This window comes from Periplaneta americana, chromosome 8, assembly GCF_040183065.1.
Source record: "Periplaneta americana isolate PAMFEO1 chromosome 8, P.americana_PAMFEO1_priV1, whole genome shotgun sequence".
In the NCBI taxonomy this organism is placed as follows: Eukaryota; Metazoa; Arthropoda; class Insecta; order Blattodea; family Blattidae; genus Periplaneta; species Periplaneta americana.
Genome location: NC_091124.1, coordinates 136,485,276 through 136,629,454, shown reverse-complemented (window position 1 = coordinate 136,629,454; position 144,179 = coordinate 136,485,276). Strand labels below are relative to the sequence as shown.

General features: G+C 37.0%; 3 protein-coding genes and 1 long non-coding RNA gene across 12 annotated transcripts; 2 read left to right on the top strand and 2 right to left on the bottom strand.

The window, feature by feature from the left end:
- Positions 1-40,738: 40,738 nt before the first annotated feature.
- Positions 40,739-110,069, bottom strand: Vps20 (vacuolar protein sorting 20). 3 transcript variants are annotated; one of them, XR_011333585.1, is made up of 7 exons: positions 109,959-110,069; positions 109,505-109,614; positions 96,096-96,219; positions 67,801-67,917; positions 57,890-58,055; positions 50,397-50,525; positions 40,739-46,328 (listed from the first exon to the last, which is right to left on the bottom strand). XR_011333585.1 is itself a non-coding variant. In XM_069833700.1 (6 exons), exons 1-6 carry the CDS (start codon positions 109,862-109,864, stop codon positions 46,270-46,272), a joined length of 645 nt encoding a protein of 214 aa, XP_069689801.1. In that variant the 5' UTR covers positions 109,865-110,016; the 3' UTR covers positions 40,739-46,269. The 3 variants fall into 3 exon arrangements, 1 of the variants encoding a protein (XP_069689801.1); XR_011333584.1 differs by having other exon boundaries at positions 109,796-110,016; XM_069833700.1 differs by lacking the exon at positions 50,397-50,525 and having other exon boundaries at positions 109,796-110,016.
- An 88-nt stretch (positions 110,070-110,157) lies between these two features.
- Positions 110,158-142,750, top strand: PIG-X (Phosphatidylinositol glycan anchor biosynthesis class X). Of its 7 annotated transcripts, XM_069833696.1 has the most exons (4): positions 110,158-110,528; positions 122,114-122,252; positions 136,685-136,996; positions 141,729-142,750. In XM_069833696.1, the coding sequence occupies exons 1-4, from the start codon at positions 110,392-110,394 to the stop codon at positions 141,924-141,926; spliced, it is 786 nt and encodes a 261-aa protein (XP_069689797.1). In that variant the 5' UTR covers positions 110,158-110,391; the 3' UTR covers positions 141,927-142,750. The 7 variants fall into 7 exon arrangements, 3 of the variants coding, with proteins under 3 accessions (XP_069689797.1, XP_069689800.1, XP_069689798.1); XR_011333580.1 differs by lacking the exon at positions 122,114-122,252; XR_011333581.1 differs by lacking the exons at positions 110,158-110,528; positions 122,114-122,252 and adding an exon at positions 122,677-122,707.
- Positions 113,084-115,424, top strand: LOC138705084 (uncharacterized). The gene is made up of 2 exons (XR_011333586.1): positions 113,084-114,678; positions 114,953-115,424. It is a non-coding gene; the product is annotated as an uncharacterized lncRNA (long non-coding RNA).
- On the bottom strand, positions 114,688-116,345 carry LOC138705083 (uncharacterized). Its single transcript, XM_069833701.1, has 2 exons — positions 115,426-116,345; positions 114,688-115,129 (listed from the first exon to the last, which is right to left on the bottom strand). Exons 1-2 carry the CDS (start codon positions 115,556-115,558, stop codon positions 114,801-114,803), a joined length of 462 nt encoding a protein of 153 aa, XP_069689802.1. The 5' UTR covers positions 115,559-116,345; the 3' UTR covers positions 114,688-114,800.
- Positions 142,751-144,179: the final 1,429 nt, after the last annotated feature.

Genomic DNA, 144,179 nt, shown 5'->3' with positions numbered 1-144,179 from the left:
GTATTTTCCCAGACGATTTCCGTCCTGTGAGCCGAGCGTGTATTTTCTCAGAATATTACCGGCCAGTGAGCCGATCGTGTGTTTGGTCAGAAGACTGCCGGTCAGTGGCGTGTTTACTCACTTATATAGTCTACGGCCTGTGAGCCGATCGCGTGAGTATTAATAACATTTCCGGCACTTGTTCCGATCGTGTATATCTTATCATTCTCCGTTTTCCAGCCGACCGAAGTGATAAAGTATAGATTTCGCACTTTTTAGCTTCGTGATTAACTAAAAAAGTGACAGCAGCGATTTTAAACTGGCGTTAGACGAGACGCCGAAATCACACGGAAGACAACAGCCAGGATTCCGTCGCTTGGACTCAAGCAAGGGACGAGAGCCGAATAAATACACATAGTGGAACTTTACTCCTTGGTTTCTTTTCGTGAGAATGACGAACATCACATTATATCCTACGCCCACAAAACCACAAGGTCCCTGAGAAGAGATCTCCTCTACCGGGGGACAAGATCTTCCAGCATCCGTCCACCGACGTATGACTGAGCTAGTCGACTTCTCCTCTGCCGGCGACGCGACAGAGAGGAAGATAAACAACAACAACGCGTGCCACCAGGTAAAACCCGTCGCAAATTGTATGTAGGTATATGTAAATCATTAAATAGAGTTTGAACTTTTGCGCGTCCGTAGTATAGATGGTGGCCGTGAGGGGCGGTTCGCGCAACAATAGCAAAGATGGTCGATCACCTGTTTGTTCGCGAACGAACTGCACGCTATGAAGTGTGGAATTCCGCTATTTTCGTTCAGAGATGGTGCCATACAGAGAAGGGAAGGAATGCCACAATCCGTCCAGAGACAATAAAGAATTGGAAGCACGGATTCGGGGCATTATCACCAATGCCCCACGCAACTTTTTCCAGAAGACTGTGGATTCCATTACCGACCGCTTGAGGAAACTGGTGGAAGCCACAGGAGCCTACGTTTAATTTTGATGTATGCATACGTATTTCCATTTAACAAGGTACACATGAAATAAATTTCAATAATTTAGCTTTATAAATATAGAATTTATACACATTTTTCAATACCAAGTATACATGTACCACGTCCGTCTTCACTTGACACATCTGAATCATGATTTGTTGGTACTTGAAAGAAAATATAGACTTACAGGATGCCTGATAATGAAAACAGAGACAATCAGTCTGTATTTTGTTTAGTTCGGGTGTAGAGGTTTTGTTAGTAGTGTGAACTGTTCTGTGTGAAATGAAATGAAGAAGCAAAGGCGTAGTTGTAAAAACTTTCCGAACCAATGGCGTGAACAGAAGACCCACGAAGATGACTGTTATTTCTACTTAACCAATGTTACTGAATTTTCTTAAAAAAATAAGAGACTCATTCAGTTTCCTAATCTCCCATCAGCTATAAGATCAATACCTCATGGAGAAAATTTACCTGTTCCCATTCCACCTTCTACATGGCAAGAAGAATCGGAATCTGACATAGCGTCATCTGATTATGTGCAGCCCTCTATATCAAGGGATGACGTCTACATTCCAGGTGAAGAGAGAGAAGAAAATCCACATTTAAAACATAGGTGGAACTCAACGATCTGGTACGTGATTTGTACTTAACTAAACACCTAACTGAGCTTCTAGAATCTCGTCTTCAGGAATGGAAGGTGCTGGATAAATATACTAATGTTTCAGTATTTAGAAACATAAATAAGGATCTATTACAATTTTTCATAGTTACAGATTCTCTTTCAAAATTATAAGAATTATGGATACAGGATGTCTGTCAAAATTCACTTTCTGCATTCTCATTTAGATTTTTTCCTAAAAAATTGGGTGTAATGAGTGACGAACAAGGGGAACTCTTTCGCCAAGACGTTTTACAAATGGAACAGCGTTATAAAGGGAGATGGGATCCATCTACGATGAGTAATTACTGCTCGTTCATACAAAGAGAGAATACTAAAACAAACACAAAAAGTGTTTTACAGCGACGCCTCCATCCACTACGTAAATGTAAATAGCTATTTACATCATTATAACATGAAGGATACTTTATTTTTAATACTAACACCACTATAATAGTGAAAGACTTTGTTTATGCATTCTGCATTAGATATTAAAAATGTGGAACTGCTTAGTTAGTATCGAACTTTTCAGAAGTGTAATAAGGGTAATAACTGAAAATCTGAGGGTGCTGCTGAAAAATGGGTTCCATTTTTGGATTCAGCATGGCAAATATGTGGATAGTAACAATGTTTCATTTCGGCACAATTTTCAAAGTTAAAATTTGTAGACTAGCGATAATTATTATTATTATTATTATTATTATTATTATTATTATTATTACTATTATTATTATTGTTATAACCATCATCATCATCGGAATAGTAATATAATAATATTAATAATAATAATAATAATAATAATAATAATAATAATAATGATAATAATAATAATAATACCATCATTAAAGAAAAGAAATGATTTTCCTCATGAACTCATTGGTTTCCTTACAGTCAATTAGGCTATACGAGCATCTATATATTTTGTAAAATATTCCGTTGATACTCAAAGGGTGATTTACCAATAATAATAATTATTACAACTATAATTATAATTATAATAACGATTTAAATTAATTTCATAGAATATCTCACGATCTCAGGAATTATGTGCTAATAAATACACCACTAAAAACAAGCCAGGATCGCACATCATAACCAAATATTGAAATCAATACAATAGTTATTTATGATACAAGTTCGTAAAAGTTATCTTTTTGACACGAGTGTAACGTTTGTGAAACAAGGCGAAGCCGAATTTCACGAACACACGAGGGCCAAAAACATAACTTTACGAATGTGTATCATATATTGTTTTTTCTACGATAAAATTTTACATTACATAAATATTTCAAATTGAAGAGGTTATACAGTACAATCACGATTTCACGGCCGTCTAAACTCTGAAACATTAAGAAATAAGTAACCTGTTTTATCCATGATCACGAATCCATGGCCATCTAAACCGGCTATGTATGGCCCCTAATCAACGAAGCGGTTAGGATAAGTTGAATGCTTACTTACTTACTTACTTACTTACTTACTTACTTACTACTTACTTACTTACTGACTTTTAAGGAGCCCGGAGGTTCATTGCCGCCCTCACATAATCCCGTCATTGGTCCCTATCCTGAGCAAGATTAATCCAGTCTCTACCATCATATCCTACCTCCCTCAAATCCATTTTAATATTATCTTCCCATCTACGTCTCGGCCTCCCCAAAGGTCTTTTGCCCTCCGACCTCCCAACTAACACTCTATATGCATTTCTGGATTCGCCCATACGTGCTACATGCCCTGCCCATCTCAAACGTCTGGATTTTATGGTCCTAATTATGTCAGGTGAAGTATACAATGCATGCAGCTCTGTGTTGTGTAACTTTCTCAATTCTCCTGTAACTTCATCCCTCCTAGCTCCAAATATTTTCCTAAGAACCTCATTCTCAAAAACCCTTAATCTCTGTTCCTCTCTTAAAGTGAGAGTCCAAGTTTCACAACCATACAGAACAACCGGTAATATAACTGTTTTATAAATTGTAACTTTCGGATTTTTTGACAGAAGACTAGATGACAAAACCTTCTCAACCGAATAATAACACGCATTTCCCATATTTATTCTGCGTTTAATTTCCTCTCGAGTGTCATTTATGTTTGTTACTGTTGCTCCAAGATATTTGAATTTTTCCACCTCTTCGAAGGATAAATCTCCAATTTTTATAGTTCCATTTCGTACTATATTCTGGTCACGAGACATAATCATATACTTAGTCTTTTCGGGATTTACTTCCAACCCAATCGCTTTACTTGCTTCAACTAGAATTTCCGCGTTTCCCCTAATCGTTTGTAGATTTTCTCCTAACATATTCACGTCATCCGCATAGACAAGAAGCTGATGTAACCCGTTCAATTCCAAACCCTGCCTGTTATCCTGAACTTTCCTAATGGCATATTCTAGAGCGAAGTTAAAAAGTAAAGGTGATAGTGCATCTCCCTGCTTTAGCCCACAGTGAATTGGAAAAGCATCAGATAGAAACTGGCCTATACGGACTGTGCTGTAAGTTTCACTAAGACACATTTTAATTAATCGAACCAGTTTCTTGGGAATACCAAATTCAATAAAAATATTATATAAAACGTCTCTCTTAACCGAGTCATACGCCTTTTTGAAATCTATGAATAACTGATGTACTGTACCCTTATACTCCCATTTGTTCTCCAATATCTGTCGAATACAAAACATCTGATCAATAGTCGATCTATTACGCCTAAAACCACACTGATGATCCCCAATAATTTCTTCTACATATGGAGTTAATCTTCTCAAAAGGATATTCGACAAAATTTTATACGACGTCAACAAAAGTGATATTCCTCGAAAGTTACTACACTTAGTCTTGTCCCCCTTCTTAAAACTCCTTCCATTGTTCTGGTACAATTTCCTTTTCCCAAATAGCAAGTACAAGTTTATAAATTTCGCTAGATAATGCCCTTCCACCCTCTTGTATTAATTCTGCTGGAATTTGAACAATACCTGGAGACATGTACTTTTTCAGATTTTCTATCGCAATTTCGACTTCTGAAAGTGTGGGTTCCGGTATAAATGGCTCAGCAGTTTGTATTTGAATTTCGTCCCAGTCATTTCTATTTGGCCTATGTATATTTAGTAGTTGCCCAAAATAGTTTTTCCATCTGTTCAGGATTAAATGAGGGTCTGCAAGCAAGTCACCATTCTCATCCTTGATGACGTTTATCCTTGCCTGATATCCATTTTTAAATTCCTTTATACCCTTATATACATCTCGAATGATTTTATTCTTACTATTTGTTTTTATCTCATTCAGTTTTTCCTTCAGGTAATCTCTCTTGTTATTCCTAAGTGTACGAGTTGCTTCCCGTCTTTCATTGAAATAATTATCTCTATTCTACACGATTGGTTCCTGTAAGAATTTCAATTTTGCCTGTTTCCTTCTATCTACTACAATGGAACAATCTTCATCAAACCAGGGTTTCTTTTTCTTAGTTTCCTGATAACCTATGCTCTGCTCAGCTGCAATTTTTATATTATCTCGGATATTGTCCCACACGCTATTAACATCTAACTCTTCCTCAGCTTCGTTAGCAGTTGCTAAAGCAGCAAACCTATTTGAAATTTCAACCTGATAACGTTGCTCAATTTCCTCGTCCTTTAATTTCAGAATATTGAATTTATTAATATTAGCTTATTGCTCTACTCGCTTGGCTACTGATAGTCTTTCCCTTAATTCTCCATTACCAAATAATGGTCAGAATTACAGTCTGCCCCCCTGAAAGTTCGAATATCTACTACACTAGTGTGCCTTCTTTTATCTATCAAGATGTGATATATCTGTTTATGTGTTATTCCGCCTGGAGAATTCCACGTATATTTATGTATATCCGTATGGGGGAATGTTGTACTCTTGAAAATTAAATTTTTGATGTGGCAAAGTTGACTAACCTAACTCCATTGTCATTACTACTTACGTGTAGGCTCTCTTTTCCAATTTTTGGATTAAAAATATCCTCCCGTCCTACTTTAGCATTGAAATCCCCCAATACAACTTTCATGTGATATCTAGGTAACTGATCAAAAGTGTGTTCCAATTCCTCATAGAAGCTATCCTTTATATGGGCGTCTTTCTCTTCTGTAGGGAATGCTACTTATATTTTATTGCAATGGGTACTACAGATGTAACTTCAGAATAATATGAGCTAAAATATATATTATGTAAATGTTAAATTTGTTACTTATTTGTATTACGTGTAATATTTATGTCAAGAACTATAAAAGTAATGTATTAATTCTTTATTGAATGGAGTATGTACGTTGAATAGTATATTTTATTAAGCACTGCTAAAACGAATAGCAGTGAGTAAAATCCAACTTTACTCATCATCGTAAAAAATATTTCAATCACAAAAAACATTTATAAAATATTAGTCTACTTCTAAGGTAAAATTGTAAAGTAAAATGCATTATTTAGTTTGGGATTGTAGAGATATTACTCGCAAGAAAGTTACAGCATGTGGACTTCAGCAATTATATAACGAAGCTAAATAAATGTTTATAATAACAGGAATATTTTAAGCACTAAATAAACGCCAAAATAGTTTTAAATATAGTCACTTATGCTCATTTCGCTGAATAAATTCAACAAATAGGACTCTAAAATAGTTACTATCATATTCATGGGTCCTTGCCACTCCTGTAAGATAATAATAATAATACTAAAAATAATACAATAGGATTTTAAAATAAAATTAAAATATCTTAAGTTTAATGGTTTGACCCTTGCTAATAGATTCGAAGATAGTGACATGAAAATCGATAAACGCAGACGAAAAAAAGTGTCCCTGACCAGGACTGAACGTAAATTCAGAAGTCATTTGCTCCTTATGATAAAATTCAGCTCTGTTAACTGTCGCCATAAGAGGGCGTGGCAAATTCCAGGTGTCTTCACATACCGGTAATCATATCTGAGATTCAAAATTATTCACGTTACCAGATTTGATATATTCTTGGAGAATTAAATAGCCTAATTAATTCTATCTGTAGAAATTAGAAATGAGAAACTTCACAATTTTTTAATATTCATTGTAAATTTAAGTTCCGAAAATTCAAAAACGATTTTAATCAAAATTATCATTTATAATCTGGCGACCTTCCGGACCGTATTTCTCAGTTTGAGGAGAGTGCGAACAATCCCACGTGTGTTGTGTTACAGTTGTTACAATCATATTATCAAGATTGCAGCTGGTGTTAACACAATTACGTAGTGCAGCGCCATTCAGCACGTTATGCAACGATCATGATACTATTTTCCTCGAAAATTACAAGAATACATAGACATAATATGTTTTATAGCCGATTAAGACCTGCAGTTAACCGGAATCTGCAAATCACGACTTAGCTAATTAGTTTCAGTTTACGTCTTCTGACGTCATACTTATTCTCGCTGCAGGGTTCGGTTTTCTTAATAATTAAATTACCATGAATGAGTCGTCGTCTCGTACCATTAGCATTGGCTGAGGCGCAGTTTCAATACTGTTTGGAAGCCATGGTCCTGGGTTGAATTCCGCACTTATATGTACAGAGTGAAAGAAAAGTTTTCTAACCAAATTTGACGAACCATATTAAGAAAACCACATTGTTTTGCATATTATTGACTATTTAAGTTACATGTCCTATTCCGTTGCACCCTTACTTACTTACTTACTTACTCACTCAATACTTACTTACTTACTTACTTACTTACTTACTTACTTACTTACTTACTTACTTACTTACAAACAGGGGCATATTTTGCGGACTACCGGGGCTACAGGCGGTAGCCCAAGGAAATTACAAAAGAAAAAGTTTATAATATAACATAACGTAATAAATTTGTATCATTAGCTTTACCATTGTAATTAAAATTAAAGTAATTGTTAGATTTACATGCGCTCTCTGGTCTCGAAAAGAAACAAGTTGTCAAGGCGGCATCGCTGGAGAAACCGCTTGCTACGTGAGGTAGCCTGTGACCGTTCCGCTCACGCTGTCCTGTCGCACAACTGCCCGTCCCCCGCTCCTTTCTGTTTCCATCGTGCAGTGTAGGCTGGGTGAGTTGCCGCTCTCGTGATCGGTTTCTTCGCAGGCGCGAAGCAGCAATACGCTTAGTACTCTAGCAATTGAATGCGATTGTGTTCTTGCACTGCATTATTTTAAATCTGCGATTTGTTCGAGTGTCTAAGAGTTATATTAATGGTGAATTATTAAGTTTTTAATTTCCCAATTAAGTGATATTGTGAAAAATATGGCAGAACAAGTTTCTGGAGAGGTTTGTGTTGAAAATGACTGTGTAATAGAAGGGTTATTAAAAGTGCACTTTAACCGTCGTACATAACAACGAGAAAGTTGAAATTGTGAAAATGGAAAGACCAACTCCTGAGTTAAATTTGTCCATGGACGTAAAAGAAAAACAGCAAGAGTACACACGCCATTTCACTTCAACATCATATCATAAGTGGATTTGGTTGTGTGGTACTTCTGAACTGTCTAAACTATTTTGCTGGCCATGTTTGTTATTTAGCCGCGAAACTAATGTGTGATCAAAAGAGGGGTTTTCTAATATGAACTCCCTTCGAACGGCAGTCCTAAAACACGACAAATCCAAAGCTCATATTTGTAGTAGCATGAACTTTGCAAACTTTGGGAAGACAAGAATTGATTTACAGCTAGATAAGCAAAAGGCTCTACACATCAACCAACACAACGCTCTTGTGAAAAAAAAAATCGGGAGATTTTACTGCGTCTTATTAACGCAGTCTGCTTTCTAGGAAAACCAGAATTGGCTTTTCGGGGTCATAACGAGAGTGTGGAATCAGGCAATATAGGAAATTATATTGAATATTTAAGATCCTTAATTGAATTTGACCATTTACTGGCCAATCATCTTGAGAGTTCGACAGTATTTCGTGGTAATTCTCCCGCAATTCAGAATGACTTAATATTTGCTATATGTGGGGTTATGATAAAGAACATAAAACGTTTTGTGGCCATTGTTGTTGATGAAACAAGTTACTGCTCTAATCAGACTCAATTGCCAACTGTTTTAAGATACGTCGACAATACTGCCAATGTTCAAGAACGGTTTATAGGATTCACAAATGTCAGTTCGGACAAAACTGCTGCTACTTTGTTTCAGCATGTGGAAGGTGTTACAGCTGAATACAATGTCTGCAATAAGTTAATTGCACAGACATACGATGGTGCTTCAGTTATGGCGAGAAATATTAATGGCTTAAAAACAAAAGTTCAAGAAAAGTATCCTCAAGCACTATTTGTCCATTGTTACAGCCATGTTCTCAATTTAGTATTGCAACAAACTACTTCATCCATTCCAGAATGCAGCATTTTTTCAAAACACTGTCGGGTTTAGCTGTATTTTTCTCATCATCTCCTAAGAGATCAGAAAAATCAAGAAATTTAAGAACAAGAAACTCCCAAAAGTAGCACCAACTAGATTGAATTTTACATCTTGACTTGTAAATACAGTAAACGAATACAGAGAAAAACGGACTGCTTTCTTTAAAAATATCATTTTTTAATGACTCTGAAGAAAACTGGGATGATGCTGTAATTGTGCAGGCTCAAGGATATTTGAATTTTTTCGCACAGTTTCAGAATATATTTCTTCTTGAAGTCTATGCTAGAGTGTTCGCACATACGGATGTGCTCTACAACATTCTTCAGACAAAAAGTCAAGACATAGCATACTACATGCAAGAGGTATCAAAGTTAAAAAAATACTATATCCGAGTTCAGACGTAGTGGGTTTCCGTCCATATGGAGTAATATGGAAAATGAAAATTCTTCAGACAATACAATGGAACCACCATTAAAGCGAAGAAAAGGAGATGATGAATTGAATTACAGGCAGCTGTACTACAGCATACTAGATCGTATGCACATGGAAATTACTGACAGATTTTCTGATTATGGAAAGCTTCAGTCCACACATCTTCTAGATTATCAAAAATTTTCTGCTTATAGAGAAAACTTCCCGAATGAGGCACTACACAAATTATTTCAGTCCTATAACAGTCACTTTGATCAAGTACGTTTGAAAAATGAATTAAGTGTAATAAATTCAGCAGAAGTCTTTGATTTTTCGAACAAACCTATCCATGAAATATTATCTGCCATATATGAAAACCAGCTGAACCAAGTTATTCCTGAAGACCTTAAATTGGCAACATTAATTCTGACAATACCAGCTACGTCAGCATTGGTAGAAAGAACATTTTCTGCGTTGAAGAGAATAAAATCCTACTGTAGATCAACTCATACACAAGAACGTTTATCCGGCTTGGCACTAATATCCATTGAAAAGTCATTTCTACAGAAACTTTGCAAGTGGCCCAACTGTAATTTCAATGACGAAGTCATCAACGTATTTTCGTCCCAATCAAGACGTTTGAAATTCACATAAATATGTAAGGAATTTTATTATAGGGATTTTAAAATATATTTTGTGTAATAATAGGGTCAGTGGTAGCTCAAACCCTTTAACCAGTATACGCCACTGCTTACTTACTTACTTACTTACTTACAAATGGCTTTTAAGGAACTCGAAGGTTCATTGCCGCCCTCACATAAGCCCGCCATCGGTCCCTATCCTGTGCAAGACCAATCCAGTCTCTACCATCATATCCCATCTCCCTCAAATCTATTTTAATATTATCCTCCCATCTACGTCTCGGCCTCCCCAAAGGTTTTTCCCCTCCGACCTCCCAGCTAACACTCTATATGCATTTCTGGATTCGCCCATACGTGCTACATGCCCTGCCCATCTCAAACGTCTGGATTTAATGTTCCTAATTATGTCAGGTGAAGAATACAATGCGTAAAGTTCTGCGTTGTGTAACTGTCTCCATTCTCCTGTAACTTCATCCCTCTTAGCCCCAAATATTTTCCTAAGAACCTTATTCTCAAACACTCTTAATCTCTGTTCCTCTCTGAAAGTAAGAGTCCAAGTTTCACAACCATACAGAACAACCGGTAATATAACTGTTTTATAAATTCTAACTTTCAGATTTTTTGACAGAAGACTAGATGGCAGAACCTTCTCAACCGAATAATAACACGCATTTCCCATATTTATTCTGCGTTTAATTTCCTCCCGAGTGTCATTTATATTTGTTACTGTTGCTCCAAGATATTTGAATTTTTCCACATCTTCGAAGGATAAATCTCCAATTTTTATATTTCCATTTCGTACTATATTCTGGTCACGAGACATAATCATATACTTAGTCTTTTCGGGATTTACTTCCAAGCCTATCGCGTTACTTGCTTCAACTAGAATTTCCGTGTTTTCCCTAATTGTTTGTGGATTTTCTCCTAACATATTCACGTCATTCGCATAGACAAGAAGCTGATGTAACCCGTTCAATTCCAAACCCTCTGTGTTATCCTGAACTTTCCTAATGGCATATTCTAGAGCGAAGTTAAAAAATAAAGATGATAGTGCATCTCCCTGCTTTAGCCCGCAGTGAATTGGAAAATCATGAGATAGAAACTGGCCTATAACGGACTGTGCTGTAAGTTTCACTAAGACACATTTTAATTAATCGAACCAGTTTCTTGGGAATACCAAATTCAATAAGGATATTATATAAAACTTCTCTCTTAACCGAGTCATACGCCTTTTTGAAATCTATGAATAACTGATGTACTGTACCCTTATACTCCCATTTGTTCTCCAATATCTGTCGAGTACAAAAAATCTGATCAATAGTTGATCTATTACGCCGAAAACCACACTGATGATCCCCAATAATTTCATCTACGTACGAAGTTAATCTTCTCACAAGAATATTGGACAAAATTTTGTACGACGTCAACAAAAGTGATATTTCTCGAAAGTTACCACAGTCTTGTCCCCCTTCTTAAAAATGGGTACGATTATGGACTCCTTCCATTGTTGTGGTGATTCCAATAAAATATCCTGGTATTGTTTTTTTCTTTAAAACTTAAAATTAATTTTGGAATATTAATCGCAATACATAATTACGGAATTTAATATTCACATTAATATTAATATTAGTGAAGAAACTGGCAACAGAGCATACTAATCTCGCGAATTATCGTCTGACTATTATCAATTCCATTGACGCTAGGAACCTCATATTTGATACGGCATTGTTAAATAATGAATTTTAAAATGTTTGCAAGACAAGGTCATGCTGTATTACATTTCCGTTCATTTATTTTTTACCATAAAAAAGAATATCCAAGATATTGTAAACTGTTGGAAAGATCATATTTATGTGATTTTATTCGTATTTGCTTCGTTATACTTATAAATAAATGCATAAGGTCTCATTCTACTCTGTACGAAGCTCGCCGTGGTTCCAGGATAGAATATTTCCAATTAGTCACTTCTTCTTACGATGTGTCTAAAACTTATTATTATTATTGTTATCCAAATATTGAAACCCTATTTTACCTTTGGTATATTAGGGTTGTAGTTTGTTACATGTGAAATATATTATGTAGAGATAATACACAATTTTAAAGATGTGTCTAAAACTTAGCTTAAATAAATGAAATCCTAAGCTTCAGACACATCGTAAGAAGAAGTTAGTTAGTTAGTTAGTGGGGTTTAAAAAGGGCGCGTCAGCATCTATGGCTATTTGCGCCCTTATCTAAAATTCTTTACAGAACAGAGACTATACAATAATCAGAATGCTTAAAGAACTAAAAAACGTTGTCACGATTAAAACGAGGTATACAAATGCAGTTTCAACAGGGTGATGCATAAAACATTATAAAAATCTGACCTTAACTAGTATTTAAAAAGAGACAAAATAACAATACAAATGCTACCATAAATAAGTTATCTGGCGTATTTCTAAAATACTCGGATGTAAAATGTCCGAATGTCAAGTTTGTTAAAAAACTTATATACTAAATAACAAGTGTAACCTCCGGATGTAAAGGGTCCGGAGGATGATTAAAACGAGTCAGAAACTAAATTACCCTGTCAAGTCCAGTACTCGATAAAAATCTCAGGACTGCATTTGTACAATTAAAATCATTTCCAAGAGCGTCACGAAGAGTCGGCCGAATTCCATATTGCCGACGGACACGGTCATATTTTCTACAATGTAATAAAAAATGTTCCACCGTAAGTGGAACATGGCATAGATCACACTCCGGCTGAAGCTCGCCACGTAGCAGATGGCCATGTGTCAGATAACAGTGGCCAATCCTCAACTGGGTGAGTAAAACTTCTTCGTGCCGTGACGCTCTTGTGGACGAATCCCAAACTCGAACAGTATTCTTTATTCTTCGTAATTTGTTTTCCTCTTGTGCAGACCATTCTCCTTCCCATTGCCACCATATTCTACATTTCAAATAATTTTGTAAGTCTTGCCACCTCTCGCGCCAATATACCAGAGTGCCATTCGTGGCACCATCTTTGGCTGCAGCATCTGCGGCCTCATTCCCACGAATTCCGACATGGCCAGGAATCCACACTACTCCAATCTCGCAATCAGAGCTTAGGAGTGTGTGGAACAGCTGCTGAGTTCTTAACACAAGGGGATCCTCTGAATAGAGAGACTGCAAAGACTGAATGGCACTTAAAGAGTCGGAGCAGATTAGATATCTGCCCCGAGGTTCTCGAATTAAAAGCAATAAAACTCTGTAAAAAGCATATAATTCTGCAGTAAAAACACTGGTATATTCGCTCAGTTTATATTTAAATATCTGTCCATTTGCAACGAAGGAGCAACCAACACAATCATTTACTCGGGATCCGTCAGTATAAACTAAAGAATAATTTGGATATCGGGATAAAAGTTCACTAAAACGAAGTCTATAAACAAAAGCTGGTGTAAAATTCTTAAAACTTTGGCTCAGGCTTACATCAAACATGGGGCGTCGCATAATCCACGGTGGAGTGGTGGTGTATTCTAGTGTGCGAACGGATGGTAGATGGACGTCGAGTTCAGAGAGCAGTTCATGGAATCGCACACCTGCTGGACGAGGTCTCCGTGGATTTTCACTGTATCGGCCGTAAAGAGACGAATGATGGAAAGAGTCGAAAGAATTGTGCTCAGGCTGCGAGCGGAGTTTAACCGCATATGAGCACAACAGGACATTACGTCGCCGATACAGTGATGGTTCCCCCGCTTCACAATACAGGCTCGCTATCCGACTCGTTCGGAAGGCACCTGTAGCGAGTCGTATCCCATGATGATGGATAGTGTCTAAGAAACGTAGCTTAGATTTATTTGCTGAGCCATAGATAAAACAGCCATAATCCAGCTTTGAACGGATAAGAGCACGATATAGACGTAAAAGCACTATGCGGTCTGCACCCCAGCGAACCCCTGACAAAAGGCGTAAAATGTTTAAAGATTTTTCACAACGCCTTCTCAAATCACGGATATGCGCTTCCCACGTTAATTTATAATCAAAGATAAGGCCCAAAAACCTCGCAGTGTCTGTATATTGCAACTCCACTCCATTAAGACGCAGTTCAGGATGTGGATGGAGTCCACGTTCGTAAGAAGAAGTGACTATACCACTACTTGGGCATATTCTAGCCTGGACCTTGCACAATGGAACGCAACCTTTAAGAGGAGAATAGTTCTACTTTGTCAGCAATAAAATTTCACAGTGCGCCGTTAACGACAGTCACAATAATTTTGAAGTCAAATTTTCAACACTTAATCTTGGTGAGTAATATATACCAGTGGCGTATACTGGTTTAAGGGTCTGGGCTACCACTGACCCTATTATTACACAAAATATATTTTAAAATCCCTATAATAAAATTTCTTACCTATTTATATGTGAATTCCAGACGTCTTGATTCGGACGAAAATACTTTGATGACTTCGTCATTGAAATTACAGTTGGGCCGCTTGCGAAGTTTCTGTAGAAATTACTTTTCAATGGACATCAGTGCCAAGCCGGATAAACGTTCTTGTGTATGAGTTGATCTACAGTAGGATTTTATTCTCTTCAACGCAGAAAATGTTCTTTCTACCGTTGCTGACGTAGCTGGTATTGTCACAATTAATGTTGCCAATTTAAGGACTTCTGGATTAACTTGGTTCAGCTGGTTTTCATATATGGCAGATAATATTTCATGGATAGGTTTGTTCGAAAAATCAAAGACTTCTGCTGAATTTATTACACTTAATTCATTTTTCAAACGTACTTGATCAAAGTGACTGTTATAGGACTGAAATAATTTATTTAGTGCCTCATTCGGGAAGTTTTCTCTATAAGCAGAAAATTTTTGATAATCTAGAAGATGTGTGGACTGAAGCTTTCCATAATCAGAAAATCTGTCAGTAATTTCCATGTGCATACGATCTAGTATGCTGTAGTACAGCTGCCTGTAATTCAATTCATCATCTCCTTTTCTTCGCTTTAATGGTGGTTCCATTGTATTGTCTGAAGAATTTTCATTTTCCATATTACTCCATATGGACGGAAACCCACTACGTCTGAACTCGGATATAGTATTTTTTAACTTTGATACCTCTTGCAAGCAGTATGCTATGTCTAGACTTTTTGTCTGAAGAATATTGTAGAGCACATCTGTATGTGCGAACACTCTAGCATAGACTTCAAGAAGAAATATATTCTGAAACTGTGTGAAAAAATACAAATATCCTTGAGCCTGCACAATTATATCATCATCCCAGTTTTCTTCAGAGTCATTACAAATTATTTTTTCAAAGAAAGCAGTCAGTTGTTCTCTGTATTCCTTTACTGTATTTACAAGCCGAGATGTAAAATTCCATCTATTTGGTGCTATTTTTGGGAGTTTCTTTTTCATAAATTCCTTGAGTTTTTCTGATCTTTTAGGAGATAATGAGAAAAATGCAGCTAAACCCGACAGTGTTTTGAAAAAAATGCGGCATTCTGGAATGGATGAAGTAGTTTCTTGCAAAACCAAATTGAGAACATGGCTGTAACAATGGACAAATAGTGCTTGAGGATACTTTTCTTGAACTTTTGTTTTTAAGCCATTAATATTTCCCGCCATAACTGAAGCACCATCGTATGTCTGTGCAATTAACTTACTGCCGACATTGTATTCTGCTATAACACCTTCCACATGCTGAAACAAAGCAGCAGCAGTTTTTCCCGAACTGACATTTGTGAATCCTATAAACCGTTCTTGAACATTGGCAGTACTGTCGACGTATCTTAAAACAGTGAACAGTTGACTCTGATTAGAGCAGTCACTTGTTTCATCAACAACAATGGCCACAAAAGGTGCTTCTTCTATTTCAGATTTTATGTTCTTTATCATAACCCCACTTATAGCAAATATTCAGTCATTATGAATTGCGGCAGAAGTCCTACCGAATACTGTGGAACTCTCAAGATGATTGGCCAGTATATGGTCAAATTCACTTAAGGAATTTAAATATTCAATATAATTTCCTATATTCTCTGATTCCACACTCTCATTATGACCCCGAAAAGCCAATTCTGGTTTTCCTAGAAAGCAGACTGCGTTAATAAGACGCAGTAAAATCTCCCGATTTTTTTCACAAGAGCATTGTGTTGGTTGATGTGTAGAGCTTTTTGCTTATCTAGCTGTAAATCAATTCTTGTCTTCCCAAAGTTTGCAAAGTTCATGCTACTATAAATATGAGCTTTTGATTTGTCGTGTTTTAGGACTGCCGTTCGAAGGGAGTTCATGTTAGAAAACCCCTCTTTTGACCACACATTAGTTTCGCGGCTAAATAACAAACATGACCAGCAAAATAGTTTAGACAGTTTAGAAGTACCACACAACCAAATCCACTTACCATATGATGTTGAAGTGAAATGGCGTGTGTACTCACGCTGTTTTTCTTTTACGTCCATGGACAAATTTAACTCAGGAGTTGGTCTTTCCATTTTCACAATTTCAACTTTCTCGTTGTATGTACGACGGTTAAAAGGCACTTTTAATAAACCTTCTATTACACAGTCATTTTCAACACAAACCTCTCCAGAAACTTGTTCTGCCATATTTTTCACAATATCACTTAATTGGGAAATTAAAAACTTAATAATTCACAATTAATATAATTCTTAGACACTCGAACAAATCACAAATTTAAAATACTGCACTGCAAGAACACAATCACATGCATGAGCTAGCGTACTTAGCATATTGTTGCTTCGCGCCTGCGAAGAAACCGATCACGAGAGCGGCAACTCACCCAGCCTACACTGCACGATGGAAACAGAAAGGAGCGGGGGACGGGCAGTTGTGCGACAGGACAGCGTGAGCGGAACGGTCACAGGCTACCCCTCGTAGCAGCGGTTTCTCCAGTGATGCCGCCTTGACAACTTGTTTCTTTTCGAGAGCAGAGAGCGCATATAAATCTAACAATTACTTTAATTTTAATTACTGTGGTAAAACTAATACGGTAATACAAAATTATTACATTATGTTATATTATAAACTTTTTCTTTTGTAATTTCCTTGGGCTACCGCCGGTAGCCCCGGTAGTCCGCAAAATACGCCCCTGATATATACCGGCGTAACAGTGTTATAATATGAAATGAATCATACTGTAATTACTGTCCTTAGATTCCTAATTCAATTCTCTATAATAATAATCTCATGTAATTGAGACAGGACAATCAAAAACTTCCTTACTCCAATAAAATTTTACAGGAGAGAGAAAAAACTTATTATTTCTCTCACTAACTTTAAATATTAAACATTTATCTACTAATATTGTGTAAAATTACATTCTTTATCGATTAAATACTTCAAAACCTAAATTTTTGCATTATCTTACGCTACAATTTTAAATAAACACTGCTGGAGTTAGTGGTTTTCTGACTTCCACAGTGTATGAATTAAGTAAGAAAAATGAATAAATATGGGCCATGTGAAGAAAAAAGATAAGTATATCATAGTTCCATTATGAAACATTGCAATATACGAGAAAATGGAAGTTTATTATTAAGATTAACATTGTTACATTCTTTTTAATTTCAAATATATCAGACAGAAAATCACAAATTACCATAAAGCACATCAAAATACACAAATAAAACCACAAACAATATTAAAATGTTAACACAGTCTGATTCATATTACAGATTCTGTTTTTTTTTTTTTTTTTTTTTTCACTCCCTCTCATGTTCTTCCTGTGCATCTAGATTCTAGATTATTACTGTCCGCAAACAGAGTTTGGTAATTCATTCTACTTTCCTCAGAAATAAACTGCATTAAATTTTGCAAGTCCTTTTGCTTTCTTCTTTCAATGGCAATGCTGAATTGTACTTTAGTTGACTGGAGAATGTTGCATCTATTTTGTGTTTCTGGAAGTTAATCGACTCGATATTGTGCCTTTAATAGTTTTACTTATAACCCGTCTGACGAAACATTGCAGTTTTCAGGTGAGGGCGCTCGTGTGTCGTGAATGAGATCCGCTGAGTCTCGATGCGTGGCGAGTCAGCTGGAGAAATGTTGGTACAGTCTGATAATAAAAACATCAACAGCTGTTATGAACATAATCAAATACAATTACTAATACCATAATTGAATTTACTTTTTCTGCCATATGCACGGTATATACACGTACCTTATTCCAGAAGTAGCTGTATGCCCGAGGCAGAGGTCTCAATTTCATCTACACTATCAGTTGAACTGCCTTCGTCTGCTACATCTGTTCTGATACCTGGCCTATCATAATCCATCTCATCTTCATCACACTTTTCATCACTACTCACAATGCCTATGTTTATTACTATCCTTTCAACTTCCTCTTCCATTAACGCGTCACGACGCCAATATTCGTCCTCGATATGTTTAATAGGTTGGTAGCATTTTATTCAGTCTTCTTTGCTGATTTCGCTTATTGATTGTGCGGTCATTTGTTTGAAAACTGGCAGGGAAATGGAACCAACATTTTTAGATGCTATGTTTCGTTTAACCAAATTCCAAACAAGATTTTTTGGGTTTAGGTTGCAGTGGTAGGGTGGTAGTCGGAGTACAGTTAACCCATGTTCTTTTAAAATCCTGTCCACTGTGTATACAGCTTGCGGCTTATTTTGTCTAACTATTTCTATTAATTCTCGTTTGGTTAATTCTGAGTCTGCTGTTAGATTTTGATTTTTTAACCATGAAATTATGTCCGATTTTCTACAGGCCATTGTTGGTACTTTATTTTCTTGTACTGTGTGATATCTGACACAGCAATGCACTCAGATGGCAGATTTGGTATGAGACGCCGTTCATTTCATTATGATAATCTGCAGATTGAGATTTGGAGTCGTATATCAACTCGGCCCCTTTGATGAATCCCATTTCACCACCAGCGTGAACAACAATAGCCCTTTGCCCAACACTTTGGTTTACATGCACACCTTGCACTTCCTCATGCTGCCAACACTTTTTTTACAGTATAATGAGTACGGACCCATGTTTCATCTGTATAAACAATTGGCTTCTTTGCCCCCTTTTCGTTTTGTTTTAACTTTCTCAGGTATGCTGCACTACGTGCAACAATGTTCGACCGCTCCTTTAAAACATGTCGCATGTTTTTGCATTTCTTAAATTTGTATTCCATAGATTTCAGCAGCCTCCAAAATGTATCTTTTCCGCCATTAAACTGTATCTTTTCTTTAACAGCATTCAGAAGCTTGCGTAGGGTGGTAATTTCTTTTTTCTTCTCATAAAACTCCAAAAAATTTCTGCGGATGACACATTTTTCAAAATCATCAAGCACAATTTTCTTTCGATGTGGGCGGCTTTTACCAGGAGTTGAAAATTGTCCTACAATGCCCTTTGCTTCCTCATCTCCTTAGCTATAATATGTAATGTTCTTCCACTCTTCCCCACTGCCGTTGCTGTTCTTTTCACACCGTTCATTAATGGAATGATAAGACTTTCTTTTTCTCTTCTTTATAAAATTTTACCACATTGTATATCATCTTTCTGCTTTGCGAGTGTAAGACTTCGTGTGACGAGTGTCTCGGCGGTGTTTCCATTTGCTCTTGTGTCCACACCAAGCCCCTACAGTCTCGGCTGCGCGGAACGAGGAAACGGGGGCAAATTCGGCAAATTGAACGTTGCACTTGCCGCCATGATGTTCGAGAGCAGACGCATAATAACAGTACGTAAATCACACAATTTAACGCTGTGATGATCTAAAATTGACAGATTATGGCCATTTTCGACGTTTAACGTAAAATTAGGGCGAAATAAATATATTCAAAGTTTCATTGATATGCGTCAGAGCATTAAAGGAAAGAAAATACGTACGTAGCAATTGATAGAAAACATGCTCATACATCTATAAATAGGCCTACATAATACACATTATAGAATGTATAATTTTACGTTAATCAGCATATTGTTAGGTTTCAGAGAATCGAAAATTATATTAACATATATTACTCTTAGATCACAGGACATAAATATATGCATCTTGATTACACAAGTTCTTATTATAATCAAATTCTTAAGTGAAATAAATATGTGATAATCAGTATATATCTGTTGTTAAGTTTTATGTATTCATTTCCTTACATCTGAAACAGAGCATGTTCTCCAACAAGATCAAACCCACGGCTGGCTAATTTATTAGTCTAATTAGGCCTATACATATTGATCATGAACCCTGAATCATAAGTTCACAAAGTAGGCTTAGCTATTATAGCCATTCATTTATTTATTTATAGATTTTGAATCGATGTTTATTATCTTGCAGATAAATTAATTTACATAATAAAAACAAAAAGTTATCTTTCCACTAATGTGTTTAACATCTGATGTGTAAGTCTAAATAATTCACTCAGTGGGATTTCTCTACAGTCTGATATACTTTTACTAACAATTAAGTATTCTTTATTGTCGTAAACTACTGATTGATTTTTTATGATACTGATAGTGTAAAAACAGAGATAGGGGAGAGTCGGGTAGTATCGGACATCGGGTAGTATCGGACAGTGCATTTCTTTCATCTACCACCATATGGTAGTACCTAAATTACATGGTTACATTTCTCTATGCAACATCACAGAAACGTAACCATGTCAATCAGGTACTATCATCGTGTGGTAGATGAAAGAAACTTACTGTCCGTGTCCGATATTACCCGATGCCCGATACTACCTGACTCTCCCCTAATATATCGTTCCTTTTGCAAATGACTTGGAAAATTAAACAGGGATGGTACAGCATCGTCTTTCAAAATTCTATTGCCATTACTTTTCCAAAAATCTTCCCTGTCCTCATATCAAATAGTGTTAATGCTACCGATGACTGGTAGAGTACATGCTGAATCAATTTCACATATCGATACAGATGATAAGACCACTCATCTTCTTACTACCACTAATTGTTTGCCGTAAATAATTGTGAGAGACAATAGTAGCTTGGACTATTTTACCGGAAAGCTCAACATGGCATTCCAATAGATCAGATCAGTGCAGGTTTTTTCCATACAATCGTACTCTTGCTCCTAACGAAGCGAGAGCATTGAAGGTCAGCTGCGCAATGAACAGATTGGATGCAGCAATAGTGGCATATAGGCTGCCACTGCGGTAATCAGACACATTGAGAACTGTCATATGAAAACATTCTATTCTCGAACATTAATAATGTATTATTTTAAAACTATTTTAGCGTAGCTATCTGCATAGAAATATGGCAACTCAGCCTGAGAGCTGACACTGATAATCAAATTCTGATCCTCAATTTAAAAATTAAATGAAATGAAATTTATATCAGCAAGGAAGGTCAGTCTAAGAAGCAAAAGGGAATTGAAAAATAGGTTTCCATATTTCGATTTCTCATCTTGTAGGTAGTGGTACAATCAATAGAAGCTTGATGGTATCCAAGGGTTTTGAGTAAAATTATCATTTTCTTATAGCACATATTGAATTGAAATTTTAGCCACATACTGCTAACAGATACTAAAACATGCCCTACCAAAATTATTAATATATCTGCAATATTATGGGCATACGGCTTATACCAATCTCCACCGTTCTCGATTTTACTGGGATTTATATTTTTCAAACACTCTGAACCTGACTCAATCTTAAAAGACATTATACATTGTATCATAGTAAGGACCATGCTGAAATCAGAGGTGAATAACGTGCCATACAATTATATCAACTGAAGGCAGCACTGACAACACAGAAAGTAAGAATAATTTATTTGAACTTAATGTACATTTCTGTTAGGTGTAATTTTATTAAGGTATTATTCATACTGTTGTGATCCTCTACTTAAGGTGATAATTTTATTTATTTACTTATTTATTTATTTAGGCATTCATTTACTTTTTCATTATTCATTCACTTATTAATTTATTTGTTTATTTTGGCTGAGTTAAGACCATGAGACTTTCTCTTCCACACTGCTAAAAGTGACATATGCATATAAGTAATAATAACAGTAGTAATCAGTTCCGTAATATTTACTTTAGCATATTTTATACCGTCAATTTTTTCTTTTTGATTGCATAGCACATTTATGAAAAATAAGTTTGTCTATGACTACAATCAAAGCAAAAGAGAGAAATATCCTTAAAAATTGAAAATATCAGTGTGTGTGTGTGTATCGAACATATAGTTTAAATTTTATAAGCTACTTTCTGAAAAAAAAAAAAAAATAAGATAAAATAAACAGGCAGATTTATGGCATTAATTTAATTTTTCACTTTACAACCTCTGAAAATTTTTTTTAAAATTTCATATTTATGTTTCTAAATACAATATAAATGTATGTTTTTTAAATATATGAACCCAGTTAGATCACTGAAATTGACATGATTCATAAAATTGATGACATATTGTTTGCATTATCGAGTAGATGTCTGTGCAGATTTCATACTATCTACTAATTACAAGAAATAGGATCACTGATTGTTGTTTAATCGTACATTGTCTTTCGACGTGAATTAGTCTTTAAAAACAGACCGAGATATAGGGTACCAGGATGGTAACGGCATTCTTTCGAGGTATTTCCGGAAAATGCTAACAAATTGTTGTTTAAAATTGTGCAAATTTAATTGCATGTGCGCAAAAAGAAACAGCACTTGCCATAGCATACGGCATGTAGTTAAATTTTCATCAATTCTTTAATACATTGGAATGAAACAAATTTCTATTTGTCAAGTGATGTCGATTAGAAATCGAGTTTTCTTAAATATCCAGCGATTTTATCTCTGGCTATTACGTTAATATCTTGGTCCTGCAAACTGCTGTTCAAAGTACTTCACAGTGATAATGTAAATCATTATAATATATTCATTATCAAGATCATCAAGGAGAGTCTTATGACACGAAACATTTTTCAACACCATCCACTTCCCATTCATTTTTGAATGGTAAAATCGAAGACCTCCATTTAGTTCCACTTGCACTTGGCTGAGACGTCGCTGTAAGGTATGTTATCGCTGATGTTATGTTCCAAGTCCACCACTGACTATGTATGAACCCGCAAGCAAGCGGCATGTTGTCATAATCATCTGCCAGTGGGATGTGCTCACTGCCACTAAGGTTGCTCTTTGCCAATAAACACAATTCTGCACGGGACTGCAATAGATGAAGATATATGCTCCAAGTATTAGAAAGTAACAACAAAGAACAATTATCGTCAGAATCTTCACTACTTACTCAGGGCACACTGCTGATCCCCAAAACAGTTTAAGCTTTTGCTTACCAAGTATTTTGTAACAATGGTATCTTAAGTTAGTTCTAATATATGCACTAGAAAACAACAACATATATGCACTAATTATAAGGTTATAAGATGAAATGCTGTAAATACTAATACATTTCTGTTTCATGCAATTCTTACAATATGTAATCTGAAGTCTGTAATATTTCTCACAATTTGTGATATAATTGATATGTCCAAGGACCTTCTAAGGATCTTACAATCTTAACTTCATCAGGTAAAATGCAGAAATTTATTATTATTATTACTATTATTATTATTATTATCATCTACCAACAACGCGGATACGACTGAAAAGTGTCATAAAAACATAGCTTCCAATGTGGTCATTGAATGTAGTGAATATAGTAAACAAAGCATACATAATGTAGTGTTGTGTGGCCTGGTCTTAGCTTAATCTGGCAAAGCACCATGACTTTGCAGATGCAAGCAGTGGCAGTAGTATGGGATGGGCTGGCCGCCACTGATAGACCGACCGACAATTACACCATGAATGATCGCTGGGACTCACTGTGTATCTTCATCAAATGTATTTCAATGTATACAAGAATAATTTTTACTGTTAAAGCACCATCAATATATTTGAGAATACCATATTTACTCGCATATTAGAGCCCCTTTTTTTCCTATTTTTAATGGAAAACTGTATGGGGGGGTCCTTACATGCACATATGTAAAAAAGCTGTAAGAAGCTTTTAAAGTTGGGTAACAGTAGCAGTTACTTTTAAGAATACCAATACATTTTGTCCACAAGGTCAATCACATTCAATTTAAATGACACAGAATAACTCACTCGTTTCTTGATTTTTACATTCATACCCGACAATGATCTTTTTCTCTGAATGACTGACTTCGGAAGTATAGTATGTGAAAACCAATACCACCAGTAGAAGAAGAAAGGGAATTTATCCGTGCTGTGACAGTGGAAAAACTAATGGGACAGAGAGTATGGTAAGTAGTTTGAGGATAAACAAAGAGGGGTGTTTCTCTTGTGAGCACTGGAGAAGTAACAGAACAACAACAGCGAATAGTTTAAGAAATGAATGTAACCTTGTAATCTTTTCATTAGCATTTGTGATTGATAATGTATAGCCTACTATTGTGCAAAAGTCTTAGTCAGGAATTCAAAATCTGAAGCCTTGTATTGTACAATAAGGTTCAAAAAGAATGGGCAGGTGATAAATGTTTAAGTTCCAGAAATAGAACAGTGCGCATGCCCATCTCCTTGAAGCTCCAGTTCACAAGATGACAGAGCTAAACCATGTAAATGTGCTGTATTTTGATCTAAAATATATTATAAAATAAAACAAAGGGTTGATTCTCTGAAGAGTGAAATAGCAATAAAATTGATAAATACTAAATTTATCGAAACAGGGTACAACATTTATCGAAACGAAGACGAACAAGAAAGCTATGTAAATATGGGCAGATTAACATATAAGCCATTGTAGCATAGGTGGCAGAAGCATGGGTCCAAACCAGATAGCATTGGTTGTAGTAGGCTCGAATCTCCATTAGTCTTAATTTTTTACATTACAAATTTACCATAATAAGTTTATATAAACACCGTTCTACACAAGTACCAAGTGCCTGGAAGTCAATTGAATGTTTAGTAAATAGCACAACCCTTTCCTGGGGCAACACTCCTGTCTGTTAATAAAACTGTCTGCATTCGTATCTCATTTATAGCTTTTAAAAATATGCTTAACTACAACATTAAAACATGTTACCATTGTAAACATAGAATTTATTTCTATTTGTTTTAATAATGGCAATACTGAAGTGATACTGTTTACCATTCTTCAGTTCATATTGGAGTTTAGCTTTCTGTATTTTTTGTTTATCTGTACAGTATTCTTCACAAGGAGCGTTGACATCGTTTACAGTCTGTCTCGTCATTACTCTTCAGGATGGCAGATAGAGCAGACAGACAGCAACAGCTCTTGTTCACGTAGGTTACTCTGCATCGAGAGCAGCAAGAGAGATTGGAGTCCGTTTGACAACTGCTAAGAGATGGGAAATATTATTTCTTGAGAACAATGAAATTTTGAATTATCCAATTTCTGGTTGGCCGTGCATCTCTATAAGGGAACAGGACGCCATCTTAATGAGAGAAGTTTAAAAAGCACCCTTTTCGAAGTGCCTTTGAATTGAAGATGGCGTCAAAGTTTCCCAGCTCCCCACTAGCCGTGAGGAGACATTTTAGAGAGCATGGCATAAGGTCTTGTCAAACTGCAACAAAAGAATATTTGAAAATGGATCATGTCATCGACCGTCTAGCTTATGCTACTATCCAGCAGGACTTTGACTGTAGAAATGTCATTTCCTCCAACGAGGTAGTTGTCTTCAGTAGCAGTTATGGTCCTGCCCTTGTGTATAGTATGGATAGCCACCAATATGATGAACACTTCGTGGGACAACTTCACAGGTCGGGTTGCGTGAGAGTTGCATGATGAGGGTGGAAGTCATACACTGGGGCAAGGCCTCTAGAACGCATCCATGGTCAGTTTATGGCAGAAGTATATGAACACATTTTGATAAATGTAATGATTCCTTGTGCCTGAGAATGGTATCCAGATGGAACACTTGTGTTCCAGCAGGACAACCTCCCAGTACATACGACCAATCACATTCAAAAGATGGTTTACGAGGAGACCTGATGTCGACCTGCTCGAATGGCCTCCAAATTCACCTGATATGAATCCGATTGAAAATGTGTGCGCTAGATTGAAAAGGATCCTATGCTCTAATTGGGCAGAACCACCCTTATGAACAGCAGACGAATTGTGGGACAGAGTACTAGATGTTGTGGGAGGAGGTGGCCACAGATGTAGATCTATTCCATAATCTTGTGATCTCCATGCCACGCAGAATGAGGACAGTTGTTGATGCAAGTGGTTTGTGGACAAAATACTAGTCCCTACCACTGGCCTATTTTTTTTTGTTTTATATGTTTTTTGCATATTTTTTGTTTATTTATATTTGATGTGCTTCTGATTTTTGAGGAAGCAAATAACTATTAATTTTGATTAATTGATGAACTAGTGGACTTACTCGTGTTAAATAGGATATTTGTCCGGTTATTTAACACGAGTAAGTCCACTAGTTCATCAATTAATTATATTCAAGTGTTAAAAGTGGTGTACGCAAGATTCAAAATGGAGTATTAATTTTGTATATAGGCCAGGTCGTGCCTAATAATAGCCCCACGAATTAGATGTTGTCAAGAGGAGTAGAACTCCTCTTGGATGTTGTAATAAGATGGCGGGCGACAATGAAGAGCATTTTTGCAGTGCTTTACAATGTCTGGAAAAGGCGGCGGAAACAGGTGGTTACTTGAAGAAAAAAACAAAGGAAGACATCCGAAATGCAGTGAGTGTCATTAGGAGTTGTTTTAATGAACTAAAAACCGCAATAGAAAGTAATGTGAAAGGAAAACAGAGCCTCGCAAGTGAGCACAAAAGCGATGAAACACCGGACATAGATTTCGAAGGTGGAGGGAGCCGTCCAGCAGGACAAGTGGCGCAGTGTTTCATAGTAACGGTCAGCGTTCACTGTTTCACCTCTTGGAAGGAAGTCAATGAGCAGAATGCCCTTCCTGTCCCAGAACACCGTGCACATCACTTTCCATACCGACAGCATTTCGTCCTGACCGGAGATCCACTATGCCGCCAATGCATTGACTGCTGCTTGGTTTCCGGGGTGCGAAATCCAAGTCTCATCGCCTGTGACGATCCTGTTGAGGAACTCGTCGCCATCATCATGATACCGTTGCAGAAATGTCAGTGCTGCTTCTAAATGTTGCATTTTGTGTTCGGGTGTCAGGTTTTTCGGCATCCACCTGGCACACACTTTTTTGAACAGCAGGTGCTTAGTGACAGTCTCATGCAACAAGGATCGCGATATCTGAGGAAAATGGCTGCTCAGCTCTGTAATCGTGAAGTGATGGTTCTCCATGATGCACTGCCGCAGCAGCTCAACACTATCATCATTGATGATGGACGGTCGCCCACTGCGCTCTTCATCATGGACACTTTGACGACCTTCGGAATACTGCCTACACCAGCAACGCACCATCTGCTTACTCATGATGTTCGGCCCGTAGACCTGACAGAGCTGCCGATGAATTTCAATTGGTGCAATGCTTTGTGCATTAAAGAACTTTATCACTGACCGAACCTCGCAGGCGGCAGGAGAAGGAATAAGAGCTTCCATTTCGGACCACCACTGCCACGCTACTGGCACCAGGCAAGACCTGTCCGGCTGGCATATGATTGATACGTCATAGATCTGTTACGCATGCGCAATTGACAAGGCTAATTACGTTTACTTTCAAGGGGAAAAAATCGGGAAACTTACTTTCTGGATGCGCCTCATATTATCAATTTCTGTATATCACAACTGGTTGAATTGTTTATGCCTTAAATTTAATTAACTTACTTGTTTTGTATTATACATATAGCTCAACTGATGAATGATCGTTTGTGTTTGTAAATTTAATAATCTGATTGGCTATGTATTGTATACTTTTAGTAGAGCCATCAATGTAGCTCAGTTGGCAGACTCGCTGGGCTGCTGATCCGGAGCTGTGTTCGGGCTTGGGTTGGATCCCTCTTTGGTCTTTGGTTTCTTCCGAGGTTTTCCACAGCCGTGGGACTGAAGCCGGATGGTCTATGGTGAGTCCTTGGCATCAACCCCTTTGATTTGATTACCTGGTTGGGTTTTTCCGAGGTTTTCCCCAACCAAAAGGCAAATGCCAGGTAATCTTTTGGCGAATCCTCGGATCTCATCTCATCTCACAACATCTCGCCAAAATATTGTAAAAAATTGCACAAAATTGTAAGAATTGTAGAAAATTACTAAATTGTAGAACTATAAAAATTTGTAAAAATTGTAATTGTAATATTGTAAAATTTTGACTTGTTCCACATCTTAAAGCTTCATTGCTCATGTAAGATCTATGGAATAAAATAAATGAATGAATGATGATAAAAGCTTCTCAACCGAATAATAACAGGCATTTCCCATATTTATTCTGTGTTCCATTTCCTCCCGAATGTCATTTATATTTGTTACTGTTGCTCCAAGATATTTGAATTTTTCCACCTCTTCGAAGGATAAATCTCTTGTTGTTCACTCAAGTCAATATTTCTATTTTCAGTTAAATTACAAATTAGCCTATATCAATTTCCTTTCGCTGAAATACATCTTCACTAGACCTTTCTGTTTCGGGTTTACTTACATTTGTACCTAGAAACTCAACTAATTGTTCAGAATCGCAAACTGCATAATTTCAATGATTCGTTTTTGAGAAAAATTTAGAAATCGTAATGCAATTTTGAATTCTTTTGCATCCGGGATTAGATTTATGGAACGGAGAGTAGAAAATAAATTTCCTAACGCATCCTGCGTGGACCTATCTAGCATAAGATATTTGAAGTTAGCTTTATTAAGACAACTTTCTTCAATATCAAGAATTGTTTTTGTTACCAGTATTACACAAGTTTTGAATGGTTTCCAATGTCCGCTTTTGCCCACCTTGATATTTTCAATTATAAATATTATGTCATTACTTACTTATGGCTTTTAAGGAACTCGAAGGTTCATTGCCACCCTCACATAAGCTCCACATCGGTCCCTATCCTGTGCAAGATTAATCCAGTCTCTATCATCATATCCCACCTCCCTCAAATCCATTTTAATATTATTCTCCCATCTACGTCTCGGCCTTCCCAAAGATCTTTTTCCCTCTGGCTTCCCAACTAACACACTATACGCATTTCTGGATTCGCCCATACATGCTACATGCCCTGCCCATCTCAAACGTCTGGATTTAATGTTTCTAATTGTCAGGTGAAGAATAAAATGCGTCCAGTTCTGTGTTGTGTAACTTTCTCCATTCTCCTGTAACTTCATCCCTCATAGCCCCAAATATTTTCCTAAGAACCTTTTTTTTATTTTATTGGGTTATTTTACGACGCTGTATCAACATCTAGGTTATTTAGCGTCTGAATGATATGAAGGTGATAATGCCGGTGAAATGAGTCCGGGGTCCAGCACCGAAAGTTACCCAGCATTTGCTCGTATTGGGTTGAGGGAAAACCCCGGAAAAAACCTCAACCAGGTAACTTGCCCCGACCGAGATTCGAACCCAGGCCACCTGGTTTCGCAGCCAGACGTGCCGACCGTTACTCCACAGGTGTGGACCCTAAGAACCTTATTCTCAAACATCCTTAACCTCTGTTCCTCTCTCAAAGTGAGAGTCCAAGTTTCACAACCATACAGAACAACCGGTAATATAAATGTTTTATAAATGAAGAGTCCACTGCAAGAATGATGGATGTCATTTGGAATACATTTTGCAGGAAAAGCGATTGAAAGTTTGAAATGCTTAGCGCTCAAAGCTTAACTGTGATTTTCCGATCATTACTGGACAATGACTATCAGTGTTAATGCCATGTAACTCTCTATGTACATTCTATATATCTTAAGCTATGCACTGACAGTCTTGGTTCATTTTCGACAAGAAAGTGACATCCATCATTCTTGCAATGGACTCTTCAAATTCTAACTTTCAGATTTTTTGATATCAGACTAGATGAAAAAATCTTCTCAACCGAATAATAACAGGCATTTCCCATATTTATTCTGTGTTTAATTTCCTCCCGAGTGTCATTTATATTTGTTACTGATGCTCCAAAGATATTTGAATTTTTTACCTCTTCGAAGGATAAATTCCTAATTTTTATATACTGCATTTCCATTTCGAATAATATTCTGGTCACGAGATATAATCATATACTTTGTCTTTTCGGGATTTACTTCCAAACCTATCGCCTTACTTGCTTCAAGTAAAATTCCCGTGTTTTCCTAATAGTTTGTGGATTTTCTCTAACATATTCATGTCATCCAAATATACAAGAAGCTGTAACCCATTCAATTCCAAACCCTCTGTTATCCTGAACTTTCCTAATGGCATATTCTAGAGCAAAGTTAAAAAGTAAAGGTGATAGTGCATCTCCTTGCTTTAGCCCGCAGTGAAAATATTATGTCGTTGAGAAAATTAATCATTGAAGTATATTCCTCCTCTTGTTTGTGACTTAATGCTAATTTTGTACAACGACAATTTATTACACATTGATTAACTGCACAATAACACGGCATTCTTCAAGAAATCACACTAGAAACCTGTGTTCCTACGCAAGTATTGCGTTGTACAGTCTCTCCGCAGGAATAAATATGGTTGCTGCGTCGGCATTTGTCGGATCAAAAGAATGCGGTACTCTCCAATATACACTGCTCTGAAAAGAATCAAAGCCGGGAGACATTTAGCGACAAGTGGGCAGACGACAGCAACAAGCAGAGCGGCTTCGGCAACCAGTGACAGGAAATACCTAGCGGTCGAGCAGGCAACCAAGCTTCAGGAGTTCCATCCAGCCAAGCAGGAGGCGATATAGAAGAAATTGTAACAAGAAAAATAACCCAAAGACTCGAATCATGATGGGAAACATATTAGAAAATGTTTAGAGGATGGTGCAAGAGGAAATATCCAACTCGGCGAAACAAAACACAGACCCTGGCTGCAGGACCACTACCAAGCAACTAGAAACAAACTGCCTACAACAACAAGCCACCAGGCAGGACGCAGAGGCTCCGCGAACACAATATGTACAGAGGGACACTGTGGATGATCGAGGACGTGAAGAGCAACCCACGTGGGCTACACTGGTAGGTAGAAAGCACAATTCAGGCGAACAGCACCCAGAGCATACACGACCAAGGCCTAACAGAGAACTGCAAAAGGCACCACAGCAACTAACAGGCTGAAAGCAGCAGAAAGAAACGTATGGATCTATGTCGGGCGACTCAGCAGTGAAACAACAGCAGATGACATAACTCGCTACCTAAAAGAAAACGGAATAGAACACGTCTCAGAATACGAGATGCTGGACACAAGGGGCACGAACAGCAGTGGCGTATACTGGTTAAAGGGTTTGGGCTACCGCTGACCCTATTATTACACAAAATATATCTAACAATTACTTTAATTTTAATTACTATGGTAAAACTAATAATACAAAATTATTACATTATGTTATATTATAAACTTTTTCTTTTGTAATTTCTTTGGGCTACAGCCGGTAGCCCCGGTAGCCCGCAAAATACGCCCCTGACGAACAGAGCATTCAAATTAGCAGTCCCGTTCAGATATCATGACATTATATTCAGTCCGGATTTTTGGCTGGAGAATGTTAACTTTCGCTCCTTTCAGATATGGTAAAAGAGAGCTAACCTGCCTTCTATGGAACGTGGAAGGATTCATTTCCTTAATGAAAACACTGGAAATATGCCGACTGAAACAAGACATGATAATACTTACCGAGACTTTTCTCAAAGAACCAGTCATTCTACCCGGATATTATGCAGTGCACTGTCTAGCAGCTGTAGGACCAGGTCTTCAGAAGGAGTATCCTGCCTCTTCAGGCCGTCAATGGGACAAGTTGTCGGCGGATACGCAGAAAGGGACGTGGTGATACTCACATTCGAGCATCTGAGTGTCATCGGAATGTATATTAGACCCACTGCCACAGCTGAGTTCGCCATAGAAACCATCCTGCATGTGCTAGAGCGCGCTGGCGCAAGGACACCTATATAGTGAGGGTCACATAAGAACAGTTCCTAAATAGCAAATATTGCTGTCTTGTCAGTGTTGCCAACTGTTACCAGATAGCACATGATCCTACGTACTAAATGACTTATTTACTTCCATACTTTATGTTGGAAGGTTATTCTAAATAATTCAATAATTTGTAACATATTTTCGTAGGCAAACTATACGAGAAAAGGATCAACATGTTAAGTATTTTGTCTGGCAATACGAATTTCATTGGTTTGACTCACGCGACCTAACCTAAAAATCTATTTTGTTTGACCACATGATATTATTAGTATTAACTCCGAAAACTTAGCTGACTATAGTCTTGAATTATAACCACAACGCAACACATAAAATAACTATTATGTATTAATATTAATACTGATATTAATTAATTATTAGTATGTTCAAATTTCACTAGCTTCCAGTAACCGGCTCAGAAATCTAGTACAATTTTAATTTCATGGAACTCCAATATTGTCGATATTTGTCTCAGCTGCCAACATACCAGTTACAAAATCACTACCTTATTTACTTACTGGCTTTTATGGAACCCGGAGGTTCATTGCCGCCTTCACATAAGCCCGCCATTGGTCCTTATCCTGAGCAAGTTTAATCCAGTCTCTATCATCATATCTCACCTCCCTCAAATCCATTTTAATATTATCTTCCCATCTACGTCTCGGCTTCCCTAAAGGTCTTTTTCCCTCTGGCCTCCGAACTAACACTCTATATGCATTTCTGGATTCGCCCATACGTGCTACATGCCCTGCCCATCTCAAACGTCTGGATTTAATGTTCCTAATTATGTCAGGTGAAGAATACAATGCGTGCAGTTCTGTGTTGTGTAACTTTCTCCATTCTCCTGTAACTTCATCCCTCTTAGCCCCAAATATTTTCCTAAGCACCTTATTCTCAAACACCCTTAACCTATGTTCCTCTCTCAACAAAATCACTACCATTTATACTATTTGTTAGTATCGAAATTCGAAACGAAGTTGGCAAAAGAAAATTCAACCTGCAAACTAGAAAATCACCACAATCTACTAGCATATGTAGTAATGGGGGAAAAATGGTTCGGTTTCACCCTTACGGTATGAAGTAAGCTGACCCAGACTATACTACTGGGCGACGACTTTAGTGTCGCAAGGACAAACTGGACAGGAAAGCCGTAACGGTATACGAAACCCTAGAAGAAAAAGGGTTCTTACTGGTCAACGAGGGAGCCATCCCAACCTACGTAGCACACAATCCGAATATATCCATACCGACAAGAAAACACACCATGGACACACGCAGGCGACTACTGCCAGACATAATCAAACTAATAAATACAAAGAGAGCAGCGCACAGACTATACACACGGACACACGCAGACGAAGACAGACGACTGTACCGTTCCCTTCAATAGGATGTACGAGAAACCATACAACGTTTTGAGGCGCACAGATTGAAAAAATTTATAGACAGACTTGACCACAATAGAACTCACAATCCCAAACTTTTCTGGGACGTGATCAAACGGATACGAGGAAAACACGCAAACTCAAACAACCCACTACGCGACGGACAACAAATAGTATACGACACGCATGGTAAACTAGATCTTCTCAGCCGCACACTAGAAAATATAACCACCACACCAGATCACCCATCTTTCGACCCGCAACATCTAGCATACATTACGCATCACATCACACAGAATCCTGAACTCTACGAGCCGCTTCCAGCGTCACTTTCACAATCGACCGATGACCCACTCATTGACATCACTCTGCTAGACATATCATGGGAACTAAGAAACATAATAAAATCTGCCCCCGGACCAGACCAAATCACCTACAACATACTATGCCAACTGCCTCCCAAAGCACTAAATTATCTTGCAGAACTTTACACAGGATCACTCAGACTAGGACATACACCAAAGCACTGGAAACACTCACATTCTTTTTCCTAAACCAGGCAAAGACGCGTCTGACCCACAAAACTACCAACCGATCAGTTTGACAACTTTAGCCAAATTAATGGAGAAGTTCTCGTGTCACGACTACACGTCTACATAAGCAACCGCAATTTAATTCCGACCACTCAAGCCGGATTCAGACCGGGAGCGCAGCTACACAACCAGCTGATACGACTGCTCACTCCCATTGAAGAGGCTTATACACATAGACACTACAGCATTCTTATTGCCTTAGACGCCAAGAGAACCTTTGACAGATAGACGCCCTAAAATAAAAACTCACATCCTTAAATCTGCCACACGAAATCACATGTTGGTTCTCCAGCTTCATATCCAACCGAACAGGACAGGTGAGACTCGGAAGGAACGAACTTTCTCAGACCTTCCGAATAGGAGCTGGAGTCCCCCAAGCCAGTGTCATATCTCCCACTCTGTATAACATCTATGTGGCAGATATTCCCCTCCCAAATAATCCGCTAGTAGGACTGGCACAATATGCAGACGACGTCGCATATTGGGCTACACCCCCCCCCCGACTCCCCTCAGCTAAGAAGTTACTAAACGCAACACTCAGGCAGTATCTAAATTGGACCAATACGTGGCGGATCATAGTCAACACAGACCAAACACAGATATGCATCTTCCACCCAAAACTCCAAACTCGGGTCCTCCAGAACAACCCAATCACAATAGCCAACAAGCCAACACTTAACTTCCATTCCAGCGAAATCTCACATATCTAGGAATACCCCTCAACTCCAAATTCTCCTGGACCGAAGTAGCTAAAGAAACCTGGAGGAAATATAATGCAGCCACCAGAGCAATAAGCTACGTAAGTGGCATCAATCGACCTGGCTTATAACCGAAACACTCCTCCACCTATTCAAAGCATTGGTTCGATCCCTATGCATACATCCCTCCATTTTCCTCACACATGCCCCTCCAACGACCCAATCAAAATTCGAAGCCCGCAAAAGAAGAATTCTCCGCCAAATCTTCCACCTGCACAGACGCATCAGAAACAACACAGTTTACACTATGACAAAAACGAAGCCACTCTTCACACATCTAAACAACATAAACAGGAAATACACACATTCGGCAGTAAATCGCGTATATACACAACACATCTTCGCAAATCCACTGAACACAAACAGAACAACAATGGAGAAACTCCTCTACAACTACCACCAGCCCCAACTACCAAACTAAAAAACACACAAACAAAACTGCAAACACGTGTTGGAAATTTGAATACTGTCTGAGAGGACACACGACAGCAACAGAGAGGCAGATCAATAAAATAACATTACACCTTGAAAGTCTCCATAACCATTCAGACACTTCTGCCACCGGAAGGGGAAACTTAAAAATCTCAAAAAAAAATATATGTATATATGTATGTATGTATGTATGTATGTATGTATGTATGTATGCACAGTGTTCTGCCCAAGAGCAGGTCTTTAACTGCAAACCCAGCATTTCCCATTCTTCCCAATTTCTTGCTTTCCTCTTAATCTCCCCATATAATACCTTAACATTGTCTATCAACTGATATCTTTTACCCCGAACTCTTGTCCCATTCATCATTCCTTAAGTATCACAAATTAACAAATTTGGCCTACACCAAAATAAAAGGAACCAATCACTGCACTCACACACCTACTGGCACTTATGCCTGAAATAGTGTTATATATGTAAATATATTTTTATTATTTATGTACAATGGCTGGAGAGGGCATCCTGCGCGTATAAGACCCTAAAACGGCCTCTGGATCAAAGCCAGAAAAGTCAGTAAACAACAACAACAACAATGGGTCAAGTCTGATATACCTTGTATTCTACAGGGGAAAAGAAATACGCATCAGTTGCCACAATCACCTGTGGACACCTATAAGAAAACACATCCCAATCCAGACTAGATTCACACTAAAGGGCCGGAAAACCACTGCTAATGAACAACAAATAGCTCCAAGACATATCGACCCCACCTTGCTTAGCGGACCTCTAGACGAAGCAGCTCTAACTCAATGCTTAACAAAGGGAAATACTGACAGTGCACTCTCTCTACTTGAGACTGCTCTACTCAACTCGACGCTGAAAACGAAGTCAAAAGAAAAAGTAAGCCCCGGTTCGACGAAGAGTGTTATATCCTTCGACAGGAAATGCTAGGAGAATTGCACAGATGGAGAGAACTCAAATCGGATATAAATCTGGCCAGATACACAAAAAAAGGAGAGAATACCAAAATTTACTGAACAAGGAACGCACACAGTTCGCAGAGAAGAAGGAGCTAGTATTAATAGTGGAAGCCGAAGCAGCTCCATACAGAATACTGCAACCCCAAAGAGCAAAAGTCCACCCGCAAATTCCCATGGGAAGACCACTTTTCAGCGATATACCAAAGGACTCAAATGAGCAGTAGGCAGCCCACGATAGCAAGTAATGAGAGAACCACACAACTCAAGATGGAGAAGTGTGGGCTGCTTTCCAAAGATGTAAACAAAACAAAGCGCCGGGACCAGACGGCCTTACCAACGAGATCTTGCAAGAATCATTGCCAGCAACCATTGAAATATGGACATCGCTATTTAACGAATGTTTCAAACAAGGGAAAATACCAGACAGATGGAGAGAATCTAGCATACATATGCTATACAAAGGGAAAGGTCCGAAAGACTCGCCGGACTCTTACCGTGGTATTGCCCTTGAACGTAATCCTTTCGAGGTGCTCTCCAGGATATTATTGAACTGGATTATGCCACAAGCCATGCCATACATGCCAGAACAGCAATTTGGGTTTATAGCCGGCAGATCCACAACTTAGTCAATTGAGAGAGTGCTTGACACCATATGGGAAGCAATCGGCATGGCTGGAGGTTACATAGCCATTTTCATAGATTACGTGAAAGCGTTCGACAGGACTATCATGGTAGACAAACTATGCCGCACTCTGGGAGAGGAAAACCCGAACCTGCCACTCATAGAGAATATCCTGTGTGCCAACCTACTAACGGTTAGAGACAAACTGAACGACTCCAGACCCATTACCCAGACGAATGGCGTTCTCCAGGAGGATCCTCTTAGCCTGATGATGTTTAACCTGCTAACACAATGTAATACAAGAGGTAGCAGTAAACCTACTTATGTTCCTGTACGCAGACGACATGGTTATGATGTCGAGCAACAGGGAGGCATTACAGGAAGGGCTTAACAGACTCCATGTATGGTCAAGAAGGAATGGACTAGATATAAATACAGAGAACACAAAGGTCATGAAGTTCAGAAACGGCAGAAACGTCTCCAGATTGGATATCTTCGTGTATGGTAACGATAAGCTGGAAATTAACTCGTACAAATATCTGGGTCTAACACTACAAGTGACAGGCAAATCCTTTACTAAGCACATAGAAGAAAGATGCTCGGCAGCGATCAAGGTTACATACGACATAAAGAAGCTCTCCACGACCACAGCCCTACACCTCTTCTACATCAAGATCACTCCAATTGTTAGCTACACACTCAAAAAGATATGGGTCCATTTAACCACAGCAAACCTGAAGAAGCTAAAAGCCGTGAAAGCGTCATACCTAAAGAAAGCACTTCAAGTATCAAGAACAACGCAAACGAGGCAGGTATATCTATTAATGGACATGGCTTCTTCGTAAGAGAGCTGATGACGAGCAACAACCTTCAACCTACGCCAGCATAGAGGCTCACGTCAGGGACAGAGAAGAAAAAGCAGTAGACGTGGACCTGAAATTCCTTCGGACTCCAGCCATGAACATGGAAGAATGGAAGAAGCCTAACTTCGAGCTGCGACAAGTCTTCACGAGGACGGTGGCCCAGAGTTCCATAATAGAATCTGTGTGAAAAGAGAATACCACTTCTAACTGAAGGTCTAATCTTACACATTGATCATTAATGGAGAATGGATTAGCAAATAATAGAAATTCATTCTCTAATTTCTTAAAATCACTGAATCTTTTGTCGGTGAATTCACTTATTACATTTTCCAATATTTGATACAAGTGGCTAATGTTAACATCGGGTGATAGATTAAGCGATTTTAAAGAAGGAAAATGATAAAATTCTCTCTGATTTAACTGCATCAGAAATAGACGCAGTTGTGACACAAACAGCTTTAATTCATCGTACATGTGTACGATATTTTTATCTTTTCCTTGCAGAGAAATGTTGAAATCGTTAAGAGTGCTGGTTATGTCGCACAGAAAAGCCAAATCAATGATCCACCTGTCGTCTGTCAATTCATTTATCGTTTCACCCTGAAAAGGAAACGCATTATGATTATATCGTTGGTTTACAAGCAAAACACATTAAGTCAGAAATATTACTTCTGAGCGAAAGGCATTTGTACTGTATATACTGCTTATGTATAAACTTAGAATTGGAAAATAAAATACAATTAAAAAGAAATAACTTACTCAAATTAATAATATTTTGAGGATTCAGTTTTGTCGGAATAAAAATGTCTTTTTCTCAGAAGTAAAATTTTTTATTTAATATGTTTTGCTTGTAAACCGATGATGTTATTACGTTACTATTACTTACTACTAGACTACTACTTACTACACACCACCATCACTCCTACTCCTACTTCTACTCCTACTATTATTAAAAAAAATAAAAAATTATGTTCTATTAAAACGACGCCACAACTGCTAAGGTTATATCAGCGTCGCCGGTGTGTCAGAATTTTTCCCACATAAGTTCTTTTATATGCTACTAAATCTACTGACATGAGCCTATCACATTTAAGCACACTTAATGCCATCAACCTTGGCCGGGATCAAACCCACAACCGCGGGCCTCGGGCACAGAAGGCCATCACTCTACCAACTCCATCATGCAGGCCGACACTATTATTACTGGTTTTATTTTTTTATTTTTTTTTCAAGTTACAGTAGTTGCATTATTTTAAGTTTTATTACTGAAATGTAAACTGTACCTGCTTGTTAAAGAAATCACTTATGGAGTTCCGCAGATCAAAAAACCTCTTCAACATTTTTCCACGACTGAGCCATCTCATTTGTGTGTAGTATGCCACGTCTTCATATCCATCACCCATCTCTTTCAACAATTGCCTGAATTGTCTATGTTTCAGTGATTTCGATTTTATTTTATTAATTGTTTTCACTACAACGCTCATAACACTTTCGACGTTAGCAATTTTCGAGCTTAAAACCTGTTGATGTACTATACAGTGAAAACTGTAAATAGTATCAGATCTTCCCCGTGCAGTCAAATAAGATTTTAACCTACCGACGAATCCTTTTTTCTCACCAGCCATGCATGGTGCTCCATCAGTTGTGACAGATATTAATTTCGACCAGTCTAGATTTCGTTTTTCTACGCATGAACAGAACACTTTGAAAATATCGTCACCTGTGGTAGTATCCATCAAAGGGATTAAGTCCAATAGATATTCATTAATAACAAGCTTCTCATCCACTCCTCAGATGAACAATACTAATTGTGCCGTATCTGTTATGTCCGTGCTCTCATCTATGGCAATGGAGTATGCCATAAACTGTCCCACTTTATCTTCCAATTGTTTTTTAATATCATTTGAAATATTCACAACTCTTCTACCTATTGTTCGACGGGAAAGTTTCAGTTTTTCAAACATATTTTTTTGTTCTGGACATATTAATCAAACAGCCTCATTCAGACATTTCTTTATAAATTCCCCTTCTGTGTAACATTTTTTAGCTTTCGCTATCTCCCAAGCTATCCGATAACTCGCCTGAACAATTCTTTTCAATAAAATTTCACTATCTAAGCTTTTTTCGTGTTGGATTTGTCTCTAGCCTGATATTTCTCTTTCAACTCTATTAATTGTTTTATATGACCACAACCTGAAAAAAAGACAATATTATTACAGAATAAAAAACGATTACCAAACCTCATGGAAGAAGATTGAAGAAGCAGAAGAAGAGTAAACTCCATAAAATCATATGAATGCTTAAAATTAATATATTATAAATATTGAAATTAAACACTTGCCTTTAATTTGTCTGTGTTCGTTATGACAGCTTTCATAATGTCGCTGAACGTTGCTCTTCTTGACTGCTAGTAAAATTTTGTAGCATAATAAGCACCTAACATTTTCCCCTTCTTCGCAACAAAAGAATTCATTTACCCATTCTTTGTGGAAGTAATATTTTTTCGACTTTTTTACTTCAGGAGCTTCCTTAGAGGACGACATTATTTTAGCGAAATTCACCGCTGACTGCCAGTATCTCAAACCGGTCAGACTGGTACGGACAGGTACCCATTATGGTAAACAGCTAGGGGTGTGGAGGGAGGGAAGCCATGTGGCTACGTTCGACTCTGTGCGACATATACTACTGATGCCCATGTCTGCTTTAAAGCTTGTGTACTTGTGAAAAGAAATTCCTGACCCTCTAAGCCACGTGTTTTTGCACTTACAAGCTGCACAGGAAATCACCATTTTACACTATTTACAAAGCACATCACTTCATAATATCAACTATAATAATATTTACAAAACATAACAATTCATACTATTATCACATCATTTACATTACTTTCTCAGTGTTTACTAAAAACACCCGAGACAAAACAAAGGACAAGCATGACACTCGTGTTTACCGCTCTGTTTCTATCAGAAACATGGCGGCGTAAACATGCTCAGACTGGTTTCAATTTTGGACAGAACATCAGCGCTCTGTATGAGTCTAGTATATTATATAACATCTATGGTTCTGACTGCTTACAGTGTCATATTTTCACCTGGTGGCAAGGCTTGGAACTAATTTTTCTTTTGCATAATTCGCGAGTGCATTGCTTAATTAGCATATTTACGAGGTTTCACACTCCTACGATCATTACAGTTCGTGCTGTGCCACACTGAACACCATAAGTTTAATGATAACCACCTGGTATAGGCTATATCGTCGCTGCACCTCCAAAATCAGCTATGTGCATTTCAACAGATTTTGCAGGAGAAAGAAAAAAAGCATCATCACTTTCAATTAATTCCTTAATTTTCAAAACTATCTTCCACATAATTTCTATTAACACATAAAAAAATGACGAAATTATACCGAAAGTAACTTTGAAAAAAAAAAAAAGACAGAATTAAAAGTGATGATGCTTATTTCTTTCTCCTTAAAAATCCGTTTAAATTCACATGGCAGATTTTGGAGGCACAGTGACGATATATTTCTTTTAGATTTAGATTCTGTTCTTAAAGTAGAAGGGGATCTTATATGTGATGGGTTCTAATAAGTAAGTAAATACAATTCTTCAAATTCAAAGAGATATTTACACTAATTTACATGTCTAATTCAGTAACATTAAACTATAATTTTTCCAGATTCAAAGACATCTTGTTGTTTCAGAGAAAACTTGACAAATAGTGTTTTTATATCATCCTAGCATTATAAACAGGTTTTTACTACATCCAATATTGTGTGTAATCAGCTTATTATGGCAAACATGCCAATAACAGCAATGATGTATTTGCTATGATATAATACCAGAACACTTGATGCTCTGTACTCTACAATCAAATTTATTAGTCTTACCTGTTCTGACATATAGGCTAGTATAACTGTTTCGTTAGACACACTGACATTTCTGGCATTCTGCCAGGCCAGAAATTTGTTGTACTCCCTCTCATACAACTTCCTACACTTTCCAGGTACTAGCTTAGTCTTTGCCTCTTTTGCTGCATTAATTATTTCTTCTGGAATGTCAGCCATTTTGTTATTCATTCTACGTTCAATCCCACTGCAAGGAGCAACTAATCAATACGATCAATACGAACATATCAACACTTATGTCAGCTATGGATGCTGTATTATTTCATAATTTATTTTCTACAATTTATAATGTTAAGATGCCATAAAGTGTTGTATCCAACTCGTGGATAATCTTATTATGACACGCGTGAAAACTATCGCACTCACATTCATTCATGCCATAATCATCAAGATTATCCACTTGTTGCATAAATAACTATTATATTTGTATTTTATTTTAATTTTTTAGTAATTTTTAATTTTAAGAATGTGATGGCTGAAAATGTCTGAGAATTTAGCTCTATATGTAAGGATTTCTATAATCATTACGTTTTTACGAAATCAGGTACATATCAAGCTACTGTACACCTGTTCTAGTATGTTCTGAATTTCACAAAATGCTCATCATAGAAAGTAAATTACACGCAATTTCAGCTTAAAACTGATGACAAACCATTAGTGGCAACCATTTTGCATTAAAACGAAATTTACATATTACAATGCAGAAAAACAAATACGAAAATTTTGCTGTATTCCAATATGATAATAGATTCACGTTTACTTCAATATGTGAGTCGAAATTAATTTTGAAAACCATATCATCAATTTACATTACCACAATTTCTATAAATTAATATTTATAGATTATTTCTCAAATTTTTATTATGACGATTATTCTGAATATAGATATATTGAAGTCTCTCTCATTACAGTTGCATTGTATTAATGTGACCACTCACCAAAATATACACATAAGGAGAATGACAGTTTTGCGGACATCAACTATTTGTATCTCATTAGGTTTCATTCTCAACTTGAAGCTAAAATTGCATTTTATGATACCACATCTTGCTAAAACAATTTTATAACACATTTTGGAAATGCATGATATACATTAACAAAGTATTATTTAAAAGTTGTAAAAAGTGAATTTTTACTCAACTTTGAGTCATATTCATACCAGTTAAGTTTCTGATAACTTAATCTTTAATTATAATAAAAAAAAAAATTGAGCAAATATTTTTAATTGTCTTCTTCTATGAGAGGCCTGCTCAGTGACAATCATTGGATTTCAATATTTATCATTATCACTGAGGACAGTTAAGTCTGCCTTTGCACTTTTAAATGTAATCTTCTCACACAAGTTTTTATTATAAAGACCGTCAGACTTATCAATTCACAAATGTGATGAAGACAAAGATGCTGTTTCTTACATAAAAGATGAACATTTTCGGTTCCACTGAACCATCATCGGATCATTAAATAGACATGCAGAGTACAGTTATGTTACAAACAAACAGTATTATATGAAGTAGAACAGAATACATAATGGAAAACAGGGTACATAAAAATCACAAGTTTAAAGGGTTAAAATAGGTAAGACATTAACAATAAAATCTATGCATAAGGGAATAAAATTACTTATTAAAGATATGATCAATCATTATAATCTATATGAGAGAGACATTGTGAGTGGAGCAAAGGCAGCATTTAGCACCATCTTAAGACATATAGTCCTAAAATACCAAATATAATATGACTGCAAATTATGTAACAAAAGTGGCATGAAGACTGCATTTACAAGAATATCAGTACTGGTATGCTGGTACAAGTTGACATTAAAACGAACAGAAGTTCAGCTTCATGCATTGAAAAGAGGACACAACGTTCGCAACATATAAAGTCTTGCAGTCTGAAATAAATACGTAAAAAAATATTAGTTGGGGAAAATTAATATTGCAAACTACATATTTGATAATTTGGAGACCAAATAAAGCGAAATGGGTTTTTAAGGGAAACACAAAGATAAGATATTGTACTTGCGGAACTGATGCGAAAGATAGATATTCCAGAACTGTTGAAGGACCAACAACAAATGTTAGCAAACGTTACATTTACAAAATGTCTAGGTGACATCAAATTGAAAAGCAGGAAGAGAGAGAAGTGTATTGGTATGTTGGAGGTCACGTGTATGGGGAGATTTCAGATTAAAAAGTGGACTATGTACATCGGGAATTTACTCATTCAAGAGAGATATGATATGCCTTTATTAAATGCCTGAGTAATATAAAATTCTTCAGTGATGTGTATACATGGGTTGTCATTCATGAAGTGAATGGCCTGCAAGGCTTCGTTGATGTTAGTTAATTCATGGCCGTGTTCTATTAAATATGTTGCAAATTTTGATTTTCGTCTATAGTATTTAAAATCAGAAACATGTTCATTGTATTGTTTATTGGGAAGGATATTATTTAATTTATTGCTGGTGAAGAAGACAATATTTATATTATGTTTTTTGAAAAAGCTGTTTAATTGGTTAGATATTTGCCCAAAGTAGGTCATACTAGTGTATGTTTTCTTAGGATTGGGGGTTACTGGTTCAAGGGAAGTATAATGATTTTTTAATAACTTGTTTTTCTGTTTTTTGAGCAAATTGCCTATGGCATGTTAATGGAAACCATTATCCTGGGTTAAAGAGATGATATATCAGTATTGTACTCTTTGTTATAACTGGATTTACTTAACGGAACAGTCAAATCATCTCTTTAGCCCAGGAATATGGTTTCCATAAACATGTCATAGACAATTTGCTCAAAAAACGGAAAAACAAGTTATTCAAAAACCATTATACTTCCCTTGAACCGGTAACTCCCAATCCTAAGAAAACATGGACTAGTAAGACCTACTTTGGACAAATACCTAACCAATTAAACAACTTAAAAAAAAAAAAAAAAACATAATATAAATATTGCCTTCTGCACCAACAATAAATTAAACAATAATCCTTCCCAATAAACTTCATAATAGAGATACATTTCAAAATGGAGGCATTTACATGTTACAATGCAAAAATTTCCCCAGTAGATACATTGGTTAAAACCGTTGAAACTACAGAACCCAATACAATAGACATATTTCTGATTTTAAATACTATAGAGGAAAATAAAAATTTGCATCATATTTAATAGAACACGGATATGAATTAACTAACATCAACGACGTCTTACAGGTATTCACTCCATAAATGACAACCCATGTATACACATCACCGAAGAATTTCGTATTACTCAGGCATTTAATAAAGACATATCATATCTCCTTTGAACGAGCAAATTCCCAATGTACTTAGTCCACTTGATAATCTAAAATCTTCCGATACACGTGACCTCCAACATACCAATACAATTCCCTCTCCCCCTACTTTTCAATTTGATGTCACCTAGACACTTTTTAAACGTAACATTCGCTAACTTTACTGGTCCTTCAACAGTTCTGGAATATCTATCTTTCGCATCAGTTCTGCAAGTACAATATCTTATCTTTGTTTTTCCCTCAAAAAAACCCATTTTGCTTTATTTGGTCTCCAAATTATCAAATATGTAGTTTGCAACATTAATTTTCCTCAACTAATATTTTTTTACGTATTTATTTCAGACTGCAAGACTTTATATGTTGCGAACGTTGCATCCTCTTTTCAATGCATGAAGCTGTATAATCCACTTCTGTTCGTTTTAATGTCAACTTGTACCAGCACACCAGTACTGATATTCTTGTAAATGCAGTCTTCATGCCACTTTTGTTACATAATTTGCAATCATATTATATTAGGTATTTTAGGACTATACATCTTAAGACGCTGCTAAATGCTGCCTTTGCTCCATTCACAATTTCTTTCTCATATAGATTATAATGATTGATCATTTCTTTAATAAGTAATTTTATTCCCTTATACATAGATTTTATTGTTAATGTCTTACCTATTTTAACCCTTTAAACTTGTAATTTTATATGTACCCTGTTTTCCATTATGTATTCTGTTCTACTTCATATAATATTGTTTGTTTGTAACATAAATGTACTCTGTATGTCTATTTAATGATCTGATGATGGTTCAGTGGAACCGAAATGTTCATCTTTTATGTAAAAAAAAAACAGCATCTTTGTCTTCATCACATTTGTGAACTGATAAGTCTGACAGTGTTTTTAATAAATACTTTGAGAATTCACACAGGTTATCGGATCAAATTTATCTCACAATTACTTAGAAATATTTCTAATCAGATTAAATTAAGCCACAGAATGTTATCACAATTAATTATAAGATTTCAATTTCAAGCTTTGAAAAATTAATGAAAATGTTTTTTCAACATTTTCACACTAGAATACACACACTATAAACACTATATTGTTACTTATTTTCTTACACTTTGGTTCACAAAAAAACTTGTTTATTAATGTACAAGAATTGAATAGATACACCTCAGTTAATCACTCTGTAATTATAGCCATAACCACAGTTCCAACATCAGTTCAGATCTAGAATGATCTAAATCTCATGTAGCAGTTCTGCTTATTCATATATTACGAGCTACATAATGTTTTAAAATTATTTCCCGGTAGTAAGATAATGCTATTAAAAGTAACATCATGGTGAAATAAATGTAATTGAATGGTTAAAGCTTGCAGATCACAATGATGCAGTTGTGAGGTACTTGTGAGTCTGAATACTGCAAACACACAGTCACGACCCTGTAGAGATATCAAGCTGCTTCCAGTGCCTGCTTCTCTTTTGTGCGGCGCTCTCTTGCTTTCTCTGGAACTGACATAGAAGACCAAATTCAATTTACAATGAATGTTGCACTATAATGACACTATTTCCCCCCCAGTGGATTTTCTGATCTAAAATTTATTTCCACTACTGCAGCAGAAATTATGTGATAAAACATATAAAAACAAAAAATTCCTGTCAATATGATGAAATACCAGGTAAAGCTCTAATAGCCTGTTTTGAAATAATTTCTCTTCTTTTAAACTATTTATATAATTTGTCCATACAATGTGGTATGTTCCCAGAAAGACTCAAATACTCCATAGTAAAATCAAGTTATACAAAAAGATAGATAAATATATTATTGCTAATGATTATAGATCCATATCTTATTAACAACATTTTAAATATATTACTGCTAATTATTATAGAACCATATCTTATTAACAACATTTTAAATATATTATTGCTAATGATTATATAGATCCATATCTTATTAACAACATTTTAAATATATTATTGCTAATGATTATAGATCCATATCTTATTAACATTTTAAATATATTATTGCTAATGATTATAGATCCATATCTTATTAACATTTTAAATATATTATTGCTAATGATTATAGATCCATATCTTATTAACAACATTTTAAATATGTATGATTTGAGGCTTTCTCGGCGTTGGTTCGCTAATATGTCTTCGCGGGATATCAGCCGAGTTAAGATTTTGGAATGCTCCAAGCTTTCGACTGCTATCTCTGCAGCCATCTTCAGGGAAGTGATGTCCGAACAGAAAGTCGAAAGGTTATATAGATGTTAGGCTGTCTCAGGTGAAACGGGATTGGTTGGCGGATCGGCCAATCCGGGGCCGGGAATTGTCATCACTCGTAAGCTCCGCCCCTCCCGGGATTCCTGCGTGAAGTTTGGCGGCCGGCGAGCCCTGTTCCGCCGGTTGGAATCGGTTGCCGTCCTCGGTCCGTGATCTTCATGACCAGGGAAAGGATTTATATGTAAATACATATTTACTTCTAAAGCTAATATAATTTATATTTTGCATTATCTTTATGTTTCACAATGTGTAGGGTTGAAAAATCCTACTTTTATTTTCCATATTTTTCCATATTTTAGAGTTTAGTACGTATTTTCGTTAATTTCCATATATTTTCCATATTTCATATAAAACAGTCCATATTATATTAGGTTTAACAATAAAACAAAACAAAATTCCATTAACTTTTAAAAATACATTTCAACAATAGAGATTTAAACACATGTTCAGTAATCCCTTTAACATCAGAGTTATTTGAAAATTAGCAGTCCTATCAACAATGGGAAAGTAAGTTACAAAACTGTATTAATTTAATTTAAAATTTTTAACAGACTTCAGTTGTGCAGCTCAACAGTTAAATGCCAGTCAGAGTACACATAGGTTCAGTTTTGTAAATCATACTATAAAGACGGTAAATATGCCAAAAGTACGTCATTCAGTCAATTTAAAATCAAAACTAACAAGTTACATTTCAGAATTTAAAGAAGATGGTTTATCAACTGACAATAAAATATTATTTTGTAATTTGTGTCAGTGTGCAGTATCATCTACACAAAAGTTCCTGGTGCAACAACACATTACAACTAGTAAACATCAGGCCAACAAACAACTAAATTCCAAGCAGAGACAATTGTTTTTAACACAACCAACAACATCGAATGTAAGATCTGAGTTTAACATCGACCTGTGCCGTTCTCTCATCTCTGCTGATATTCCTCTCTACAAACTAAAGAATAAGGTCTTCAGGGAATTCCTTGAAAAATATACTCAACATACAATCCCGGATGAGTCAACACTTAGGAAGACGTATGCTCCATCCATCTACGATGAGACAATACAGAAGATAAGAGATGAAATTAAAGATAGTTCAATTTGGGTTTCCATTGATGAGACTCCCGACAAAGAAGGTAGACTTGTTGGTAATGTAGTTATCGGTTTGTTAAGTGAACAATATTCTGAACGAATTCTTTTACATTGTGATGTTCTAGAAAAGTGCAATAACAAAACTATAGTTAAACTGTTCAACGAAGCTATGGGTATCCTGTGGCCAAAGGGTATTATGTACGATAATGTGTTATTCTTTATTAGCGATGCTGCCCCTTATATGGTCAAAGCTGGACAAGCATTATCTGTTGTATATCCTAAATTGACTCATTTTACTTGTGTGGCGCATGCATTTCATCGTGTGGCAGAAGTGGTCAGAGACAATTTCCCTAAAGTAGATTTGTTGATTTCATCAGTGAAAAAAGTATTTCTCAAAGCTCCCAGTAGAGTTAACGTGTTGAAAGAAATGTACCCTGAAATTCCATTGCCACCAAAGCCAATTTTAACTAGATGGGGTACATGGCTAGAAGCAGTTGAATATTATGCCGAACATATAGACTCTATTAACAATGTTCTCCTTGCATTGGACTCTGAAGATGCAGTCTCAATTGATACTGCGAAAACAGTTACCTGTGACATAAGTGTGAAGAATGACTTAGCTCACATTCAGCATACATTTTCATGCATCATAAAAACGCTCAAAAGTCTCCAAAATAGGCACCTTTCACTATCTGAAAGTTTTGAAATTATAAATAGTACTGTGGAACAACTGAATCGTGGTAGAGGTAAAGTTGCAGATGCAGTAAGAGCTAAGGTGGACACTGTACTTTCAAAAAACCCTGGATATGAAGAACTACAAAAGGTTGTTGCTGTGATGAGTGGTGAATCAACAGTGAAGATTAACTTGGACTTATCCCCAGCAGACATTGTGAAATTGAATTATGTACCAGTTACTTCTTGTGACGTCGAACGCTCTTTTAGTCAGTATAAATCTATCCTCAGAGACAATAGAAGAAGATTCACTTTTCAGCACTTGAAAGAAATGTTTGTAACCTATTGTTATGGTAACAGACAATAAAAATTGTGTTTTGTTGAAACTACATTGGAAGATAAGGTACATCCATTATATTTTTTGTTTAGTTTGATTAAAATGTACCAATATTTAACGTACATAGTCATTTTTTTATAATTTTAAGTCCATATTTAATTCCATATTTTGGTAAAAATCCATATTTAATTCCATATTTTGGTAAAAATAACTACATATATATTTACATATTTCATATATTTTTAGTCCATATAAATCCGTTCCCTGTTCATGACCTTGATTGTAAGAGGGCCTGAGTTGGTCTAAGGCCGGTGTCCATGCCTGACTGAGCTGGAGTCCACTGTCTCTGTTAAAGTTGTTTTTCTCCAGCTTGATCTCTATGGCCTCCTTGATTGTACGATCCCAGTAGTGGTTCGTACTGGGTACTGGGATCGTACAATCAAGGAGGCCATAGAGATCAAGCTGGAGAAAAACAATTTTAACAGAGACAGTGGACTCCAGCTCAGTCAGGCATGGACACCGGCCTTAGACCAACTCAGGCCCTCTTACAATCAAGGTCATGAAGATCACGGACCGAGGACGGCAACCGATTCCAACCGGCGGAACAGGGCTCGCCGGCCGCCAAACTTCACGCAGGAATCCCGGGAGGGGTGGAGCTTACGAGCGATGACAATTCCCGGCCCCGGATTGGCCGATCCGCCAACCAATCCCGTTTCACCTGAGACAGCCTAACATCTATATAACCTTTCGACTTGCTGTTCGGACATCACTTCCCTGAAGATGGCTGCAGAGATAGCAGTCGAAAGCTTGGAGCATTCCAAAATCTTAACTCGGCTGATATCCCGCGAAAACATATTAGCGAACATTTTAAATATATTATTGCTAATGATTATAGATCCATATCTTATTAACAACATTTTAAATATATTGTTGCTAAAGATTATAGATCCATATCTTATTAACAACATTTTAAATATATTACTGCTAATGATTATAGATCCATATCTTATTAACAACATTTTAAATATATTATTGCTAATGATTATAGATCCATATCTTATTAACAACATTTTAAATATATCATTGCTAATGATTATAGATCCATATCTTATTAACAACATTTTAAATATATTATTGCTAATGATTATAGATCCATATCTTATTAACAACATTTTAAAAACAGTTTCAGAAACCTATTATTGGAGAAAAATTCGTTCCAGCACTGGGAATCGAACTCAGGACCTCTCAGCTTTGCACGCTGAGCACTCTTCCCATCTGAGCTATGTTGAGACCCGACTCATGGTGCCGGCCGAACTCTCCTCCTGTTTCAGAAAGTTCTATACAATGTAATAGATAATATAATTATTTTGAATGTAATAACATAATGTATTAGCTTTAAAGCAATTTGGATTTAGAAAAAAAAAATGAAAGAGAATGCAGATTTTAGGTTGTGGATGAAGCACAGAATTCTTTAAATTTGAAATTAACTGTTGGAGGGATATTTTATTATTTACCTAAGCATTTGATTGCGTATATCACAATACATTAATAAATGAATTACAGTTTTGTGGTACTAAAAATGAGATCTTAGGGTGGTTTACATTTTGCTTACCAAATAGAAAACAAAAGGTATAAATAAATATATTACATAGTCACAAAATTACTCACTCATAATTTGGGAATATTAAACATGAAGTTTCCCAGAGATCAATTTTGAGTTCCATTATTGTTTCTAGTTCATATTAGTGATTTAGTCTCTATCTTAAATAATTTTTCTGGTAATCTTACTTGCAGTGATACAAGTGTGATTATCTCTAGTAAATAACATTATCAGTTCATAAAACTTTTAATACTATGTCAAATCTACTGAATGAATGGTATCTGAACTTATGGCCATCAATCACGAACAGAGATCTCCTCTTTTCACGTAACATCAGCTCCATGCACGACTGACTGACAACTGATGACTGGCTGGCTGAGGTTAGGGATGTTGAGATATTACTGATACTTACAAATTAAATATCAATTCTTATGTTTCAATATTTTCAGTGTTACTGATATAGAGTACATAAGCATTAGAATGTACATATTGGTTAGATTATTTCGACGTTTTATTATCAAACTCTTTTACACTGTTAGTATTTGATAAACTATTTTATTTAGCAAGGCTGTATAGCAAGCCTGTAAGATAGGCTACAAATTATTTCGATGTTTTAAGGTCAAACTCCTTTATGTTACAAACTACTTTACTTAAATATGTATAGGTAGCAGGAGACAGGACTCTACTTGACATTTGAAAAACTCAGAACGGAACTCTATCACTTGATTTTTCAACAATGTTTATGGGAAAGTCTCCAATAAACCTAACTATCAGACATAGGGTGGATTGTTTTCATAGATGAGTCATTCCACGTCAAATCGCACAAATTTAGCCTGGAATTGACTTTCATTCTCCGATTTAGATAAAACAAATTTTACGCATTCTATGGATTGAAAAATTAAATACAGGTTTTATTATTGTTGTCTATATCGATTATTGTAGTAGATACGTGTTATCAAAGATTCTGAAATAGGTCGCGCATCATTATTGTTAAACATGATTATCTCCACTAATAATCATCACAGAGATTTGCTCTTTGTCTCAATTTGAAGGTGACAGTACACACTTTATTCTTCGCATAATAATATAAAAATATAAGTTTGTTAACTTTGTTTTAAAAAACGTTTAAATGTATAAAAATATGTTTTAATGGCAGCGACTTACTTTAAAATTACAGAAAAAAATCCTTAAATACCTTGAAATTATTTTAACCGCCCTTAAAAAAAATCAGAACTCTACTTCGAGCCGTTGAAGAATAATTAAATGACTCACCAAGCTGCGCGTCTTGAGGTCGCGGGCTGCATAAGTACTGTTGCAAGATAATGTGCAGGTGCAGCTCCGGATGAGAGTCGTGTGACCACTTTACACTGTTCCACGGTCAGAATATCACTCTTTTACGTAATTTACATAACACAGTACTGTATTTAAATACTGTTTTTGTAAAATATACACTTGTGAAAATAACTACAGTTTGCACAACACTGGACTTTTAAAACTAATCAACTACAACAAATATCAATTCTATTTAATGTCCACCACTTTGCTCTCACTTTGAAGAGAATAGTTTAGTTTCTCTAAGTCTACAATACTGACTGAACTACCAGAAGATGAGATAGGGGTATCACTTTTCACACTTTCTATTACCACGTTCACATCACTAGTACCAGGCGCACACAATTCACTTACACTTTGTTCCTTAGGATGTTTTGAAATTTTAACACTGCAACTTTTACACACTTTCAGATCAGATGACAAGTTTACGTCTTGCATTTTCGGTTTCACAAGCATTGCAGAGGTCACACGCATTAATATTTTATTTCTTTTTCTGTGATTAGGCAGTTTGAACGGATTAAAACAGTAACTGTAACTTTGTTTTACCACGTCACTCATGATTGCAGCAACACAACACACTTCTGATCTTACAGAGTCTCAACTGGATCGTTTGTTGATACAGAAACTGTTGGGGTTGCTGGAGGGCACCTTGCAAGCTATTAATACTCTTTCACACCCCTTCAACATGCTCGCCTTACCAAGGTCCAAGGTCAGATTCTTGTCACTCGATACAGTATGCGTAGCACCACTGGCGCACAGCGAACACATCTTCAAAAAATTATTTTTAAAGTTATTTCTTACTCGAAATCAATCTGAAACCAACGTAGTTCTATGTAAAATATAATAGATTGTAAGTATATTTTTTTGCGTTTTTAAAGTAAGCTGTTATGAAAAAATATTAAGTTATGTTTAAAAAGTGACCCTCTAAAACAACCCCATTTGTATTTCAACTTATACTTAAAAGAATTAATATAATAGTTCATTTCTTCTCATTTCAGATGGCACCAACACTCAACGTCTATGATGCATAGAATCTTAACAGTGAGCATTTTCATACTGCGTCGTGGATGAATTTGTCATATAATTAAAAGAGTATAAATAGTAAAATTTTAAAGTATGATCCCAGAAAAAATTACAGACCTCTTATTTTGATCTGCACAACATATTTTAGAAGATTTAAGCAAATACTAAATGGTCACATTTCGTATACAGGTGTTTGATTTGACATGCACACAACACAACACGATACCTACTTCGAAAGACTTAGGAATTATTGTTAGATAAATTAAAGGGAAACTGCTAAGTGTTGAAGGGACATTACGTGCTTTTAGAACTACAGGTTATCTGTTTATTTACGTAAAGTAACACCGCACCACTGAGAATGTATTAGTCACTCTCGCTGCTGCTGTCGTGGCTGCATGCTCCGGCGCGCGGTCTCACTCAATCCGACCCGAACACACCATCAGTAAATTATTTGCACAGCGACTTCTGATTCGAATAGAGTTCTAAAACCAACGCAGTTCTACGTAAAACATTTCAAAGAATATAATGATATTTTTTCCCCTTTTTAGAAGTAAGTCCCTGATATATGAAAACGTATTTAAAAAATATAACCCCCTAAAAGGGGCCCATTTTATATTTTGATTGAACACTAAAAATTAGTATATAATACTGCAATTATTGCACTTTAAAATGATATAAATACGAAATTTCTACGATTTATAGAATCTTCAGTATAACCATTTTCATAATACGTTGCATCCAAATTTACGGAAAATGTAACATTTAATAAATGACTAAATAATTGTGTCAGCCCGAAAAAATTACACATGGGTTATTTAATTTCATCAATAGAATATATAAAAAAATTGGAGCAAATATTAAGTTGTCATGTTTCGTAGGTGTTCGATTTGACATGGAATGACTGAGATGCGAAGCTCTTTTTTTTTTTTTTTTTCTTTTTTTGTAACTTTCATATTTCTTTCTTTGTATTGCAGGCTGGTTCGAAAAGGTCCTCTGGGCGATTGTATCTATGTTCAGAAACACAGAATTGCAAACAAAACATGTAAATAGAATTATCTAATTTACAATCCCGATGAGATGGGGCTGTCAAGGCCGCTGATCATGTTGCAGCATTGCACAACGACCAAGTTTTTCCCACCCATTAAAATATTGTTTATATTAAATAACTAAACAGATTTTAAGTTTCCTTCTCGTCGAATTGAAATATATACATATTTTTATTTATATATCATTCAAGAATTCGAGTATAAAATAATCAGCTTTTATACAATTCATCAAATTGTGAATACTTCATAAGTGGTCGTTGTGTGGCTCAAGCAACAGCCAGAATCGTGTAGGGGCTGGTATTGAAGGTAGGCTCAGTTCAGAGTTCCCTATCCCAGCAGTTAACACAGCTGGTCGCGGCAAAGCTCTTGCAACAACCGGAAGCAAATAGTTCTTGTATTTGCCCGTAGATTGCAGAAGTGACCATTCCGAACGGAGTCGCTGGCTGACTCGTGACTTGAGACGAAATTTTCCGATTTTTTCCGAGTCTTCATTTCTCATGTGGTTTCTCACTTCCTGACTTCCTGTTTCCTGACCAACGTGTAGCTAGGTGAGCATGTGGTCCAGTCGTTTTATTATCGTGTGAAATCCATTTAATCCTGTCTTAAATATTTAGTTTTTGTTGGAATTTAAGTAGTTTTATGTGAATTGTGCTGCATAATATAATTTTTTTTATTGGATGTGATATTTTCGTCAAGTTTGTGACATAAGTACGTAGGCATATAAGGTTATGAATTTTGTAAGTTGTTTAAAAAACAGGAACTTTCCTGGAGTTTAATGAGTTTTATGTGAATTATGGTACATATCACAATTTTTATAGTGCAGTGATGTTTTCGTCAAGTCTGTGATATACGTGCGTTTACCATTATGAATTCTGTAAATAGTTTACAAAACAAGAACTTCTCTCTACTTTCTGACGAAGAGAAATTAAAAATTAAAGAACTTGGTAGACCATTGCCTGATCTAAATATTGTCCAGACAGTTACTACGGGGAAAAGACAGTTCAAGAGAATTTTTAGGAAGGAAATTTACAATAATCATGACTGGCTTTGTGGTTGTGAAGTGAAAAACGCACTGTTTTGTTTTCCGTGTATTTTGTTTGGTGGGGAACAGTCGTGGACAAGAACGGGCATTACTGATATTAATCATTTAAGTACCAGCATAAAAAAAGCATGAGTCTTCAACTATTCATTTGAGAAACGTATTGAAATTTACACTTTACGGGAATGTACATATGGCTTCACAGCTTGACAGTGCTTACAGAAGAAAGTTAGCAGAAGATAATGAAAAAGTGAAACAAAATCGATACATATTAAACATTTTAATAAACTGTGTTAGATTTTGTGGTGTTTTCGAATTAGCCTTGAGAGGTCATGATGAAACTGAATCGTCATCAAACCCTGGAGTTTATAGAGGCCTAATTAATTTCAGTGCTTAATTAGATGGTGCATTAAAATCCCACCTAGAAAAGGCCACAGTATTCAAGGGAACGTCCAAGACAATCCAAAATGTACTTCAAGCAATGCTGGAGGTTTGTCAAGAAGAAATTGCAGAACAAATCAAAGAGGCAGATTTTCTTGCAGTCATCGCAGATGAAACAAGCGATATTTCAAACATATTTCAAATGGCCATTGTATATCGCTATGTGGATAAGGGCAAGCCTGTTGAAAGGTTTTGGAGTTTTGTTTCACCTCAGCACCATGACGCCGAAACATTGGCCTCTTGTATTTATGCAGAATTGAAAAAGCACAATTTAGACATGGAAGAGAATGTTTCGAAGTTAATTGCACAAACCTATGACGGAGCTTCTGTTATGTCTGGGTCTTCTGGAGGTGTGCAAGCAATAATAAAAAGAACATTTCCTAATGCTGAATATGTGCATTGTTATGCTCATCAAGTTAACCTTGTAATGGGAAAGGCTGCTTCGATAAATAGAAATGTTCGAATTTTTTTTGCCAATTTACAAGCTATTTGCACATTTTTTTCTGTTAGCCTGCAGCGGACTGCAGTTCTTGATTCAGTAGTTAAGAAAAGGTTACCCCGAGCCAGCAACACTTGTTGGAACTTTCTGACTAGAAGTGTTAACACTGTGTTTGATTATAAGAAAGATATCATTCAATGCATGAATGAAATTTTGAAAAAGGATGAAATAAAGAACTCACAAACACTCCACCAGGCTGCTGGACATAAGAAGATCCTTGTCAGCTATGGATTCAATTTTTGGTTGTCTTTCTTCAGCAAAATAATGCCAATGGTATACATCTTGTTCGGCCAACTCCAAAAAAGAGAAATCAATTCAATTTCTGCTCAGAGGGCTATATGCAACTTTGAACAGAGCATTCAGGTCACTCAAGAAAAAATTGACGTTGATTTGAAAATGCCAACACAATCTTCTAGTACGCCATCAAAGAAGAGGAAAACTGATAATACAGCGTGGAAAAGAGAAGCAAAGGAAGTGTGTGACGTTATAATACGCGAAGCTAAAGACCGCTTTAATTTCACAGGACATCTTGTGGCATCAAACCTGTTTTCACCGGATATGTTTAAACAGTATACTGTAAAATTCCCAGAAGTAGCAGTGAAGAAGGTGTGTTCAATATACAGTTTCTTTGATAAGGCAAAACTCTCACATGAACTATTTTCCATCTATTCAGCAGAGGAATTTCAGTCGTTGTCAGGAGCTGTGAGTTTGCTAGATTTCATTGTAGACAATAATTTAGAAAAATCATTCAACGAATCAACAAAACTTCTAAAGTTGGTGTTGACTGTGCCTTTGACGTCAGTGGAAGCAGAAAGGTGTTTTTCTACACTGGACAGAATTAAAACCTTTTTGAGGAACTCTATGTGTCAAGAGAGACTGACGGCATTGGCGATGCTTTCCATCGAGAAGGACCTCATCATGGAGATACCAGATTTCAACCAGCGCGTAATTGACAAATTTGCTGCAATGAAAGAGAGGAGGATGGATTTTCTATTTAGATGAGGTGAGTACAGGATTTACAGATTCATTATCAATAACAATAATTATATTAAAACATAGTTTTTTTTTTTTTACTTTTTCCAATACATACGCATCATTGGATTAAAATATTCATGACTATGTACTGATAAAGGTAACTAATCCTACACCCCTCATCACAGAAAGTGCAACACCCGGGCCCAAACTTCACCGGCCGCCACTGGTCAAGGTGCTCTTTCAAAATATATTTTGCAATCTAAAGACTTTCTATTAAATGTATAGATTTGACAGTCTGAGCTACTCCTTGGATAAAACAAAATATTAAAGGAAAATCATTTTCGCCTAACCATATCAATTCTCATACCATTAATACATTTCTAATTTCTTAACAATGAACCAACATTGAATATACCATTACAGTACTACAATAATGTGCTTTTCTTGACAGCCTGTGGTTAAAAAAATCACTTCTCACACAGGAAAAAAAAAAAGGAAAAGAAGAAGAAACTTAATCCGTAATTTCATGGTTCTTTACAACACGGTAAATAGATCTAAAGTTTGCATTTTATCACAACAAATGCTCTTAAAAGAGCTAATAAAATCGATGGTTTTTCAATTTAGATCTTTGATATTAAAACTTAACGTGAATGAGACAAAATAGGTTAATTCTGGGATGAGACACACCTCCAATGTCAGTATTACGTAAGTAAAACAGTTCTGCTGGCTACCTGATTCAGTAGGTACGTCTGGCAATAATGGTTCACCTGCTGCAGGCTCTTCCTTTGGAACTTCAGGCATCTCAGGCATCTCGGCTCGAATAATCCTCTCCAACTCCTCTTCAACTTCATCCTCATCCTCGACTGAGAGAGCTCCAGTGAGCAGATCATCAATCTCCTACCAAAATTACACAAAAAGTTTTATTTACATGAAAAATATAATCAGATCATGCAAATTATACATATTTTCTTAATGGTGTATCTTTTATGCAAAACGTAAAATAAATTGTCTGCTTCTCACAACAAATAAAATAGTCATGATCAAATTCTTGTAGTTGGGGTGTAATGTAGGTCACCTCCTAGCAGTGCACTCTGTATAATGCTAAATGACCTACATAAGCCTAAGAGTTCATGATGAATCCCAAAATAAAATTTAATTCCACAGGTAGAACACCACCACAATCAGATCTCTGACTGGGTGCTGCTTTGGGTGATGTGTCACTTTAGATCCTGCCATGGAACAATGAAAACTTTTCATAAGCTAAGAAACTGTAAATATTGAAACTAACACATGACAACATTGATGTAGTCTGCATGACTATGATGTCAATCTCTTCTCTAGTCAACCTCCTCTCTAAAGACAGTCAAACAGAAAATAGTATTCTGACTGCAGTCCATTAGTCCATCACTCAAAAGTTCAAAATAGTTAAAGAAATTATTCCTATAGATAAATCGCAAATCTTATAAATAGAAGTACAGAAATGGAAAAACAAATTCTATACAGTGGAATCTCGTTAGCACATTCCTCATTACCATGTTTTCCTATTTAGTACATTTATTTTTGGAAGTCCCAGCCCCAATTCCATTAAACATACATTAAAATTACCCGTTTACACATTTGATGTCTCCCGCTTACTGCGTTCAAACTTGGCGGTCGGCAGCCATAATGATAAACAATCACACATCGCGCGTGCATACACTCTCTCTCCCACTCTCACCCCCTCACCTCCGTTGCCTACATCAATGCAGTGCACTGCTCCTTCGTTTCCATTAGAAGACGAAGGAGGACGAAGTCCAATAGTATTGTCAATAACTTGTTTCACTGTTGGTGGAAGTTTGTACATAAGCCACGAGTTTGTATGCCATGGATAAAAAGAAAGTAAGGCATATTACAAATGAAGAAAAATGGACCACAACCCGCACATGAAGCACGTTGATATTGCGCGGAAACTCAACATTCCTCCGTCAACACTGAATATGATAGTCAGCAAAAAAATAAAATAAAATAATCGAAGCAGCGTATTTAGAAGCAAAAAGCGGCAAACGAAAACATGTACATGAGGGTCAGTTTCCAGAGTTAGAAAACGTGTTACTAAAGTGGTTCAAACAAGTCCGTGCTTCGAATATACAAATCAATGGCACCATGGTTCGTGCTAAAACAGCACATTTAGTACTACAGATGGGACTTTCGGACTTCAAAGCTTCAAACGGTTGAATTGAAAGGTTCAAGAACCATCACAGCTTAATGTACAGATGTGTCTGAAGCGAGGCTGCAAGTGTGAATACTGACACTGTCGAAGTGTGGAAAAATATGACACTTCCATCCATTGTAGAAAAGTACAGCTCAAATGATGTTTTTAACACAGATGAGGAAAAAAAGTGTTTTTCTGTAGTACGTTTTCATGTATATGGTGTTCAAATTTTTTTGTCCCTAGAAAATCGTATTAACGAGATTCTACTGTATATACATGGCACATACAATGCTCCAAACAACACTTTCAATTTGCAATGGATAACAGTGGATCAAAAAACAGTATTACTGGAAGATCTATGCATATTCCACATATTGTAACTATTCGAACAAAATCAGACTTATATGATACGTGTAGACCTCCTTAACTCAACAACATGGAATTATTGTATAACACAGATGACACCCCAACCTTCATGTCTTATAGGATCTCCAACGAGTCCAGAACTTACACTCATTTCATCAACAATCTTCGAAGATGCACAGCACAAGATCACAGATGGCCCAGGATGTGCCACAGACCAATAATAACTACAATCAAACCCGAAAAACAATCTAAATAGCTTTACCAAAGAAACATTAAAAAAAAATACCCATAGAATTAAGATGAAGACAATTGGCAGAAATTTTCTGACCATATAGAACAGGAACTTTTCGACTTTCAAATCAAAGATGCAAATTCCATTGACAATATTTTAAAGATATTCTACATTCATTGAATCTACTTCACGTTAACACTTTGTTTAAAAACTTAAAATTGTTTAGTCGACACATTAAAAAGTGTTAAAATTTATTAAAAAAGGTTATATACCTTGGACAGATGGCCCATTTCGACACGGTGTTGCGTCTTCATCAGTGTCCCACTAACTACCACTGACACTGATGAAGACACAACACCGTGTCGAAACGGGCTGTCTGTCCAATGTATATAACATTTTTTAATAAATTTTAACATTTTTTAATGTGTTGACTAAAGATATTCTACAATATAATCCTGACAACTACAAATGAAAACATACCAAGAGATAAAGTTCCAAAATATAATCCCTTTGGCCAGAAAAAATTTCTTCCCTTTTATTAAAGAAAACGGGGGGAGATGGGAACTGCAGAAGTAAAAGCAGACAATTACAAAAAATCCAAAAGGTGTTGAAACATGAAAAATTAAAGCACTTGTAAGAAAATAAATAGATTTAGGCTATATAAAAAAAAAGAAAAAAGTATAATAAGTTTCTGTACACTTTGGACTAAAGAAAAGAGTATGATACATCATAAATTCATCAATATTTTGAACAATAAGGAACAGATACAAAGGAAAATATAAATGAAGACTGGACATAAAAAAGGCTCAAGTGCCAAAGACAGAAACCGTAGAAAACTGACCTTTCTTGTGTGATTAGTAATGTAATATCATACGTTTTGCACATCTATGGGAGAAGTCTAGAGCCTAAATAAAATTACAATAAGACCTATCATTTTTCTTAATGGATTGAACCACCGACCTAGGCTCTTTAAAAAAAAAAAAAAAAAAAAAAAAAAAACTAATTTTTAATGAGATTGGCACTTACAGCATTTTTGATGTCCTGTCTTCAAATTACCTTCAAAAACTAAGTACTCACAGACGACAAAAAGAATTGCAGATGCCATTAATTATATTTTTACATCCCCATCACTTAACCAGAAACAAAACGAATAAATATATAAGGAAGAATTACAAAAGAAATATCACCAGTCAATCAACTGTCATGAAATTTATAATATGAGTTTTGAAATTGTGAACACAACTAAAAGAAGCAATATCACAATGAAATCACATAAGACTACCGGACCAGACAACTCAGGGAAACCAATTCATAAGTTGGATTAATTCATGGACAGTCATTTTGATCGCAAATATTGTGTGTTGTTAATATGATAATAAATAAGTTCCCCCAAGCTGATGGAACGTATCAAGGATTTAAGGCTGCTGAAAATGTTTTACTGGGCTTAGTTACCCTGCATCATTAAAAGGGTGAATAAATAATTAATAATGAACATTGTTTTTTTTTTTTTTACCTAAAGATTGTATTAGTGCCGAGTGATTAGTCATATTTTTCTATCAATTGTAATATGCCTGTCTGTACACATGACTGCCTATATTGGAACTCAGACTGGTATAGTCCAACTCTACGTACAATAAATATGCGGAAAAATAAGCCTAATTATATTACTTGTTAGAATGTGTTATCTTTTACCCCTACATTATTCCATAAACTGATAAATGTATTATTAAGACTATCACACGTTTACTACATCATACTACTTATGATCAATAAAACGGTACAGAACGACGTACCTTATCCTACGTTGCTTATCCTACAATTTTTATTAGCATTTGATTTTTATCACCTCCCTAGCATTTGTTTGTTTTTATCACCTTCCAAGCATTTGTTTCTCTGTTTGTCAACATTGTATTTTCAATAACTATGCCTTTTAAAATGATTCATGTTTATTTCATCATCCTTAAAACTTTTCTATCATTTATCTTGTCTCTATTATTTAGGTTATGTTATAATTTCTGCTGTATGAAATTAATGATAGTCACGTATCAGAGATTGTGTAATATATATTGATAACTGAAGTGGAATGCAACTGTTTTAATAAAAATGAAACTGAATCAAACAAAGCCTTCTTGACTAGTAATCGTCCATAGAGTTCAATGAAAATTGCATAGTTGGCACAACTGGTAACAAGAGAATAGCTCATCATAACATAGTACTGCCATCTAGCGGAATATTTGTAATGATGAGATGGTACGATAATAATTTGTACACAGTTTAGTATTTTCGTAAGTCAATTAATATTTTATTATATTAGAGTACTTTATTTCTTCTAATCTTCATAAACTCTTTTCTAATCATGTAACAGTCAATTAAATCCCACTTGAGTTTTGATTTTCTCTAGATAAAACAAAACCTCTAGTGAGATTACTGTAGATACTATATTTTAATATAATAAGTATTGGTGCTCTTTGTAGCAGTAATTCAAATGGCTCTCTTGCGCAGCTGCATGGTGATACGGTAGATGTGACGTCATAGGGCTGTTTATTAGCCACTGTACTACTGACAATATGATACAGAGAAGGTGTGAGAATTAAGAAACCTTGGGCCACAGGGAAAATATTGGAGAAGATGAAGGAAAGGAGAAAATGGAAAAACATCAACACAGAAGAAGGTATAAGGAACTACAGGAAACTAAACAATGAACTAAGAAGAGAAACTGATAAGGCGAAAGAAGACTGGATGAAAAAGAGATGTAAAGAAATTGAGGATCTACAGAGAAAAGAATGATATGATTTAATGTATCATGAAGTAAATTGTTTGGACTTCACAAATAAGAACAGGAAATCCATCTGGTTGAAAGAAAATTAAATGGGAAATGAAATAACAAACAAACAAAGAATACTGAACAGATGACGAAATATGTATACAAGTTATATGAGACAGGGAATCGTCCAGATGATTTAGCTAAAGAAGACAAAGCAACCATATCAGAAGATGGAAAAGGATGTTCTATTTTAAGGACAAAGTTGAACTAGCATTTAGGGAAATTAAGAATGGGAAAGCAACAGGAGTTGATGAAATCCCTATTGAATTAGCCAAATGCTTGAATGAAGATAAGAAGGAAATTCTGTCATTATGCAACGAAATATATGAGAAAGGTGAATGGTCTGAAGATTTTGCGGAGACAGTGTTGCTACCAATACCGAAGAAAAATAATGTCAAGAAATGTAACGAGTTCAAGACCATCAGCCTGATATCACACTCAGGAAGATTTTCCTGCGAATATTAAATCAACTTTTATATTCTAAGATGGAAGAACAGTTGGAAGAAGAGAAGTTTGGCTTCAGGAGGGGAAAAGGTACGAGAGATGCAATTGGACTGCTACAAAGAATCGGCGAAAGACAGTAGCACAACCAGAAATTCGTTCTGGAGGGGACAGGTCTAACTCCTTTGCATACATACAGTCAAGCATGTTACTTGTCCTAGAGCTTAAATAAGAACACTTTCTTGATTTATCTAAATAAGGATCATTCTTCAGAAAAGGTGCATTTTGAAAGTACGGTAATGTTTCCCGACATTATTCCTTGGATTAACGTTCTCATTGTGGAATTTAAAAAGGAAATACATGTAAAACTTGTGGTAATTTCTTTAAACAAGACAACCGATGTAACTTCACTCCATTATCTATTGTATTTCACTATACCAAATCAGATGGTGAAGTGAATGAAGGTTTTTTTGGATTACTGAATATTTCAGAAGATAGATCATCTAATGCAATGTTCAATGTTGTGACAGAACTTGTACATGATTATAAATGTAAACAGGAGCTAGTTGCTTAGAGTTATAATGGGGCTACTATTATGGCAGGACACTTAAATGGATTACAGTCCGAAGTTAGGGAAAGATTCCTTCTCATAATCTTTGTCCACTGTTTTGCTCAAAGGCTGAATCTTGTGCTTTCACAGATTACCTCTTGCATCAGTGAATGCAGAATATTTTTCCTAACACTAAATGGACTGGCAGCCTTATTCTCAGAATCAACAAAGAGGATGCAAGCACTTGATGAAGAAGTACAGAAGAGGTTGTCACGTGTCACAAACATGACACATGACAGCTCTAGATTAGATGAATGAGTGTACGAATATCAGAGAGATCTTCTTCTGTTCAAGAGGATGAAAAGTGGGACTAAGAATCGTACACCATAGCACATTGATCCCTAGCCTAGTGGAGGATTTTTCTTTTATTTTTTTTTCTTTTAAATGTATCTGTCAATATTTTTTCTGATACAGATTATCTGAAATACTGCAGGCAAAGGTCAATAATATTAGTTATTGTATTAAAAGTCAGGAAACTTCAAGACCTGCTAAAAAAAAAAAAAAGAAGCACAGAAAATACGAAAAGCTATGGGAAAAAACAAATTAAAATAAAGACGTGGAGCAGACAAATATAAAAAAAACAAAGACTAATTGACAACTTGGGTACGAAAACTCGTTACAGGCAGTTGTATTACGAGATTGTAGATTGACTGACAGATTCAACAACTTAGATTCATTACGTTTTCTACAAATTCTGAACTATAAGATTTTTCAGACATACTGGGTAAGATTTGCAGAAGTTTCATTCCAGAAGCTGAAAGAATTTACGGCAAATTGTCACATCCTCAGGTCACATATCACAGGACATGTATCACAGTACTACAGGCGAACTTCTAACCTTCTACAGAGGGCATACTACCAAGTTTTGAAACTATGTGAACTGGTTTTGACTATTGTGGCTACTAGTGCTTTCATAGAACCTAGTTTTCAGTAGTAGGCCTAATCAAAATAATTAAGAACTATGTACGGAATTCCCTAGGACAGGAAGAGACGAACTTGTCTCTGATAGCAATACTCTGTCACTTGCAAGGAGACTTTAAATTTCATGAACTCGTCATTGACAAAATTGCTAAAAAAGATAGAAGATAGATCAATATATTTCAGCAATCTTTACCCTGCAAAAAATTTCACAACATGCTACTGCATTTGACAATAGTGTAAATAATTAAAAAGCTCATGTCTATGTACAATAAACAAAGACTGTCAAGAGGAATTCACAGGTAGCTGGTAATGTCATAGTGATCAATATCTTTTTCTGTTACTGTGACAAAATCATTTCACTGGCCACAACTGCAATTCTAAGAAAAAGGGTTGTCCCACATTAAACAAACACTGTCTTTCAGAGAATTTCACAGAAGCCAATAATGTCATTAGTGACCAATACTATTTTCAGTTACTGTGACAAAAACAAAAACTGGAATTCTAAGAAAAGAATATCTCACATAAACAAACACTGTCGTTCAGAGAATTTCACAGGAGCCGATAATGTCATTAGTGATCAATACTATTTTCAGTTACTGTGACAAGACAAGAACTGGAATTCTAAGAAAAAAGGGTGAAGTGTGGAGTAGGACAAACACTTTATTCTGTTGTTCAAACACCCCTTTACAACCAACAGCAGGCCAAGTTGTGTACTGTACTGTAATCCAAACATTCAGTTCAGACTGTAACTTTAGACATTCAGTTGGCTAACAGGTTTTAATAAAGTACAATGGAGCAATGAGCAAAGGAATGAAAAGTTTTAAGTGTGAAAGAGAAAAGTTAATGTTAAAAAAAATCGAGTGTGGTAAAAAGAAAGGTGATGTGTGTCCTAACTTTGACTTGGATAAGGAAGAACTGAGAATGGTTTATAGATTAAGTATTTTGTAGAATGAAAGTAGAAGAAATTAAAGATTTCTTTAACCCACATCATTAATAAGTGAGTACAGTATGTGTTCTAATTACTAAACATTATAGTATTTAACTCTATATTTAAATATTTTCTACATTTCAAAAATGAGTTGCAAGGAGTAGTGAAGTGCATTGCATAACCTCTCCTACTACGACCCATTCTCTCCCATGGTTCAACCTGTTTTTAGCAAATGAGGCTCTGGGGACTGAGTCACAGTGGTATAACTGTTCCATCACATATGGAGGAAATGCTATTTCAGCATGCTAACCTGGCATGACATGCATAATCATCTTATAAGAGGTGAAGAGGTGATATGGTCGGTGGAGTTGTCTGACAATCCTCCCAGCTAGATCATATGGACATGTAACCAATGGCAGGTGTGGTCCTCTAAACGGTCTGGACATTGCATGTAGATTGTTAAATGAAAGAAATGTCAAGAAATAAGAATAATGTTTATATGTAATAAAGATGTAATGGGAGGACAAAACTAAGCTATAAACATATGCATATTAATAAGGACTAAAATATAAGATATAAGGGTTGTTTGAAAAGTTCATAGCCTGACATAGAAATTAAATTAGGATTATTCTCAAACAATCTTTATTTCTCAACATAATCCACCTTAAGATTCACACACTTGTCCACTGGTGCTGCAATGCTCATATACTCTCCTTGTACACAGATTCCTCGAGGTCTGCAAAAAATCTTCTGCTACTGCTGCTGCGATAACCTCTTCATTTGACGAAAATTTCTTGTCAGCCAAGTGAGTTTTAAGCTTTGGGAAAAGAAAAAGTCTGAGGGTGCCAGATCTTGTGGGATGGGGGAGGGGATACAGAAACAATTCGAAACATAGTTCATGTAGTTTAGCAATTGCAATTGCAGATGCGAGCAGGTGCATTCTTGTGATGAAACAACACTTTCTTCTGGACTATACATGGACTTTTCTCGCGAATTTTACTTTTCAGTCGTTGCAGGAGATTTTAATAATATTCACTGCTTACTGTTTTCCTCTTTGCTAGATAGTCAATCATGATTATCCTCTTAGAATTTTAGAACATGAATGTCATGACTTCCCCAGCTGATTGAACAGCTTTTGTTTTCTTTGGAGGCGGAGAATCACTGTGCTTCCATTATCTCGACTGCTGTTTTGTCTCTGGTATGTAGTAGTGGATCCAGATTTCATCAGTGGTCACAAACCGCCTCAAACAATCGGGTGTATTTTTCTCGAATCGAGCCAGACAATCCCTCGAAATTTGACACCGGACATGCTTTTGTTCCAATGTTAACAACTGTGGAACCCACATTGCGGAGACCTTGGACATGCTCAAGACATTGAGATGTGGAGAACCCGTTCAGTTGAGACATGCATAACCTCACTAATTTCCCAGACTTCCAGATGACAGTCATTCAAAATCATATCGTGGATTTTTTCTGCGATTTCTTCACTTGCTGCCATTGCTGTTACTGAATGTCCACTGTGGAGGTTGTCTTCCACATTCTCTCGACCATGTTTAAATAGTGCCGCCCATTTTTTCACAATCAAAAACACTGTAGCATCCATGTCTGCTTTAATTAATGTTAGACTCATTCCCTTTTTTTTTTACAAAATATTTAATGACAGCATTTTGCCAATTTTGCCATTTTTGTTAATCTGTTTGGCACACTAACTTCAAAATTAAACTACATAAAACGCAAAAATTATGATTTTTCGTGCTTGAACTAAAGTAAAATGGCTGCTGCTAATTATAGCAACATTGTTGAGATGTATTCACTGCCATCTATGTGTCAGGCCACGAACTTTTCAAACTCACCTCGTACAATGCAGCAAATTCGTACAGCGGTATTTGGAGTTGCTACAATGAATCTAAAGCAATGCTGCAGCAAAACTAAAGCAAAATGTAGAAAAGAACAGACTAGCTGCAGTGTTTCAAACTCTCCTTTAAAAAAGAACGTACAGAATCCCTTCATTACACAACCGAAGCCAAATTATGGAAATCAACTGCTCAAAATACCTACCACAAATGAGATCTGGACAGATTCTTCATACCTATTTCATAATACTATTATTGTAATGCAACTGTACATACCCTCTGTTTCTCCACACCTTCTCTCGTCTCATCCAGAATTTTCTCCACCTCATCAATGTTAAGAACTTCGTGGATCTTCTTCAAAGCTTCATTGCCCACCTTCAGGCCATCAACAACCTGATAAAGGTAATACAAAATATGCTCAAGTAAAACTTACAAATGAAAAAATAAATTATGTCCTCTACATAGAAAATGATTCTTTCACAAGGATGCAATGGTGAACTAGCTTCAAAATATCGACAGAAGCATTAGGCAAAAACAATAATGAATTACATTTCACTGCATAAAAGTCGGAGTTTTCTTAAATTTTGTAATACTGTATTTAATAATTACATAAAGAGAAAGCATATTTTATACAGAAATACTTTAAACATTCTGTAAAATCATATACCACTAGTGCTCTATTCAAATGTTGATGCCCACAGAGTGTGAGAGGCATGGATCACAACTCTGCAGAAAGGACAGCCAACATTCAGAACATGTACAATCTAGAACTTTAGGGTACACAACAGGATTTTATACCATGCATATGTTATGCCAAATGTATGAAAGTGCCTATTTCGTGAAACAGGTAAAAAATTGCTCATTTCACGGGTTCAACACAACAATTGCCGAATTTATGAAATTGGTAATTTGTAAGTTATATTTTGCCTAATTCATGAAATAGGCAAACTGAAAAATGAGCGATTCTCCCTAATGTTGGATTGAGTGCTAAGAATAAGGTATAATATGAGATAAATAATTATAAAGGATAATATATTAAATTACTGACTAGTATTATTGTTATATTAAAAAAACAAGGAACACAACATCAACAAAATGTTAAGAGTAGGTGGCAAAAGTTACGATGTCACTATATAGAATTTCAACATACGAAATTATAAATTAAGAATCTCCTGATAGTTTCAAATTCATAAAACAGTTTCAAACAAAATATGAAGAATGCCTTATGAATGTCACACAGTATGTTAAATAAATATTATTCTTACTACCATTATTATTATTATTATTATTATTATTATTATTATTATTATTATTATTATCATATTTTCTGGAACATCTTTTGCTGTCAGTTTTTAATTACGTAGAAAGTTAGAGAGCTTGTTTTCATAAGAGCGAGGATCAGTTATACAGTGTGTTCATAGCTCAGCCTAACCGTTCCGCCAAGGCCATAAAAATTATAACACGAAATTATGAGCTACAGTTGGGTAATTCCACGTGACCACAAGCCAATTATTGTACTAATCTACTCACCTCTTTAAAATAAACACTCTATTTTATTCTTCACCCAGTCCAAGGCCGCCGTGGAATGGTCCAGCCAAGCTACGAACACACTGTAGGTTAGCTTTGGCTAGTTCAAGCTTTTGATATATGTTGCTTATAGCTACACACTTTGGTAAGTATAGTAGAACCCCGATTTTTCGTCACCCTATTAACAGATTGGTAGATTGAATAATTTCAAGGGAAAAATTGTTCCGGGGCCGGGTATCGATCCCGGGACCTCTGGTTCAACGTACCAGCGCTCTACCACTGAGCTTCCCGGGAACTCCACCCGACACCGTCTCAACTTTTCCCTTTATATCCACACAACTCGCGTGGGCTGACGAAACGCCAGAGACCCACTTCAAATTGTGGTTTTCTGTTAACGTACACAGTAACGTACATATTATGCAAATCCAATCTTTCAGGTGGAGCTCCCTGTAAAGCAGATTTGAATAATTTCAAGGGAAAAATTGTTCCGGGGCCGGGTATCGATCCCGGGACCTCTGGTTCAACGTACCAGCGCTCTACCACTGAGCTACCCGGGAACTCCACCCGACACCGTCTCAACTTTTCCCTTTATATCCACACAACTCGCGTGGGTTGACGAAACGCCAGAGACCCACAACGAGTGCACACAATCTCTGTGTGACTTGGAATTGTGGTTTTCTGTTAACATACACGGAACATATATATTATGCAAATCCAATCTTTCAGGTGAAGCTCCCTGTAAAGCAGATTTGAATCATTTCAAGGGAAAAATTGTTCTGGGGCCGGGTATCGATCCCGGGACCTCTGGTTAAACGTACGAGCGCTCTACCACTGAGCTACCCGGGAACTCCACCCGACACCGTCTCAACTTTTCCCTTTATATCCACACAACTCGCGTGGGCTGACGAAACGCCAGACCCCCACAACGAGTGCACACAATCTCTGTGTGACTTGGAATTGTGGTTTTCTGTTAACGTACACAGTAACGTATATATAATGCATATCCAATCTTTCAGGTGAAGCTCCCTGTAAAGCAGATTTGAACCATTTCAAGAGAAAAATTGTTCCGGGGCCGGGTATCGATCCCGGGACCTCTGGTTCTACGTACCAGTGCTCTACCACTGACCTACCCGGGAACTCCACCCGACACCATCCCAACTTTTCCCTTTATATCCACACAACTCGCGTGGGCTGACAAAACGCCAGAGACCCACAACGAGTGCACACAATCTCTGTGTGACTTGGAATTGTGGTTTTCTGTTAACGTACACAGTAACGTATATATTATGCAAATCCAATCTTTCAGGTGAAGCTCCCTGTAAAGCAGATTTGAATAATTTCAAGGGAAAAATTGTTCCGGGGCCGGGTATCGATCCCGGGACCTCTGGTTCAACGTACGAGCGCTCTACCACTGAGCTACCCGGGAACTCCACCCGACACCGTCTCAACTTTTGCCTTTATATCCACACAACTCGCGTGGGCTGACGAAACGCCAGAGACCCACAACGAGTGCACACAATCTCTGTGTGACTTGGAATTGTGGTTTTCTGTTAACGTACACAGTAACGTATATATAATGCAAATCCAATCTTTCAGGTGAAGCTCCCTGTAAAGCAGATTTGAATCATTTCAAGGGAAAAATTGTTCCGGGGCCGGGTATCGATCCCAGGACCTCTGGTTCTACGTACCAACGCTCTACCACTTACCTACCCGGCAACTCCACCCGACACCGTCTCAAATCTTCCCTTTATATCCACACAACTCGCGTGGGCTGGCAAAACGCCAGAGACCCACAACGAGTGCACACAATCTCTGTGTGACTTGGAATTGTGGTTTTCTGTTAACGTACACAGTAACGTATATATTATGCAAATCCAATCTTTCAGGTGAAGCTCCCTGTAAAGCAGATTTGAATCATTTCAAGGGAAAAATTGTTGCGTGGCCGGGTATCGATCCCAGGACCTCTGGTTGAACGTACCAGCGCTCTACCACTCAGCTACCCGGGAACTCCACCCGATACCGTCTCAACTTTTCCCTTTATATCCACACAACTCGCGTGGGCTGACGAAACGTCAGAGACCCACAACGTGTGCACACAATCTCTGTGTGACTTCGAATTGTGGTTTTCTGTTAACGTACACAGTATGCAAATCCAATCTTTCAGGTGAAGCTCCCTGTAAAGCAGATTTGAATCATTTCAAGGGAAAAATTGTTCCGGGGCCGGGTATCGATCCCGGGACCTCTGGTTGAACGTACCAACGCTCTACCACTGAGCTACCCGGGAACTCCACCCGACACCGTCTCAACTATTCCCTTTATATCCACACAACTCGCGTGGGCTGACGAAACGCCAGAGACCCACAACGAGTGCACACAATCTCTGTGTGACTTGGAATTGTGGTTTTCTGTTAACATACACAGTAACGTATATATTATGCAAATCCAATCTTTCAGGTGAAGCTCCCTGTAAAGCAGATTTGAATCATTTCAAGGGAAAAATTGTTCCGGGGCCGGGTATCGATCCCGGGACCTCTGGTTCAACGTACCAGCGCTCTACCACTGAGCTACCCAGGAACTGCACCCGACACCGTCTCAACTTTTCCCTTTATATCCACACAACTCGCGTGGGCTGACGAAACGCCAGAGACCCACAACGAGTGCACACAATCTCTGTGTGACCTGGAATTGTGGTTTTCTGTTAACGTACACAGTAACGTATATATAATGCAAATCCAATCTTTCAGGTGAAGCTCCCTGTAAAGCAGATTTGAATCATTTCAAGGGAAAAATTGTTCCGGGGCCGGGTATCGATTCCAGGACCTCTGGTTCTACGTACCAACGCTCTACCACTTACCTACCCGGCAACTCCACCCGACACCGTCTCAACTCTTCCCTTTATATCCACACAACTCGCGTGGGCTGGCAAAACGCCAGAGACCCACAACGAGTGCACACAATCTCTGTGTGACTTGGAATTGTGGTTTTCTGTTAACATACACAGTAACGTATATATTATGCAAATCCAATCTTTCAGGTGAAGCTCCCTGTAAAGCAGTTTTGAATAATTTCAAGGGAAAAATTGTTCCGGGGCCGGGTATCGATCCCGGGACCTCTGGTTCAACGTACCAGCGCTCTACCACTGAGCTACCTGGGAACTCCACCCGACACCGTCTCAACTTTACCCTTTATATCCACACAACTCGCGTGGGCTGACGAAACGCCAGAGACCCACAACGAGTGCACCACACCATCTCTGTGTGACTTGGAATTGTGGTTTTCTGTTAACGAACACAGTAACGTATAAATTATGCAAATCCAATCTTTCAGGTGAAGCTCCCTGTAAAGCAGATTTGAATCATTTCAAGGGAAAAATTGTTCCGGGGCCGGGTATCGATCCCGGGACCTCTGGTTCAACGTACCAGCGCTATACCACTGAGCTACCCGGGAACTCCACCCGACACCGTCTCAACTTTTCCCTTTATATCCACACAAATCGCGTGGGCTGACGAAACGCCAGAGACCCACAACGAGTGCACACAATCTCTGTGTGACTTGGAATTGTGGATTCTGTTAACGTACACAGTAACGTATATATTATGCAAATCCAATCTTTCAGGTGAAGCTCCCTGTAAAGCAGATTTGAATAATTTCAAGGGAAAAATTGTTCTGGGGCCGGGTATCGATCCCGGGACCTCTGGTTGAACGTACCAGCGCTCTACCACTGAGCTACCCGGGAACTCCACCCGACACCGTCTCAACTTTTCCCTTTATATCCACACAACTCGCGTGGGCTGACGAAACGCCAGAGACCCACTTGAAATTGTGGTTTTCTGTTAACGTACACAGTAACGTACATATTATGCAAATCCAATCTTTCAGGTGGAGCTCCCTGTAAAGCAGGTTTGAATAATTTCACGGGAAAAATTGTTCCGGGGCCGGGTATCGATCCCGGGACCTCTGGTTCAACGTACCAGCGCTCTACCACTGAGCTACCCGGGAACTCCACCCGACACCGTCTCAACTTTTCCCTTTATATCCACACAACTCGCGTGGGTAGACGAAACGCCAGAGACCCACAACGAGTGCACACAATCTCTGTGTGACTTGGAATTGTGGTTTTCTGTTAACATACACGGAACATATATATTATGCAAATCCAATCTTTCAGGTGAAGCTCCCTGTAAAGCAGATTTGAATCATTTCAAGGGAAAAATTGTTCTGGGGCCGGGTATCGATCCCGGGACCTCTGGTTCAACGTACGAGCGCTCTACCACTGAGCTACCCGGGAACTCCACCCGACACCGTCTCAACTTTTCCCTTTATATCCACACAACTCGCGTGGGCTGACGAAACGCCAGACCCCCACAACGAGTGCACACAATCTCTGTGTGACTTGGAATTGTGGTTTTCTGTTAACGTACACAGTAACGTATATATAATGCATATCCAATCTTTCAGGTGAAGCTCCCTGTAAAGCAGATTTGAACCATTTCAAGAGAAAAATTGTTCCGGGGCCGGGTATCGATCCCGGGACCTCTGGTTCTACGTACCAGTGCTCTACCACTGAGCTACCCGGGAACTCCACCCGACACCGTCTCAACTTTTGCCTTTATATCCACACAACTCGCGTGGGCTGACGAAACGCCAGAGACCCACAACGAGTGCACACAATCTCTGTGTGACTTGGAATTGTGGTTTTCTGTTAACGTACACAGTAACGTATATATAATGCAAATCCAATCTTTCAGGTGAAGCTCCCTGTAAAGCAGATTTGAATCATTTCAAGGGAAAAATTGTTCCGGGGCCGGGTATCGATCCCAGGACCTCTGGTTCTACGTACCAACGCTCTACCACTGACCTACCCGGCAACTCCACCCGACACCGTCTCTACTCTTCCCTTTATATCCACACAACTCGCGTGGGCTGGCAAAACGCCAGAGACCCACGAGTGCACACAATCTCTGTGTGACTTGGAATTGTGGTTTTCTGTTAACGTACACAGTAACGTATATATTATGCAAATCCAATCTTTCAGGTGAAGCTCCCTGTAAAGCAGATTTGAATAATTTCAAGGGAAAAATTGTTGCGTGGCCGGGTATCGATCCCAGGACCTCTGGTTGAACGTACCAGCGCTCTACCACTCAGCTACCCGGGAACTCCACCCGACACCGTCTCAACTTTTCCCTTTATATCCACACAACTCGCGTGGGCTGACGAAACGTCAGAGACCCACAACGTGTGCACACAATCTCTGTGTGACTTGGAATTGTGGTTTTCTGTTAACGTACACAGTATGCAAATCCAATCTTTCAGGCGAAGCTCCCTGTAAAGCAGATTTGAATAATTTCAAGGGAAAAATTGTTCCGGGGCCGGGTATCGATCCCGGGACCTCTGGTTGAACGTACCAACGCTCTACCACTGAGCTACCCGGGAACTCCACCCGACACCGTCTCAACTATTCCCTTTATATCCACACAACTCGCGTGGGCTGACGAAACGCCAGAGACCCACAACGAGTGCACACAATCTCTGTGTGACTTGGAATTGTGGTTTTCTGTTAACATACACAGTAACGTATATATTATGCAAATCCAATCTTTCAGGTGAAGCTCCCTGTAAAGCAGATTTGAATCATTTCAAGGGAAAAATTGTTCCGGGGCCGGGTATCGATCCCGGGACCTCTGGTTCAACGTACCAGCGCTCTACCACTGAGCTACCCAGGAACTGCACCCGACACCGTCTCAACTTTTCCCTTTATATCCACACAACTCGCGTGGGCTGACGAAACGCCAGAGACCCACAACGAGTGCACACAATCTCTGTGTGACTTGGAATTGTGGTTTTCTGTTAACGTACACAGTAACGTATATATTATGCAAATCCAATCTTTCAGGTGAAGCTCCCTGTAAAGCAGATTTGAATCATTTCAAGGGAAAAATTGTTCCGGGGCCGGGTATCGATCCCGGGACCTCTGGTTCAACGTACCAGCGCTCTACCACTGAGCTACCTGGGAACTCCACCCGACACCGTCTCAACTTTTCCCTTTATATCCACACAAATCGCGTGGGCTGACGAAACGCCAGAGACCCACAACGAGTGCACCACACAATCTCTGTGTGACTTGGAATTGTGGTTTTCTGTTAACGAACACAGTAACGTATAAATTATGCAAATCCAATCTTTCAGGTGAAGCTCCCTGTAAAGCAGATTTGAATAATTTCAAGGGAAAAATTGTTCCGGGGCCGGGTATCGATCCCGGGACCTCTGGTTGAGCGTACCAGTGCTCTACCACTGAGCTACCTGGGAACTCGACCCGACACTATCTCAACTTTTCCCTTTATATCCACACAACTCGCGTGGGCTGACGAAACGTCAGAGACCCACAACGTGTGCACACAATCTCTGTGTGACTTGGAATTGTGGTTTTCTCTTAACGTACACAGTAACGTATAAATTATGCAAATCCAATCTTTCAGGTGAAGCTCCCTGTAAAGCAGATTTGAATCATTTCAAGGGAAAAATTGTTCCGGGGCCGGGTATAGATCCCGGGACCTCTGGTTCAACGTACCAGCGCTCTACCACTGAGCTACCCGGGAACTCCACCCGACACCGTCTCAACTTTTCCCTTTATATCCACACAAATCGCGTGGGCTGACGGAACGCCAGAGACCCACAACGAGCGCACACAATCTCTGTGTGACTTGGAATTGTGGATTCTGTTAACGTACACAGTAACGTATATATTATGCAAATCCAATCTTTCAGGTGAAGCTCCCTGTAAAGCAGATTTGAATAATTTCAAGGGAAAAATTGTTCTGGGGCCGGGTATCGATCCCGGGACCTCTGGTTGAACGTACCAGCGCTCTACCACTGAGCTACCCGGGAACTCCACCCGACACCGTCTCAACTTTTCCCTTTATATCCACACAACTCGCGTGGGCTGACAAAACGCCAGAGACCCACGAGTGCACACAATCTCTGTGTGACTTGGAATTGTGGTTTTCTGTTAACGTACACAGTAACGTATATATTATGCAAATCCAATCTTTCAGGTGAAGCTCCCTGTAAAGCAGATTTGAATAATTTCAAGGGAAAAATTGTTCCGGGGCCGGGTATCGATCCCGGGACCTCTGGTTCAACGTACGAGCGCTCTACCACTGAGCTACCCGGGAACTCCACCCGACACCGTCTCAACTTTTCCCTTTATATCCACACAACTTGCGTGGGCTGACGAAACGCCAGAGACCCACAACGAGTGCACACAATCTCTGAGCTTCACCTGAAAGATTGGATTTGCATAATATATACGTTACTGTGTACGTTAACAGAAAACCACAATTCCAAGTCACACAGAGATTGTGTGCACTCGTTGTGGGTCTCTGGCGTTTCGTCAGCCCACGTGAGTTGTGTGGATATAAAGGGAAAAGTTGAGATGGTGTCAGGTGGAGTTCCCGGGTAGCTCAGTGGTAGAGTGCTGGTACATTCAACCAGAGGTCCCGGGATCGATACCCGGCCCCGGAACAATTTTTCCCTTGAAATTATTCAAATCTGCTTTACAGGGAGCTTCACCTGAAAGATTGGATTTGCAGATTGGTAGATTATCCAACTGTTTTTCTCTCTCGCTTCTTTTTTCTGATGTAGAGAAAATATGAAGTACTGTACATTATATTAGTACGAATTGTATCTACAGAGTGTTTTCTTTACAAATCTTTACTTGTATACAGTATGGTCTACTCTTAAAGAGACCGTACTGTCTAACTTCTATGCAATATGTCTTCTATAGATGTGAAAAAAAACGTGTTGTGCTACAAAAGAAAAGTGCAAGTAACTGAATGGTTTGGAAAAAGAGAAACTGTGGTTCATTTCGCATCAGAATACGAAATAGGACTTACAACTGTGCATGATTTAATGAAAAACAAATATAAAGTGTATAAAGTATGCAAATCTACAACATGAAACCTGTAGGCCTACTATTCCTATTTTTTCACAGACAGCCATGATAAGGAATTTTGTCGTTCAAAATCGGACTTAAATTAGTGAACTTCTGATCTATTATCTAGTATGTTAAAACAGAAGACCATGGAGGAAATTACGAAACTGTATTAGTCTATGCACTTAATTTATGAAAACCTTATATAGTACGGATTATCTGATTTTTTCGATTAACCATTCACTCCACTCCCTTCATTACCACGGATAACAGAGGTTCTACTGTAGATGGATAGATAGAAAGTGAGTTTTCGTAAGATCAAAGATCAATGACAGATTAGGTTTTGTTTGTTCAGGGCTTTGAAAAAGAAAGGTACGTAAGATAGGACTGCCCTGGACTATGGTAAAGTAGAGATTGATAATATTCTCTTTCCCACTTAATGTAAAATGATGATGGTGCCACTGGTTTATGTCATTATTGCCTATGAAAATGCCGGGAAAAGTTGATCTGCCGGGTACAAGAAACGAAATATTTGGGGGAGAAGGGGTTGGTGGTTTTACAGCTTTCGCAGTAATCACATTGTGTCTCTAGAACAGTCTGCTACAATTTTGAGGTTATTTTGAACTATTTAAGTACAGTTTTTCCTTGTGTGTGGTCCATAGCAGGGTTGAAGATTCACCATAAACAATACACAGATACACATTTCTTTCGTATCATAAGGAGATAAGCAGCTGTAAAATTGTAGTACAAATATCATCCGCTAGAGCGATACTATGTGCCAGTCATGCAGTTGCTTATATCGTGAAATTGGTAAGAACAGAAATGCCGAATTCATGAATTCAAGCAACAAATCTGCCTATTTCACAAAATCTTCAACAGAGTTGCATTATTCATGAAATAGCAAAATTTTGCTCATTATGTGAATTAGGATATATAAAACCTTGATAAGACCTCAGAAGCTTGGACACTGACAAAAAAGGATATAAATAGATTAAACATTTTTGAACGGAAGGTTTTAAGGTCGATCTTTGGGCCAGTCAATGTAGATAATGAATGGAGAGCCTGGTAAAATTATGAATTATATGAACTATTTGGTGAACCCAATATAACATCATTTATAAAAATGAGATGCCTGAGATGGGCTGGTCATATAATGAGATTAAAGGACTCGAGACCAGCCATCAGAGTCCTCTGATATGAGGAGTGGATCAAGACAGCACGTCTGCACATCTCCTTTTTATGTTAGGTTAGGTTCTTTTCAAACTGAAATGACGAGTGAAATGTACAGTTAAAATTACTCTAACCTAACCTAACCTAACCTATCCTAACCTAACGTAACATAAAAAGGTTAGGTTAGGTTAGGTTAGAGTAATTTTAACTGTCCTACGCTTCACTCGTCATTTCAGTTTGAAAAGAACCTAACTTAACATAAAAAGGAGATGGGCAAACGTGCTGTCCTGATCCACTCCTCTAATATGAACCAGGGGGAAGTAGACGAAGAGGAAGACCAAAGGTCATATGGGAGGATGGTATCAGGAAGGATGCCAGAACTATTGGAGTTAAAAACTGGATGAGTGTTGCTAGAAATAGGGATGAATGGCGGAATCTCCTATGGACAGTCAGGACCCATGTTGGGTTATTGAGCTAAGGATGATGATGATGATGATGATGATGATGATGATGTGAAATAGGCATTTTCAAGATTTCGACGTATCACTTTATAGCCCTACTTAGAGACCACAGATTTTCACATTAGCAATTAAAGCAACAGAGTGTGGATTAAAATGATATTGTCAATGATTTCATTGTGAATTGTTGCGATATGTGCGTTTTTAAGCAAAAAACATATTTTAACGAAAAAATGCAAAATTTATTTAATACAGTGCAACTTCCTTTATATGTTCCACACTTATGTATTTTCCACACTTATTCGATTTTTATCAAGTCCTGACACAATTCCTATTCTTTCCATGATGATTTATTTCGGATATAGGCCTACATTTTTCGATTATTCGCTTTTTACACTTATACAATCTCATTTTAAATCCTGCGAGATATGAAATGTCATTTATACATTCTACCTGCCCATCTTCTTCTTCTTGTTCTTCTTCTTCTTCAGTGGTAGGATATATAAAAAATGTAGCACCCCCCCCCCCACTTTTTTTCCGAGAAAGTTCATATCATGCAAGTCCTTTCCTATTTTTCTATCCACTCTGGTTATGAAATAATCTTACGATATAATAAAATTGTATCAGCGTCATGTAAGGGACCCCATATTTTACCGAAGCCTTTTCAATGCTTAATTTTGCTATTTTAAAACTTTTAACAATGGGTTGTAACTGCACTTTCTTTTTGGTCCTAGTTTGTACATTCTCACATTGTTGAATTTAATCTACAACATAACGAAAATAAGTAAAGGAGCATAACTTAGCAACAAAATTAATTACAACATACAGTAGCGTGCAAATTAATCCGAACAACGTAATTACTTATGCAAAAACACTCAAACGGGATAAAAAAAAAAGATCTAAGACATACCTCAGTAATCTATGTGGCCTCCTTTGTTCCTAATAACAGCTCTGAGATGATTTGGCATGGATTCCACTAATTTACCACAAATATTCTTCATTTCTTCATCAAGAAACCATACACCAATGAGAACAGAAATCATCTTCTCCTTTGTAGAACAATCCATTTTTTGCATTCTTCTTTTGCAAATTGACCACAAGTTCTCAATGGGGTTGTTGTCGGGTGAGTTGCCTGGCCAGGGGAGTACCTGAATATTCTTCTTGTTGAAGAATTCTGTAGTTTTTCGAGACGTGTGGCATTGTGCCAGGTCTTGTTGGAACACACCTCTGCCATCCGGAAATGATTTTTTCAGCTGGGATACGATTCTTTGTTTCCAATAAGTGAATATATTTGTCAGAATTCATCATTCCCTCGATAGGTATTAATGCTCCAGGCCCTTCATGTGTTAAACAACCCCAAAACATTACTTTAGGGGGGTATTTGGGTGCTTGTTGGAGATGAGCTGCTGTTACTTTTTCGGATCCTTTCCGTACGTAAGAAACACGGTGGCCGTGGACCTCGAAATGAGACTCATCGCAAAAAAGTACATTCTTCCAGTCATTCACTGTCCAGTGTTGATATAATTTTGCCCACATTAAACTTTTTTGCACATAACAGGGGTTAGCACTTGCTTCTTAATAGGCTTACGAGCCCTTCGTCCAGCTTCCAAAAGCCTATGCCGCACTGTTGTGACGTGAATATTCGCCTCAGTGGTAGCCATTAACTCGCGGGTTAAGTCGACAGCAGTTAGTCTAGGATTTAATTTACTTTTCCTGACAATTAAACGATCATCTGCAGATGAAGTCTTCCTTTTCCTGCCACAGTTACCTTTTTTCTGGGGTGTGGTGGATCCAGTCTCCCTGTATCTTTTTATGATCGAATTAACAGTAGCCAAATCGATGTGACATTCTGCAGCAATTTGCCTCTGTGTCATAGAAGAATGCTCTGCTAATGTTATAATTTTAGATCGTTTTCGAGGAGTTGTATCCATTTGTGAAGACTACAGAATGTACACAGGATTGCAGTATTAAGTCTTCAACACAACTGAAATGCTTATAAGTACAAAACGACAGGCAAAATGTCACATATTATAAAAAAAATAATGACAGACCTTCAACAATGGAATTACACGTACTACAGATGTCAATTAAAGCGGTATGAGGAGCTCTGAGGCCAACAATGACAGAAAATGTAAAAATATGTCGTGTTTGGATTAATTTGCACGCTACTGTAAATTACCAGTTTCTTACACATCCGTGTGATCAGAATCACCTTTCAAAGTAACAACACTACCGGTACATTAAAAAGTGCATAAAATAAAAACGAAAATAATTTTATATCTAATACTTTACACTTACACTTAAAAGACTCCTATGAAATTAAATATTGTGATGCTTAATTTATTAACAAAATATGTAGTGATGTACAAGACAAGTTTTCTATAAGAATTTTCCAACACAAGAATGTAGCACACCTCGAAATCCTTCTCACTACTAAACACAGAAACTTGGGCAAGATTTAAATATCAAAATTGTTGCTACTGATAAATTACCTTTCTTGGAAACATGAGTATTAACAATGCTTTCAAATTATCCGCAACATCTGTGAACTGTTCTTAATTAAAAAAAAAATGACATACCATTAATTATTAATTGGTTTCACAATATTACATCAGTTTCACTCTGTTTTATAGTACCGGTAACTGAACAAATTACAGAACAGCTATCACAATTTAAGAACGTGGTTCATTCCTCAGGAACAAGCAGTCCAAAATAACTGACTTTTCTGTAAAATAATGTAAATTATTAATTACTGATGATCACACAGTAGAACGTAAATCAATTTCGTAAAATTTTCTGGATTGGAGCCAGCTTTGGCTCTAAGCAGCTAAGATTTCCTATAAATAGTCTTACATTCTTCAAGAATATGTGTTATGTATAAATCTGAGCACTGTATTAAAAACACAAAGATGACTTAACTACGAAGTTCTTTTTTTTTAGTTGGTTATTTAATGATAATGATCCTGCATCAACTACTAGGTTACTAAGTGTCGATGGGACTGGTGATAGCAATATGGTATTTAGCAAGATGAGACTGAGGATTCGTCGTTGATTACCTAAATTCTCCTTACAATTGGGGAAAACCTCGGAAAAAACCCAACCAGATAATCAGCCCAAACGGGAATCGAACCTGTGCTCAAGCGCAACCCCTCATTGGGAGGCAAGTGGCTCAGCAGACTAAGCTACACCGGTGGGTAATTATGAAGTTCTAAATTTCTTATAGGTAAGTAATCGTGGCATACACATCAAACACAATCTCGCTCTTGCGCTTGTGGAATACCCTACCCAGTGACATCAGAGACTGTCGGAATTTAGTAGTGTTCAAAGGCAAACTTATTAAGCATTTTCTTACTGCGCAGAGTAGGTTTAATTTTTACTTAATCAATAAAAGAAATGATTCTCTCTTCTTAACTTTTACAATAAACTGTCTAATTTTTATTAATCAGTTAATCTTTTAGTACTTCGATTTTTATTGTATTTGTAAATTTAATATTAATTGTAATTATAATTGTAATTGTATTCTTAATATTGTAGTTGTAATCCCCTGGTAGAGGGGAAGAGAAGGCCTGATGGCCTTATCTCTATCAGGTTAAATAAATAAATAAATAAATAATCAATTCGTAATATGAGAATAAAAAGAAGATTCTATCTGAACTTCCTATAACTTTTCAGGAGAGAGGTTATAAGTTTGAATCAAAAAAAATATTTTTCATTTTTAATTCAATTCTTCTAAAATTTATCATGTGCTTTCCAAGAGGACAGACTTTGATAGAATTTTCACAATCAAATGCCTACTATATAGCCATTGCTGAAATGATCATTTTTCAGATAAAATCTGCCTATGCCGAAAAATGGTTTTCAAGTGACGAGTTATCATATACAACCTATGATAGTTACAGCTTAAAAAGGGGAAAATGAGGACAAGAGTGAAAGTTAACATCAATTATGATATCAAAAGGCTTAAACATTATTAACAATATTTTTAGGTGAATTAAAAATGAATACTTAGAACTATAGATATTATGACAGCACATGAACTGAAGCAGGGACCGTAAGAATGCTGTAAGCGACAAATTTGTGAAAAGTGACATTTCAATTTAAAATCCACTAACCTTGCCTTCTACTTAGTTTTGACATGAATATGTCTTTAAGATCAGACCAACACCTGAGGTACCAGGACGGAAACAGCAATGTAATATTAGCAGGGTGATCCATTCCAACATTATATCTTCGTGACTAATAATTTAATAACAGGATTGAAATAAATGTGATCTCGTTCGATCAGATATACTACTACGATGCAAACATGAAATTGGTGGGAACTCGTGGCAACTGATTGCCATTTTGGTCAAGCACAAAAATTTCCAGACAGTAGGACAACATCTCATGACTCTGATGTGCTAGCACCCTGATTTTGGTGTGAAACAAAAGATCTCGTGTATTCTGTTGATTTAAGACAGACGTATTCATGTAAAATCCACAGCTGTCTCTCCGACACAGCCACACCCATTTTTTATTGTTTTTGTAAAGAATTTAAAAATTCTCCTACTTACAATGTTGTTACGGCCCATACTTAGTTATTATTAACAGTACTTTACAACTAAAATAAAAAAGTAAATAACGCTAGGTATTTGTATTGGCATAGAAAGCCTTAATTGTTAACGATCCCATACTTTAAAAATAAATTTGAATAAGAATAGGCATATTCTTTCTTGTGACATGGTTAGGCACAATTCAAATTATTAAGTTCTCTTGAAGTTCTAAACATTATTTTTAGTTTATCTACGTTTTCTGCTTTGCAACTGGTACATAACATCAGGTTAATTGTTACAATTTCATTATAATGTTCGATAATATTAATGTTTAATCTTAGTATGTGAATAAACTCAGACTGAAATTAACACTGAAATAATATTATTTGAAATGCTATAGACATCATCATCATCATCATCATCATCATCATCATATCTTTTTCTTCTTCATTACCTGGATTTGGTTTAGGTCTTGTAAGACCTGTTCTGTTGTAGCTCTTGGAAGCTTTCTTGATTTTGTCATCTTTGTCATGGTCGGTCCAATTCTCTCTTGCCTGTAGGTTTGTATTTTAGAGCTAATTTTGGAATGCAGTTTATGTTCTCTGTTTCATTTTTTATGGTAACATTTTATGTTATTTTATTATTATCTGTTTTTAATTTCTCCCAGATGACTATATTTCTGAAAATTATTCACCGCAATTTCAAACACTTCCCTTATAACACAAAATTTGCCTGTTTCTCTTTGGGAATTTCTATCCCTTATGCCACCAAAACACATGGTATCACAAATGGATTTCGTAATTTAATATCTGCCAAAACTAGATCTCTAGAAAAAAAATATATAGCTACACAGATCAATTTATTTTAGAGCTAAACGTGCCCGAAAATTAAAAAAAAAAAAAAAAAAAAAAAAATCGGAGATAACAATATCAAATCTTGATGGGTTTGCAGTGGAATGTCTCGGCCTCCCCAAAGGTCTTTTTCCTTCAGGTCTGGATTTAATGTTTCTAATAATTATGTTAGATGAATATGAATATGAATATGAATATGAATATGAATGATATTTGCTCTTCCTCTACCATTTCAACTCCTTGCCTGGTTTCAACAGCTCTATGTAAGGCATGTGGCAAAGCTTTTTCTCAACGGGGTATCAATCTTCATATTGCCCGATGTCATGAATCTTTGAATCATAATCCAACAGTTTCGTCTGACATTTCTGTCAATAATTCTCATGTTTTAATCGATTCAAGTCATTCTTCCAATAATATTATGGAAGGATTCTTTTCATGCCCTATTTGTCCTTCTACAGATTCCAAGATTTTCAAATCTGCTAGAGGATTAAAGATTCATTGTTCTCGAGTTCATCCTCAATCTTTTATTCCAGATTCTTCTACACCTAATTCTATAGATGATTTTTTCTCTAAACTAAGTACCTACAAGAAAAATGTTAATGTATTACACCGAATACCTAAAGGCGCTAGATCTTCAGCTGCCAGTCGCTTAAGTCAACAAATTGATTTTTGTTTATCGCACAATACTACTACCTCCTGGCATGATTTATTTTCTTTTCGCATATTTAGCTCTTCGAGTTCCTGATCGTTCTGGTAATAAATCTCTAATATCTAAAATCAAAGACAATGTGACAAACTTCCCATCCAATCCTCCTCATATCAGGAATCGTTCATATAAATGTGATTCTCCTTCTAATCACATCCGTCGTGTAGAACAGAAAGTTTAGGAAGGAGATATCCGTGGCGCTGTTTGCTTCTTATCCTCGGATATGGGAGTTGCAGATCCAACAACTGCTACATATGATGTTTTAAAATCTAAACATCCACCTTCTTCTAGACCTTCCTCCTTCCCTGACCTTCCTGATCCTACAGCACCTCGTCTATCAGTCACCAGCGAAAACGTCTTGAAATCTCTACAGAGCTTTCCACAAGGTTCCGCGGCTGGTATCGATGGTTTACGACCTCAACACCTTAAGGATCTGGTTTCTGTATCTGCAGGTGATTCCGGTAAACGGCTTCTTTCTTCGTTAACCGACCTTTGCAATTTTCTGTTACATGGCAACTTAGATCCTGGGATTTGTCCTGTATTTTACGGAGCTTTCCTTATTGCGATCAATAAGAAGGATGGTGGCATCAGACCTATTGCCATTGGGAACACTTTCCGAAGATTGGTATCCAAAATAGCTTGTGTTAGTGTCAAAGAAGAAATTAGTGCATATTTTAGACCGAATCAATTTGGCTTCGGTTCACCTCAGGGCTGTGAAAGTATTATTCACTCATTGCGCTCATTCATTTCCGCCAATTCTAACTCTGATAAAACCGTTCTTAAGTTAGATTTCAGAAATGCCTTCAATTGTATTGAAAGAGATACCATGTTGCAAGCTGTCAAACTTAAAATTCCACAACTTTTCCCCTATTTCTGGCAATCATACAGACACCCTTCTACTTTATTTTTTGGTTCTGATACAATTATGTCTCAATCAGGTTGCCAACAAGGGGATCCGGCTGGCCTTTTACTTTTTAGTCTAACAATTCATCCCCTTATTAAAGAACTTATTAGTGAACTCAACCTTTTTTACTTAGATGATGGTTGCTTAAGTGGAGCCCCTTCAGATGTTATGCAATATATTAATAAAATCATTCAATTCAGTTCAACTATAGGGTTAGAACTTAATCCTGATAAGTGTGAAATTTATTTTTGTTCAAAGTTTAATCAAACTGTTTTCTCTTCTTTTCAAAAACTTGCTCCGGGTATTTTACTAATGTCAAAATCCACTTTAACGATTCTTGGATCTCCCGTCTTTTTGGAAGCTGCCGATCACATCGCTGAAGAAAAACTAATTTCTTTGCAATATTTCATCGATCGTTTAAAACTAATACATCCTCATATTTCTTATTATCTCCTTAAAAATTGTTTTCTAATTCCTAAGATGACTTACTTTATGCGTACTGCTCCTTTATGGCTTCTTCCAACTTTCCTACATAAAGCTGATGCGCTTTTTCGATCCAGTTTGGAAATGATCCTCAATATAAGTTTTATCGATACTAGTTGGACTCAAGCCTCTCTCCCAATTAAATTTGGTGGTGTGGGCATTCGGAAACTTTCTGACGTTTGTATACCTGCTTTTCTTTCTTCTGCCTTTGGAGTTTTCCGTTGCATCAAATCACTCTTTCCTTTATACAGTGATGCAGCTGAAATCTGCCATGTGCGTGATGCTCTGACAAGTTGGTATACTTCCTCACAAACCACTCATCCTCCTGCCCATCCTGAATTTCAAAAACAGTGGGATGTTATCTTTTCCCAAAAAATTTTAGATACACTCCTTTCTTCTTTCACATCCGAACAAGACATTGCACGTCTCCTAGCTCTTCAAGAGAGTGAGTCTGGAGCTTGGTTACACGCATTACCTTCTCCTCACATCGGCACCCTAATAGATAATACATACTTTAAAATCGCAATAGCTTTACGCCTTGGTTGTACACTCTGCCAGCCACACCAATGTATTTGCGGGGGAATTGCTGATATTTACAGTTATCATGCACTCATCTGTGCGAGGAGCAAGGGTCGCATTCCCAGACATACATCACTCAATGATATCATTAAAAGATCTCTCACTTCTTGTGGCATCCCGTCTCTTTTGGAACCACCAGGTATTAGTCGCGCAGATGGTAAATGACCCGATGGTCTTACCTTAATTCCATGGTCTAGAGGAAAATCTTTAATTTGGGACTCCACTTGCGTTGACACTCTAGCTCCATCTCACTTGCCGAATATCTCTAGACACGCAGCATCTGCTGCTGAATTAGCCGTGAAGAAGAAAGTCAATAAATATGCTCATCTTTTAGACAATTATATCTTTGTCCCATTTGCTTTGGAGACCTTCGGTCCTTGGAGTCATGACGCTAAAGTTTTGGTATCTCAAATCGGCCAAATTTTGATCTCCATTACTGGTGATTGCCGTTGCACTACTTATTTGCGTCAACACTGAAGTATTGCTATTCAACGCGGAAATGCAATGAGCGTTTTGGGTACTCTTCCAGAGTCCAGCCCTTTGGACGAACTTTTTCTCCTGTAAAATTTTTTATCTCTATGTAAATGTTTATATTTAGTGTTTATATATATTATGTAAATGTTAGATGAAGAATATAATGTGCTGTCTTTCTCTAGTCTCCTGTAACTTCATCCCTTTCAACCCCAAATATTTTCCTAAGCACCTTATTCTCAAACCTTAACTCTATTCCTCTCTCAAAGTGAGAGTTCAAGTTTCACAGCCCTACAGAACAACTGGTAATACAACTGTTTTATAAAATCTAACTTTCACTTTTTTGAAAGCAGACTAGATGACAAAAGCTTCTCAACTGAATAACAGCAGACATTTCCCATATATATTCTGCGTTTAATTTCCTCTTGAGTATCATTTATATTTGTTAATACTACTCAAAGGTATTTGAATTTTTTCACCTCTTCAAAGGATAAATTTTCACTTTTTATATTTCCATTTCGTACTATATTCTGGTCACGAGACATAATCATAAGCTTTGTCTTTTCAGGATTTACTTCCAAACCTATCTCATTAGTTGTTACTTGCTTTAAGTAAAATTCCCGTGTTTTCCCTAATAGTTTGTGAATTTTCTCCTAAATCATTCATACCATCTGCATAAACAAGCAGCTGATGTAACTTCCTCAATTCCAAACCCCTTCTGTTTTCCTCGACTTTCCTAATGGCATATTCTAGAGAAAAGTTTAAAAGTAAAGGTGATAATGCATAAAAATAACGATAGAAGTAATAATAATAATAATAATAATAATAATAATAATAATAATAATAATAATGATGATGATAATAATAATAATAATAATAATAATAATAATTAGGCCTATAATAATAATAATAATAATAATAATAATAATAATAATATGATAGTAATATCAGTGATAATAAATTTAAATATTACTATGACATTCTTTTTATTCTTATGAATTTCAATCTAGTCGTGATGATGATGATGATGATGATGAGGACGACGACGACGACGAGGACGACGACGACGAGGACAACGACGATGATGATGATGATGATGATGATGATGATGATGATGATGATGATGATGATGATGATGATGATGATGATGATGATGATGATATAAAAATTGGAAATTTATCCTTTGAAGAGGTAGAAAAGTTCGAATACCTTGGAACAACAGTAAAAAAATATAAACGACACTAGGGAGGAAATTAAATGCTGAAAAAATATGGGAAATGCCTGTTATTATTCGGTTAAGAAGCTTGTCATGCAGTCTACTCTCAAAAAACCTGAAAGTTAGAATTTATAAAACAGTTATATTCCCAGTTGTTCTGTATGGCTGTGAAACTTGGACTCTCACTTTGAGACAGGAACAAAGGCTAAAGGTGTTCGAGAATAAGGTGATTGGGAAAATATTTGGGATTAACAGGGATGAAGTTACAGGAGAATGGAGAAAGTTGCACAACACAGAACTGCACGCATTGTATTCTTCACCTGACATAATTAGGAGTACTGAATCCAGACGTTTGAGATGGACAGGGCATGTAGCACATATGGGCGTATGAACAAATTCATATAGAGTATTAGTTGGGAGGCCGGAGGGAAAAAGACCTTTGGGGAGGCTGAGATGTAGATGAGAGGATATTACAATGGATTTGAGGGAGGTGGGATATGATGGTAGAGACTGGATTAATCTTGCTCAGGATAGGGACCAGTGGAGAGCTTATGTGAGGACGGTAATGAACCTCAAGGTTCCTTAAAAGTAAAGTGTTCGCAAGTAAGTAAGACTTAATAATAATAATAATAATAATAATAATAATAATAATAATAATAATAATAATAATAACAACAATAATAATAATAATAATAGTGACAGTAATATCAATAGTAAATTTAAAGATTGCTATGACATTTTCATTTTTCTGAATTTCAAAGTATTAATACTAGTGTTTAATCAGCATGTAAGTTATTTATGTAATAGATATATTTTCATTGAATTTCAAAACTCTATGATTAACTCGAAAATCTTAAGCAATGGAAACATTTTGTAAACATATTTGAAATCAGCGCAATGATTTGTATGAGAATCTGCAATTCTAACAGACCAAAGTTGTCACTCTGCATTCGGAAGTCAGCCAGGTGAAAACGTGCATTTATTTAACTCACAGTAATTTGGAAACTAGTACAGATTTCGAAGAGCCACTTTTAAAAGTGATTCTCAATCTTTCTAAAAATTTCTCTTGTTTTGATCCCCCAACTATAGTGAAAACTAAAAAAGTTTACCGCTTACCAACTTTTGAGGGTGCCAATGTTTATTTTGAACAAGGCGATTCGAACTTCGTATTTTTTTCTCACTTTCAAAGAAAGATTTCGATTTGAAATTTTTTCTATGCCTTCCTTAGACATTTATCTATGACTCATGAAAATTACAGTGCGATTGATTGACTATCATAGGAGCCACAACATGATAATGTTTAACGATGAGGCAAATAGCGTCCTCATATGCCAACTGCAACCGGCAACAAAAGAACTAAAATAACGAACGATTGTATCTACCTAGTCTTTATAGAGCATACACTTCCTAGGGCGTAAGCAAAAAGGAGGAGTCACGCCGGTAATAACAGTGATACAATTATAGTTCAAACACAAGATGTTTAATTTAAGCAAGAAACATATCTTTTAAACTGCAAACAGTAGGCCATCCTTGAAATGCCAGTATGAAAACGTAAAATAATTTGTAATAGATTCTGCCCCCTACATACTACAAAATTTTGATTTGTTTAAGGGAATAATGGAGGATTTACCTAATTCATATACATTGCTGGACTCAAATTTAGTCTTTTTAGAGATGTAGCCTATAGAAAAAAGGATTTAAGTGACCCAGAACCAATCTTATCTAGATGGGGTGGTTTGTTTAAATGTATAGAGTACATACACAAATATTTCGATGCTCTCGAAGCATTTTTCGCTCAACTGACTATAAAAAATGCACATATAGCCAATTGGTTAAAATTGATAGATAGATTTTTGTAGTTCAGTAAAAGCACAGACTGTTTTTTGTACATGATAACTGTGAATATAGATCTATTGTCAAAGCAGTTTTGGATTTAAAAGGCAGTGAATATTCCTAGGGTCATGTTCTTGTGTCCAAAGTATAGAATTAATCTAATGATTTCTGATACAGTAGGGAAATCAGGTGGTGCAATAATTAACACTTTCAGTTCGCATTTAATAACAGAAATAACATAATTATTAAAGCATGTCAGTAAGTTAGTCAAAAAAAAACTGAAAAATATGAGTAACATGATTCATGTTTATTGTAACTTTAAACGAATTAGGCCTATTTAACCCAGTAAGTTAAATATTGTATAGTATGTTTAGAAAATGTTTCAACACTCAAGGAAAGATATAAAAAGCCCTGATTGCTATGTACCATTTTTTGCTTTGAAAAAAATAATTTCAAAGCAAACAGCCAATACTTCCAATGTTTGGATTCACATGATTAAAGCCTTACAGCTTTTATATTTAATTACTCTTAATTGTGCTGTGTTAAAATGTATCTGGGTTCCTTGTGCATCTGTTGATGCTGAAAGGTTTTTTCACCACAATTAGACTATAATTTAATTACTTATAATATTATTAAACTTGTTAGGCCCAAATTAACAAATTAAACATCTTCACTGTTTAAAATATTGAAACTATGTGGTACTTTACCTAAGTGACAAGTTTTGAAGGGACTTTACACCATTTTCTAACTTCTAATGAGGTCTTGTACATTCTTCCGATCTCTTCTTGTTTGGTTTTTTGTTGGGGGAGTTTGTGGGTAGTGGGAGGATGTTTGTGTGCAGTGGTGTTGTATCTAGGCCTACTCACAAACTCTCCCACCAAGACATCAAACAGGAAGAGATAAGAACGCACAAGACCTCACTAGAGAGTTTGAAGATGAACTAAAGTCCCATCAAAACTTGTCACTTACATAACGTACCATAGGCCTATCCTAGTTTCAACATTTAACTCAGTGAAGATATTTAAGTTTTTAATGTAACAAATTTCATAATACCATTAGTAATATACAAATGTTAACAGTGTGTAAATCAAGAATGACTAGGTAATTTAATTGTTAGTGATTGTAGGCGAAGAATGGAAGAAAAAACTGTTGTGACTTGTGCAATGTTTTTGTTCTGTAAAATAAAAATAGCGAGTGCTAATTTCTGACCATCATAAGAAAAAAGCAACGTAAATAGAAACACATGGTTAGAAATACTATGATTGGTGCCTAACCACATCACCTACAGTGTTCTCAAAGAAAATAGTTCCCTTTTGTTTAGCGTCTTTCGTCTCTGTTCTCATACAGATATATACATTTAAAACGTATGTGACATGGAAATAAATATCTTACACAATGGTTAAGTCACTGATATAATTGTAACCATTAATATGAATTCTGAGTATTTACATCTTCCTGCACTTATAATGGATAGTTAGTTCGCACAACAATTTTCAGTAGTACCGATAGTGCACCACGTGTTGTATCACTTGCCTGGAATACTGCGTGATTATGGCTGATCCAGTCGCAGTGACATTGGCAGGACTGAATGATATTATCAAACATTCTGAAGGTAAACTGTTAATTTTAGTTTTACTTTTTTATTTTATTGGGTTATTTTACGACGCTGTATCAACATCTAGGTTATTTAGCGTCTGAAAGAAATGAAGGTGATAATCCCGGTGAAATGAGCCCGGGGCAAAGCACCAAAAGTTACCCAGCACGTAAACTGTAAACCGTTAAGAAATGGAGAAAAGAGAGTAGTTGGACGTTCAAATTACGTGAGGTGCGGGAGCTTGTCCACGCTGCCTTACAAGAGATCATGGCCAAGGTGTACGAACATGATATCAGATATGTGATTTCTAAAGAGTAGTGGCTTGTTATAGGAATAAAACATTTCTTGTTACGGTATTAAATATCAAATTGAATTTCCTATAATTTAATGTACTGTAATATTTTTCAAATGATCAGCCTGGTTGGTGTAGTTGGTATAGCGCTGGCCTTCTATGCCAGAGGTTGCGGGTTCGATCCTGGGCCAGGTCGATGGCATTTAAGTGTGCTTAAATGCGACAGGCTCATGTCAGTAGATTTACTGGCATCTAAAAGAACTCCTGCAGGACAAAATTCCGGCACACCGGCGACACTGATATAATCTTGGCAGTTGCGAGCATAGTTAAATAAAACATAACATTTTTTTCAAACGTAAGTGGAATGCATAATGTCCAATACAAAGTAATAATTAGATTGGCGTTGTAATTGACTGTATTGCAAATAGTATCACCATAACAATCTACCAGTCAGAGCAGATTATTGCAGACCAATACTTACTAGCTTTGTTTACATTGCTTTTTTCTTATGATAGATGGAGATTACATGAAACAAATGAGGAGCTTCGAAACAAAATCTGTTACGTCCACAAATCATAAATTTTCAGGAAAGACGAAAAACTTCTACCGTTTAAACTTGTGAATAAAAAAATAAAAATAAACCACTGTTGTAAAAAGGACTCTTTCTTGATAAGAATATGACTAGCGCTGAAAATCAGTTGCATCTAAATTAGGAATAACTTGTTTTGTTCCATACGGGTGGAAAAAATGGCTTTTGAAACGGAAACTAACGAAATACAAGTATGTACTTTAGGAAATCAAGTTTACTAAATCAAAATTAACTCGTACCAGTACTTGTTAATGGGTTATTTATGAAAGGGCCAAAGTCGCTAATTTTGTGAAAATGAGTGTATAATATAATACTGCTCTTTTGGTATAGATACATCGATTTAGATATGAAGAGGACTAAATTTCACACTCTAATGCTTAGTAGAATTTATGATATAATTTTTAGTTCAGCGTTAATTTCAAAATTTCGGCCTGTAAGCAGTTTTTCTTAAATTTCTAACAATTTGGTATTCAAGACTTAGGCCCTATCATAAACAACCCACTTATGTTATAGTGATTGTTAAAATGTATGACTATTATGTATTATTCGTCTTCACAAGCAAATCAAAACACAAAAGAATATGCTATATCATTCCAAAACCTTCTTCATTATCAAGACAATCATATCTTTCATTTTCCTCTTCATTCTGAGTCATCTTTCTCATAATCAACAATGTTTGCGTAAAACTGTAGTTTTGCTATGTTACTTCACTCATCTCCAAATCTTTGTTTCAACAAACAGTCCATATCAGCCTTCTTTGCAGTTTTTACATTACCTGGGCAAAATGGTATGTTCAAGGGCCGAGTTATATCTTCCACCTGACAACCTCTCTTTAACAATGATTTCGAACATCTAGAATGATCAAGTCGATATGACACATTCATTGCTACATTTACATTCGTTTTACCTGCCTTTATTTTCTTCATCAGACGTATCGTTTTCATAGTACTGATCCCTTCCAACTTATGAACTTTGGAGGTAAATGCCTTGAAGTCTTGAACTTTCTAATTTATCCCCAGAACGGAAACTTTGTCGACATTATGACAGAAATTGTGGTAGTCTTCAAGCATAAATATTTCAGAGTGCCTTTGCAATGCTTTTTCTATTATACCAAACGCCCTACCTATTGGGAGGACATGAATGGCCTTGACCAGGAAAAGTCATACATATGTCTTTCACAGATTGCAGTGATTTTTCCAGACGCCACCACTACAGAGCATGTACAAGAATGGAATTTCGATTTTATCTTAACATCCGTCTGGAACAAGTCTTTTAGTGGAGACAGCTTCATCAAAATTCTGTCTGCTAAGAAAATTTTTAAGAGCTGAAACTACTTCTTTTGCTTCTCGGCGTGCCTGATTTTCAGTTCTGCAGTAAAAGTTAGGGGATTTGTTCTCAACATCTGTAATACAGAATGCGCAGAAACTAATCTAGCATACTTATTGGTAGTTTCGGCCACGGCTGAACCTGTTGTAAATCGAAACAAAGAGTGTCAGAATTTTGTGGAGTTTCTTTCAACATTTTGTAGAATTTCTTTGCTTCGATTTTGTGGGCGATGAATGCAGCACGAGTTTCTTCCTTTTTCGTACTGCTGACGGAGGATTACACTTCATGATGCATTCTTGCACAATATCTACATGTGTCCGTAGCAGATGTACCAAACCTCAAGCTGAATTCAGTGGAAAAGATGTTGTGAAAGAACCACCATTTTCCTTTCAAAGAGTTTGACACACTGGAATTATAAATTTTGTGTAGTTTGCTTATACTGAGTTTTGAAAGAAGGTACAATCTCCTACTTTTTCTACGAGCGTAGTGGCTTTCGCATGCTTTCAAGTTTGATATAAATGTAATAACAGATTTTTAATCTGGTTGTAGTCGCTCTAGCAACTTGGTTATATCGCGACATAACCACTTGTAACATTAAACTGAGTATCTTTAGGGTAATATCTTTGATGTGATGTGGGTTTTAGAAATTTAAAATCCACCACCTGGGCCGGGTTTGATCACACAACCTTTGAGTTCATTGGTGGGCACGCTACCAATGTGCTAACCAGGTCGGAAATAATATTTTTGAGACACTTACAAATGCATAAATTATTATGTACGCTATCATGAACATGATTACTACATTCAAAAACCTTATTACCATATATTTTACAACAAGACTGTTCAATTTTCCGAAATCATGTTTTTGTTGATGTCGCCTCTTCGTGGATGAAACAGACATCAATGAAGCAAGAAGCCTGTCTTATTTCACTTTGTTATGATGTGCATAAATCCTTTTTCTGGCCTTTATAAAACTATATGAGGGGATCGAACAGCATTTGAAGCGCCCTTCCTTGTGACTGAAGGGAAGTTCAAATTCCATGATACCATAATCCTTGTCATTATAATATCTAGAATAAAATTGTAGAGACGTATATCCATGACATTTTTACCAACACTTTAAACCAGGACCACATTGTTTTCATTTAATTTACAGCTTCATATTCTTTCTTTCGCCTTGTCTCCGATATTCTTTTCCTCTTTCTGGACCCTGAAGATCCTTTAGGACAGACACACTTCCCTCCATGGCACCTACTACTAGAACAGTATTGCGAGACTGATTTATTTTCTATGAATACAATTTTATTCTCCTGCTTAAATCATTCAAAATGTGTGATTTATGCACCAACAATGATGACATTACAGTAACATTGATATGCCTCCAGCAGCAGATGCAGGTGCAACAATGAACTAATAAAATTATTAATATTATGTGGCTGCAGAATAAACAGAAGTCTGAGTCTGTTGACTTAACGGGGTTTGTTCCGAATAGAGCGCTGGACTGAAAGGATTATGAAACAAACACTCGATTTCGACTGCGTTTTTAACAGGGATGCAACGGAGTTAGAACCAAATAGAGACTGTAGATCGATGTAGGACATTTCGTAGAGTAAGAATCCATTTCAAACTCAATTTCGATCGGAGGTGGACTTAACGGGTTTTGTTTCGGAGCTCCTCAAATATGAATAATATTCTCGCAGTATTGAAAAGTTGAGTTTAATTTAGTATAGGGCTATTCAATAAATTAATATAAAAATCTGATTTTTATCACATTATTTTGAGCCCTAGTATAATAATATATTAATATAATACAGCATTATTTTTAAACGTAAAATAGGCCTATTCTACCAAAATTACACAACATTGTTGTAACAATTTTAAAATTAATTCGCGATATAAAGCTAAATATATTTTTGTAGCGATTTTTTTTAATTAATCCTAATTTCTTTGTTCTCTAGATATATTGTATGGAGGTAGTACCCTTAAATGAAACCACTTTTACTACGTAAGGAAAGGGTATTAGGCTGGACCCGCCCATTCCTTGAATTTTCACTGATTGTTACCATGTACGTCTCTAATACTTTTAAACAGTATCAATATACTTTCTTACCTGCATCTCGATTTGAGAGAATTCTAAGTCATGTACAAGTCTCTCTAGGTTCTCCAGTTGACCATCTGTTTTTTGTAAAAGTTGCTCTTGGAATCTCTTCTTTCTTAATAGTAACTTCGCTCTCCTAAGAAAAATAGAATCATTCAATATACAGAAATGATTAACTCTACACGAAAAGTATTCACTAGTCAACAATGCAATAGAAAACAATGCATAGCTAACTTTCTATTTAAACCTATAAAACAGAAGTCACATGTAACAGTTATCTCTTTAATTATTAGGTAGTAATAGTAGGTGCAGCACAAATCAATACAGGCCTACACAGATTGTTCCTCACTAAAATTCTCACATATTGCCTGTTTCAATTAACCCTGAATAACTTGCTTATGATTTGTTCCCACCTATCTTAACAATGGCATGCTTGTCTATGACGATATAAAACAAATACAGTAGAACCTTGATAATCCGAAGGCACTATCGAAAGTACGTCCAATAACAGAAAATACAGAAAACGAAAGAATAGAGGAAATATGACCTAATATTTTTTATTTGTATAATTCATTAGGCTAATAGGCTAAGACAGTTATTGAAGGATTTTATCAATTATTATATAGGCCAGCATTTCACAAACGTTTTTGAAGTGGGGACCACTTTTTAAAGTCAGAACAGTTCCGCGGACCACCTTACTCTTCTTCCCATCGAAAGCAAATTCATTATTTTCGTAGCATATTTTAATACCAGTAGACTTGTATTTTAAAAATGAATTAAGATTCGGTACTTTGGTCCTCTGTTATGAATTCGGCTGGTCCCTGGCTGGGTTACAGGCGCAGCACCAGATCTGCAGGGAAAAGATGTCGAGAAACACCACGTATATAATGGTTTAAATTCCTCTTTTGTTGCTGAGAGTAGAATGGGAAGTCGATAGACGGGTAGGGTAATAAATTTCATAAAATGTCTGTACTGGGAGAAAACGTGAAATTCGATTGCCATGTGTCATTTCCAAACTCTGAGATAAGCTACAGTGAATGACTGAGATTTTAAGCTACAGTGTGATACGCAATTCATTCGAATTTTATTTTTTCTTCTGTCTTTTTTGAAGAACCACAAGGGCAGACCTCGAGGACCACAGGTGGTCTGCGGACCATAGTTTGAGAAATGCTGATATAGGCTATTATCCAGTTTTTTTTTTAATTTGGTTAGGGTCTACATTGATCTACTTTTCTAATGGCTACAAACATTACGAGGCCTAAGTTACTGGCAAAACATACTGACTTTTTTCTCAACTACGATATTAATAATTAGCTTAGTTCGTGGATTAACTGGCTATGGATTGGAAGGTCCTGGGTTCAATTCCGGGTGGTGGCAGGATTTTTCTCGTTGTTAAGGCTTCTAGAATGGTCGCAAGATTCATTCAGCCTTTTATCAAATTCAGTACTGGTCTTTTCCAGGGGTAGGGGTACAAGACTGTCATAGTGTCGACCATACCACCTCATTCTACTGCCAAAGTCATGAAAGCATACTCTACCTCCTTGAATTAACAATGTAATGACAAAAGAATGAGTATAAAAATGAAAATAAGATTAAATGAAATAATTATGGCACTGAGCATAATGAACGTGATGTGGATGTTAGAATGGAATTAAAGGAAATGTAAAATAGTGATTAAAAGTGTTTAATAAATATTACTTTTACAATGTCTTTACTACGTAACTTTAAAGTAAAGACACCACACCTCTACTGTCTTCATAGCCTGAGAAAGTAGATATAAAAATGACAGGCCTATTTAATACACAATATTTCATTCCAATTAAAAAGAGTTAAAATACAATTAAAGAAAATGTTACACTATCTACAACTAAATCTCATGAGGTAAGAGTAATTACCAATAATAATAATAATAATAATAATAACAATAATAATAATAAGAAGAAGAAGAAGAAGAAGAAGAAGAATAAGAATGGAAAATTCAAGAATCCCAAAAATTATGATGCAATATAAACCTAGAGGGCATTGTCGACCAGGAAGACCTTTAAGAAGACTGCTAGATGGGGCCGAAACAGGTCTACAGAGGCCTAATTCGTGAAGGATGATGATGATGATGATGATGATGATGATAATAATAATAATAATAATAATAATAATAATAATAATAATAATAATAAGTAAAGTATTGAAAAAGTGTGATACAATAAGTACTGTGTTAGACCTATATGGACAATAAAAGAACAAAGAACTTATTACTGGTGGTATAAATATGGATTATATCAGAAGACTGAAAATGTACGAAATGATTATCACAAGTGCAAAGGATACATGACAGATTATGAATGAGTTGAGAAAAGGAGTTTGAGAAGACTGGAGACGTTGTAAGAATGAAAAACAAACAAAAGATAGAGGGAATGAATGCTTCTACCAAATATCATCTATTGCTCAGTTTCTCTTTGGCCAAATGCACAATATGGGAGTAGGTGTACGGTAATTGTGTAGAAGTAACTAGCTGTTCACCTATGCCACTTCTGGACTACTCTTAAGCTGCATCTACACGGATCAATTTCCCATGTGTGTAAGCATGCAATCTGAAAGAATATTGAAAGAATCAAGTTTAAAACGCGTTCAATTAAGATACATGAAGATTTGGTGTCTACATGGTGCGCCAGTTCCGTCATCTTTACCGCATATATATAAATTAATATTGTGACAGCGACGTGAGAATCGAACTCACGACCAGCGTCCCGCAAGAAAGCAGATCGCACAGGCTCCACGGAACATTGAGTGACGTCGCGCGGTGGAGAGAAGAGAGAGGGTGTATTACGTCACGCGACGAGTCTGCGCGCGCAGCTGCCACTTGACTCAGTGGATGTGGAACGACCTTCTCGACTATTCCAGACGTCTGTCGATGTAGAGATAGCGAGATAATTCTCTACACACCTGTAGAAGGTTCTCGCAACTATGATTTTGCTATAAAAGAGCAGGCGCCAGCGAACTAGAGCAGAGTTTTCAGTTATTCCGTCAGCGAGTAAGCCAGAGCAAGCAAGCCAGAGTTCGACTCGAGTGTGCGTCCGCATCTGCGTCAGCATCCGAAGGCCTGAGTTCGAGTGCAGTGGACCGCAGTTGGAGGGACCTGAGTTCGAGTGCAGTGGACCGCAGTTGGAGGGACCCGAGTTCGAGTACAGTGAACTGTCTCTGAAGGTCTGTGGTTCGAGATACTGTGAACTCGAGTGACTGAGATAGAAGAACTGTGAACTGAGAACTGGTAGTTCTGATTTGTAAATAGTGCTTTGTAAATATTAGTTAAGATTAACAGTTCATTGTTGTGCGTAATAGTCCAAGTCAATTGTCATTGTCGTCGGTGGAGTGCTATAACGAATACTGTGTGAGTGAAGATCCAATTGTTGACGAGAGCGTTTAAGGTGAATTGTAGAAAGGAATTATTGTTGTGACGAATAAATTACATTGTTGTTACTAATAAAATTCACACTGGTGTCAGAACCGGGATATTATCGACAATGGAGAACCTACAGCAAATCCTGCAAGCCATCGCGGAAATGAAAGCTGAAATGAAAAACGACATAAGTGCAGTAAAAGCAGAAATGAAGAACGATATCAGTGAAGTAAAAGATAACATGAACAGGCACATCAGTGAGGTTAAGAACGACATAAGTGATGTGAAAACGGAGATGAAAAGTGACATAAGCGGAGTGAAAGGCGACATAAGCGGAGTGAAAGATGACGTCACTACACAAATTGAAAGCGTTTCGGCCCACGTAGATGGAATTGTCGCCATCGTGAAAGACGAACTCAAAGCCGATCTTGACAACCTAAACAAGAATTTTACAACTATAAACGAGACAGTAACCGAATTGAGACAGGAGGTAGACCATTTCGACGGCAAAATCCGCGATCTCGAGCGCCGTCAAGAGCAGACGAGCGAGTTGCTGGACAAGACGAGTGAGGTGATGGAAAAACATGCTGAAGAAAACAAGCACATCCTCGCGTTGGTGGATCGCCAGGCTAGAGAACAAAAACAGATAGTTGCCGAGGAGGTTCGACGTGCCATGCAAGAAGCGGCCACAGAGTTGAGGACTCCATATAGTGGCCCTGCGGAATCATCGCCTTCAGCCAGACATCACAACGTCAAGACGCCGAATTCGACGGTACGACGTCTTGGGCGATATTCCGTCGCCAGTTCGAGGCCACCGCAGCACATAATGGCTGGACCCCAGCGGAGAAGACTACTCAGTTGCTGACCGCGCTTCAAGGACAGGCGTCGGAGATTCTTCACAGCGTTCCAGAAGATGGGACAGCCGCTGAGATAATGGCGGCCCTGGAGGGACGTTATGGTGACCATCAACTTGCTGCAGCATTTAGGACCCAACTAAAAACGAGGGTCCAACAGTCAGGCGAGTCCCTGCAAGAATTCGCGATGGCGGTGGAACAACTAGCCCATAAGGCGCTCAGGGGCCTACCTAATGACTTCATCACTGGAGAGGCGGCCTACACCTTCGGCAGCGGAGTTCGAGACCCCGAAATCAGACAACAGCTACTCCTGGCAGAGCATCGTACCATCAACGCAGCTCTGGCGGCGGCCCTCAGGATGGAGGCGGCCAAGTCGGCGGCGGGAGTATCAACACCGCACTGGATCAGGAGCGTCACGGCGACGGATGCTGGGGGGCGCCAACCGAAGCCACCCGAGCGGCAGTCAACGGAGCGGCGGAGACGACGGGCGCCCACCTGCTGGTCCTGTGGCAAACCGGGACACCTGAGAAGGGACTGTGACCGATCCGGTCACAGGCAGGAGAGAGAGGTGGCCGACGTCGAGGAGCGCCAACAGTCAACGGAGCGGCGGAGACGACGGACGCCCAACTGCTGGTCCTGCGGGAGACCGGGACACCTAAGGAGGGACTGCGACCGCTCCGGCCACCGGCAGGAGAGAGAGGTGGCTGACACCGAGAGAAACCAACAGTCGCCTGAGCAACGGAGACGACGGGTGCCCACCTGCTGGTCCTGCGGTGAACCTGGGCACCTGCGGAGGAGTTGCGACCGACCTGGCAACAGTCAGGAGAGAGAGGGGGCCGATGCTCGGAGAAGCACGTCGGCGCCATCATCACCGTCCCCTCGGCTCGTCCTGAAACCGGTCGACAGAAGGTGCGACGATGGGCTGATTGCTGAAGGACGGATAAGAGGCCGTCCATGCAGAGTACTGGTGGACACCGGGGCGATGCTCACTATCGCCAGACCAGACGTCGTGCGTGGCCTACCTGGGAGGACGCCGCTGCGCCAATACGAGCTACGGACTGCTTCAGGCGAGAGCTTGCCCATCCAGAGAGAGGTCTTCCTGGACCTGACCTTGGGGAAGAGGAAACTGGAGATGTGGGTGTTCGTCGCCAACATCACCGAGGACGTCGTCCTGGGACTCGACGCCATGCGGTTACTCGATGCGACGGTGGACGTCCGGCGCCGTATACTCCGTCTTGGTCGGGATTAAGTGTTCCTGATGGACGCCGAGGACCAACCCGTGGCCAGCGAGCTCTCCTTGGAGGGCCAAGGGGAAAAGCAAGATGGCGCCCACGCTGTACGAGTATCGCTGCCCAGCCAAGCCAAGGATGGGGTGGCGCCACCATAAGGAGGGAGCAGCCGGAGGACCCCAAGCGTTGGACCTATTAGCCGTCTACCAAGGGACTGCCCGGGACGAGCAGCCCTAAGGAGGGGGCAATGTGACAGCGACGTGAGAATCGAACTCACGACCAGCGTCCCGCAAGAAAGCAGATCGCACAGGCTCCACGGAACATTGAGTGACGTCGCGCGGTGGAGAGAAGAGAGAGGGTGTATTACGTCACGCGACGAGTCTGCGCGCGCAGCTGCCACTTGACTCAGTGGATGTGGAACGACCTTCTCGACTATTCCAGACGTCTGTCGATGTAGAGATAGCGAGATAATTCTCTACACACCTGTAGAAGGTTCTCGCAACTATGATTTTGCTATAAAAGAGCAGGCGCCAGCGAACTAGAGCAGAGTTTTCAGTTATTCCGTCAGCGAGTAAGCCAGAGCAAGCAAGCCAGAGTTCGACTCGAGTGTGCGTCCGCATCTGCGTCAGCATCCGAAGGCCTGAGTTCGAGTGCAGTGGACCGCAGTTGGAGGGACCTGAGTTCGAGTGCAGTGGACCGCAGTTGGAGGGACCCGAGTTCGAGTACAGTGAACTGTCTCTGAAGGTCTGTGGTTCGAGATACTGTGAACTCGAGTGACTGAGATAGAAGAACTGTGAACTGAGAACTGGTAGTTCTGATTTGTAAATAGTGCTTTGTAAATATTAGTTAAGATTAACAGTTCATTGTTGTGCGTAATAGTCCAAGTCAATTGTCATTGTCGTCGGTGGAGTGCTATAACGAATACTGTGTGAGTGAAGATCCAATTGTTGACGAGAGCGTTTAAGGTGAATTGTAGAAAGGAATTATTGTTGTGACGAATAAATTACATTGTTGTTACTAATAAAATTCACAATATTAAATATCAATCTTGCATGCATTCCTTGAATGATAAAGTTGAAAGAAAAGTTGAACCATGTAGATGCACCTTATGGCCTACATCTCGTTTGCATTAGCCTACTGTTAACAATGATAGCACAGTCTAGTATATATAGTCAAGAAGCTCAATACATAGGAAATATGCATCCATAAATAGTTGCTAACCACTACGATCGCTACTATTGTCTCATCACAGACAATGCAAAATAGTACTGGCACAGTCTATTGTTCCTAGTACCCTCAACAACTCAAGCTTCGTGACTGTATATGCTAGACTGTAAAGATAGTCTACCCTCATCTACAGTATGTCTTTGACACTGTACCAATCTTTGACGGTTTATGTTTATTTTGGATAAAATAAGAAAACAGATTTCTCTGTCCACATGAAATTCATGGGAAATTTAAGTTTCAACCTTATTTAGGCCTAAGCTGTCCAATCTATTGCCTACATTCTTTTATTTGGAGGGAAAATTGCTCAATTGTTACATGTCTGTTGAAGGAGTTTCTTCTTTCATTTTCCTAGTAGCAGAGAATAAAGTATGCTAAATTATTATACGGTGTTACGACTTATTCATCATTAATATATGTGATTGATTTTATAGTGATACTTATGAGCAAACTTTTACAAACTAAATACAAACAAATGAATTTCAATTACTTACTTGATTATAGGATATCGTTATTGTTTTTATGAGAATTTATGTTGGCTAGATTGTAGAATGGAGTGAAGTGATATTATGATGCCACTTGATGATGTCACTTTTTGGATGGAAGTGGTTAGGTTGGTAGATTTGTAAATTTTGTTCGTGGTTGGTATTCATGAGGTTTGAATGGCGTACCGGTTAAGGATGTGTTTGGATCTGAGAGGATAAAAAGAAGGTTTGGATGGTGAGCGTTTTATTTGTTTTTTATAAGGATGGGTTTTCATTTGCTAGGGCAGTAATTATGCATCGAGGATAATGTTTAAATTATTTATTGTAGATATATGTTTTTATTTTTGTTGGTTCTTTGTGTGTGTGTGTGTGTGTGTGTGTGTGTGTGTGTGTGTGTGTGTGTGTGTGTGTGTGTGTGTGTGTGTGTGTGTGTGTGTGTGTGTGTGTGTGTGTGTGTGTGTGTGTGTGTGTGTGTGTGTGCGTGCGTGCGTGCGTGCGTGTGCGTGCGTGCGCGCGCGTGCGTGAATCTGTTCGTTGTTTCTTTTTAATGTTTTTATTTGGGGTTCAAAATTGCGCTCTTATCCAAAATACGATATCACCAATAGAAGCGGGGTATTGGGGCTGCAAGCCCCGATGATGATCCGACGTGTAGCACATGATGCAAGCCCCGATGATGATCGTTGAGGTGATATTTTAGTGACATGAGATGAATATATGTTTTGAAATTGTTTTGCTGATATTCTATTCTGGATAAGAGGGGGTGCATTATATTCCACTATGGGATATTGTGAATTGTTTTGGTGATAACGTATTTTGGATAAGAGCGGTTGGGTTATATTGTAGAATGGGATATCGTCAATTTGTTTTTTAAATTTTTTTAGATAGTTTTATTTATTTATTGTTTTGGTTTACGTCGGCCATGTTGTGACGTCACTGCGTTGTGACGTCATTGGCGCCATATTGTGACGTCATAGTTTGTCCAACTTGACGAAAATTAAGCGATATCCTAAAGTAAATTAATCCCAGTTTTTGTTGGGGGTGTCAAATACTGGTACATTAAAAATGTTTTTGTTCCAATGTTTGACATAGCCTGTCAATAACTGGTACATTGCTGTTTTTTTTAAGCAGAAGGTTTCTGGTCGATTATCGGTGATTCCAATATGGTAAGTAAAATTGGTAAAACTAGCGCTGAAGTAGTTTCGGTGATTTCGGAAGTGAAAATTGTTTAATTTAGCCTATAAGGGATTTTTGTGGAAATGCAGTTGGTAGTAGAACGCAAGGCATAATAAAAGCCTAACTAACCAAGCTAACCTGTCAGATTCGTATAGCTTATAGGCTGCACAGTATGCAAGGCGAATTAGCGGAGTATGAAGGGAACTATCTCAGCACTAGTTTAGCCGTAAAAATTAAAAGGAAAAAAAAGAGAGAGGAAGCAGAAGAATTTTTATTTGCCATTCCTCTAATTCCACAATCCCGTAAGATACTTGGGTGAGCTGATACTTGAGTTAATGCATAACTGGCATACAGTATATGAAAAGCTGCATGCTCCGGTACTGTGCACTTGTTCCCTCTCTTTATACTAACTTATAAGGTTTGTTCCAGCAAAGAAAGAGTAACTGTTTGCAGATTTGTTGTACCACGCATGTGCGATATATGAACAGTATTTGAATGGTCAGAAATTTCTGTTGGAACGCTGAACGCTGAATGGATAATTTGTATCGACGTTAGTTGCAGTCGATTTGTTATCGACATATAACACAAAACATATGTTAACCTATAATATTATTAATTAGTGGATCCTAATTACTGTAATTAATTAAAGAAAGGCAGAAAGTGGGTCTTCTACTGAATCTAGTGTTAGTCTTAGTGATTTCAGCGAATCATCTGACGAAGAGTTAGATTATCATTTACTTCAGTATAGAGAACGACCGAAAAATGAGAACTATTTCGAAGAAACTGTACCGAGGTACAATGCACAAGAATTTATGGAACATTTCAGAGTTAGCAGACAGGTTGCTGAAGGAATGGCCGAAAAATTTTCCCGTAGTGAATATTTTCACCACCAAGCGGGAGGCAATGGCAAGCTAGGCCCATTACAGTTTGTCTTAATTTTTTTGTGGTTTGTTGGCCATCAAACATCGTCTTTTCGTGATGTCGCTGACAGGTTTAATGTCACTATCAGCACATTATTTCGTGTAGTAAGACGAATGATGTACTTTGTAAGCAATTTATCTGAACAAATAATAATGTGGCCAACAGCAGATGAAATTGTTGAAATACAACAGTATTTCAGACACAACCACTTCCCTGGTGTAATTGGAATTACAGATGGCACCCATATTCGTATCGACAGGCCAAAAAACGATCCCGATTCGTATTTGAATAGAAAACACTTCTATTCTGTGCAGGTACAATGCTTCTATTTGTTATTAAGCTTTATCGAATAGGCAATACATAGGTTATTATGCTACAACTTCCAAATAAATTCATTTGTTTTTTTTCCCCCTCAGTTGCAGGCAGTATGTGACCACAAAATGAAAATTAGAGATGTATTTGTTGGTTTCCCTGGATCTGTACATGACAGCAGAGTGTTCCGGAGGTCACCACTCAGTGAGAGCTTGCCACAGAAGTGTCATCATTTGTATTTGCTCGGGGATAGTGGTTACCCTTGTTTAGAAAATCTGTTGACTCCATTTCGTGACCGTGGGAATTTACGAAGAGCCGAGAGGGAATTTAACACAAGACTTTCAAAAAATCGCTACCTAATTGAGCACTGTTTTGGACTACTGAAACAGAAATTCAGGCAGCTCTATCATGTAAAACTGAAAAATATCAGGGACATTGTACATCTAATTCGTGCTTGCTGTGTCTTACACAATATTGTGATAGATGATCATTTTCAATATGAAGCTGGCGCGGAAATGATGAAAGGTTACTCCTGCCTCCTGCAGTAGAACTGGAGGATGAAGATGAGGAAAGGGATGAAGGGGGAGGAGTAGCTAGGAGGAATCAAGTAGCTTTTCATGTTCTTTAATATAAGCTAAAAGAAAAGAAAAATACAAACATGTATAATATATATCCTGCCAGATGATTCCTGAAATATCTTTACCCGTATTATCATTTTAAATAGGCTACATTACATAACAGTAAGAATAGTATTAGTTAGGTCTGTATTATCATTTTAATTTTAACTAGGCTATATTATTTAACAGTGAGAACAGTATTAATTAGGTCTTATTATCATATTGATTTTAAGAGGTTACCAATGCATTATTTAACAGCAAGAATAGTATTAATTAGATAGTTATATGGTACCATAATACAACATATCCCCTCCCAGTTTCAGTACATGTCGGGAGGCATGTTTACACCTAGGGCTACATTATTCTCGGCAATTTGCTTTAACAATTCATTTCTTTGTTCAATCAAATCATTCTTCCTTCTTCTTTCTTTCAACTTTTCCTCCTCTAATTCCATTTTCCTTTCAAACTGTTCTTTTTGTAATTTCAGTCTCTCCTGGTAATACTTCACTCTGTCTTTCCGTATGTCTTCCAATATATCACTTCTGAATTTTTTTTGTTTGTCTTTTCTACTGGATGACACGTTAGCTGAGTCCGAAATATTTTGCCTACTTGAACTACTGCTGCCATTATTGCTGCTGCTGCTGTTGTTCGATGCATTTGGGGCAGGTCTACCTGGTTGATTCTGGGGTTGAGTTTCTGTGGTAGTAGCATTACTGTCGACTTGAGTTCTATGAACATCAAAATCGCGATCTACTGTGTTGCTTGACAACAATAATTCTGGATACACATTCCTTCTCTTTTGAAAGATGGCATCCATTTCGTCGGCGTACTCAAATTGCTTCCTGCCTCTTCCAGTTTTATTATTGTTGTCGATGTACGTCTTGTAATTTCTCTCCACAACCCTCCATCTATTTTCACAGTTGGAAGGTGTGACCAGCGAATAGGGATTATAAAGAATGGACACTGAGCGAATTTTCCTGTGTTTTGTTTTTCTGTGCGCCAGCGGATAGTTCCACTTTCAAGCGCTAGAGGTAGTGTAATCGAGCATACGCTAACATAATAATTGAGAATAGAGTTGAGACACAGGATCCAAACATCGCCTACCTCATTGCATAATCCAGTAACGCTTTGCTTCAAATAAATTCAAGTTAACAGCTTTTCCTTATTTCTCAGTGACAAACTAGTTGTAATAATAATTTTTTATATTTCAGATATCATAAATTATATTATAAAATAATATAATACATTATAAAATTAAGCATCAAATTCGTTTAATATTTTTATAATATAATATAATATAGGTATATGGTTTTACTTCTCGTGAGAGTTTTGTTTTTCCATTTTCAGCGCTATCAAATCATTACATATTTTAATTGTTGTTGGGGTCAACGTCTGAACTCTCATTATAAAGGAACTCTAGAGTCTAGACATTACAGTTAATGAAGGATTTATTATTTTGTGGATCCAATTTATTTTATTTGAGTACATAATGTACCTAGATGTATTAATTATATGTGTTATATTTCCGCTGTGTCGACTGCTAGCTGGTGTGATGTCAGCGCCAACTCTAGGGAGAAAGCAGAATCTGACGCTCTAGCTGGCTTCAAGGCCATTGAAATCGGTCCGGCTACATCAAAGGTACCGACGCGAAGTGTCCATTCTTTATAATCCCTATTCGCTGGTGTGACAGTCACATTGAATTTTTTATTCATTTCGTGGGCTATTCTCTCCCACAATTTCTTCATATTCCTCAGTTCAAAGGAACCAACTTTATTTCGATATGCTTCATAGAGGTCAATCAAAATTTTGGTGTCATTATTCGACCAAGACTTATACTCAACATCCGCAATGCTATTTTCCAATCTTCTTTCAGAATTATTGTCATGGATAACAATGAATTCTTCTAAACCTGAGGAAATTGAATAATGAACAATAAATCGGTCTTCTATTTACGAACAATAATTAAACTTAAATGAATTTTTAGGCTTTCACGGTGACTATGATCATAATTAAGCCTAAGCTTAGAGAATTCCACCGTGTCCTGGAATTTGATTAAACTTATTTTACAATATGTCCTGTATGTAAAACGTTACTTTTACGTTAAATTGCAATATTCTTGTACGCTAAAAATGACAAAATTACTTCAGTTAATAAGCAAATTAATTACGGTAATGACAAAAAATAAATAACCCTAACCAATTTACAATAATTTAATTAAGCCGAAAACAAGTTACTATTGTAATATATATTAAATAGTTACATATTAAGGAATAATTTATATGGATAATGCTCACATTTATTGCAGCCTATGTTGTAAAATTGTAATTTTAAAAAGAGAATGTTTATATTTTAATAAACTCTGGCTTTACGTTAATATTAATGAAATTTAAATAAAGAAATTTTGTAAAACAGTCTAATATTTCATTGAATTTATGTATTTATTCATTGCAGTATGTGTGCCCTATTGGACAACTTTTAATTATTTAAATGCAGATTTATTTAATTTGCCTCAAGAAGATAGAAATAATACGAAACATAACCTGTCATCTTGTAAATTCTGTCTATAATAACTATTAATTACCTTCCATTATAACACCACACTAAGGATATGATTCAATTTATATATTCTCAAATTATAAATTTACTTTATTTCAGATAGTACTCTGTATTTATTTATGTCTGTATATTGGGAATTACGCGGGTAAATTAAAGCATTTAGTCTACTGCGCATGTCTCTGATAAACAATTCATGATACAATACGCAAACTATTCTGGCAATACAAAATTGCCCGAGACTGGCGGGAAATGTTGCTGGAACATCGGATCAGCAGTCAGAATCATAGACTCTTGCTGCTGGAACAGCTTATTTCAGCAAGTGGCAATGTGCGCGTGCGTCCGGCTGTTACGGACAGTTTCTGAATCTTGCTGGAACAAACCTATAGGCTAAAAATCTGCAATATAGCAAACTACGATGTATTGAAAATACCCACTTTTCAACGTGTGTTTTACCATTATGCCTTTTGTAATACATCGTACCGTAACGTGACGAAGTACTTTAATATCATAAATGTTTAGTTTTAAAATTATTTTCACACTTCTAAATAAAGGCCTAAAAAATTTGCAAAAAAATATTAAAGTGCATGGGAAAACACCTGTATATATTACTGTTTAACTGAAACTATTGTGAATGTTAAAGTAGAAATAACACTTACTCTTTTCTTCCATTTTGCAATAGTGTTCGTGCAAGCTGTCTGTCTTTTTCCAAGTTATTTTCTATTCTTTTCTGATACTGCTTTATTTTATCCCGTTGTTGTTTAAGTTGCTGAAAATCCAAACAACATACAAAATTATTAATATACTACATATATTCTTTTAAAATATTAAATACCACGACGTACCAAGTACTTAAAACCGGTACATAAATTCCTTCAAAAATTCTACATTCTTAATGGATGCGTAACTCTGTAACAACATAACCTAAATATTGTAATCTTAATCCTTACCAACACCGCTTTGTCATGTTCTGTAACTCTGCTCTGTGGTTTCTTACTTTTACCAAATAATGCTCCCATTGCAAACTATAATTCATTTACAAAATTCTATAGCACACAACTTCAAAAACATACATTCATTAATACACTATCCTGTTTACCAACTCTCTACTACCTCGAGCATCACCCCACAAGGCCTCACTCAAACAAGTTTCATGGATATCATAGACAAATAACAGAGATATCCAAATCCATGCACGTTTTCTATATAATCAGCTGTTGGACAGGCTGTACAACCTTCCACTGCGATATTCGCGTATTACAAAAGTTATAAAAAAAAATACAGCTACAAACAAACTTTTCACATTACATTTAATTTATTTAAAAAGAATCAACCCAAGACCGTCAATATAATCTCTTATAACGGAATGTACAATCTAATGTTTCAATATACCGAAAAACAATAATAAAATTTTGACAGTTGTGTTAGTTTCGCGGAAGTGTATGAAGCAGGTTGCAGTTTTGTTTGTTTTCGTTGCCAAATTGGTATTGACAGTTTTGTGTTAAAAGACTTTTGTCAAAAGTTCTGCAAGTTACTTATGTGAAAAATGGAGATCAATCATTCGACTTTATATTGGATACTCATTTCTAAAACTGCTTTCTATTTGAACTTTGTTCATTGTAAGGAAGTGTGTGAAATTCATGCAACTATTATTCGACGTGTTGAAAACGAAGGTTTTCATAGGTTAGGATCCATTATTGAGTTTTAATAATAGAGTAGTAGGCCTATAGACGTACTGATTATTATCCATAATATGGTAATTCTTTACAATTGCGGTACCAAAGGAAGTATATCCATGTCCACCTACTTTTTCATTTCATTTCATTTATTATATTCCATAGATTACATGAGCAATGAAACTTTAAGATGTGAAACAAGTCAGAATTTTACAATATTACAATTACAATTTTTACAATATTTTACAATTTTTACATCTTTTAACAATATTTTGGCGAGATGTAGTGAGATGAGGTGAGACCCGAGGATTCGCCAAAAGATTACCCGGCATTTGCCTTTTGGTCGGGGAAAACCTCGGAAAAAACCCAACCAGGTAATTAGAACAAAGGGGTGAAATGAAGTGAGGCCGAGGACTCGCCATAGACCATCCGGCTTCAGTCCCACGGCTGGGGAAAACCTCGGAAGAAACCATTCAACGAGACCAAATGGGATCCAACCCAAGCCTGAACGCAGCTCCAGATCAAAATTCGTATGAGAGGAGCATTGTATCGTATTGTATTTATTAACATTCCATGGTATTCATACATTGCTTAACAGCTAGAATATGGAACAAGTCAAAAAACTTAATACTATTATAAAATCTTAATTTATAGTCACAGTCTAGATGAAATATATACAGACGAGATTTACAATATAGTCTACTAGTACAACACATAGTTTTAGTATCAATTTCATGAAGTGTTATTGAATGTCATGAATTCACCTACAGAATAGAAGGCGTGAGAAATTAGGTACTTCTTTAATTTGGCCCTAAATAATTTTATGTTTTGAGTTTCATTTTTTATATCGATAGGGAGGCTATTAAAAATTTTTACTGCCATATAACGTACTCCTTTTTGATAGCACAATAGACTTGCCGATGGAGTATGAAAGTCATTTTTTTGACGTGTATTTATGCTATGAACTGTTGAATTAGTTACAAAGTTTTCACGATTACATACGAGGAAGACTATTAATGAAAAGATATACTGACAAGCCATGGGCATTATTTGTAGTTTTTTTAAAATAGTCCTACACGACTCCCTAGATTTCGCACCTACTATTGTTCTAATTACTCTTTTTTGTAATAGAAATATATTGTTACTATCTGTGGAATTTCCCCAGAATATTATTCCAAAACTCATTACCGAGTGGAAATATGCAAAGTATATTGTTTTTAAGGTATTGATATTTACTATCCTTTGCATAGATCTAATAGCAAAACAAGCTGAATTTAGTTTTGGGGGTAATTTCTTTAATATGATTTTTCCAATTTGACACATTATCGATGGAAGAGTAATGGAACGGAGAGAATTTTTCTCCGTTCCATTACTCTTCCATCGTATGATGACGCAGAATATCTGCATGGAAATATCATATGTACTTCGGTACATTGAAATAATACATTATCGATTTTTAAGCCAAGAAATTTGGTTGTTGTTTCTAATAGGGATCTATTATTAATTATTGCGCTAGAAATTTGCGAGGTTGAATTTGGACAGGATTTAAATTGAATTATGTTAGTTTTGTTACAATTTAATACTAATTTATTGACTGAGAACCAGTCACATATTTTGAAGAGATTTTCCTCTGTTGAAGATTGGAATGTGTTGGAGTTATTGGCTGTAATTATTATACTTGTGTCATCTGCAAATAATATGGGATGACCTACATCTTTTATTAGGGGGCAAGATCATTTATAAACACTAGAAAAAGTAGGGGACCTAATATTGATCCTTGAGGAATTCCATTATTAATAGTTCCCCATGTCGATGCAGATTTCATAGTTGTATTGATTTCAACTTTCTGTTTCCCATCTATGAGATATGAGTGAAACCATTGGTGTGCAACACCTTTAATTCCATAATAATCTAATTTATCTAGCAGCATTTTATGATTTATACAGTCAAATGCTTTGGATAAATCACAGAAAATCCCTCCAACCTAAGGTTGCCAGACGTTCTGTATGCACGGGATTGTCCTCTAATTTTCCTTTTTGTCCCAGTGTCCTGAAAACATATGTTGATGCGCCCTTTTGTGCATAGCCTATGTACTTTACTAATTTATTATTTTTCGTTGGAGCCAAAACCAACTACAAACCCTTTTCTACCTATAATGCAGAACAGCCATTCCAGAAAAAATATCAGAAAGTTTCCTAGTACCCAGTATTCGTTACATATGGTAAGCAGTTAAGTCAGCCATTGTTGTATATTCATAAAATAGCCTAGCCCTATGTATATTTTCCCTGGACCAGAAATATATTATAAACTGACTAAAATCACATCTAGTAACAAACAAAATCCTTTCCAGAAAGGAACCACTGTGTAAACACTAAAAAAGATTGTGTAACAAGTACCGGGTAGCCTACTAGAAAACTACCAAACATCAACCGAAAATTGAAAAATTAAAATATTACATAAATTTACTTGCATATATTTATAAGATTATAGATTACAATTTTTTCATAGGTCTATTTAGTACTGTTTTCAAAACACAACATAGCCTATATATTAATGTTTTTTTTTTTTTTTTTTTTTTTTTTTTTTCCATCTCTTAAATAGGTTATGTACAATTGAAGTACCAGTATTTGTTTGCATCTTCTTCGGTTTTATTTATTAGTAAAAGTGGTTATTCAGTTCAGACATTGAATTCTTTGTGTTATGAAATTGGAGCTTTGACAAACATACTGGTAATCTTTCATCTTGAATAACTTGCATAGTTTTAAGGTAAGATATTTTGTTTATTAAACACTGGCTAGTAAGAATAAAATTGAGTATATAGTATGTACTTGACTTTTTTTAGTAAATACTCATGTTAGAAAGAATAAAACCATTGAGTATCTACTCTTTCTTGAGTACATACTCATATTATGAAAGCATAGTAGAATATACTCGAGTCTCCATCTTGCACAGAATATATACTCATCTTTGATAAGAATAAATGCTAGTATATTCTCATTTTTATAAGTTCATTCTCATGTTATTTTGAGTATGGTCAGTAGCAGGCTCAAATCTTATTATTTATGTGATTTGTGTTCAGTTTGAAGTTAAGTCTTAAAAAATGGCAGAGTTTATGAATGATGTAGTGCCACGTGGAAAAATATACAAAGAGAGATGTGAACATGTAGATTCTAAAAACTTCAAAAGCCTTTATCGCTTCACAAAAGTAAACGTAGATTGGCTAAACACATATTTGTTTGGACCGGAAAAAATCGAAACAAGAGGAGGTGCACTTAAAAACATTGTTAAATTAAAGACCTTTTTAAGATTGGTTGGCGATCCTGGATTTCAAGTTGGCATTGGTGAAGATCTAGGTATACATCAAACGACTGTATCAAAAACCATTGTTGAGGTTATGGATGCCATCATAGATAAAGCCGCAATTTGGATTAAATTTCCTCAGACAGATATTGAATTTGATGCTGCAAAACATGAGTGGCAAGAAAAATTTAGTTTTCCCGCAGCTATAGGTGCACTTGACTGCACTCATGTTAAAATTAAGAAACCAAAAGAATTTGGAGACGAATACATCAACAGAAAAGGCTATGCAAGTATAAATGCGCAGGCTACTTTCAATGCCAAGGAAGTTTTCACCAGTATTGACGCATCATGGCCTGGCTCTGTGCATGATGCGAGAATTTGGAGAGCTTCAGACATTCGGACTACACTACATCAAAACGGAGTAAATGCACTACTTCTAGCAGATAGTGGTTATGGTATTGCACCATGGCTTATGATCCCCTACAGAAACCCCGAAACGCCACAAAAAATGGCATATAATAGGTGTATCACTAAAGAGAGAGTGATAATTGAACGCTGCTTTGGACAACTTAAACAACGTTTTCCAATTCTACAGTATACTGTACGTTTATCGACAGACAAAATACCAAAACTTATTACCTGCTGTTTTGTCTTGCACAATATTGCAAAATACTTACAAGATCCGGAACCAGAATTACCACCATATTATGGTGAAAACTTAGTAGTGCTGGAAAATGGAAATGACGAGGCAGCAGCAGCAGCAATCAGGCGAAATGGTGAAGTCAGGCGAAATGAAATAGCAGAAATAATACATCGAAATGCATAAGATCCACATTGCATTTCCAGCATGAAAAGAGGCATGTACATAGGATAAATTTATTTAACTATCATTAAATTAAAACAAACTTATTATGGTAATCTCACAATATGTTGCCACCCGTATTATTTCACATAATCTTATTATAATCACATTCACATTCTAGATCTCTCCAAGGTCTTTCCTCATTTTTTTTTCTTTTAATTCCAACACTTTTAACTGTGTAATTAGCACTAGGCGCTGCAGTTCACCATTACTAAGAGGCCTAGTTTTCTCACTTTCATAGTCATCAATAGCACTTCTTTTTCTTTTAGGTGTTGATGAAGAGGATGATGGTGGTGGTAGTGGTGGTGGTGACAGCTCATAGACAAATTCTTCTATAATTATGTTCTCTGATGTTTGGCTCTCTCTCGTTCCCAGTTCACTTTCAATTGGGGCAGGAAGAACAGGATTAATTTCGGCCTGTTGGTGTGAACCAAACGTACAGCCTCCTGGAAATCGGACATATAAGTGACAATGTTATTCATTTAGTGAAACATCCAGTGAAGTTTATTACAACATGAAAAGAGAACAATGTTATTTTTTATATTTTCATGAAAAACATAACCTAAAAAGTATTAACAAATTATCTAGTTACATAGTATTGTTAACCGTTATTGTTAGTATTATAATTAATAATTAGCAATTGTAAAATATTGACTGCAAAATGAAATTATTTGTAACATTAAATGTATTATAGGCCTACCAGTAGATAACTACGCTATAATAAAAAATACTGTTAACGTACCTGGAATTCTTGAAAGTGTCAGATTGGAATCTCCATCCAACATCTCGTGGATGACAATTTCCCAGTCTTTGAGGACTATCTTCTTGTTGCCTGTTTTATTGATATCACTTTTTTGTTTAACTCTCATTTTCATGTTGTTAATTTTTTTTGTAATTTAATTAATATCAACAGTCTTCCCGCACGTGGCTTCAATTTTCAATTTCATTTCTTGAAGCGCATCGCTTTTCTCCTTCCTTACAGAAGGCAACTGGGACTTGCTAAATAAAATGGGATATTCTCTTAAAATGTTCGCAAATGTTATTGATGGGACAGAATCCATTATCAGAATTTATTAATCCAAAACGCAAACAAAACTAAACCTACCAACAGCACTTTAAATCTACAAACAGTTGAGCATCGGGAGCGTTGTGGTCAAAGAGCATAGGTGACTGGAGTATATACTCACAATTTAAGCGATCAAGAAAGCTGTGGACATGAGTATATATTCGTGTGAGGTAGAAAGTTTTTATTCTTGAAAAAATAAGTATGTTCTAGAGGTTTTGAGTATATAATCACAGAATATGCTCATACTCATGAGTAAAAACACTGAGAAAGTACTCAAGTTTTATTCTTACTAGCCACTGCTTTTAAGTGACACTGTTCCTATGTCACGTCACCAAAACGGACAAAAGTTGTCATAATGGTTACATAGTTCACTTCAGTAATAAATCTATAGGCCTAATATTATAGTGATTATGGGTTCCGTGTTACTTTTTTAAATTCTTAAGCTCTTCAGTAAACTAGAGAAAATTGGTAACAGACATGACATGGATTTTCAGTAACAGACGTGGGACACATCATTTTCAGATCATGGGAGTTTCAAAACGAGTCTTCATGGCAAAATAAAGATTTAGAAAAGCGAGAACACCGTAAAAAAAATGGCAGCAGCACAGTGTTGTCAACCTTGCAGATATTCCTAAAAACTACGATTTTTGTCGTAAAAATTAAAAACTTCGAAAAAAATGAGTGGAAAGCGTTAACATTTCTTTCTTGTTTTTTTTTTTTTTTTTTTTTTTTGACGTTACTTGCGAAAATTGGGAGTTTTCAGATTTTTTTTCCTTGAACTTTTTTTTTTTTTCGAAATTTTAATGCTGTCCGCTCATTTTTCCAAATTAGGCTATTTTAATTATGGGGGGGGGGGGAATCGGAGGCTTTTGGAATGTTTTTTGTCGAAAGGACAGAACCAGTAAGAGATTTACTCTTGTAAGGGAATAATTGAGTCCTAACTCACAATATTCAAAAATTTGTTTTGTGGCAATTAAGCAAAAACTCACATCTCACTAACTGAATTACCATTTGGCAGAATTGTTCTACATATGCCATATATTAAATATTCTAAATATTAAGGACTGTTTTAAGTAAGTTAAATTCGTTTGTTCTATATAGGCAAAGTTTACGAATTATTAAAGAAAAATTAATTTTTTGGATACCGCTATTGTGAATTATGACTTTAGAGGACTCAATTGTTAAAAATTAAATATGGTGTCACAAAAATTTAGAAAAAAAATGTAAGCTTATTTTGGGAGAAGGCTAAAAATCCAAGGCATCTTCCTCCTCAGGAGGATTTGCAACAGCAGGAACAAGAACCAGAACCTACATCTAGCGCTTTCACAGTTTGTTTGATCACTGCACACAACCCAATCTTTGGGAAGAGTTTACAATAATTTGTTATATAATTTTGTTTCCATCTTTTATATTTAAGTATATCCGATGTAGATTCTTGAGACCAGGGCATACTAGGACCACTATCACTATTTTCTGATTCCATTGCCACTATTTCACGTCAGAACTTATCACAATGACATCTGATTTCTTACTTTCCATGCATTGCCACACAAAACAAAATTGGCAAAGGAAATACTGTTACAGACTTCTGTGCTCCTTTGTTGTTGTTTTCTAATGCCAGACATTTGACGAAGTCATTTGACCTCTTACACTCCAATATTTTTCAAAGATATTGTCATGGTCAGCCACTGAAGCATAGATTTTGAGGTGTTTCGAATCCATTTCTTGGTTTGAGTTGCACAATGGGCAGTTAGGGGACTGATATATTCCAATTCTATGCAGGTGTTTGGCCAAACAGTCATGGCCTGTTGCCAATCTAAATGCAGCTACAGACGATTTGCATGATAAATCAGAAATTAACTGTGGATTATGATGCAAAGAGTTCCATCTTTTCTCTTGAGATGAAAGAGTAGTGGAACGGAGAAAAATTCTCTCTGGCACCAGAATTTGAACCCGGGTTTTCAGCTCTACGTGCTGATGCTTTATCCACTAAGCGACACTGGATTCCCATCCGTGTCGGATCGAATCCTCTTAGTTTAAGTTCCACCTCTTGGGTTCCCTCTGGTGGCCGCCCTCTGCACTATGTCATAGATGTCTATGCATGTAGGACTAATGTCCACATATGTGCGGAGGTGCACTCGTTATGAGTGACTGGTTGAGATTGTGTTATCAAATTTTGTTTGTTGAAGTCTAAGTAGGCTATGTAGATGTAATAAATCATCTTACAGAGTAATACATAGATTTAGTAACAGGTCTGTAAGTAGCTGTGCTGCCCTTCTTTGCTAAAGCATCCGCATTCTTGTTTCCCAGAATTCCACAATGGGATGATATCCATTGGAATACAGTTCTTTTATTGAGTGTTATTAATTGAGAGAGCATTTTAGCTATTTCTGCTGTTTGAGATGAAGATATGTGTCTCGAGATTATTGATAGAATAGTTACTTTGGAATCTGACAATATAGCCTAACTGCATTCTTAAATTTCTTGATGTGGCATAGAGCGTTCCTGAGACTTTCACTTATTGCAGTGATTTCGCCATCAAAACTTGTTGTTCCATATCCAAGAGATCTATAAAGTGAGAAGAGACAGCACGTATGTTAAGCTTATATGTTTACTGCATATGTTTTTTTTTTCTGTTCTGGGGTTCTTAAAACATTATAACCAAATTATTACATGCTTAGGTGAAAAATTATGTTTAGATAATTGTGAGGATTGGAGAGATCATTTCTCTGAGATGTTTGGAAATAAACGAAATAAGAATGTGTGCTACCAGGATTAATGGAATAATTTCAAAATTCAGAAAACAGAATGTTGGACTCCCTCAAGGATCTGTCACTAGCCCTACATTATTTAATATAATGATCAATGACCTACGTGCTGCTCTTAACGGAATACTTGGGATAAATACATCCCTTTTCGCAGATGATCTGATGATTTGGGTATCTCATCCTATACTATACTATGATAAACTATGTGACGCTGTGATCAAAGTATTGAGTGCCCTAGAAGTATGGGCAGTCAAAAACTGGTTAGTAGGTAACACTGGTAAAACATTCTAGCAGGTTTTCTCTCTTGCTCATAAGTTCCCTAATATTGACTTTAAGTATAAAGATCAAGATATAAAAGAAACTGTACAACAGAAATATCTTGGAATGTATCTAGATCCGAAACTTACCTGGAGGACACATATACGTAAAACAGCGGAAAAAGCTAGAACTAGATTCAGTATTTTAAAACAATTGGTAGGGAAAAAATGAAGATGTTCCATGAAAGTTCTGAACCTTACATATGAAACCTACATCAAACCAGTCTTGTTATATGGATGCGAGGCACTGATATCTGCAGACATAAAGGAACTGGATCTAGCCCAAAACCAGGCTATGAGATTAATTACAAAAGCCATAAAAACTACACCTATCCCAGCCCTAGTAGCTGCTACTAATAATACTCCATTGTATACTGAAATAAAGAAAAGGGCTCTCATACAATATGGAAAGTTAATTAGGTTGCCCTCAGGTGACTTTTGGATCAACTGTCAGGGAAGAGAGAGGAACTTGAAAACTCAGAAAGGATTTATTCAATACCTTGATGAAATTAGGAACAATTATATTCAAGGAACAAAATTAGAAAAAAATTTACCTATAGAAAACACACTGGAAAAAATATAAGTAGAGCATAAATTAAACCTACTGAGTAAAGTTAAAAAAGAAGAGACTAATACAAAAGTTTTTAAATGTCTGGGATTGAAAACAATAAATACAATGTATCCTGAGGATAAATACTTATCAATGGTTCGCTGATGGAAGAAGGAGGTTGTGCAGGCGCTGGAGTGTGCAGCACACTTTCTACATTTCTGCAGGAAGATTAAAAACTAATTTTGATGGAGAACTAGAAGCAATATGCATTGTCCTGTCCCAACTTTGTGTCGAATTAAATTCATTCCACAAAGTGGCTATATTTTGTGACTCCACCTCTGCTATCCAAGCCATATCAAGTCCAAGATATATACAGACATCCAAAGTTTCGGAAATCAAAACATTGGTCAAGAGATTACAAGAAGCAGACAAAGAAATCACACTCCAATGGATTCCATCTCGTGTTGGTATCAAAGGAAATGAGACGGCTGATCTTTTGGCAAAAAAAGGCACAAAAATAATTGACCCTCCACAAGAAACAACTCTATATATTTTTTTTCAGCAAAATCAATAATCATTCCCAGTTTTAGAAAGGAAAGATCAGACAAAATGAGAGAAATTAGGCAAGGGAAGATGTGGGCAAAATTGGTAATTGAAAAAACATCATTCCAGAAACTTCCCAAAGTGAGGCTGGAGTAGCATTCCGCCTAACTACAGGACACGACTGCTTGGTAGAACACCTCCATCGCTTCAACACTTTGGATTCACCGAACTATATGCTGTGCAGAAGAAATGCCATCATGAACTGCGACTATCTTACGAAATGTACTGCACTTCACAAATTCTGGAACAGGACGAATGGAAAAATATATTGAGAGGCTAGAAGACTGATGGCTGAGTTCCAATAGTCTGGAGCATTAAATTAATAACAATAATAATAATAATAATAATAATAATAATAATAATAATAATAAAACAAATTCTCAGCTATACTGGGTGTTCATTTCAAAGTGTGTCATGACGTCACTGTTGTTGGGTCACCGATTTGAAGCGAGTTTCAACTTATATGTTAGAGAAGTTGCCTATTATTTAAGGCGTTCTTCAATCTGAACTTGAGAACGTGTACGGTATAACTTGAACGTCGTAGCAACAGATGGCGGTCTGTACAGTCTGTGTGCTACCATAACCTCTTTCGAACTGTGTTTTGCGCCGGCAAGTCGTACGCAGGGTATTTGTTATCATCGGTTGCGTACGGTAACATTCCACAACACAAATCAAATGATCCGTGTCCATGTTGACCGTCGAAGTTAATGTCAACAAATACGTAAGTAATCGTCTTAACCCTCTCCCCATATCTCGACAGTACGTATTTCCAAACAGTTCACATTCCTGCCACTACCGGTGTTACCGTACGTATCGGTACGTACTCTTTAGAATGAATGCCGTACTTGCTAGCCAACTTCTCTGCCTCTTAGATTATACACCTGAGCTGCGGAAGTGTAGGAAGATTGAATTCTCTAGGCTCATCAGCTAGCTACATGACGGCATACAGCGAGCCAAGACACATTTTGAACTGAACACCCAGTATAGCACATGGAAGACGATCTTTGGGACGCCCCCTGAAAAGATGGACAGAGACCATAACAGGCCACTAGGCCTAATACCTACAAGAACGATGATGATGATGATGATAATAATATTAATATAATAGTATAGATCTACTATTATGTTAATACAGGGGCGTATTTTGCGGACTACCGGGGCTACCGGCGGTAGCCCAAGGAAATTACAAAAGGAAAAGTTTATAATATAACATAATGTAATAATTTTGTATTATTAGTTTTACCATAGTAATTAAAATTAAAGTAATTGTTAGATATATTTTGTGTAACTAATAGGGTCAGTGGTAGCCCAAACCCTTTAACCAGTATACGCCACTGTGTTAATACTGTATATAATTCTAAATAGTTAGTAGTACCGTAATTATTTAGATTAGTGCCCTAAGCCTACTGCCATAATCACTTAATTCTTCTCAAAGAGTGCACCACATTTAAAATTGGATATTTCGGAATATTGAGGTGAGTGGAGGATAGAAAGTAGTTCAACACAATCTACGAGTATATATCTTCGTTTTAGTGTGGCAAAATGTTTGGTTATTGATTGGACCACTAGTGTAAATAATTACGAAAGCATATAATTAATATATGTTGTTTTAAATCTTTTTATGTTATTTGAGTATAATTCACTTATTAAGTTAAGAAAGATTAAAGTGCCATTAGCCTACTTAACTAAACACTGTATATCCAATAAGCTAATGTACATAGGTCCCCTAATAATTCATTACTGTATCTTAAAATATTCCTGTATTTTATTTTTGAAAATCTGGCAACCCTACAGATATCAAAAGACTGAACTAACCAAACATAACCTGTCACTGTTACTCAGCCTTACAAAAACTAGCTTTCTATCTGTCTGTGAAGCTACCAAGAAACTTACTTGCAATGTGTGCAATCCTGCTTTTCCTTCGGCCACCACTTTCACAGCAACATTCCACCCTTATTTCAGTGCAAAATTGGCGTCACTGTTCAATTTTTCTTTTGCTTATGTTATGTATGACTCGACTAGAAGCCAAGTATGTAAATACATATCCTATATTTCTTTGGTAACGCAATTGTAAAAAATACCAATAACATTACTGGTAATAGGCTAATTACATGAAATTGTTTCAGGGATATACATTCACTAGTTGAAATTGTTACTGGTCATTCCACCTTGTGGGGAGACTGTATGGTGGTATTACAAGAATCTATGCCACGTGGTCTCTATGTAAATCCTGATCAACTGGCTGATATGCGACTTATTGGTCAAGTATGTCATTAGGAGCATTTACTCCCAATCTTACATTTAGTTCATTTGTGCTTTACATTGCTTCTTCCACTGTCACAAACCAACAACATATTATGACATGTCATATTACAAAATCGAACAATATCAGAATCTTCTTTGTCATGGGGAAGGATTTTTCTCATGAAATTTCAGCCTATTTATGAGTCAGTGCCCAAGCAGCTATGATAGGTAGTGAAATACTGTTTCGAAAACCAGCTATAATGGCTGAGGAGATCGTCATGCTTATCACACAATAACTCTATTCTAGTTGAGTGATCTTTCACCTCTTCTGTGGCATGTGGATTTGAGGCCTACAGTCGGCCTTGGCCTTAATGATATGTTTGTACTAGAGATTAGCTTAATATTTACATTTAAATCAAGGGTTTTGCAGAGGATAAACAGTCTGATCCATTTGGGATGTTTGCGTGGTGCTCAAGGTAGTTAAGTGTCGGTAGACAGAGAGTATTAGTGAATGTGTAGTATATAATTTTATGATAATTCTACAGAAGAACTATACCAAAGGAGGCACCAGTTTTTCTTTAACAATAGCATACTATAAATGGTAGGTCTTTTATTTTTTACTAATGGTGGGTACTTGACTGGGCCTCATTCACCCATATAAAGTCAGTTATGTAACCAATTTTCCAACAGAGTCATTGCCCAGGTTGCGCCATAGGAGGCTGGTCTTTGATATACCCACGATGAGATGAGATGATGATAGAGATTTATTGGGATGCTACAGGGGAACCAGAGCCCCTGGAGAAAATCCCTGTGTTACTTAAATCACACCTTGCCTAACACAAGTTATAAATCAGGGGTACACCGAGGATCAAACCCGGCTCCGTAGGATTATCAGTCCAATGCTCTAGCCACTAGACCACTATGACGGCAATTGTAGGCCTATAGAGTACTAAGCACGTGTTTTTACTTTCCAGCAGCCAATATTTTCCACAGAATAACCTAGAACTATTAATCTAATTAATTGATGAACATGTAGACTTACTCGTGTTAAATATGTAATATTTGTCAGGCTTACAGCTGTTTCAGTGCTTCACGCACCATCATCAGAGCCTACTAGAACGCGGCGTAATCTCGAACTTCTCTGCCTGTTAGGAGGGCGTGTTTTATTGTTGGAAGGTGTTGGAGTGTGGAGCCGAATAGTGTGTGTGTACTGAAATTGATCTGTGTGTTGAGGATTTGATCGGGGTGTGTTTTAGTGTGTTTGTATATTTCGTATTGTTCTAGTGTGTTGAGTTTTTGGTTCTTGGGTTGTATGTGTATGATTTCCATGTCCGTATTTATGTTATTGTATGTATGGTTAGTATTGGTTATGTGATCGGCGTATGTAGATGTATTGTGTCCTCTGGTTATAGCTTTAATATGTTCTTTGTAGCATGTTTGGAATGATCTGCCTGTCTGTCCTATGTAGAACTTGTCGCAACTATTACATTTGAGTTTGTATATACCTGTGTGGTCGTATTTATTTGTTTGTGTTTTTTGTGTGTTGAGATGTCTTTGTAATGTGTTTTCTGTTCTGTATGTTATGTTGTATTTCTGTTTTCTGAATGAAGATGCGATCTTATGTGTGCTTTTGTTTTCATATGTTAGTGTGATGTATTTCTTGTGTTCTTGTGTTTGTGTTGTGTTTTGTGTATTTTTGTGTTTGTTAAGTTTTATCTTCCTTATGATGTTGTCTATTATGTTTGGATTGTATCCGTTTTCTTGTGCTATGTATTTGATTGTGTTCACTTCTTCATTGTAGTGTTGTTGGTTCATGGGTATGTTGAGTAATCTGTGTACCATAGTCCTGAATGCAGCATGTTTGTGTTGTATGGGGTGGTTAGATGTGTTGTGTATGTGTGTAAATATTACATATTTAACACGAGTAAGTCTACATGTTCATCAATTAATTATATTCAAGTGTTAAAAGTGGTGTACGCAAGATTCAAAATGGACTATTAATCTGTTGTACGCAGTAATGAATGGATGCATCGCCACAATATTGTCCACAACAGGCCTCACAAGCGAACAGATCATTTAAATATAAAACAAGATTGTTAATTATGACGAAATACGACCTCCTTAGACAATAATCTCTATTGCCACTGGCACTAAAAATGCCTTCTTGCTGGTGTGGTCCTAAACATTGACTGACCAGAAATTTTCTCCTTCATTGGCGATAGAAATGCTTTCATGCTGGTGCAGTCTAGGCCCCCAAACATTCACTGTCTAGAAATTTGCACCTTCACTGACACTAAAAATCCTTCCTTGCTAGTGTAGTCCAAGCCACCAAACACCCACCATCCAGAAATTTGCATCTGTACATCTCGAGCAAACTTAAGTACCTAAACTACATATCTCATTAGCACATGCCATTATGGCGATGATACGTCCATTCATTACTACGTACAACAGGTGAATGGTTTCTAGGTTAGTGGGTGCTGGAAAATAAAACCACATGTTTAGTACCTTATACTATTCATAGTATGCAACTGTTAAAGAAAAAATAGTACCTCCTTTGGTCTAGTTCTTATAATAATAGTAGTAATAATAATAATAATAATAATAATAATAATAATAATAATAATAATAATAATATAATACTTACTTACAAATGGCTTTTAAGGAACCCACAGGTTCATTACCGCCCTCACATAAGCCCGCCATCAGTCCCTATCCTGTGCAAGATTAATCCAGTCTCTATCATCATATCCCACCTCCCCAAATATTTTCCTCCCATCTATGTCTCGGTCTCCCCAAAGGTCTATTTCCTTCCGGCCTCCCACCTAACACTCTATATGCATTTCTGCATTCGTCCATATGTGCTACATGCCCTGCCCATCTCAAACGTCTGGATTTAATGTTCCTAATTATGTCAGATGAAGAATATAATAATAATAATAATAATAATAATAATAATAATAATAATAATAATAATAATAATGTTTATTTATCAGAAAGTAGTGTACAAGACCTGGATGTGATTTCCGTAGAATTAGTAAATTTGTAATGAATTAGTTTACAATGGGAGCATTATTTGGTAAAAGTAAGAAACCACAGAGTAGAGTCACAGTATCTTTGCAACTTTCTATATTAGCCCTTAATTATTTATGTATTTCTCAGAAATTGTAACATTTAGGTTTATTCTAAGAAATTTTGACGAAGCCAAAACATTATATTTGCTTTATAGTGAATAAAAAAAAATACAAAATATACATACCATAAAGTCGAACATTTATATCAGGAGGGACACAAAAGTTATTTTAGTTCCGATATGGTGTTAAAGCATGGGGGTTTTGTGTCACTCTTTTTACTAACCAAAAAAAGTCAGATTGTTACTTATAGGTCTACCGCTTTGTAAATGCAGTTGCAATGCGCATTCACAAGTCTCCCTTCCCGCAGCTTGTGAACATGACGAACATGTGAGCGTAAGTCAGTGCTGATTTCGTAGTGAGTAGGGGAGAGTGGGACACAGGAGGAATGGGGCACAAGTTTCATTTTGAATTTGGCGCCTAGTTAGAATTTCTTGTATCCACCCATAGATGTCTCTTGAAGCAACTTCCTCTGTTATGTTGTACGGCAGCACAAGACTTGCTAATATTTATGCTGTCCATATTTTGTGTTTTTGTGTGTAAAAAGTAATATTTTAGTAGTTCTTACAAACTCTTCTAGTCATCTCATTGTTGAAGATATGTATTTTATACTTATTATATGCAAAACCACAAGGATGGGCTATATATTTATGGATAAGTTTAGGTTAACCTTACAACTAGATTTAACATGTGGCACCTTCACCAATTTTGTGTGTATGTAGGAGGAATGGGACAGCAAGTTGCAAGAGCTATGGGACATGTCCCATGTCCCATACCTCCTGGCATTTTCTGTTACATAATGAATACTATATATTATGTAATTTTAAATATCATGAATATAAATAATTGATTTCTGATTAAATATTTTTATTTTATTAGGTGCAGAAAAATACTGACAGTTTGAGAAAAGAAAACAGAGAGTTGGAAACGATGAAAGTAAAATAAGATTTGCTCTCCAACAAGTCGTAGATGAAAGTAGATCAATTAGAACTATTGCGAAAGAAATGAATACCGGTACCGGTATTTCAAAATCTGCTCTTGCTAGGCATGTTAGTGCAATTCTTACCAGTGGGGACAGAATATTCATATACCTCAAACACTACTGTGCGGCATGTATTCACTAAGGAGCAGGAAGCTCAGTGAACAGAATATTTAAAAACATGTGCAAAAATGCACAATGGTTTGACAACATTACAAACCAGAAAACTGGCATATCAGTATGTTGTTGCACTAAACAATAAATTTCCAGATAAGTGGCATGCTACTGAACAGGCAGGGAGGGAGTGGCTATTCGGATTTTTAAGGCGAAATAAAAATCTGTCAATTCGTTCTCCAGAAGCAACCAGTCTGAGTAGATCGACAAGCTTCAATAAACGTAATGTTGACATCTTTTTTCAAAATGCCAAGGATGTATATAAAAGACATAAATTCAGTGCAGATAGAATCTGGAACTGTGACGAAACAGCTGTCACAACTATGCATGCACCTCCTAAAGTAACTGCAGAAAAGGGTTCCAAGCAGGTGGGTCAAGAAATCTCTGCAGAACTTGGCGCTCATGTAACACTTCTCTACTTTATAAGTGCATCTGGAAATACAGCTCTGCCAGCTTTTGTGTTTCCGAGAAAAAACTTAAAGGATTTTATACTAAACAATGCTCCCTATGATAGCTTAGGACTTGCACATCCGAGTGGCTGGATGACTGGTGTCAACTTTGTTGAAGCCATTCAACATTTCATCAACCACGTTAAATGTTCTAAGAATGACCCAGTTGTTTTATTACTGGACAATCACGACAGCCACATAAATATTGATGTCATAAACAAAGCCAAGGACAGTGGTATTTATATGATAACTTTTCCTCCTCACACTAGTCACTGTCTCCAACCTCTTGACGTCCGTGTATATGTGCCATTTAAAACTAGATACAACCAGGCATGTGACAACTGGATGGTAAAGAATCCAGGAAAAACACTGACAATCTATAACATCACAGAACTTGTGGCTACTGCATTTGATGGCTCTATGTGCAAAGCTAATATATTGAAAGGCTTCCTTAAAACTGGGATCTGGCCCTTCAATCCTCAAGTCTTTTCTGAAGATGATTTTCTTATGTCATCCATGAAGACTGTCCAGCTGCAGAAGTCAGACCTGAAACTCCCCAATGAAAAGTAAATCTCTCCACAAACGAGAATAGGCCTAATAATTTGGATATGCCATCTACGTCATCTACTCCGACATCAACTACCATTTCATACAAAGTAGGTAGGTAGGCAGGCCTATATTATGTGATTTTATGAGGTCTCATTATTATAATAATATGTAATGAATTTTCCTCATTTTATTCATTTAATTTCAACCACTATCGCCTCAAGATGTTCGTCCTTATCCTAAGGCAGGAGTCAGAAAAGAAAACTCGGCTTGTGGAAGAAAAAGAGCAAGAACGAAAATTATAACTGATACTCCTGAAAAGAAATGCATTGAAGAAGAGGAAGGCCGAAAGAAGCGTAAGAGTGCACCTAAATCAACAAATACCAGTTCCATAAAGTCCTTGAATTTTGACACTGATTCGAGCAGCTCTGAACAAATAGAATATATTGACTCATCTGACGATGACTTGTTTGAAGTGGAGAATGAAAAAGATTTTGACTTCAATAGTAAATATTTTGAAAAGAACGATTTTGTTCTAGTTAAATTTGAGGGAAAAAGTCAGTTGTTCATTATGTAGGTAGAGTCGAAGAAGTAGAAAGAGATGGAGATTTGATAGTGAATTTTATGAAGAGGAAACAGGACTCTAAAGATTTTATGTTCCCAGACAAGGAGGATATCAGCTGTGTTCAAATATCTGATGTAATTATAAAGTTACCACAACGTTCAAAGTGTGGTGGGACACAGAGACCTAGGTGCCTTTACTCATTTGGAGTTAGTTTTCAGATGTATGCTACTGTCCATTAAGTGGTGTCCCAAAGCTCCTGCAAGCTGTCCCATTCCCTCTACTCTGTGGCGGGAATGGGACAATATGCAATACAAAATATAACAATGATTTTCATAAATATTTTTTAAAGTTGGGTGGAGCTCATTAGGTTCCAAGTATGTTCAACAAATAAAGATTGTACCGAGATTTAACAACAGTAAATAAGTAATTAAATTTTTGTTGAAATTCAAATATTCTGAAAAATGTCTCGTTGTTACCCACTCTCCCCTACATACAGTCGTGGCTGAGTGAAGTGAAGCGTAGTGAAGTGTAAAATAAATAAATAATAGTAATAGTGCTTTGCATTTAAGTTTTAGTCTTTTAGGATAGGCTGCCTTCGACATCTAAATCTGGCAGGTTGCTAAGAGGCCAGGCCCGTGAAATAGTATACAATGTGCATCATTTCTTTAAAAGGCAGAAAGAACACAAGATGGACATTAATGTTGCAAGTGTAACAAGTGAAGCCACTGGAGTTTCAGAAAGAGTGCGGCAGAATTGTGAAGGAAGGGATAGAGAGTTTAGCAAAGGGATCTCTATCTCTCTCTACACTCAATGGAAAAAAGGGGGGAAGGAAGAAAAGAATAGAAGTGAACAATTTTACAGTCTGTGCCATAACACAAAAAATTCGTGCATTTTATGCCATGAAAAAAAAAATGTCCTACAGTTGGAAAACTGTGAACTGCTTTGAAAGAAGCTCAGGTTATTCACTGTGGACGAGAATTTCTATGTCAGACATTAAAGAAAATTGGCTTCAAATGGAAAAAGTGCCAAAATAATAGAAAAGTATTTATAATTGATTAAATGGCGAACGTACTCATGTTAATTATGTAAGCATGTGCGGCTTACAGCTTTTTCGGTGCTACTTGACACCATCCTCAGAGCCTTCCTGAGGATGGTGTCAAGTAGCACCGAAACAGCTGTAAGCTGCACATGCTTACATAATTAACACGAGTACGTTCGCCATTTAATCAATTATATATATATATATATATATATATATATATATATATATATATATTCAAGTGTTAAAAGTAATGTACGAAAGATTCAAAATAGAAAAGTATTGATAGAAAGATTGGATATTGCTGTGTGGAGAACACATTATTTGAACGAAATAAGAAAACACAGGAGGGAAGACAAATATAGGCCTATTGTTTATGTAGACGAAACCTACATACAAGAATCACACTCCGTGAAATCATGCTGACAGGCAGAGGAGGAATTAGACATTGTAACTAAAATAGGAAAAGGTGAAAGACTAATAGTGCTACATGGTGGGAGGGAAGAGGGGATTCGTGGAAGATACATTGTTGGTGTTTAAAAGATGACAAAAACACGGGGATTATCATACCTCCATGAATGCAGACAATTATTGTAGATGAATGGAGAATCAACTCCTCTCTAAATTAAAATCTCCTACCATTATTCTGATGGATAACGCTACATATCACAATGTAGAGATAGATAAGAGACCTGCCACAGCAACTCCTCGACACAAAATAGTGGAGTGGCTGAGGAAACACGAAATTTACTTCATTGAATCAGACACGAGGTCGCAGCTGCTTCAGATAGTGAAAGGAGTTCATCACAAATGAAGATACGTAGTTGATGAACTCATAATGAAATATGGTTGCATACCCTTTTGGCTTCCCCCATATCATCCCGACTTAAATTCGATCGAGTTGGTCTGGGTGATATAAAAGATCAAGTAGCTAACCAGAGTATTGGCACATCTTTAGGTGAGAAAAAGAGTTTACTCGTAAAACTTATGAATGGATGTCCTTCCGAAAAATGGAGGAAATGTTGTAAGCATGTGTGGAAAATACACTAATGTTTGTGGGAATTGCAACACCAAGAAGGATACATGTGACTGAAATGAAATTGATACCACAGATAAGGTACATGACAATACACAAATGATTAGAATTACAGCACTGTACCTGATCTGCGACCCTGAGATTTCAGTATGGTGTGAAGCCTCCATGCACTGCAATCAGAGCCTCTATGCATCGTGGCATAGAATCAAAGAGGGCCTGGATATGTTCCTGGGGAATCTCCCTCCATGCAGTTTGTATGCAAGTCTACAAAGTGTCAAGAGTGGGTGCTGGAGGACCATGACGAACAAGTTGCCGACCAACCATATCCTAAACATGTTCGATGGGCGACATGTCTGACAAACGTGCAGGCCAGGGAAGCAGTGATACCCGTTGTTCTTCGAAAAAGGCTTGCACAATCCTCACTACATGTGGCCGGGCATTGTCCGCTGAAATATGGCATCAGGAGTTGTCTGAAGGAGAGGCAGTATACCTCGTGTTCTAAAATCTCCCTAATGTAGTGGATGCTGTTCAGATTGCCCTGAATACATAGGAGGCGAGATTGTATATTGTATCCAATGGTGCCCAAAACCATCACACTAGGTGTTTGTCCACTATGCCGCTCAACAATGCAGGCTCTCAGATTTCGTTCACTACTGTAGCATCTAACACCTATGTGGCCATCATTGTAAGACAAATTGAAGTGGGACTCATCCGAAAACACTACATTTTGCCACTCAGCACGCTAGTGACGGCGTTCATGTGCCCATTGCAGTCTGAAGCATCTTGGTGGTTTCTGGACAATGGAAACTGACGCAATGGCATGCGAGCCACTAGTCCAGCTCTCAAAAGACGGTGACGAACCGTTGATGCAGATAGGTCCACATCTGTTGTAGTACTCCAATATCGACTCAACAATGTGGATGAAGCTGTAAGGTCCATCACTGCCATGTGGACAAGATGGTGATCTTCCCATGCTGTGGTCACATTACATGGTCCAGTACCCACTCATCTCTGTGTACGACCCTCTTCTATCCACTAGTTCCACACACACATCACTGTTGTAGCAGCATACCCTGTACGAGCCAAAATGTCACGGTATGACAAACCTGCTTCCCGGAGAGCAACCATTTTGTCCCGTTCAAACTCGCTCACGTGCTGATATTGCGCCCTTCCACATCGACAAGGCATACCTGCACTAGCTTTCACGTTTCCACTTCGTTTGGAAGCTCTGCACTGACTGAGTAAGGCATAACACTGACCTTGCTGGTGACACAAGACACTTCACTGTTGGGCCTATGTGTACTCCATCTCTCTGGAAACGTAATCAATTATAGGTGGTACACTGTTCTACACATCTCCCGAGTTTGGAGTCATTCAGGCCATTCTTTCTGGGTGTTGCACTTTTCACAAACAGTAGTGTAGAAGACAAATAGCTTGACCAGGAGTTTATGGTTGATGCAGTAGTAGACAACATAGTCATCTCGTTATCCAATGGGAGTGACGATAGTAGTGGGTCTAGTGCTCCCTACCTGAGTTCAGAGACAGACTCTAATTGCTGATCGACGGAGGGGAATGCACAGAGGGGTTCACACAGTGAGCGTGGGAGAAGGAAATATGGTAAGGATTCCGCCATAACTATTTTTTGTAAATGGTCTCTCTATAGTATTGATTGAATGAACAAAACACCTTTTAATGCAAGGTGACTAGCAAAATATGTATTGTGGTTTGCAAAATTTTAAACTGTAACATCAGTTCAGCGTCATTTTAATCATGAGTATAATATTTGGAGAGTTTCATATTACAAGGTTATGAGGCCACACATCTGAAGAATGTGGATCTGTTAACATGCCGTACAATGGTGGTAACAAGCATGTTATCGAAACTGAAGCTCCTGTTAGCACTGGTAAAACAGCAAGTCTCAAGAAGATTCTTAGATGAATGTCCACAGAGATATCTATGCCATACACAACTTGTTACCATTATCTGCATGCATTATGTTCAGGGATTACGCAGTGTGGATCTCCATAAATGGATCACATTTGTTGTTCATACCACATTTGCAGCAGGAAAACAACATAGGCAAATTGGCACATTACCTCATTTAGGAAAAGGAGTTGGTGAATAACATTCGACATCAACTGCTGAGGTCATGGTGGCCAAATTCTCCAGACGTAATGCCACTCGATTTCTTTGTTTGGGGTTTTGTGAAGAATGATGTCTATGCACAGTGACTGAGAGATATTGATGATCTACAAAGCAAAGATTGTTTTAGATTGTGGGACGATTGATGGTAGTACCATTTCCCATAATGAACCGGAAGTAGGGGTACCTGTGGTCAACTTCGAAATTTCAAATGAGAACATGGTTCATTGAAGGTACAGTTTCCCTAGAAAAGGATGAGACAATTGAATATTCCTAAGTCTCAGATGTAAGACACTGCGCATGATCGGAGACCAGAGCACTGATACACAAGATAACGAATATTGAGTTACTTAAATTCAGGCTATTTGGTTCCTTACTAGCATCGTTCCGAAATTCACTTCAAAAACTGCAAAAAATATGATAATATTACGTAAATAAAAGATAAATATATACATAAATCGTGTAGTTAAATCGACAATGGACCTTCATGACTAGATTGACACTCCGCACAGAAAGGAAAGCTTTCGTGTCGTTTCCATAGCTCAGACTCTAAGACTTCTGCGTCTCGTGTAGAAGAGTGCGAGTTCGATTCCTAGTCTACACAACGATTTTTTTTTTTTTTTGCTTAAATAACTTTGAAATAGAGTTTTACAAGTTTTAAGTGTTAATGATCACAGACAATACAAAATTACAAGTTATAATATTGTAAACGTTAATCTAATGAATGCATTTATACATACACACATATAATGTAAATGCATATATATTAAAAATTAACAATTAAAATGAAATTAAAAAATATTCCTAAGCCACACAGACAAACTTTTACAAAGGTTTAGAGTCCTTAGGCTATATCATTTGTTGAGTAGTTATTACAATATTTTATTAGTAGCTTTCCCATATGTGTAAGAAATGCACTCGCACAAAACAATTTTTGTTAAAAGTGTGGCTGTGGATTATTTCATTCTCACCCCTTCAGTTGATTTTAACTATTTTATCTACGTGTTTGCAATAGTGTTTAATTTAATGTTCATTCAATTTTATTCATGTTATGATTGAATGAAAAAGCACTGTTGCTGTTATTGACTAATTACATATATTAATACTAATTATTAAATGCATCTGTTAAATAACGAATTACAGTATCTTTTGCAAAATCTTGAATGTTTAAGTTGTCAATAATATTTCTGTACTATATACTATAAGACATTAGAAGAATTTGCAATAGATTTGGGGTCCTCTAGTTTATAATCACTGGTTTTAATGAAAAAATATTTTCTTTCTTAGAATATCTACAAGTTTAACTTCAATAATATTCCGAATAGCTTTAGTTGCATTATCTGAATGTTGTACTTTTCTATTCGAATGTATTCTATTTCCCTCTTTCATAATTTTTGATAAATTACACCGTACTTCTTGTAGTATTTAAGAACATGAGGATCATTACATTGCAACTCATTACATATGGATTCTTCTTTTTAATACATGAGATTTTTAAGTCCCTGCGTTATCTACATGTGTTTACTTTTGAATTTTTTCACAACATTGAGTGGAGAACATCCACTAAAATGATTCTGAAATTAAAGTGAAAAATACAATACATTTACTCTTAATATCAGTAGTACCAGTATCATATACGTTTTTCCATGATTCATTTTGTAGACATAAATGTGAATAGTCTCTAGATACAGCATTTACGACCCTTTTTTAGTTTTTAAATTAATATTTTGAAATTGTTCAGTGACATTAGAAACACTTAGGATTTATTTATCATGTTCAGACAAGCCATTGATTATAGGTTCTGTCGAATAGGAATTCAGTCTAATTCTGTGTACAAAACTTTTATCAATGGCTGTGCTACTTCAGCTTTTATGCGGGTGGGAAAATGGCTCTACAACTAAGGTTTCCAGTTTCAAGGAGTGAATTTAATTTACTTTTACGGAAAAGTTCCGAGAGATAATCTATGTTTATGTCACTACAGATCACAAATTCCATATGAGCTTTCTAAAGTCTTTTCTTTACAAATTCAATGTTGGCTATAAATATTAATAAATAATGTAAGAAATATGAATGATTGTAGTTAGAAGTCTGATTTACATTATAAAAAGCAAGAAGTTACATTCCGCGGCAACATTCGAACTTTCGATGTTTGGTTTTGTCATCCAACGCATAAGCACGGACCTATGCAATGCTTATGTTAATAACATAGAATTTAGCTGTAGCAACGTGGTGTCATAACTTGGGATTTGTTTACTTAACGTAATTAGATTTAATTTAATTAATTTCGCAACAATAATTGGACTTCCTGTTATATCCTCTTATTTAAATATTTAATTTAGGGTTGATTTATTAACTCTTACTGTGCAAGATGCCCCTTATTTCAATAATTCTATATCACGCTAAATAGTCATTATCTACACTAAAGTATCATCCCTCATTTCTCCATATTTTTCGACAAATTATACAGTCGAGGAACTCTGAACTTAATTACACCTCAATAAAAAAAAGAGTTTTACCTGGGATCGAACACGAAACATTTCGGTTATACGGTGGAACCGACACGCTACTATATGAGCTACCGAGACAAGACAGTAACAGCAGCAGTCCAGAATGTAGATCCGATAGCAGGCATTTGCCATTCGGTACAGAGAAGCAATGATATTTTGTTACCCGAGCTATGTTGTGAAATCGTGGCCTTAAATGGCTGTCTTCTACGTGATCCTTATTCTGGTCCTTGTCCTTGTGGTCCTTGTAACAATTCTTGTTCTATTTGTCATGGTACTTATCGTTATACGTCGATATCGAGTGAACCGCGCTGTAGAACTTTAACTTCCGACAACCAAGAATCGTCTCATTCTTTTTAAGGGTAACTGTACTATTGGAAACTACTTTTAAAAAGAAACAACTTTTACTGAAACTTTTTTTTCTTACTTTTATTGTTTACTCACAAAGCAACAAAAATGGTATCTTCTGAGAAATGCTGTCTGTTTATGTACATACACTTTTCATAGTAAGTGTTCAAAATGTACGCCACCCTGTGCTAAACAATATTCTGATCATCTCCTAACATCCGTGATTGCACTTCAGCACAGCTGAGAGACCCACAGGCTTCTCTGATTCTTTGTTTCATGTCTTTTTTAGTTGTTGGACGCACCTGGTAGAACATGTCTGGCCAAGCTACTGTTCCTCCTCGTCCAATCCACAGTAGGGGAAATAACTGGTTAATAACTCGTCGAGCCCTATGTGAAAAGTGAGCCATACAGCCATCCTGCTGAAGCCACATCATTAACCAAAGTGCAAGGAGAACATCATGAAGCAACTGGTGCATAATATTACAGAGGAAGCATGTGTTCTACCATTTAAGTTCTCCTCAAAAAAGTATGGTCCTACAACTCAGTGTCCAGGGAGGCCACACCATGTGTTGAGGCGCCACACATGCTGGTAATCCACTTCATATAGCCAGTATGGATTAACCAGAGACCAGTAATGGGCAGTGTAGAGATTCACCTGAACATTACTTTTGAAAGTTGTCTCATCAGTTCACAGAATTCTGAGCTCGAAATCACAGTCAGTGTTCAGGAGCCAGTTGCAGAAAGCAACACGAGTCTGGAAGTCATGTCCTCCAAGTTCCTGATGGAGATGAATATGGTATGAATGAAATTTGTTGTCTTTCAGAATTCTAAACACTGTATTGTGGTGCAATCCTGAGTCAAGTGGCAAGCCTTCTTGTGAGGGAGAATTAAAGACATTGTCTACCAGGTGCGCCCAACAACTATAGAATACATGAAACAAAGAATTAGAGAAGCCTGTGGGTCTCTCAGCTATGCTGAAGTGCAATCACAGATGTTAGGAGGTGATCAGAACATTGTTTAGCACAGGGTGGCGTACATTTTAAACACTTACTGTGAAGAGTGTACGTACATAAACAGACACCATTTCTCAGAAGATACCATTTTTGTTGCTTTGTGAGTAAACAATAAAAATTAGAAAAAAAGTTTCAGTAAAAGTTGTTTCTTTTTAAAAGTAGTTTCCAATGGTACCTTCAATGACCCATGTTCTCATTTGAAATTTCGAAGTTGACCACAGGTACCCCTACTTCCAGTTTGTTATGGGAAATGGTACTACCACCAATCGATTCTTTACATATGTTTTGGTTGTCAACATTTTTTTATGAACAACCAGTATCATATAGTTTTCAAGAAAAAAGGCTGATACGGGTGGTCTGAAACACTCGGTATATTCCCAAATGGATCATCTTGTAGAATGATTTAAGAACAACTGCCTAGATTACGTAGCTCAACATGGCCGACTTACATGTTTACGAAATAAATGTCCGAGGATGGAAGAAGAAAGATTCAAAACTTTCCCTTTAAGATGGATTTTTTGTTACAGGTGCAAGCATGTCCTGTTGGAGATATCGACATTGAGTCACCTGCAAAGGATTCTCGTCCTCATTCAGTGCATGTTTACTCCCCTTTGAACCGCACAGAGAACTTACTGTCTGCTTCCCTCACACTGCCTTTCCATGTGCGATATCTCAGCCCTGTTGCACATGGAGGATACGTAACAGTGGAACTGGGTGCTCCATCCCTTCTTTTACACTGCCAGAGAGATTTCCAGTGTGTTCAGGAAAAACGAGTGCGTGCACCATGTGGACCCTGCAGTCAGGACAAGTGTCTTTGGGTCAACCTCTCATATAAAACAGTTAAGTGTGGAGGACAGAGTTACATTGCTTATTAGTGTTTTATTCCTGAAACTCTTATTTAATATCAAACTAATTTCATGAATTTCTTGGTGTCGGTAATAGTTTTAAAAATTATGGCACGTCTTAAGGACATGAATCAATGTCTTCCATACTGGCATAGCTCAGGCTCTAGTTTGTTTATTTACTGGTCCAGAGGTGCACTCGGGCTGATTTACCTGCTCGGATTTTTCTGAGGTTTTCCCCATTGTAAGGCAAGTCTCATGGTCAATCCTCGGTCCCATCTCGCAAAATATCATTTCTTTATCACCAATCCCATTGATGCTAGATAACCTAGTAGTTGATACAGCGACATTAAATAACTCAAATTATTAACCATAAATCTAAGTTCTGCGCCGTGGCGTCGCGGTCTAAGACATCTTGCCTAGGACTCGCGTTACGGAATGCGCACAGGTTCGAGTCCTCATGGGGGAAGAAATTTTCTCATGAAATTTCGGCCATTGTATGGGACTGGTGCCCACCCAGCATCGTGATGCACTTGGGGAGCTACGATAGGTAGCGAAAATCCAGTTTAACAAACCAGCTATAACGGCAGGGGGGGATCATCGTGCTAACCACACGATACCTCCTTTCTAGTTGGATGACATCCACCTCTGCTTCGGCATGTGGGCGTGAGGCCAGCAGCTGGCTGATCAGTCTGGGCCCTTCAGGGCTGTGGCGCCATGGATTTACTTTTTTTTTTTAAGCATAAATCTAATGTACTGTACCGTACATTAATGTTAGCGATAGCATGAAGCAAAAACTATTCCAAACAGTTGTGAGATTTAATATTTGTAATTTATGAAGTTAATATTTTGGATTATTTAGCAATTTGGAAGAGACGAATATCATATCCACCAAGCGGAAACTATATAGCAGGCACAATTATTACTTTGTACACTGCAATGCATGCTGCTAAAAGCACTAACTAAATGTTAGTGCTTTTAGCAGCATGCATTGCAGTGTACAAAGTAATAATTGTGCCTGCTATATAGTTTCCGCTTGGTGGATATGATATTATAATATGACGTGATGTGATATTTTGTTCTATGGTGATATCATATTATCATTATTTTATTACAGTACATCTGTTTTATTTCCTTACCACTAAATGACACTTCTGCAACTCTGTTATGAGTTTCACTTCCTGCTGTGTAGGCTATGCTGGCTAATAGCAAGACCTGAGATGATTATAATATAATGCAGGACATACACAAGACAATTGGGGTCACCCAGTCTGTATGGAAGGTAATTCAGTTTCCTGCTAGGTCTGGCAGTCAGCACAAGTGAAAAGTTGAATTTTTATTTAATTTTTTTTGTGGTCATCATGTGATTTTAATTAATGTTTCTCGATTTACTATACAACAGTAAATGTCTTTGTTTCTCATATGCTCACAAACTCTGCCTAGTAAGTGCAAAGAAAGTTTGCAGAGAATTTTCCAGGTATCAAAATTCTTATTTGTTCTACAGTGCATATTCTTGTTAGAAAATTTAGGAAGGCTAGAAGGGCTTAAGTCATAAAGTGCAGGGTGGAACAAATTGGGTTACATACACCAGGTGCCGTCGCATCAGATGTCACATGCACACTGAATTAGTGGTTGGTGCAGTGGAAGCAATAACACTAATTTTTGCAATGGAAGTGATTAAATAACAAATGCCAATTTTTTTAACAAGAATAATATAATTGACTGAATGGTGAATAACAAAAAATATACAAATGATTTGATGTAAGATAACAATATACTGATGACACAAAAATAATACTAAGGTATAATAACAAGATTTCAATCTGTATACTAATTCCACTACCAACTGTGGTCCTGAAATGTGCTTCTATTCTCAGTGTTCTCTTACTATAAAGTGAACTGTATTAGATTCAGAAAGAACTAATCTGCAAACTAACTCAAATCTCATTCATTGATACACTTTACCTTCACTGTATCTTAACAATATTAACTTGTCGCTGTACATTAACATCCATACAATATCATAAATGACTTAGTACAATATCGTGAAACAGTATTTTCTTAGAGACCAACTCTAATCCAGAGAACGATATAAAGTTGAATACTATCACAAGATAGAATTACATTTCGTCTATAGTAACAATAACCCTTCAAATGATATGCACACATCTGCATAATATTTCACAAAAATCAATAACTGATGCAGAGAGAGGGAGAGGAATAAATAGCACACATATGCTCTAAGCAACATAACCAATCTAACCTTTGGAAACCAGATATACTTCCGTTATGATATCCAAATCTCACGCTCATTAGCAGTGTTCTCGAATGTTACCACAAAAGCCCAATACAATATAAATTTTCACCAAAGAATTCGCGTAACCTATACACGTGACGCAAAATACAATCACCAGTAAATCCACTTCACATAATCTCACTAAATAATCATGGCGACCTACAATTCGCCCCATTATACCTTCCAATGATTCCATGAGTTACAACCCAAATGTTATTAATCCTCATTAATATCTCTGAAGTCGCCCTCGGTAGCATAGTTAGTATAGTGTTGACCTTCTATGCTCGAGGTTGCGGGTTCGATCCCAGCCGAGGTCGATGGCATTTAAGTGTGTTTAAATGCGAAGGCTCATGTCAGTAGATTTACTGGCATGTAAAAGAAATCCCGTGGGACAAAATTCCGGCACACCAGCAACGCTGATATAACCATAATTTAATTTTAAAATATCTCTGAAAGCTAAGTAGAATCATAACATAAATTTAATAAGTTGTATATAGAGTGCTTCTGACGTCGTTATTTATTCGGACTCTTCTTGTTTTTTGTAATATCCCATATAAAACTCTCATCTCTGAAAGCTGGAGTCTGCTTAGATATCTTTTTGTGTATGACCATGCGTCTCAGGTATAGGTTAAAACTTGTTCCAAATACACCATGTCCTGCTTAGAGGGATCGAGAAATAAATGCTAACCATTTAAAATCAGATGAAGATATTGCTTTGATTTACATCTGACAAGATGCAGAAACTGTCCAAGTTTATGCAGCAATAGTTTAAAAACAGTTGCATGTTCATGCGCACTAACATTTATCGTAGAAACAAGCTATTCAATAGAACATTCTGTCACTGGACCATTCTTCTTCACCGAGGTGACAGTCACAAGGAATGTGTATCTGGACATGTTGCAGAACGATTTTTGTTTATCAACTCCTCCCAGAATCGGTTTTTCAGCAACATGGGGCTCCACTCCATTACTATGGAGCAGTGCATGGCTTCTTGAATGCAAAATTTCCCAATAAGTTGATCAGAAGAGGAGAACCCTTGGCTGACCACCTAGGTCAACCGACTTGGCGCCCATTGACCTTCCTCTGGGGCTTTGTGACTAGTGTTGTGTACCAACGTGATACAGTTGACACTTTGGAAAAGCTGAGACAATGCATTATAAATGCAGCTGCGCTAATCACTTCACAAATGCTACAGAACACTTAGCGGGAGGTTGAATACCGTTTATATGTCTGCAGAGCAACTTAAGGCGCACACATCGAGTTGCACTGACCATTCTTCGAAACTCTGAGAGTTTTTACATCAAGTTATACAAAAAGTTATGTTATAAAATCATTATTTATACTTTAAATTAGCACTTATTTCTCGATCCCTCTAAGCAGGACACGATGTATGTTTTATACATTGCTATCATGAATGCTCTTTATAGGTGTGTATATTATATATGTATGTTCCAGTCGGCTTGGGTAGCATAGTCAGTATAGCGTTGGCCTTCTGTGCCCGAGGTTGCGGATTCGATCTTGGCCCAGGTTGATGGCATTTATGTGTGCTTAAATGCGACAGGTTCATGACAGTAGATTTACTGGCATGTATAAGAACTCCTGTGGGATAAAATTCCGGCACATTGGCGATGCTGATATAACTTCACCAGTTGCGAGCGTCGTTAAATAAACCATAATTAAAATTAATTTTTCCAAATCAGTTTCAATTATGTAATCATGTTGTGTAAGCTACATTTGAAACCTTTCTGTAGCCTCTTTACTACTTTCATTTTGAACTTTCCCATTGAATATATAGAGTTCCTATGCAGACCAGTCCCACTCTAACCTCTGCCTAACAAAATCTGTTGGCGGCGGCACATGGTCATATGCTGGCATACAGACAAGTCCATGCATGCTGCTCTGCGCAGACTGATCCCTCTCCACCCTTTACTGCTTAGTTGCCTTGGGACAGGTGCTCCACACTATGGAACATTACTATCTGGGACCGGTCTACATAGGAACGAACTCCCTGTATTTCTGATTATAAATATGTAAGCTTACTAACTATTTTAAATTTATATGTCGTAGCTTAATGATACTGTCTTCATTGTGTACCATAGTTATTTTCAGAACAGTTTTCTCGGTTTTTTTTTACTTTAAACCATATTCTTCTGCAATTCATTTCCACTGAAAAGCGTCTGGCTGCGAAACCAGGTGGCCCAGGTTCGAATCCCGGTCAGGGCAAGTTACCTGGTTGAGGTTTTTTCCGGGGTTTTCCCTCAACCCAATACGAGCAAATGCTGGGTAACTTTCGGTGCTGGACCCCGGACTTATTTCGCCGGCATTATCACCTTCATTTCAGTCAGACGCTAAATAACCTAGATGTTGATACAGCATCGTAAAAAACCCAAAAAAAACCACTGAAAATTTGTGAATTGGTTGGAATGTTGACAGAATTCTCCCAGCATCAGTCTTCATGTACCAGTAGGCAACACTTCTCATCATGGACTGGTTCTCATTGTCACTCTTCTTGTCACCTGTGGTGGATGTGTTTATATTCTATCTGCAATGGCGGAAGCATGGCCTCATACCTCCAGTGTCAGAGGTCAAGAAAAAAGGATCAAGCAGTCACCATCACCATCGCAGCATTGAACTGTGTGATTGAGGAGAAGTGAAAGTTTCACTTACTGTTTCTAGTCTTCTGAAATATAGATAATAAGAACATGTATATGCATTGTACACTTTTTACCGAAGTGAATAAATGTGTAAACTATTAGTCACAGCACAAGACTTGTCTGAACAATTCTGGTAGCAGAAGATATTCGTTTTTTCTTAGATTTTTCTCCAGTTATTGTTTCTTATATAAGGCTGAATCATTCCACATCAAATCAGATGATTTTATGTAAAATCTGAATTTCGTGTTTCCCACTTTTCTGAAACTTTTTATGAAATGATAGGTATTGTCATTAATATAAATAGTCGACCTGGTTGGCGAGTTGGTATAGCGCTGGCTTTCTATGCCCAAGGTTGCGGGTTCGATCCCGGGCCAGGTCGATGGCATTTAAGTGTGCTTAAATGCGACAGGCTCATGCCAGTAGATTTACTGGCATGTAAAAGAACTCCTGCAGGACAAAATTCCGGCACACGGCGACGCTGATATATGCTCTGCAGTTGCGAGCATCGTTAAATAAAACATAATATTTGTAACATTTGAATATAAATAATGGTACTTTATTACATGAACTAATAGCGTGTAATTTTTTTTCTTTTTGTGTTTTCCGAAAATACTAACGTCTCCATTTCTGTTTGTAGTTATATTATAATATAAACTTTTTGGCAGATTACATTTAAAGATTGAGAAGTGTACATTGATCAGATTGAAATACTAATTTATTGTTGTAGAAGTACTTACTGTAGACCTATGTCTGAAACTGTGCCATTCATACATTTACTGCTATTAAATTGTGACAAAATTATTGTTAATCACTTTTGTACCAGTACTAATGGACAAAATTTCTGAATGGGATGACTGTGTGTTTGTAATAAAATAAAATACATTACATGCGGGACTCAAAAACAGAATCGAACCAGCTAGTCTAGAATCAGTGTTTCAAATATCCCTCCTGGAGGCTTTCAACCACCCCCTGGACGAAATATTGAGAATAACAAAAATGTGATTTTCCTGTTCGATAGCTGTCAAAGAAAAATTAATAATGCTTATTCGTAGTGAAAATGGTGTGATTGTATGTGTGAATAAGAAAGAAGAGAAGAGAGTGATAGAGATGCTCACTTGTTGAAACCATCACGGTAGCACTATCATTCCAGAGATTTGTCCTTGATATCGCATTGTAGATTCACTTAACAATTAAAATGTGTGATGCGAGCTGCCTACTGGTCCCCTTAGGACTTATCCCTGAACTGATTATGTAATGAGAATTAAATAAAATTGGAAGAAAACTGTCAGTTTTTTTTTTTTTTTTTTGTAAAACAAAAACCTAAAATATACAAAATACCAATATGCAATAAGGAACCAACTTTAATACAATACATTGGTTTCGAATACTGTTACAACACGCACACACTTCCATTCGCATTCCTCTTTCCCTGCCAAAAGAATGGATAACCAATGAACATAGTAAAAAGAACAATTGCTAAAACAACTCCAGCTTCTGGCAAGTAAGGTGAAACTAATAAACACATTCTAGCTTTAACATAATGTCACAATTGACCCACATAACAGTAAGAGCTGAAAGGGACTAAGCCACGCCACCAGGGCCCTGCCTAATAATACAATATTAACGAACAGAATAATAAATGAATGTCAGAGGTCAGCCTACAGAAGTGAGGAAGCTCAAGAAATGTCTCGTAACTAAGTGAGCAAGCTGTACATAATGTGTCCAAAAGGAAATCACAAAATTTAGTATAACGCAAAGAACAATGTCAGAGTAACCACTGTATGTACTCAGTTGCACAGCCACCACTTTCACTAAATACCAATACTGATAACTAAGCCCACAGTCACTCTCCATCCACACACATCGGGCTAATACCAAGGTTCCGAGTCGACATTCCACCACCACACATCTGGTTAGTCTCTAGTCTGACGGTTCACAGATGACAGCCCTTCCCAGCACACATCTGGTTTATCTCTAGTCCAACGGTTCACAGACGACAGCCCTCCCCAGCACACATCTGGCTTGTGCAACAACTCACAGACAACAGCCTCAACACGACTTCTCACTCTAGCACACTCTTAGGGACTCAGAAAAATGGAAAATCAGAAAACCTGTTAGGATTCAAACGGACCAATGAAAATATGCCAATGCAGTTAATCTCGAGCCCCAAGTGTAAAACTAAAGGAAATTAGCGCGGCCTAGCAAAAAACAAGAAAAACAAATAAGTCTC

Coding starts and splice junctions, on each gene's coding strand:
- PIG-X (XM_069833696.1), top strand. CDS start 110,392: ATGGAGATCAATCATTCGACTTTATATTGGATACTCATTTCTAAAACT. Junction 110,529..122,113: donor GAAAACGAAGGTTTTCATAG/GTTAGGATCCAT, acceptor AAATTGTTTCAG/GGATATACATTCACTAGTTG. Junction 136,997..141,728: donor TCAACCTCTCATATAAAACA/GTTAAGTGTGGA, acceptor GAATGTTGACAG/AATTCTCCCAGCATCAGTCT.
- LOC138705083 (XM_069833701.1), bottom strand. CDS start 115,558: ATGAAAATGAGAGTTAAACAAAAAAGTGATATCAATAAAACAGGCAAC. Junction 115,130..115,425: donor GACACTTTCAAGAATTCCAG/GTACGTTAACAG, acceptor TCCGATTTCCAG/GAGGCTGTACGTTTGGTTCA.
- Vps20 (XM_069833700.1), bottom strand. CDS start 109,864: ATGGGAGCATTATTTGGTAAAAGTAAGAAACCACAGAGCAGAGTTACA. Junction 109,615..109,795: donor AACATGACAAAGCGGTGTTG/GTAAGGATTAAG, acceptor TTGGATTTTCAG/CAACTTAAACAACAACGGGA. Junction 46,329..57,889: donor AGACGTACCTACTGAATCAG/GTAGCCAGCAGA, acceptor CTTCTATGTCAG/TTCCAGAGAAAGCAAGAGAG.